Genomic DNA, 144,179 nt, shown 5'->3' with positions numbered 1-144,179 from the left:
AGCAATTGCTGATTGATTTTCAGGCAATTGCAGGAAGTAGCTTTGACCACTGAAATCAGGAGGGCAAAGAGTGGAGTAAGTTCAAGCATTGCAGTGAAAGTGGGAAAAGACTTTTTATGAAAGAAATAACAGACTCCTCCGCTAGGTAACTTCTTTATTACCTTATCTAAGCTCAACTGCAATGTAACTGAAAGCAGACCTGTTCTCTGCAGGCGGGGTTTTAGCTCCAGCCTGCCTCTTGCACAATCTGCCCTGTATCTGTGCGACAACTTGATTCTTCAGCATTTTCCATACCTACCCATTCTCCATAGATCCTAGTTTTGAAAATCTTGTCTGTAGCCCTGCTGTGCATGAAAAATATCTAAGAGATATTTTTGTCATGTATTAGTTTTAATTAATGGGTTAAGGACATTGTTTATACATTGTTTCCTGATGAAAGCTTTTACACACATGAGCAAACAGCTTCTCTTGTATCTTAACATAAAAGTTAGACAAAGAAGAATGTGAGTTAATTGCCGTATACTACCATACACTGCACTTTGAAACACAATGATACAACTTTTTCACAAATTCTGTCCTGTCTAGTTGAAAAGAAAGAACAAATATGGGCTAGTTAATTTACACTTTTCTTACCTGCCTCTGACTCTTCTCCAACCATTCACGTAGATGTTAGTGAGAAATTTTATCTTTGGGACTGCCACAAGTATCAGCTTAAAAGGCTTTGGCTTCAGAGAATCATCTGTGAAACAGTGCTTTGGCATTACCCCAACTAAGTCATAAGTATTTCACCTCTGCAGAAGTTCCCTTGCAAATGTATTCCAGAGGTCAATGAACAATGAGAAAACTTCAAGATTAGTATGTGTGAAAATTCCAAACTGGAAATCCAGCAAGACAACCTAGTTAAACATTCATTCAACTTATGAACACCTGGAACGCAGAGGAAGACTTCAGGAAGGTAAAAGTAGTACCAGCCTTCAAGAAAGAATGAAGAGAAAGTATCATATAATAAACATATCTTGTTTTCTTAATAAAATAGTGGAGAAGATATTGAGATAAATTATCAGTAAACAAGCAAAAACTAACTGAACCATGCTTCTTAAACTGTACAAAGTGACGATGAATAAGTTTTGCCAGGAAAATATGGTTAGTTCTAATGATAAAATTAAATGGCCACTTACTACTCTGTGGAGTATTTGTTTACTGATTAAGGTAGGGCCAAGATATTAGGGAGCAAATATTGACATAGTAGACATAAAAGATTTTATTGTAAGCACTTTTTTACCATACTAGCTCATCTTAGCTGAAATTTTTATTTGATTTAGTAGCAATAAGAAGTGAACTTCAAACTTGCAAAAGGTAAAGACTTATTGGAAAGTAATTATGGATCCATACCCATATAAATTTACCACAATCAGTGTTCAATGCAGACTATTGCAGATTTTTTAGTAGTTATAGAGCAGATGATAAAGTCATGCCTTTTGTTTATGAGAATAAATGTAAATTAACTTGCCAGTGAACACAAATTGTACATGAAGTTGAAATTACTTTGGTAGAAAATGCAAAAAAAAAAAAGGGTAGAACAATTAATGTCTTCCACATTTTAAATTCTTTTCATAAATGATTTGGTATACTGTTTTCTGATCTGTGAAGCTCAACCTTTAAATCTTTGAGCATGCGTATTGCTTGTTTGTAATTTCTTCTTTCAAAAATGTAATCAAATCTTTATCTTTTGCACTTAAGTAACCACTTATTATTAGTTCTGTGACAAAAAAAAAAAATAATCTGAATAGGAATTGGATGCAAAGTTCTTGCCTGAAGAATTTGTCATTTAAATTTTTTTTTAACTTTCTAGAAAATTCCTAATAATGACAGTATAAGCCCTCCTGAATGTGTTGCCCAGATTAACATCCTTCCTAACAGCGAGTATTTTTTCCTGTTTCTTGTAGATGAGTGTTTAAATGATCAATCTTTCTGTTTTCTAGTCTGTGCTTTATCTATTAACACTTTGATCTATGCAATTCTGAGATTATTTGCTTTAGAGTTCTCTGCAATTCTGAAATAGACAACGCTGTTTTGACATTAACTTCCTCTACTCATTCCTATCTTGCCTCATTGTCTGTTAAGTCCTTCCCAGAAAAGGTTTATAAACTTTGACTAATATTACAGCAATTGATTCCGTTGAAGAATTAGTGAAAGCCAATAGGATCCACTTTATGCTAACAAAATATGAATTCCCATTTTGTTTAATGATTAGGTTTGTAATATTTATAAGCAAGCAAATAAAAAATTTCTTCCCTTCAGAACTATCAAAATCCTGGCTTTCTGTTGACATCTTGACTTTGTTCCCATTCTCTCACAGGACGTAGATGATAGTTCCGTAAAATCCTCGACTTTATATCACATACCATTAAGCTTTTCACTTGCGGAGCCTTCTTTCTTCCATAAGCTTGGTCCTAAGGTAATGCAAGTACTAAAGTAAAACTGTTTACTATATACTAACTATTTATCTATAGGCCTAATTTTCCTCTTTACAAAGTAGTTCTATTCCAGTGAATGGACTAGCATCAAACAAGGGACTGAGAAGAATCAAGCTATTTATTTGATAGTAAATGGGCAGAGGTTTGTATGCATATCCTATCCAGACAGAGGTACAAATGAGCTAAACGTGTTTAGAAAAAAATTTGGTTTGCATCTTGGTCTAGCATAGTTGGGACTAAGCAGTTATAATTTTCAGCCCTGCTGATGAATGCCTCTCAAAGTGAGAAGAACAATGAAGTCTCTTGCAAGAGAAGCCCATTCCAGCTTATCCAAGGTGGTCTCAAAACCAGAGCTGAGGTCGAGCCACCCTCCCTGCACCACTGACTGCAGCCCAGATGGACCAGAAAGCCTGGCTCAATTCATAAATATCTGGCTTTTCAGGAGAGGCTATATTTTGTGGTTTAGCTGTACCTTTCTATAAACAGGGAACTGATTAATAAGATTAGCAGGCTTCTTAAGGAAAACAAACTATGGCACCCAGGAGGAGAAAATAAATTCAGAAATATGATAAAACTGGGCAGGTAGTAGGGGAGAATTCACCTAGGAACATGAAGTAGCAAGCAGCATTGAAAATAAGAGGCACTTATCTTTTCTATTATTATTTCTTATGTTAAACTGTAGTAAGAAAGTAATGAATAACTGTCATGGACTGAGAAAATGGTAGTAAAACTCTGTTTTAAGAGTATCTAGGAGCTGAAGGACAAGAGCAAAAAAATGTTCATTACCCGTAAATCTGCTTCCTTGACTAAGGATTTCATGTCAGAAGAACAATTATCAGATTATTTAATTTCATTTATCAGATTCATTCCTTTCAAATATGAAATATTTTTGATAACCATGAACATTTGAAAACTTTTTCACTTTCTCTGATGATTTTCCCTGCTCGTGAATACTTCTGGATGTGTCTTTGCCTCTCAGATGTCTTTATTCTTAATTACAGTAAAGTATCCATCTTCCTCCTGCCCTGACATAACCTTTTTCTTCCACAGTGTTACCAGGTATTTAATATTTCATATACTGATTTATTTTTATTTCTGTGATAAATAAATTGGAAAGAGTGGTAGGAAAGATAGAAATTGTGCTTCCAGTTTGCTCATTCACGCTTCCATTTAAAAATGTATCTGTTTGCTATATGCAAGCAAAGAAGTATAAAGACATTGAAAAGGAAGGCTCTTGTAGCATCTGGGATTACCTGGTAATTGGTTTGTCTCTTAGTATCCTATTTGTTAATCAGAAAGTTTGCACTCACTGTGCCCATCCTGTGTGTGTGCTCTGCTTTGTTTTTTTAAATAAAATTTTTACTATACAGGGAGAAGATCAGAATTCTTTCTCTTTGGAAAGATCTTGCTACTATTCTAGAAAGACTGGATTTAATTCTGTGCTGCAAAGTCAAAACTACAATACAAAGAAATATCCTTATGATAAAATGATATCTTTGGGCTAGAAAACCATTAAATTCAGAAAATAAATGTCAGTATAGTATTTATTTAACTAAATGTCTTTCACATTTTTAAGTGAAACATGCTATATTTTTAAGTAGCATGCGGTATGCTACATTTGAAAAAAAATGATAATACAAATTTACAGTAAGCAAAAGAAGTAGGATTGAAATATATTGCATATATGTGAAAAGCATCCAAACTCATGGGAAAAAAAAAAACCACAGTGTAGAAAATTTTTGTTTGTATTTATTTGTTTTGCAATCTGAACAGTACATTGCCATATGGTAATAAAGAAATTTATTTAGTAGGTTTGATGAACAGTAGTAACTGCATGAGACAACTGTAGTAGGCATCTGACATATAACATGACAAGTATAGTAGTATTTGTGTTTGCAGTCAACAAAAACTCAGCTTTTGCCTCCAGCTAAATTTGTATTTTGAGCATAGAAGTATCGGAAAACATGACTTGGTCATTATAAGAGTAAAGTAAAATTGTATGTTAATTTTGAAGGATAATTATAATAGCTAAGCTATTGAGTAATTATTTAAGAAAATATCTGCTAAATCATCCTGTCCATCCCATCAGTGCAGCTGTTCAGTTCCTACAGTTCCTGCAATTAGCCTGCCCCTGCTCCCTTTCCATTAATTTCTTGACACTGCAAGGTATCATGGTCCAGCACGTGAAATGTCTTTTACTTATAAATAGATCAAACAGTCATACAAAAAAACCAAATATCTATGCTTACCTTGGTACCTTTGCTGCCATTTGGAATGCAGAATTGTTGTGTATAATTGCTAACAATTATTTCACACAAATCAATTTGTGAAAATTAATATAATTTTCTCTCTGGCTCTGATATTCTTTCTCATTATGTCTCTTTCTTATAATACTGTTCATTTGTATAAAGACAGTTCATTTCTATATCTGAGGGACTTCACAATCTATTGTCACAGATGTAATTTTAATTACTTCAAGGATATAAAACCAAGATAATACAGCACAGCAGGCAGAAATGCTACCTAACCTTTGAGTTCATCTTGACAACAGTTAATGTCAGTACACAGCTGGAGAGGACAAAGCTTTGATGCTTTTATTCACAGAGTCTTAATAAGGGTGAAAGATGGGTGCTCTCTAACACACAGGGCTGAACACACTCTGTGTTGCCTCACTTTCATAAGCACACGTGATGGTTTGCTACTTAATGGTGATATTTCCTGGAAAACTACAGGTCATAGTCATCAGCCACGACAGCACACCAGACCACAGGCACTACCCAGCTGAAAAGGACAAGCCTGGTGCTTATGGCAGTATCTGCTTTTGTGAATCTAAAAGTCACTTGCAAGCCCTCCAGGTCAAGTGACATGCCACAGTTAAGACCAGGGATGAACTCAATCCCTGCCCAGGAAGGAAATGGCACACTCCCATCTCCATGGCTGGAAGATTAGGTACCAGAGTCCAAAACCACTGAAAAATTTCTGTGCACCCAGTCTTGCAGCTAAGCTGACAGTTGGGATGGAGGGAAAGGATACAGGAACAGGCAGCACTTTGACAAGAAAAGATTAGCCATCCAAACTGAAACAAGGTGCAAAGAAAAGACAGCACAGCTCCTTCTCTAGGAACCAAGGGGATGCACCACTTAATAAAGATTGGACCTAAACCCACCGCTCTCTTACCCATATATTACACATTACCCCAACTTTTAGGGGAGCACCCAATGCCCACATCCATTTCCAATGCTTAATGGAAAAACAGTGCAATGAAACTTCTACTTGTAAACAAACATTTGCTTACGTATTAAAAAAAAAAACAAACTCTGAATGAAAACAGCAATGTAAAGGCACAAGAGGCTTATTTTGCCCCTTTAATAAAATTAAGATAACTTGCAGCTCTTGTTGCCCTGCACGCCAGTTTCCAGTTATTTTTTCATTGCTCAAGTCATTTCCCAAATCAAAACTAGGCCACACATTGTTACAACTGCTTGCAACAGTAAACATGTCAACATATTTCTGGAAAATTTACATTTCTAATGCAAAACAAATCACCACAGTATCTAAAAGTTTTTTGCAAAGCAAAAAGACTCACACTGAATCATTGCAACTATGTACAAGATTCCTGAAACACAAGTAAATTATTTTTTCACATTAGACTTTTTTTAAATTAATGATCAAAATATTTACAGAAGAGAAAGAAATACCTATACACTTTGTACCTCAAAGCAAGAGAATTTTGATTTGTGTCTAGGATTTCTTGAGCTCAGAGAGGACCCTTGCTAATTTGCCAGCTATTACGTGGAAGCCCCAGAGGTGTGCTAATGTGCTGCTGTGCACACTCTCAACCACCTCCCAGATGAGAGGATGTTCTTTATCTTCTTGTGGATATTCAACTGAAGAATTTGCTCCTGTCATTAGTCAGGGTTTATTTGAATGACAGAAGCTGCCCAAAGGACTTTTCTTTCCTTAATACTTTTTTCTAGTCATTTGATTTTCTCTTCACGTCACCTACAACCAAAGACATGGCATGACTGTGGTTCCAGGAGGGAAGAAGAGAAAAAAGCACTTATCAGGTCATTTTGTAAATAATTACCTTGAGCTTTTATATCCTTTTTTATTCATAAAATTTACCACATCACCTTTATTAGATGATGATTGCTTCCACTGCCAGATACTTTTAGTTCTTCTGTGGCACTACAGCAAGCTGTGCTGTGTTAGGCTCTTGTTTTAGCAGTGTGATCTCCCAGATTCGCTTCAGACAGAATTCACTATCTGCTTTCAATGCTTCCAGGGTTTAGATATGTATTTTACTGGCACATCTGTACTACTCTGAGCAAGTCAAATATGAAGTAGTTGTTCCTGCTTTTGTAATGCAGAACTATCTATTTTTACTCTTGCCCAGTGTGTGTCTAAAATGTTACACAACTAAGAGACACAACAGATAGCTGGTTACACATTTCTCAAAATCTTTGATGGTTAGGGAAGAAATAAGTCTTGTAGTCACATAGGTCTCCATGTCCTCAGTTCTTACTCATAAAAATTATGTGCCAAATTATCTATCACCTTCATCATCTTACTGTAACAGGGATAAAGTACTCCACTGTGTGATATCAAAGTACCCTTAGTTTGTTGCTTAACATGGCTTAGCTTCTCCTTAACACAAAAGGGTGAAGACTTGATGCTTCAGTTCAATAACATAAAATTCACTCAAAGAGACATTCAGGTTTGCTGCCCTATCTTAAACCAGCATTTACATTCTTTGTTAGATTGGAGTCTCAGTGCAGAATTTGGCACCTTCATCTCCACTGATGAACATAATGTCTGGCTGTACAAGGTTTAAGTTAATCGCTAAAAAACTAATGTAAATGCAAAGAAGCATATGCCCAGTGGCTTCATGACAGCAATTGGGACAGATATAAGCTACTTAAAAAACACCCACTGGAATGAAAGCTATTTGTCTTCTGCTTTTCATCAACTTTTTTCCTTTCAGGCAATTTTTTAAAAGATGCTGTAAGCTCAAGTGGCCTATTGAAAAGTTCTAAATTGCCTTAAGTAGTAAGATTTATCAGGCTCATGATTGACAGATGATAACAAGTCTCAAAGGATTTATTGAGCACGAGAGTCTTTGGTGTCCAAGAGCTTGTTATATTATACCTAACATGTCAAGGGTACAGACTGCAAAGCAGAAAGATCTTTGAAGATTTTAAAAAAAAAAAAAAAAGATCCTGAATTAGAGCACTGAATGTGACTGGGCAACACTGCAAAGCAATGGGGAAAGAAGGACACGGTGCACAAAAGGACCTTCTGCACACTGTGCACTGTTCATTGCTGCAGTGTCCAGCTTGCGACACTTTGCAAGACGAAGCTGCAGATGGGTTTTAGGTGATGAAGAGCACTCTAAAATTTATTATAGGAGGTGAGGCACAGAGACTGAGTAACTTTAAACGTAAGAAGATGCATCCCGCTCTCCAGGCAGTAGATACCTGAGGTTTCTCAGACCCGAACGGCCTCCTGAAACAGGACTACTTCAAAAAGCAAGTCTTTAATTCAAAGTGGCGTTCCCCTTTATCCAATTTTCACTCAGCCAGTGTATGAGAGCTTCAATTCTCTCCTGATCTCAAGCAAACTTGGTCAAGCTTTTCCAGTCTTTCAGGAGTGTGCAGTACATTCGGAGTACAGGGAATATCTGTTTGTTGACTCATGGAAGCTATTTCCTCCCTCAGAGCAAGGAAATAATTGAATGTTCTTACCCTATAATTTGTGCAGAAGGCTCTCATCATGATGCTAATGAATGAAAGGAGATGTAAGTAAATCTGGAAGAAATCCAATACATTATGGATGCATATCTCACCTAACTTCAGCTTTGTAAAAGTAAAATTGTGATTTGAACAGAAAAGATCATTAATACGAGATAGTACAATCTACCAGCTGTACAGTGCTCTTCAAACCTCACTAAATCCTTTGAGCAGGAAAGAAAATTTTCTCTGGCCTTCCATCAGCAATTGGAAATACCGAACAGTGGACATGAAAATGTGAATCATCTTCATCTCTCTTCCTCCATCCTATCAAAGATACATCTTTATGATTTTCATGCACTCCCACACTGCAATTTCATATAGGCCACAAAGGAAACATTTTCTTCAAGTATTCCACTGATTTCTTTCTTTTTCCTAGCTCTCTCTATCCAAGTAGCATAGAAAATATTTGCCCATGAGGGATGAAAACAAATAAACTTGAAAATAGTTCTTTTTTTTTAAGTGACAGAGGAAAAATTCCTGCAGATTTTTTTTTTCTCTGTGTGCTGATATCAAAGTGTAAATATACAGGCAGATAATCTTAATTATGACTGTTTCAATCCTTTTAAAGGTCTTTTTTGCTTTCAATGTGGTGATTTCTGTTAAAAGCCAGTGACTGAACTAGAAGTCACAGGCCATGTGAACTGTTTATCTATTGATTAGCCAGTAGACAGTGTACAGTCAAAAAGAGTGAATCGGTTTTGCATGGAGGCATCTTGAATTTAACAATAAATGTCATACGTAATTTGAGACTAAAAACAAATAAGTGAGTGGCTGCCTTTAGACACAATCTGACAGCTCAAATACAATTGTCAAACCGGAGGGAGCCTAATAATAACCTATTCAGGCAAATGTGACATCTGGCACAGAAATATATTGGAAATGGTTCACTTCTTTCTACAGAAAAATGTTTTCAGTACCTCACTGATAGTCACTGGCAAATAATGTAGCAAACCTTTCCTTTCTTCAGATTTCTGCATGTTTCTTTTTTAGGTATAAAATGATATTCACTGCATGATATGATTAAATGGTTCCTACTTTTCAGTTGAAATATTCAGAATATTACAGTACTTCTTATTATACAGATAGTTATTGTGTGAAACTACAGCAGTCAAAAGTTAAAGCATTAATGTATATTCTTGTTATCTTCTTTTTTATGTAGACTTCACTTCTCTTGTGCTATGAATGTTTCCAATATAATGGCTGATCAAAATAATGATGCTGTTAATTAATTTCACACTATGTCTACTTTTTAACTCCAGCCACAGAATGTTAATTCCTGGGTCTTTCCTGTCACCTCTGTCAAAATACATAAATGTTGTATTTTATTGAGAAGTATTATTGCAACTATTGTCCCCCTGTTAACACAAATCATGCAGAGCTGTACAGTGTGTCTTATCCACTCTTGGAAAACTAAGTTTAAACACAGTTAATATGTTTCCATCTTGAGGAGCTGTAAACGGTTGTGACAGCTACAAGGCTGGGAAATACCACAAGTGACTCAATACAGTAGACAGTGTGACATGTTTTGATATGTCACTGCGTATCTGTCGTGGTTTTGTTAGTGAGGGGGGGCCTAAGGTGGTAGCTTCTGTAGGAAATGGCTAGAAGTCGCTCCCCTTTGTTCAGTGGACTTGGCCAGGCCTAGGGCGAACCCATGCTGGCCAAGGCTGAGACAATTGGTAGCAGAATGTCCCATGATAACGCCTCTGCGATAACGTATTTAAGTAGGGGAAAACAGAAAAAAAAAAAAAAAAGAGAAGAGAAGATGTGAAGAAGCTGAGTGGGGGCAGAGGCACAGAGGGGGAAGCGCAGGCCTCATGGGCCTTGCAGGCCTCACCCTCTGGCCTCTTGCCAGGCGGCCGACTGGGCCCGACTCGGTCCAGCCCGGCTGCAAGAAGTGGAGAGGAGATGAGATATGAATAAGATGTAAAAAAGATCCTGAGAGACATCTACCAGCCTGTTGTGAGCAATGGCTGCAGACGCCAAGGTCAGTTCAGAAGGAGGGGGAGGAGTAATGCGGCTCCTGGCCAAGATTCCCCTGCAGCCTGTGGTGGCGACCATAGTGGAGCAGGTTGTCCCGCTGCAGCCCATGGAGGTCCACGGAGGAGCAGAGATCCACTTGGAGCCTGTGAAGGACCCCGTACTGGGGGAGGTGGATGCCTGAAGGCAGCTGTGGCCCGTGGAGGGCCCGCTGGGACAGCTGTTCTAGAGCGACTGCACCCGTGGAAGAGATGACCCACGCCGGAGCAGTTTCACGAAGGACTGTGGCGTAGGGGTGGGACCCCACAACGGAGCAGGGGAGGAATGCGAGGAGTTCTTCCCCCAACCATGAAGCAGCGGCGTGAAACAACATGTGATGAACTGACCACAACCCCCATTCCCTCTTCCCCCCTGTGCCACTTGGGAGGGGAAGGTAGTAGAGATAATGTTAAGCTCGGGAAGAGGGAGGGGTGGGGGGAGGTTATCTTGTTCTCTGTCTCATTATCCTGCTGTTTTTAGAAATGAATGAATAGTTTTCCCCAAGTCGAGTCTGTTTTGCCCGTGACGGTAACTTTAAGGATTTCTCCCTGTCCTTATCTCAAACCTCGAGCCGTTTTTCCTTATATTTTCTCTCCCTGTTCTCTCGGAAGGTGGGGGGAGTGAGAGAGAGACTGCATAGTCTGGTCCGATCGGGGCTGAACTACGACAGTATCACTGGTAAAAAAAAATAAAAATAGTGGGAATCTAGATGAGCATCTTTTGCTTGACCTTGGACAAACCTCAAACATATATGCCTAGATCACCTCCAATAAACACTGCTTATGCCAGTTACGTGTCTGTAAATTATGGTTGTTGCATGGTTGCACTGATTCAGGTTTCTAATGCTAGCAACAAATGCCTGGGTTCTGGAAGATACTTCACAAATACAAAGCATCATTGTCAATGCTGCCTAGAAATCTTCACGTTGCTATTACATGCACTAGTAACAAATTTTTAATTTCAGCTCTGTTTAATCTTGATGCATCACCCTCCATTATGAACTGAGGGAAAACCAGTTGAATATCAGCCTGATGTGAACCAAGATAACTCTTGCTTCTACAGCAGACGCTCATGCCTCAAGTTACTTTCAGGTCTCATGCAGTCCTTTGCTATTTGGCCTGGCCACCCTTCACCTCCCCCTCTCTCCTAGAGGTGCTGCTGGAACTGCCTGTTCTCCTCCTGCAAGGACTGGTTTTGCCTGTCTTGGTGGAGACGGTAAAAAGAAGCTTTTGACCAGGAAAATAACTGCAGGGTGAGGGGAAACAAAGTGATTGTGATAGGGCTATGCAGGTCAGTGACAAAGTGACTGTAAATGCTCTAAAATCTGCTTCCGGAGCAGCATCTGTAGGACTCCTGCTGCATTGCTTTACAGCCACAAGTTTGATGGGGAGAAACTGGAACTACAGTCTTGTCCTACTCTATGGTCAGGACTACACAGTGCCTTACGACACCAGGCATCTTTCTTCTCTTGTGCTCAGAGGCCTCTAATTTTGACATCCAGGAACCTGATTTGGTAATCTAATCAAAGTCAGTAGGTGCTGTGATCGCTACCCTACCACTCCTCAGATTGGCCTTGTTAGTACAGATGTGCAGAATAAAAAGCTTACCTTAAGAGTAAGTGTGTTACGGAGCAGGATTCAGAGTTCAGGTGCTATGAATCCTCAACTCACACCTTCCTTGCATGGTCACGTTCTCTTACTTCTTTCTGATCTTGAGGCCAAAAGCAGAGCTTTCAGCAGCAACAGTAGAAGAAAGTGAATTCATGGAGGAATCTGGCAACTAGATTTGTGCAGGCTCAAATCACTGGCTACCAGCAGCCAGGTGATAAATAAGAAGCCACATGGATTTAGCTCAGGTGGAAAGCCAATATAGCAGCAAGGACAGGTATAATAAGAGAAATTTTCTAGGTTGATATTGATCATCAGCATCATTCTTTCTTGCTTTTGTTTCAGTCCAAATGAATTCTAGTAATTTCAAGCACAGAGTTGATTTTTCTCTGGCTTATATTTTCTCTCCCTGCACTCAGATGGGTTTATTATGCAATAACTCTGCAATGAGTGCTAAGCAGGAAATAATGATTCATTTAATTATTTGTTTGTCTTTGATATAATAGTGTTCTCGAATTTGTTTCAGAACACCACATTTCTCAAGAGTCTCAGCAGTTATTTTAAGACTGTAATCCAGCAGGCACCTAGATGGGCGGGGCTAGTAAAATCTGAACAAAAGCTTGGAAATAATGAATAACTATTTCCACTGAATAGTTGTGAAACAAAGTGGGCAGCTCTTTCTGTCCTTTTCTCCCTATTGAAAAAAACATCAAGATTATTATTTATCTAAATAAAAAGTAAAAAGAGTCTCAATACCTTAGTCAGTATAGAAAGTTTTAAAATGAAAAAGTAACAGGATTTTCATTATGCCAGATGTAACACTTCAGTGTTACAATAATTTTACCTTGGAGCTCTCAATTGCACTCTTCCCAGAGCAGCAGCAGAGGAGCCATTCCTATGCCATCCTGAACAGCAACTTCCAGCAGCCTCGCAGCAAACCTAGCAGAAAGGTGATAACGCCCACTGTGCTGGACTCATAACTGAAGTGAAAAGCAGGACCCTTCTTACACAGCATTATGGTTCTTCCAGCAAGAAACAGACAAACCTTTGAAATTGAAAACGGTGGCACTGCTCTTCACACAGCCAGACTTGCATTTCTGTGGGGATGAGCCAGGGTTACCATACCCACTGGGTTGCACGAGACCCATATAGGACCCATCATCTCACTGCTTGTTTTGAAGAGGAGTCTCAGTCCTACTGTCCCATATCAGATGTGAATGTCCTAATATTCAGACAACTGGGCATACAGTGCTGGAATGATGTCTCCCCATCTTTATTTCAAACCTCAATCTTTTCGTTATTTTATCTCTCTCCCGTTCCCTTGGAGGGTGGGGAGAGGAGTGAAAGACTGCGTAGCTTGGTCCCAAGTGGGGCTAAACTATGACAAGTGCAGAGATGCTTACCAGAAATGCTGGCACTTGAAAGGGCCCCACATGCCTAGGCAGGCTCAGCAGCCTCTCCCTCTGCACTTGTCCCCATGGTGCCATGAGGAGGCTATGGGACTCCTGCTCAGTCTGGCTGCCAGCCCCATGGAGCTCGGCTTCAGGTAAGTCATCTTACAGACAAGTAACCTCAGCCAGACCAGCTGGACTCACAGATGTATCTCAGGGATGGTGAGTACCAGGGTGCAAGCCATGGAAGACCAAGTGGCAGCTAACAAGCTTCTGTTTAAGATAAATATCACCTTGTCTTTCCAAAAGATCTCATGTGAAGTTTCGCTAATTATTTTATCACTATCCTGCATGGCATCCTTGTCTCTAAACTAGAAAGATGTGGATTTGACAGACAGGCCACTCAGTGGATAAGGAATTGGCTGGATGGCCACACTCAAAGAGTTGTGGTCAACAGCTCAATGTTCAAGTGGAGACTGGTGACAAGTGGTATTCCCCAGGGGTTGGTGTTGGGATAGGCCCTGTTTAACATCTTTGTTGGTGACATGGACAGTGGGATAGAGTGCACCCTCAGTAAGTTTACCAATGACACCAAGTTTTGTGGTGCAGTTGACACGCTGGAGGGAAGGGATGCCATCCAAAGGGACCTTGACAGACTACAGAGGTGGGCCCATGAAAACTTCATGAAGTTCAACCAGGCCAACTGCAAGGTTCAGCACACGGGTCTGGGCAATCCCAAACACAAATACAGTCTAAGAAGAGAATGGAATGACAGTAGCCCTGAGGAGAAGGACTTGGAATGCTGGTGGTCGAGAAGCCCAACATGAGCCATCAATGTGTGCTTGCAACCCAGAAAGCCAAACGCATTCTGGGCTGCATCAAAAGAAGCGTGGCCAGCAGGTCAAGGGGGGTGATTCTCTCCCTCTACCCTGCTCTCACGAGACGCAGCCTGGAGTACTGTGTCCAGTTCTGGAGCCCTCAACATAGGAAGGACGTGGACCTCTTGGAGAGAGTCCAGAGGAGGGCCACAAAGATGATCAGAGGGCTGGAGCACCTCTCCTAGGAGGACAGGCTGAGAGACTTGGAGCTGTTCAGCCTGGAGAAGAGAAGGCTCCAGGGAGACCTTATAGCAGCCTTCCAGTACCTAAAGGTGTCTTATAGGAAAGACGAGGAGAAACTCTTTACTGAGGCCTGTTGCGATTGAACAAGTGGTAATGATTTTAAACTAGAAGGAGGTAGATTTAGATTAGAAATTTTTTCCAGTGATGGTGGTGGAATGCTGAAACAGGTTGCCCAGAGAGGTGGTGGATGCCCCATCCCTGGAAACATTCAAGGCCAGGCTGGAAAGGGCTCTGAGCAACCTTATCTACTTGGAGATGTCCCTGCTTCTTGCAGGGGGGTTGGACTAGATGACCTTTAAAAGTCCCTTCAGACCCAGACTATTATGATTCTACAATTTTGCGGTGCAGAAGAGCAACTCTCTAGAACTGCCCTTCTGAAACTGTTTCACTTCGTACAGGGTGTTCAACACTTTGTTTGCTATGGAAGAGTGGGAAGGCCATCAGAGCTCCTCAGACCTTTACTCTCTCTGCTGAAGGCAGAAAAGAGACCATAACCATATACAGAAAACACTATGCAAAATCTAATCGATAAGAAAGATCCATGTGCATTTTTACAGCCAAAGAAAACAGTTTTTTCTTTATACAATAGCATGGATAACGGAAACTATAACAATTTAAAAGTGGATTAAAAAAATCAATAGTCTTGCAAAGTTATGTACCAGAGAATAGATAGTGAAAATGGCAATTTTACTTTGCAAAATCTGGGTATACTTTTTTGGCCAGGTGCTAAAATAGTGTGCTTTAGAGACATAAGTAAGTTTGAAATTACTTAAAATAGCTACTTAATTTTGACCTAGTGAGAGCTATATTAGTTACATTTTCTTCTGTACAAGAGAACATTGTTTTAAGAAGACTGCAGTTGCTTTTCATTATGAAAGAGAATAATCTTCAGGAAGTGGGAAAGCGCTTGTGTACCACTGGTAAAAGTCACGTCAGAAAATGCTTCATACAAGAACCATATAACTAGTATATAAAAGTAATAACATAAGATGGTGAAATCGTAAGAGGGTGAAATCGTTCTGCTTTCATCTAAGGAGAAATCTAAATGTGTATGGGAGAAACACATGCAGTACCTTTGGGGATAATCTACCATATCAGTCTAGGACTCAATTCTGACAAGACCTTCACAGTTTAGTTTTTTTGTGAATATGAATATATTTTGCTATTCCTGCTTGAAAATAAGTGTGGACATTTACTTCTTAAAGTGCACTTTTTCAAGCACTGGAAACAGAGGATCACATCCTTCCTGTTGTAGAGTTGAGAGTTTAATCTCTGGCTTCAATAGAAAACATTCATTTAGCATTATCCTTTTTGTATGTAAATATATCTTGTCACCTAACATTTTGGGAAGAATCTTCTTGTATCTACGACAGTTTAGGGTGATAAGAAAAACAAAGTTTGGAGGTGGAAGTAATTTATTTTACAACACCAACCAGTGTATCTGTAAAATTGTTTTAATTAAGGATTTTCTCCAGAAAAACAACAAAAAAAAAAATCAAGTTTTCACACAAGCCTAAGCATTTTCAGCAGGAAATAAATGTATAATAAACTTTTTAACAATGATAAAATACTCTCACAATGAAACAAGTTACAAATTCCTGTCTGCACCCATTCATTTAAATCAGTGTCAGCTAGGGATAACTTCAATGGATACCAAGGCTCACACAAAGGCAATAACAGTGCTAGATGAGACCCATAGCCTTCGCATGAATAAAACATATAATGTTGAAGACAAACTGCTGTTGGTTTGCCTAAAGCAATTTACAAATTCTTTTAGAACTCATTTTAATATTAATAACCCTATCTCCAGACACACTGACATCACAGTCCATGCACAACTACTCCAGGAAGAGTGAAAGGTCACTAAAAGCCTTGTCCAGTCCCAGGCCAGAAACCAAGTCTACTTCACGCAGGCTGGAATAATAGACATCTACTGAGGAACTTCTCCCTGCAGAACTGCACCAAGCACTGCGATCTGCATTACAATCTCGAGATGTCACCTAAATCAAGCTTCCTTTCTTTAGGCATGAATATTAATCTGCACTCTAGTTCTGAGTAGCAGCTGTGCAAAACACATAGCATTTCCACCCTGGCTCTAAAAAGAACCCCACTTAAATACATGCTTGGATGTCCTTATTTTAGGAATATATTTTAGCACATATTTATCTTTAAGTGCGTGCTCCAGATATACACAGACGACTAAAGGTTTCAGTATTTTCAACAGAACAGAGAAGTCTTGCAGCTCTAGTCAAGGAGATCTAATCTGAAGTTGTTAGAGGTTCTTCTAGTCACTACTGGGTAAAATGACATGAGAATTATTTGACTTTGACATAGAAGACAAATCATCTTTGCTCATCAGATAGAGGGGTATTGAGTTTATTATGCGTCATTTTTGTTAGGACTGAATGGTCTTTTGACTAAGTAGAATGAAGTAAGTTGATTTGATACTTTCAAATTATATTTATGAGACAAGTTGTTTTGGCTTTAAAATAATTCAGTTGTAAGAATAAAGCTTTTTTCATCCATAAATACAAATGTCTCTATGCTTAAACCAACAGAATGTGATGCCTTGCCTTTATCATAGAGCCATTAACAGCCATGTGTTACAATTTAACAAGTATATAGGCTTGTTGGTGTGAAAATAAAAAGGAGTTAAGAATGATTCTTTGGAGCTGTTTCCCAAAATGACAACTTGATTAACTTTGCTTAACTTTTTTTTTCTGTCATATGAAGATTTTGGAGAAGTTTACTGTTAGAACTGGCTCTGGTTTAATGGTAAGAGGAGTACCTTTTATTTAGTTTGGTTTGTGCTGTACAAACACAGATCCCTACAAGGTATCTCAGGTAAGGCATACATCTACTACTATTCTAAGCTGGAGAGTTGCCAAGTTACCTCGTCTTGCTTGCTGCCAGCCTGGGTCAAAGAGACAATAGCCTCTAAAAGGCAGAGCAGAGAGGGTTTCTGTTCCAAGCTATACGGCAGGACTGCTTGGCACAGAGGACAGAAGAGTATGGGGATCTGCAGAGACTACCTGTATCAAGATATCAATGTCAAATGCAGCTGTTGTCAGAGGGCTCTCAGGACTGGGGATGAGGTGGAGGGAAGCACTCAGCAACACACTCAAGAGCAAATGGAGACTTACTTGGAAATAAAGTGCAAGTGTTCTCTGGTTTAAGTTGTAGAATCATAGAATGGTTAAAGTTGGAAGGGACCTTCAAACGTCATCTAGTCCAACCCCCCTGCAAGGAGCAGGGACATCCCCAACTAGATCAGGTTGCTCAGAGCCTTGGCCTTGAACGTTTCCAGGGATGGGGCCTCCACCACCTTTCTGGGCAACCTGTTCCAGTGTTCTACAACTCGCATTGTAAAAATTTTTTTCCTAATATCCAATCTAAATCTACCTTCCTCTATTTTAAAACCATTACCCCTCATCCTATCACAACAGGCCCTACTGAACAGTCTCTCCCCATCTTTCTTGTAGGCCCCCTTGAGTTACTGGAAGACCGCTATCAGGTCTCCCTGGAGCCTCCTCTTCTCCAGGCTGAACAGCCCCAACTCTCTCAGCCTGTCCTCATAGGAAAAGTGCTCCAGCCCTCTGATCATCTCCGTGGCCCTCCTCTGGGCCTTCTCCAGCTGGTCCACGTCCTTCTTATGTTGGGGGCTCCAGAACTGGACACAGTACTCCAGGTGGGGTCTCACCAGGGCAGAGTAGAGGGGGAGAATCACCTCCCTCGATCTGCTGGCCAGGTCAAATGAAAGAACTTGAAAGGCAGGTATTGGGTAATGGTGTCTATAGTACCTATCTTGTTAGCCTTTATATATTTGACACTATCAAAAGCCAGCTGCCGGTTTTTCACTCTCTCACTGACAACAACTTCCTTTTGTAAAGCAATTAATAATGAGAACTTAACTTTGCTTGAAACTTAACTTTGCTATAACTTTGAATTAATAATGAAGAACTTAACTTTAAACCCCCACTTTGGCTACCATTCACCTCTCCATAACATAAACATTCTTCTGGGCCAGTGTTGGAGTTTCTTTGGTATGAATCAAACAATGAGAATAAGAAATCATGCAAAGATTTAAACAAAGACACTAATAATGATAATTTTGCACCATTCACTACTTTCAAAAGCACTCATTATTGTTTCTCTGACTTTTTCTGAATCAAAGACATACTTGCAATTAATTTATAGTGAGCCTTTGTTATGCTAACTGTTCTCAGAGAAATATTTAAATTATATTCTTGTTCTTACAGCTTCCAAGGGCAGGATAACAAGGTGTATACTCCAATTGGGGAATCTTCTGCTACTTATTAAAGATCTACAGATTAAAAAGATATTAAAATAAAAATCCTTCTTACAGTTGAATCAATCATTCAGATCTCTCTTCTTGATAATAATGAGAGAATTCAGATTTCTCATTAACAATTTTCCAAACAGATGATGATTTTGTCAGCTTGGCTTGCTACTAGGGAAGTAACACATACTATGTTGCACATTAGTGGAAGGAAAGAGTGCAATAGAATACCAGAGGAACTCTTTTAGATTAAAAAAAAAATACAGTTTAAGAACATCTAGAAAATTATATTTGAGTATTAAGATAACATTTTGCCAAAGTTCAAACTCCACTGAAGCATTTATCTCCTTTAGAAAGAGCCTGTAGAGGTGAACTGTGTTTCCTTCAAAGAACAAAAGTGGGTCTTACTAAGTTTCCCTTCCAGTATTATATGAAGATTGAAACAGCAGTTCGATCATAGGAAAAACCTGGCCATTTTCTCTTCTGGAAGACTTAATTTCATAAGAATAAAATCCAAGAAAAATCCACAAAAACAGCAAGGAAGTTTCTGGTTTCAGGACTGAATTTGAATCTCAAAGGACAAAATGACTGTTACGTGCCAAGGAGAGTATAAAAGGGTTATGATTTAGGATAACATCTTCTATAAAGTCTTAAAATTGCATTTTTCTCTACCTTTTTTACAGTGTCAGGACCAATGTGGAATTTCAAATGTGAAAATGCTTGAAAATTTTTATTTCTGTGATGGCAACAGAGATACACATTTTGTATATTCATCACAGAAGTACACATTTTCAATCTTTTTACATTTTCAGTAATGACATAGTAGTTCTTTGAGGGAGGTTCATAGAGAGCAGTGAAATGTGGAAACTGTTGTGTCTGAGTGGACCAACAAGTGTAGGCTTTGAAAACATCTCAGAGCTACCTCTCTAAAATGCCTCTACTAGGTCAATGGAGAGAGATTCCTCTGACCCTCTGACTCAAGTGTGAAAATGATGGGGACAAACTGTCCTACGCATTATTCATCTTTCCTCGTTGACGATAGGAGATGCCTTGTCAAGAAGGGTAGACTAGACACTTAGCTTTCAGATGGTTAAGTCAGATGAAACTAATTTTTTCCTAAACAATGTGGAACATGTGCTTCCTATTTCCAGGTTTATCTGTTAAACGATGAGAAACCAGGGTAACCAATCAAATCTCAGACATAATTTATTATAAGCTGTAATTATGTAGCAGTGGGGGAGTAAGTACACAAAAGGCTTTAAAACTCTAATTAACCCTAGGAAATAAAAAATGAAAAGTAACTGAATGTGCATCGTAATAAATGCAAGATAAATTATGCAGCAGTGACAGCTCAGACAAAAGACTACTTTTCCGGTTTAAAAAAAAAAGGTGATTTTACATTTAAACTGAACTCTAACTTTCTGAATACTAAGTTTATAAAGGGAAATTAATATAGGATATCTAAGCTGGTAGTGAAATGCCCAGAGCTTTATATTCTTTTCTCCAGTCCAGCACCTTCAAAATATTGTGACTTCTCCATCTGACAAAAGTTTACTCAGCCTTCCTTATCATGAGGGGAAAAATACTTAGGAGAATTTAAAGGTTTTAAACTGCAGCAGAAAAGCTCACCCTTATTCCTGTTTTCCCATCTGCCTACTCTCATTCCTACCTCTCAAAATAGGCACCTCCAACTGCACCTGAATTTTGCTTTCTTTTTTAACTTCCTTAGTGAAACAAGAGGCAGTGGTCTGAGCTCCATCTCCACCATCTTGAAAAACTTCCCTTTGCAATAGCTCTCCCATCATTCATCATCTGCTACTTTCCTATCTCCCGTGTGTCTAGGAGCACCAAGCAACTTCTTTACTGTAGCTTTCCAACTTCACTCCATGCACCTAGTGAACAGCATCCAGGAAAAGAAGCAAGGTAATCTACTGGGTTTTGGAAAGGTTTCCAACTTACATTGATCTTCAGCTCAGTTTTTTCAAAATTCTTATGATTCATGGCAGCACCTGAACTCAGTGTGAAGAAATTTAATTTAACCTAAAATATCAACATTCAAGTCCTAGAAACCACAAACCGGGAGACAAATTTTGTAGAATGTAGTTTTCTGGATTGAGTTAATTACCTATAAAATAGATATGTTCACTTTCTGGAGTGGCGTCAATATGAATTCTTTGTGAAGCACTCAGATTTTATATTATGAACCATAAAGCTACTAAGAAAATGCATGTATTTTTATTTCACAGTAGAGTTTGATTAGTGTGCAGTAAATAATATATACAAATGGTTTTATCAAAAAGCAAAGTCAAGCATATGGAAATGTATTTCTAGCCTTAATTTCAGCCTGGTTTTGTATATATACATGTGTCTGTGTGTATAAGTAATACATAAAAAAATATAAACATATATATATTAAAATACATATGTACATGCATTTTTAAGGTTAAAAAAAAATTGTTTAGTTTGATCAGCTATCTCATCACCATAATCTTATGAGAGGAGCATTACCTACTTCAGAATTATGCAAACAATCCCAGAAAGCATTAAAATTTCTTCTAAGGCACTATTTTACGTGTTCACATGGAACATTTAGGGGAGAAAATGGTTTATGAAAAACATTAGGCTTTTGTACGGAAAAGAGTTTTGAGAAAAAGAAAATTACAGAAGATGCATTTAAGATATGTCTTAAAAAAAAACAACACCAAAATATCCCCCAAACAACTGATGTTTTCTATTACAAACAACTCTGCTTACTGTTCCATCTTTCAGACTCTTACAGAACTAGAAGCTAAGTTGCATGGCCCTATTGGACATCCAGGAAATTTTACTGTCAAGAGATATGAAGCCCACATTTTTTACTCTGAAGAGCTAATAGATACAAGATTTTAAGTCATTACTTGTGCATGATTGAACAACACCCTCCTGTGCTCAGATTAACTTGTTTTGGAGGTGAAATTCGTTAGCTGAGTGATAATCAAATTTGATTTTTAAAAGACAGGGCATCTATTTAAAGTTGCTTAGAGACTTGGAGCATCAAAATTTTCCTAGCCAAGACAGGTTTGTAGACAGAAGAGTGATGAACTAGATAAAATACTAGAGACATAACAATTGCAGTTAATGATCTGACCCTGCAATTTATGATATATTTATTACTCTTGCCAATAGTCACTGCCTCTGTAACAGAAATAAGTAGTTGATCAATAAAAAAGATACTTCTGACAAGACTAAAAAGAACAGATCCGCTGACCTTGCTAGCACAGGAAAAGCCAGTCTGAACAGCTGGTCTTTCTATTCTTACTTTTTTGGAAAAATACCTGGATTTCAAGGAGATGCACTAAGTCCCATTTCTCCTGCTGAAACAAAGACCAGGAAAACCCCACAATCTTATTAAATTACTTATTCATTATCGTAAATACTGATGAAATGTTTCTGACTTTTAAAAAACACTGGGGTATTTGAAAGCCAGAAGATGTGAGTTAATCTGAGTTTATCTAAGTGATTTAATTTAAGTTTGAACAACTAGGATGCTACAAATCAAGAAATTCAAAAGTCATTTGGTAAATCAAGTAGCAGACAAATCATTAGTCATCATTGCCCAATAAATCAGTTCATTCTTTCAGTCCAGGGGAGAAAGCAAATATAAGTTACTGCACCCTCTTACACTCTCTTATTAAATATAATTACTTTATTTTATGCTAGTACCTAGAAGCCATAGTCCTAGACCAAGACTTGTGCTAGAATCTGTGTGATACATAATGTTAATAAACTTTTATTACAGCTGTGCTTAAAAGTGCAAATCAGATTGAGGGCCTTCATTGCAGTCCATGTGGTACGAATGGAAAAAAGACAACATTGTGGTTGGTAACAGCATTGTGTTGGTCCAACATTCTGGTTGGACAAGAGATGACCAAATAATGTCATCTATTTGGACTTGTGCAAAGCATTTGACATTGTCCTGCATTACATCCTTGTCTCTAAACTGGAGAGACACGGATTTGATGAACAGACCACTCAGAGGATAAGGAACTGGTTGGATGACTGCACTGAAAGAGTAGTGGTCAGCGGCTCAATGTCCAAGTGGAGACTGGTGAAGACTGGCATTCCTCAGGAGTCCATGTTGGGCCCAGCCCTGTTTAACATCTTGGTTGGCAACGTGAACAGTGGGACTGAGTGCACCCTCAGCAAGTTCACCAATGACACCAAGCTATGTGCTGTGGTTGACACGCTGGAGGGAAGGGATGCCATCCAGAGGGACCTTGACTGGCTACAGAGGTGGGCCGGTGAGAACCTCATGAAGTTCAACCAGGCCAAGTGCAAGGTCCTGCACCTGGTCTGGGGCAATCCCAGGCACAAATACAGGCTGGGTGGAGAATGGACTGAGAGCAGCCCTGAGGAGAAGGACTTGGGAGTGATGGTGGACGAGAAGCTCAACATGAGCTGATAATGTGCACTGGCAGCCCAGAAAGCCAACCACATCCTGGGCTGCATCAAGAGAATTGTGGCCAGCTGGTCAAGGGAGGTGATTCTGCCCCTCTACTCCGCTCTCATGAGACTTGACCTGGAGTACATTTTCACAATGAGTATGGTGAAACACTGGAACAGGTTTCCCAGAGAGGTGATAGATGTCCCATCCCTGGAAACATTCAAGCCCAGGCTGGATGGGGCTCTGAGCAACCTGATCTAGTTGGAGATGTCCCTGCTCACGGCAGGGGGGTTGGACTAGATGACCTTTAAACCTCCCTTCCAACACTAAAGATTCTACGATTCCATAACTGTATGCCTGACTAGAAAGCACAGTGATTAACACATTGACAAAAGAAAGTAACCTAGATCTTAAGAACATGAAACAATGGGAACACTGTATTTAAAGGTTTTCTTGATACAGGGTTAGAACTTGTAATGAAGTCAGGAGGGAATCAGGTAACAGAAAAGGGAAAGAAAATGAACACAACATTTGAAAGAGAAGACAAAATATGGAAAAACAGAACTAAAACAGAAAAAAAAAAAAAGAAGAAAAGCAACACCATGTTGACAGACTCTCCAAACCTGCCTTCAAACCTTCCTTCACCTTCTTTTATATTATATTTAAAATACAGCAAGTTTAATACTATGATTTTTAAATACTCCAAAAGCCTCTTCCCATACATCTACGCCCATTTTTTACTCATAAGAGATCAGTAAGGATTAGAAACACATGGAGCCTTGGGAAAAGAGACACTTTGGGAAGAAAGAAGCTGCTAGGACTCTAAGAAATTAAGTAATGAAGAGGATGGACAGGAGTTGGCTGGGTAAAAGAAAGGCCTACTACAACCTGTAAGAGTAGAAAATATGGAGGCTACATACTTGAAGGAGCTGCCACATGAGAACATGGAATATAAGCACTCTTTTCCCCAGAAATGTGCCTGAACTCCAAGTTGTCTCTAAAAGTGCCATTTCCTTTTCTGTCCTCTGATATGGGACTTCAGGAACTCTATAAAAAAGGAAATATATTTTGAGTAGTACGGCAAAATTCAAGCTTAAGATTATTTTAATTCTCTTACTCTGTTCTCTGTCCATATGCACAGTTCCTGCTGATGCAGAATATCAATTGACATTTACCATGCGTATCTGTAAGCAGATCTGTATTTAACATTTCTTGTTTAACAGAAAGAAACACACTAACACAGTTCACTTGAAATATGCTCCTGCTACAGAACTGACGTGTTATTTATTTATCAACAACTTTTGCCTATGATACATTTCTGCACAAGGCAACCATCATTGTCTCATGCCATGCAAGAGTGCTTCAGTCCTCAACTTGAAACGTTAGCTGTTAACATCCTGACAGCAAAACACACAGGCTGTCATGTCATTTTAAAAGCCATTTATCTGGTTGAGCAACAATCGTCAGATTTCCATAAAGGCCTTTTTATCATAGAATCATAGAATGGTTTGGGTTGGAAGGGATCTTTATGAAGGGACATCTAGTTCAACCCACCCTGCAAGCCGCAGGGACATCTTCAACAAGATCAGGTTGCCCAGAGCCCCGTCCAACCTGGCCTTGAATGTTTCCAGGGATGGTACATCCACCACCTCTCTGGGCAACCTGTTCCTGTGTTTCACCACTTCTCCGGAGGACAAACTCTCTGCTCTGGCTCATTATCGAGCCACTGAAGGACTTTTATATGGGCATGCAATCATCAGCATGAAAATACCTGACAAATGAGATTGTAGACAGGAGAGTAAAGATCTAACTGCAAAAGCAAAGTACAAGATAAATTTATTCTTGAAAACTCAAGTGTCCTACTACAGTACTCCAAAGAGTATTGTTTTCAGTTTAGTCCACAATAGGTCATACAGATTGAATAAGTTTTACTTTTTTTTTTTCCTTTGGAAAGTCTGTGCATATGTCAACATTCTACCTGACCCTTTTTAATCTCAGGGAGAAGAAATGTATCAGTGAGTAAGGCAAGTAGATTGTACAGCAGATAACAAGAGTTTGGTGAAGACAGATTTTTCATGACATTTGATGCAACACGTCTGTAAGAGACATTACCCATGGAAGTCCATACACTGCTAGAATGTCTCATAAAGAAAAAAAAGTAGAAGACATTTTTCTAGCTTCTTTTTGGCATCTTATTTTATTTATTTGCATCTTACTAGTGCAATTCCTTTTTCATAAATAACTCGTCTAATTGTTTCACTTTTATTACTGAAGGTCAAATGGGATTGAAAAAAATGCCTAATTAAATACAAAAACTAAAAGAAATGTGTCAGCCTCTTCACCAAGAATCCCCAGACAAGATGGTGATAATTTATTTATCAATGCAAAGAAAAATATTTCCAGAGTAAATTTGGATCTTATAAAAACTACTGTAAACAAACTGCCACATCAGTTTTACGTAAGATAGGTGTTTCATTAAAAAGAATCTTTAAAATGGTTTGCAAATTAAATAATGTCCAATAACTGATAATAATGTTAGGCATTAGTTGGTCATTTTTTTTTAGAGGCATCTTTATCATGTCATGAAATCTTAATGTAATTGTCTATATGAATAATTTAATCTATTGTGAATTCATTGAAGACATTCAGTTTTGCAGGGTACATTTACTGTAAATATAATGTCTCTATATATTTGCAACCAGCTATCAACAGGATTGGTTACTAGGCTTCTAATTTGGCCTTTATCTAGCTGCACATTTCTAAAATAATATTTGTGAGCTGACAATCTAAATTTTCTCTTTTTTAAGTCCACTATTTAATATTCCAAAAGCTACTGCACAGAGGATGAGAAGTACAGCCTACAGTTCACATGGACTATGAGAAGCATTTGTATGCAGACACATGCAAACACGTAGCTCTTCTGGCCATCCTTCTGAAGTCATGATTTGCTTATGTACCCTCATGTCACGCTCTAGCAATTAAAACAGTTTTTAGTGAACAGAAACTCAAGGCCCACTCCATTAGCACTTGAATGACTTAACACTTTCAATCAGTAAAATCGTATCTTTGCACCTGGCAGATAATGCATTGTTTTTCAGGCACACACTCTCTTTGTATCAAAAGAAACAGAAAAAAAAAGGATTTTTTTTTGTATGCAAACAGAGAACCTTCAAAGCCAGGTACATCAACAGTAGCACATTACTTTCATCCACAGAGCCCACACAATCCCATGCCCTTAGCTCTTATTCTATCACTGTACATCAGCTATCTCCTCACAGAAACTGTTCTCATCCTGCATTGCAACTCAATGGTAAAATCCAGAACACAAGCATATGAAGCACTACTATCCTCCTGCCAACTTTCTGGACAGAAGGACCATGTACAGCGAAGGATGCACCTTGCGTATTATTCCTAAAATATGGCAACTACATAATTTGCAGTTTTGACTTGTGAATGTTGGTGGATTCAACTTAGTGGCTAAAGATGCTCCTGCCACAAGATATCCACCCGTATACGTTCCTTGATTGCTATTGCCAGGCAGGAAGGCGGAATAGCCTCAAACCCACTGCAGCATAGCCATGTAAACTGATACTCGCTTTCAGTTACCTCAGCATGCTTGACTGTAAATGCTTCAGCTCTGGAACTGGTTCACGTGTGCTCCAGCTAGTCCTACCATCTGTAGCAGCAAGATCTGCTACAGAGCAAACAATAGCACCAGCTGCCCCAGACACAAAATTTTAATCCATCTGTTTTCATCTGCATTTCATTAATATCTCATTAAGGGATATAAATTCTCCCTTACTGCTGTAAAGAAGAGTGATGTGTAATAGATGAACAAATGCCGAATTCTATACATATGCAGTCTGAAAATAATGTGAAAATCAGCAGAGTGCCAGGTAACAGTGTACAGAGCTGCTCTGCACAGTAATCTGATTGTTTCAGAAGATGTATTTTTCTGAAGAGCATGCAATTTGCAGAGACAAAAACAAATCTAAGAGCAAAATGGGACATCATACTCTGAAACACGTTTACACTGAGAAAGATTCTGAGGTCATAGTAAATGAGCTAATTAAGCATTCAGCACAGTGCTATAGATAAGAAAAAATACTGTGATTCCTGGATGCTTAAGCCAGGAAATACTAAGATTACTGATGAGCTGGTATTTATTTCTATAAAGAGTACTAGTGAGAGCATTACTGGAACATTATGTCATGCTGTGAGTGCACACTTTAAAAATTACTTAGTAAAAAGTTAGAATGGATTTTAAAAAGTCTTTAAAATAACTTGTAATACAGAAAATACATCTGTGAAAGCATCAATAAGCTCTAATTAATTTATCAATTAGAAGGCTAAGATATGACTTGATCAGCATCTACAAATACATGTAAGTAAAAGATTCCAGGCTTGTAGCTCCTTACAATAACAATTTTTAAAATGTATAAAGAGATCCAGTAACCAGAAAACAATGATAGATAAAGTCCAGGCTCAGGTTTACATTTCAACTGCAAGCCTAAAGAATCACTGAGAAAATACCAGGAAATAGAAGGATTCTCATGCACTTTTGTCTTTTTTTTCAACATATGTCATCTCTTGGGTAGAAACTATATGCAGCCTAGGGACTATTGCTACATGAACACAATAGTGCCTTTTGCTCTTAAAATTCATGAAGCTCTGAGTATTCCTCAAATTGTATGGTTAAAAGTTTTTTTTAAAAAAAAAAAAAAGCAAGGGAGTTGGCAGGAAAAATATGTTTATTTTCTTATAGGTTTCTCAAGTGGATGTCATCTAGAACAGTATCCGATGGTGTTTCAAAGTCCTTCACAGTCTATGCAGAACCTATTTGTCATATGCAGTACTTCAAGACTAGTTAGTTCCTAAGACTTTTTAAGAGGCATATCAATTGAGCATCAGCAATCACCAAAGCTAATGATATAAACAGCAAGACATGGTATGAAGCACTCACAGGCAGACTGAGTTCCAGCAGACTGTTTCTAATTAACTCTTGCTTATAATGCTCTAAACAATGCCTCTGCTTTGACCATTCTAGAATAAATCACAAAAGCATAGAATAGTTAAGGTTGGAAGGGACCTTTAAAGGTCATCTAGTCCACCCCCCCCCAGCAAGAAGCAGGGACATCTCCAACCAGATCAGGTTGCTCAGAGCCCAGTCCAACATGGCCTTGAATGTTTTCAGGGATGGTGCATCAAATATCTCTTTGGGAAACCTGTTCCAGTGTTCCACCGGTGTCATTGTAAAAAAATTCTTCCTTATATCCAGTCTGAATCTACCTCTCTCTATTTTAAAACCATTACCCTCATCCTATCACAACAGGCCCTGCTAATGAGTCTCTCCCTGTCCTTCCTGTCAGCCCCCTTTAGGTACTGGAAGACTGCTATAAGGTCTCCCTGGAGCCTTCTCTTCTCCAGACTGAACAGCCCCAACTCTCTCAGCCTGTCCTCATAGGAGAGGTGCTCCAGCCCTCTGATCATCTTCGTGGCCCTCCTCTGGACTTGCTCCAATAGGTCCACATCCTTCTTCTGTTGGGAGCTCGAGTTGGATGCAGTACTCCACATGGAGTTTCACAAGAGTAGAGTAGAGGGGGAGAATCACCTCCCTTGACCTGCTGGCCACGCTCCTCTTGATGCAGCCCAGGATGCGGTTGGCTCTCTGAGCTGCAAGCACACATTGCTGGCTCATGTTGAGCTTCTTGTTCACCAGCACTCTCAAGTCCTCCTCAGGGCTGCTCTGAATCTGTTCTCTGTCCAGCCTGTATTTGTGCCTGGGATTGCCGCAGTCCAGGTGCAGGACCTTTCACTTAGCCTGGCCGAACTTCATAAGGTTCTCACAGGCCCATGTCTCCAGCCTGTCAAGGTCCCTCTGGATGGCATCCCTTCCCTCCAGTGTGTCGGCTGCACCACACAGCTTGGTGTCATCAGTGAACCTGCACTACTATGCATAGTTTGATTTTCAAAGCTTTGCACTTGTTCTTACAAGCCCTTGTCCCCTGACAGGGTAGCATCTGCCAACAGCTGGACAGACACTCTGCTGCCTTCTTTCAAATTGCATCTGCATGTGTGGGATACTTACAAAAAGCTTGAGAACATTTAGGCTGCTAATACTCTGTAAACAAATTCCTTTCTAGGTGAATATTTTTGTCTCAATTTACTATACTCCTCATTTATGATACCTCGTTTTTTACCCGTGTGGTGAAACCATATACTTTTGAGGACAAGTACTGCCTTTTTGCCTTAACTTTCTAAAGGCCTGGGCCAATAGAGGAAATATCTAGGTCCAACTGGCAATAAGTAAGAATTAAAGACAGTTAACTGACAAAAGCCCTGCAATTTACAATATTTTGATATCTTTGAAAACACTCAACAGTGGATAGAAAGTATAACTCCCTAGTTTATCTTTACCATTTATCTTTACCCCAGCTAGAAAGTGTCTTTTCACTTACGGTGCAGACATGAGCATTTCAGGATTGAATAATTTCACTTCAGTTCTCGAAACTGAGTTCAGCTAAGGGCATCAGACAACTTCAGAAATTACTTTTTCCCAATATTAAATTATTGTACAATGTTTTTAAGTTCTTGTTTCCAGCAAGTCAAAGAGTCTTTTCCTACAAGGAATACTATCCACTAAATATCACATTTAACAATTCAGACAAACATCTGATTCCTTCTATTGATCTTCACCTTCTGTCCTTTCCTAGTTATTTGTTCACCTCCTTTTCTTTAGGTTTCCACTACTGCCACTTTTGTCAAGTTCATTGAGTGTAACTATCAATTTGTTTACTTCACAGTCACTCCTTTCACAAATACCTTTCCTGACCTGGCATCACCATCTGCATCTGCTTCAGACTAATTTTCTTGATTTTCAACACTCTGTGTAGTTATATGCTACATACTATATACTATGTGCTACATACTATATCCCCATATACTATTTTCAGTCACCTGCCACCCTTCTTTCCAATTCTTACATTCTCCTGTGCCAATGGTCATTCATATTCCTTCTGTTGACCTCACTCAAAATCTCTATCATTGTTTTTTGTCACCTGATCCTTGTATGCACAAACGCTTTTGTAAATACGTATGCACACAAACCTTTCCACCACTCCTCATTACCTGGCATTTTTCCAATAGTCTCCCCAAAAATAGTTTTCTGGTTTCTTTTAAACTGAAGAGTTCTGCCTTGTTCTTCCCTGATTCATGGCTCATAGCTCAAGAAATCTTGGTGTAATCAGTTGTTTTTCATCTATAAGACTATGTCTGGTCCATTGATTTTTCTAAAGTTAATCCATCAAGATATGTATCATATGTAAATAACCAATAATATTGTTCCCATCACTTTCTTTTATTCTTACTTTGCATTTTGTATTATTTGTTATTCTTACTTGTTGCAGGATGTCGAAATTACACAGTAATTCTCTGTAGACATCTCTGTTCACTTTGTAATATGCTGTGCTCCCTTTGGGCTGCTGCACAGATTATGTTAGCAATGGAATTTTTGTATGAATAATATGAAAATAATTTTGCTAATGCAAGGAGCACCTTAAGGAAGCATAAATCCCAGAGGAAAACAGAAATTTGACCAGTTCACTGCATTGGGAGAGCACTATGAGGTAGTAACAAAGAGACAGGTGGTTATCACTAAACGCCTATTAGCCACCAATGATATAAAACATTATTTGGTAATGTTCTCATGCACACATGCATCCTCATTTTAAACGACTGATCTGTGACAGAGATACACAGCTGCACTGTCAGCAAAAGGTAACTATTATGCTCAACAAACAGGCCAAAGTTGAAGGAGAATCTGACCCAGAATGTGAAAACAAGAAAGAATCACAGCTGTGTAAAAAAAAAATTTGCCCTTGCTCCTACATGCTGAAGTACAAGAGATATTCCACTTAGTCTTGTATGTTTAAAAAGGCACTATTAAAAGTAGTTGAAAATGCACAACAGAGCATGTTAAGCTATTCACTATGCAAGGGGATATACTTCGATACCCATACTTTACTGCTAACCCTTTCAAAAAGTGCTTTTGCAGATGTAATTACACTTGAGAAGCTAGTGTGGAAAGTTTACATCTAGTGGGTCTTGTTCATGAGATATCTTCCTTTTACCCTTTGCATTCAATTGTTTAACATGAATTGTATTAGCTGTGCCATTAATCCTTGATGGTCACAAGCTTTCAGAACTCTTTTTCAAGTTACACAGTGCTGCAGCTTTGATAGATAATAATTGGGGTGACCTCTTCACACCATCTCACTCATTTTCTTCCATCTCTCAGCCATTCTCCCACTCACACTGGGAACTTGGTTACAAATGCAAAAACAAATATCCATGCACTTGTCCTCCTTTATTTTAACATTTGGTTTAACCAGACTTGATCTCAATAAGCGTACTTTTAAAACTACAGGCTGCAAATAAGAGGTGCATTACTTGAGTGTAGTAAAAAAAAAGTGGTTTAACATAAGCCTTGTTTTGCAAAAATAAAGGGCTTTTTAGGTTCCTTGTTTATTTGCCATGTGAGGCATTCAGCAAGACACAGCTGATTAAATGAAGGAAGGTTCTTCTCAGAATAACTGAAAGGGAAAGAAGCTTTCAAGGGAAAACAGCACTCTACTCTTCATTCTGTAGTAAACAACTGTGTGCAAATCCAGTTTGAAGAACTTGCTAGTGCTATGAAAGTACAGCACACATAATAAAAGAGGAACTTATTTATTCATGCCTGTCTAGGGAGAGTAGGCAAAAAGCAATCTTCCCGAGTTCAGTTAAAATAAACAAAGACAAAATTATTCATATATTAGTGTGTATTTCAAATACTGCATTTATAAATAACATTATATCTCATTAGGTCTTCGTCTTATTAATTCATTTCTGATAAAAGACGTAGGGCCATATTTTGAGAACTAACACTATCCAGATCTTAAGTTTATGTCCAGAAGAATAATTTCTGACATCAAACATGTCTGGCATCACATGTGTCTTATCTTATAGCAGTATATTGAAAGTCAAAATCCTGTTGTTGGTACCCACATCAATTATGTTCATCAGTGGAGGGTGGCACAAAGTCAAAACCTGGTTTTATATTTTGTTCTAGAACTACTTAGCATAAGCTGTTATGTGAAAAGAAGAAAAAAAAAAGTGCATATAAACAAAAAGAAAAACACAGTTCTCCTACTTAGCACAGTCTAAATGAAATTACTTTCATATGTAATTCATTAAAGCTCTAGTATTAAACATGTTAAAGTATTTTTCCCATATAAGTTATTTAATGGATTTCAGTGCTATGAATCCTTCAGAATAATAGTTAAAAACTGAATAATCTTGCATTATTTGTAACTACAGTGAAGATATATATTTTGATTAATGCAGTTATAAAGAAACTTTCCAGAGATGCAAATGTACTTTATTAAATTACAGATTATTGCCATAGATGAATGTGCAGGGAAATGCTTGTTTTGCCCCATCCATCCTAGGACAGTGCAAATTAGAATGAATGAAGCAGCATGGTTCATTCACGCTGCATCTCCACATTTCTCTTCCTGTTGATTCTGAAATCAAGAATATTCTAGACTATCTGTTGTACTATCTACTATTTCTATTGAGAAATTAATTTCCCACAAAAGCTTGTAAACCTATGATTCTGTCTCTTCAAGCAAATGATTTTTTCATGTTAATGACACTTAAAAACCAGGTGGAAAAATAATATATTTGGAATGTAAATTATTGCTTTCGGCAACAAAGCAAACAGCGGTGTTTTTTATTATTTCAGGATTAATTAGAAGTCTCTCTTCTCTCATATTTTTTGACACCTAAATATTAGCAATTAATTGGTTAGACTGAGAAGACATTCACAGAATTCATGGGGAAGATGTGGCATCTTGTTTTTTCCCAAGGAGCCCAAAAGCAAAGCCATTCAGTCAGATGTGAGACTCACATTCAAACACACACCTGTTCTTTTTGATGGAATTTGAACCTTTATATCCCAGGAGAATATCTTTACCAACAGGTTTCAGTATATTTCTCAGTAAATTGTTGTCAAGCCCTCTTCTTGACACGAACACGTTTTGTAGAAAAGTGTAGTGTATATTGCATTAGAAACGGAGTAAGAACTATTTCACAGCTGGTAGATAGATCACTTGCAAAGCTCAGTTTTCAGTCAGTGCCTCAACTAAGACACATTTTCTGCAAGTGGAACAGCAGGAGAGACCATCACAAATAGCATGCTTACAATTTACCTATGGAAAATTGGAGGAAAAAAAGCTACAGAAGAATCTTTGGGTAAAAAATTCTGGAAAGCACTGCCTGCTTCTCATTTTTCTGAAATATTTCTTCTGCTGAACAAATCAGAAAAAAAAATCCAGTTCAAAAATCACAGTAATTAAAGTAATTTTTAGTATCTTAAATAAATAAAATCACCTTAAAGTATCGATGCCACGGATCCAAAGGTCATCCAGATATTTCTGAAAAAAAAACCACTATTATTTTGATAGCTGGAGCAAAACACTTGCAAAGCTGGATTTTAAGACACATCTATTTCACTGTTTTCAAATAGCAGGTTGGCTCAGTACTGGCTCAGATATCTGAAAATATTACTGGTTTTAGTTAAAGTTTGCACTTGAAAAAAAACTTGTAAGCATTTCCAGATGTCTCTCTTAGGTTCAGCTCTAATTTTTCCTCTTCTTGCTTGTTTTTTCCCAGCAGACCCATACTAAACCAAACAAAAACAAACAAGAAACATTCCCACAGCTTGGTCAATACACCACACTAGCAAAAGATTGCAGTGCAGCTCCAGATCAATCGTATAACCCACAGAGACTACAGAAAGATAATCACTTCTGGTTTTCTGTGGAAGAGTTGAAGGAGCCGACATATTGACAAGCATGAATTAGTATACAATATTTTAACTAACTGAACCCTAGTTCAATCACATTATCAACTTCAGATGATAAAATATTTGCAACTGCCAAAGAGGGCCTGTGAACATAGAATAACACAAGGCAGTGCAATCCCTGAAATAGCCCCAAGCCTCCCTGTATGGTAAAATGGCAGATACAGTGAAATGGTTTTAGCTACTGGTCCCAAAGGACTACAGAGGTATCTCAGCAGTGCTTGGTTAAATGAAGAAACTGTGCTTCATAAGCAAATAAACCATGATTAGCATAATTACTCCACTGCTGTGAGATGGCTACATTGCCTCCAACTCTGGTTTGGTGGGAAGGAGTCAGGTGATTATTCATTCAAGGTGGCCTCTTCCTGGCTCCACCACATGACATGGGCATGCTCTGAAGAGCTGAGGGACACAACTTCCAGTGACTTCCAGTGGAGTTGCCATAGCCCACTCTTGTTTTCTAAGTGAGTGTGACTTAAAAGTAAATATTTTTTGCATTAGTACCATGTTAGGTGGAACACATGTGAGATGTACACATACATTTTAATAAAGAATGCTTCCTAAAGAGCTGAAGCAAGTATTTAAAAAGGAAAACATAAGCAGTACCTCTTGAAATTATTTTAGGGAATCATTCAAGAGTGCCCAAAAAGCATGAGAACTCATCAAGAACCTAGCAAGACAGCCAGCTGGCAAGCCCAAAACATTTCAAAACAACAGACAGAGTAGATTGTCAGCTGCCAGCTGATCAGATGTTCTAGCTGATGAGATACTATTTTCCATATATTTATATCTAACTCCACTACTACCTAAAACACACTTTTTGTTCAAAAAAAGTTCCACATACAATGGAAAACTGATGTGAAGAAGAAATTTAGAGGCAAACACATTTGATGTGTAAATGGTAAAGTTGCACTCCATATTCCAAGAATGCACAGGGATCTGAAGCATAGTTCACCACCTCTGCCTCGAATACTTCAAGCGATATTGTATACGAATAAACTCGAACCTTCAATAAACCTTCTTTATTCTACAGAAAGGGTTTGCACACTACCCACACAGTGCTCTGCAGAAGTGTTTTCAGGCACTGCTCATGGGACCCCACCTGTAGAGATCAGACTATAAATTCAAAAGAAAACACTGACGGGATGGGCTTGAAACCACCTTATGAGACAGCCCAAGAGTGGGTACTTTAAGGGACAAAGTCAGGACTCCAATGATAAAAGCGGCTTCTACCCTACATCCCAAGCCAAAGTCCAAACTATTCCTTCCTTTTGGCAAGGCCACCACTGCTTGAAGGCAAGGGCATGAATGAAAGGTGGCAACTCATGGTATGAGTGTGTTCTAAAATCAGGTCCCTGAACTCTGCACTGGCTCCTGGTCACTGAGCTACATGAACTTTTACAAAGGCTAAAAATGGCATATCTGCACACTGTTAATTATATAGAATCATAGAATCATAGAATGGTTTGGGTTGGAAGGGACCTTTAAAGGTCATCTAGTCCAACCCCCCTGCAAGGAGCAGGGACATCTCCGACCAGATCAGGTTGCTCAGAGCCCTGTCCAGCCTGGCCTTGAATGCTTCCAGGGATGGGGCATCTACCACCTTTCTGGACAACCTGTTCCAGTGTTCCACCACCCTCACTGTAAAAAATATTTTCCTGGTGTCTAATCTGAATCTACTTCTCTCTATTTTAATATGTAGTGAACTAGCCTATTTATACCAGCTGTTGGCATTTGCAATAATTTAAGCACTTCAGTGGCTCACTGGGCATTTATTTCTAAGATTCTAGGAGGTGTACTAAAGAAAATAAAACAGAAATACTGTAAAACACTAATCTTGTCTCTCAAGGCTATGAAATCCAAACGGCCACACAAGTGTTTGGATGCTGATTTTATTTTACTGGTTATGATCAGATACCAAGCAAGGAAGTTAGCTAAAACAATGATGTCTTCAAAAAAACATTACATCACAGCTTGACTGGAATGTTAGATGTGAACACCTCTTTTCCAAAGCTTTTACTAAAAATCTCAGTGTTCAAATGCGACAAATTAAAAGTGTTACTCAAAGTTTATTTAAAGACAATTCAGCAGATGTGCACTCAGCCTCACAAGCACTTGAATGTGCAGCATAGGACAGGATAAAAGACTCTTCAGCACAAGGAGCCAAAGAGGTGAAGAATATGAAAGAAAAACTCTATTTAATTGAAACAAAACATGGTTAGAATTTCCTTGAATAGCAGGTGTCCCTGACAATATTGGCTTAATTAGGCTCTAAGCAAGCTCTGTCATGGACGGCTACTAAGACACTTCCCTCTCAAACTTCAGCATTCCCTATAACAGTGGGCCTCCCCTCTCCAATGCAATATGCAGTCTGTAAATCACAGCAGCTAGTGCGCTAGCCATTTCATGATGTAAACAGGGAGTAGATGATCAAGCTCTTATTTTTGTAGACATGAGACAACATCCTGCTTAAATTGCATTCAAGGTGATTTTAGTGATCTTAATTCAAACCACAGAGCCACCTAATCCCACAATTTGTTTGTTTTTTTTTTTTTTCATTGTGCTTAACAGAATTTCTTCCGTTGCTCACTTTGAAATTTTCACATCCAGAGTTGTTTCTCTGAAGTTGAAGTTCTCAAACTTTATCTCTTTGGAGAGGACAGCCTTCCAGAATGGTTCAAACTCTCAACTTTACTTCCTCATATTCTGAATTATATTTTCAGCTCTTCAAGATCTCTATGTCTACAGAATCTAAAAAGGCAATTATGAGTTCAAGAGGATTTTCTTTTTTTCAAGGTCAAGTGCAACTCAATCTCCTTATTTCTTCCCTTTCCACACCCAAACGATGCCACCTTAAGGAAAGAGAGTAAGTTACATAAGGAAGAACAAAGGAGTCTGAGATATTCCTACCCACGTTGCTTGTAAGCCTCTGATCTACTTCTGCAAAGAAGAATATGCTATTTTGGCTATCTGTATTGTTAGAGCCTGCTCTGGAAGAGAGGGTTCACGGCAGGGCAGGAATAGTTCCTGCAGGGCCGCTTCTCACATCACATATATCTGGAAAGACAGCAATGTATTGGAAAGAGTGCAGAGAGAGAAACTAAGTGTTGGGGCAAATTATACTTTTCACTGAATGAAGAAGACAAAAGACACCAGATTAATCACAAGCACTTTCCCATCTTCTTGAAGCAAACTAAGCAAATACATTTTCTCAGAGTGCAGCTAGACTGCAAAATTACAAATTAATGATATACAAAAGAATCTGTGTTTAAAAAAAGCATTATTAAAGTTGCCATTCAAATGCTGGAATTCAGATTTAGGAGATGACAGAACTGTCTGTACAGACATCATCATTCACCTCTCATCTGCTCCAGGAACATATAATCTACAACAACATTTAGTTGCATAATCATGCTCTGAGTACAGACCTACCAAATCTCACAGACCAACAGCTAGGCTCAGACAATGGGCTCACATCCCATTCTCTCCCACTGCAAGCTCTATACCTTTCAGCACAACATGGGACCTTCCTCTTGTCCTGTGACTTCGCATCAGGTTTCCCCAAGTGCATGGATCTGAGGCAGTCTGTGTGCAGCCCACAGATGAAGCACTGGGAGAGGAGTCGTGCCTGGTGGATAATGTGCCACCCAGTACTTCACCACTGAGGTCCACTTCATGTCATAGTGTCCAAATGTATTGGACTGAGTACACTGAGGGGGAAATAAATTGAAGCATGCATAATTTCTTAAACTGCAGAACCTGTCTGATTTGATGTGAAGAATGGACTATGCACAGCTATTTCCTGCACACACTTCAAACCTTTTTATGTAGGCAGTATGATTAACTTACAATTCTTCCTACAGAGGTCCTCCCCCAGAATTTATGAAGACTTTGTGGGCATTCAACCATCTTCCCAAAACACATCCATGAAAAAGGCTACTGGCATTAACCTGTATGGCTGAATCTGAAGCAAATGACAAAGTCACAGGTTTTTTCACATCATTCCCAGACTTGGGGTCCTGCCTCACTAAAGAGATCCCTAACTAGGTACCCTGTTCTATAAACTGGTTCCTGATGTACTTGCCCAGCCCAACTCACTCTTTGATTCTTCCACTCTAATTCCTGTTCTCATCATTCTGCTTTTGAACAGCTGACTCCCAGTTTCCCATTTTTCTCCCTTCTCCAATCCTAACAGCAGGATCTCTGTCATTCCTCCCCCAACTATCACACCAAAATCCAATATTTTGTTTTCTTATCCTAGTTCATTAACAACTGCTTTCTCCAGTTTTCTTTTGCAACTCTTGCAGCCCAGCTGCAAGAAGTGCAGAGGAGATGTGAAGAAAACCTGGGAGGCATCTGCCTGAGCCGGTTGTGAAGAATTTCTTGTGAGAGGAAAGGCTGCAGATGCCACGGTCAGTGAAGAAGGAGTGGGAGGAGTAATGCTGCTTCTGGCCAGAATTCCCCTGCAGCCTGTGGTGCAGCCCATGGAGGCCCACAGAGGAGCAGAGATCCACCTGCAGCCTGTGGAGGACCCCATGCCGGGGCAGGTGGATGCCGGAAGGAGGCTGTAACCCTGCGGAGGGCCCGCAGTGGGGCAGCTGTTCTGGAGCGACTGCACCCTGTGGAAAAACAACCCACGCCGGAGTAGTTCATGAAGGACTGTAGCCCGTGGGAGGGACCCCACAATGGAAGAGGGGACGAATGTGAAGAGTTCTTCCCCCAAGGAGGAAGTGGCAGAAAATGTGTGATGAACTGACCATAACCCCCATTCTCTATTTTTCTCTATGCCACTCAGGGAGGGGGGAAGGAGGTAGAGATAATTGAAATGAAGTTAAGCCTGGGAAGAGGGAGGAGTAGGGGGGAGTTATTTTTGTTCTTTTTCTCATTATCTTGCTTTGGTTTTATTATTAATAAATTGAAATAGTTCTCCCCAAGCCAAGACTGCTTTGCCTGTAATGGTAACTCGAATGATCTCTCCCTGTCCTTAGCTCAAATCTCAAGCCTTTTTGTTATATTACCCCTCCCTCATTCCCTTGAGGGTGGGGGGAGTGAGTGAGAGGTTATGTAGCTTGGTCCCGGGCGGGGCTAAACTACAACAAGGAAGAAGAATGGATTCATGCTTTCCCAAGTTTTCTTTCAAACTTATTTTCTCTTATCAACATAGCCCTTTTTACAAGTCCTACACCTACACACCTTTAAAACTACAAAAATGGACATTCATATTATCAGTAGCCTAAATAAATACCTTTTGCATCAGCAATATATAAAGAGAGGCAGTAACTGGTTTCACTAACTGCAGCTAAATTTATCAAACTGTGAGTATTTTGCCTCTAGTCATTTCAGTTACTATAAGCCATGCAAAGGTACCACAGAAATTAAAAAATCTGAGGACTGTTGAGGCTACATTTCCATTAGCAAGAGTTAGAGGTGCCAATAGAAGCAGACTTAGAGTCAAAAAAAAATTAGTGCTGAGGACCTACTGTTGGCAACAATAGACAAATACACATTTTTAGTGTTTTACTATGGACTAGCCCTACTCTTGTCCCATGGACAGCCATTTAGCTATTCAAGTCGAGTAAGTAAGTTCCTGGAGTGCATCTTCTGACTCAATCTCATCTGAAAGGAACTAGTTCCTTTCCAGTCTCTCCAGCTGAGACACTTGCTTCAAAAGAGCACTCCTGGCCCAAACCAGGACCCTAATGTAGGCACACCTTGACTACAGAAGTTTCTGAAGCTGTAGTACAAACCAAGATTGACTCTATTGAAGTCAGTGTTATGAAGGGAAGTAAGCAAGATCTAAATCAGGGCTCTGTAACAATATTACTGAGCTTTAAAACTAAATTACCAATGCTTACATAAAGGTTTATGCCAATGCTTACATAAAGGTTTATATTTGCCTACAAGGAAAAGGAAGGAAAGCAGATAGCTTGATGTTCGAGTAGGTAAATTAGAGATGATGCTCCTCAACATATTAAAGAATTGCCAGGAACCATTACCTTAGCTGGATAAGCTAGGTAGCCTGTAAATTCACTGCTATCTTAGCTGAACTCTCCAGATATGCTGCAGGAAGACAAAAGCTACTTTACTTTTTACTGGGGTCATGTAAGGCTAGGTGCAGAGAATTGGAGTGGACTGCGTGACATAAGTAATTTACCAACCCTTGCAGGGTAGCCAGAAGCTCCCAATTTCTAGATTCCCAGAAGTCCCTATTATAACTGAATTCTAGAAACTTAAGAGGAAGCTGTGATGTAAACATATGTATTGTTCTAGTTACAGTGCCTACAGCCCAAGTAACTCTTATCCAAATGAGGCATGTGAATTAATTCTTCTGATGAGCAAGGGAGATTCTCTGCTTACTTATCCAGTGTGGGTGAAGGGACTTAAGTGTGTGTGGAAGGGTTTGGGGAGTTGTTTGTTTAATATAATGAGTAAAATATCTGTATTGAATTTTCAAGCATATATGAAATTTCAAGCAGACCATTATTTCTATGCAGAGCCCCATGGAAGTATGCCCTTAGAGACCATAACAAAGAAAAGCACACTATATGGTTTAAGATATTCCTCCCTTCTACTTTTCCATAGAATTAAATAAATTAAAATAATCCTATAGCAACACTTGTAACTTTAAAAAACAGTATTTAGCAAATATGAAAAAAAAAACATGAATAAGATTCAGGCTCTTTCTCCATTACCAGCTTTTCCACCTTCCTGATTCAGTGAGCTAAGGTCGACCCAGTAAAAAGAAATCAATGTTTGATCCAGATTCTAGGCCAGATATTATTTCTTTGACACATTTCTGTCTTTACCCTAAAGGTCTGGAAGATTTTTCATTCTTCTCTTGTACCAGGACAAGAAGATACAAATGCAAAAAAAAAACTTACTCCAATTGTTAATCATAATTCATGATAAAAAGAAAATTGCACCTTATTCATATTGTGTATTGTAATAATAATAAATGCAAAATCTCGTGTTCTTTGTCTGTTAGGTTAAAAAGTTCCCTACTTCCCAATATGTGCTCCCTTTTTTCCCTGTAGACAGTAGTAAAATAAATTCTTAAGCCTTCCTTAAGACATAAATAGATGAATTTCCTTAAATCTTATGAGTGTAATCCAGTTTACTAGACGCCAAATAAATTCTCTGGTTCTTTCCTAAATATTCTCTAGTTTTTCAACTGATTTTTAAGTATGAGCTCCAAAGCTAGACTTTAAACCAGAAGTTTAAAATACAGGTTTCAGAAATGCCAAGTATGGGCAAAATGCTGTTATATGAAGGCTGATGTTCTAAGTTATCAAACTAGAAGATGAAATCTGTCACCACTAAAGCAAACCTGTTTATGTCAGCCAAAGCCCAAATGAAACAGAATGGTACAAACTGTATGGTTCAAGAGCTCTCTGACAAAGGGGTTTCAAAACCACTTGGTATGGTTCTAGATCAGCATGATTCTGATCTGAAGGGTTCCACAAGCAAAAGAAGACATTTAGCACTGAGGCCACTTACAGATACCTTTGCAATACATTAATAATGGGTTGACGCTGCTTATTCCTCTTGAAACTGGTTATAAGTTACTCCTGTGTGGAAACACAAGAGAGGACTGGAATCTACTGTGAGTTTTGTCATCATAGTTACCATATACATACCCAAATCCTGTAACTCCTCAGCCCTGTTCATGATTTAGAAAAGCATGCTCTGTAAGATCTCGCCTTTTAGAGACATCAACAGTAGATCAGGTCAGACTGAGGAGAATGAAACCAAGACTTGTCACTAAATTATGAACGGTGTGTAGACTTGGGGTCCTGCTCTTAATGTCTCCTGCCTATGTTTTTTCTATCCCTTTTGTAACTCTTTCTTTATTTTAGCATACTTCTTTCTTCATTCAACAATCCATTGGCATAGCAAATCAGGAATATCCTTCTTGAAATACCCTTTGAGTTCATGATTAGTGAAAAATTAAAAGTAATACTCAACAAAACATCTGTCCAACACAAATTTGTTCAGGTTTGGAGTGTGCTATTGTAGCAGTCTTCCAGCAATGAACCCTGTGCTGTATGAACCAGACAAGAAAACTGTTACACAGCACGATGCAGTATAAATCTGTATTACATTAACTTTGTTTAAGTGAAATTCTGTCAGGTCGCCTTGAGATAGTCAGAAAGTCAGAGAAACCTCACTCAAAACAGGAAGAAAAGATGAATGAGTGACAGTATTGTCCAACAGGAGGCTTCTACCTGAGAACTTATGCAATAAGCATGAAAGTGTTAATAATTCTTTGCTAAACTGGTCTGCAGGATCTCAGCCCTGTTGCAAGGGAAGATCCCATGTCTCCACTTTTCACTCTGTTTTGGTGTAATCTCCATATCCCCCACCTCATTCCAAAACTCATCTTCTCCGAACCCTATTGGCTGACCCACAGCCATCCTCCACTCTCTCTCCACTCCATAGCCATACTCGTTCAGGCTCTGCCATGTGCTTTCAGATAGGGGCCTATGATGACTGCACAATCCTTAGTGCCCTGAAATTGCTTATGTCTTCCACTTCATCTGCAGGAGAATTCACCCATACTACAAGCTCTCAGCAGCAGGACCCTGAACCACCGAGTCCATTGTTTCCAGTCAGCAAAGAGTGCTGCTGGAATGCTTCGAACTGTATCAGTAACTGGTAACGGTCTGCACTGTATGGTATGAAGGAGAAGAAAATCCCTCTTCTTTAGAAGACTTCTTTAGCCCAGGACATTACAGCACAGCTGCACTGGCAAATCAATGGAGGCTCAGATTTATGGCAAGAATGGGATCAAAGAAGGACAAAAGGCAAGACCAAAGCTTCCTCAGCCAGTTTTGCTGGCAGAGAAAAATGGAAACGCCCATCTCGTCTGCTCAGGTGTTGTCCCAGAGAGCAAGGCAGGCGCATCTGGGACAGGGCAGGGGGAGGAGGGATTCCTAGCTTGGGCAACTCTGTGTCCTCCCCACACCCAGGCCTGTCTGCTCGGCTTTGTGAGGGGCCATCCAGAGAAAAGACATTTGACTCTCGGGGCAGCCACGTCCCTTCCATTCCAAGGAAAGGGCCTTGCAGAGACATAAGCATTTTGAAATGTTTGGAAAAGCCTGTCCTGAGGCCTACCAGTTTCTGACACTATGCAGCCTTGTATTTTTATGTATCAAAAGAGAAAGTCCTATCAGAAAAGTTTGTTCAAGCAGAAGTTGTTTTCTGAGGAAGAACATGGAAGCCCTATTTCAAGCACTCTTCCTTCTTTTATCTTTGTCTCAGGTACATTGACATGAGATTAATCTCATCTCAAACTTTAAAGGACTTAATTCCGTATTCTTTTGTGACTGTTAAAAGAAAGAAGCAGGAGGCAAATTTAACTACAATGTGAGGTTCAATTATTTCAATTACCACCTCTGCCTAAATGAAGTCTGTTCCTTCAAAGACATCTGCAATTTTACACTCATTTGCTCTTAAAATAGCACTAATTATGATAGTTTCATAGGGAATGATAAAAGAATACATGAGCAAATCAAATAATTACTTACATACATTAAAATGTTGCATAGATGTTTAATTTATAAATTAGTTATTTACCTTACATAATTAATCATGCAGCTGAAAACAAGTGTAAAAGGGTATCTAACGAATGTAATATGAGCTTTTGTTCCATTTTTTACACATATTGTAAGAGTCATTAATATGGGATCCCATTCTAGAGGCTGTTTCACAAAACAGAATAGACAGATCTTAAGTAGTTGATGCTTACAAAAAGCACACTAAAGTGGTATAACTTACAAGGGAAACTATCATGCTATCACTCTTATGCTTTTTCTGGGATGGGGATGATAGGTGTTGGTGGGACTGTTTCTCTGCATGGGATTTCACTAGAGTGTGAATCAATGAAATGAAAGTATAAAGAGGAAAAAAAAGAGAGACAGAAAAACAGAGCAGGAGATAAGAGAAGGAGATAAAACTGTTGCACAGAAAAGGAGTGCAGTGACTGAAGCTGGTAATGGTGCTCCACTCAGGGTCCCAGGACAACCACTGCAAAAAGCCTGCAAGGAAAAACATGGATACAGGCCCACGTGGATTACCCAGCATGGATAAAGGAAGACAGGTCTGACATTTTCTGTAGGAAAATAGTATTCATCTACTTCTGTGTAGGGATTTTGTTTCAGTTATGCGAAATGGTAGTGAATAAAAGCCTTACAATGGAGAAAATACTTCAGTGTAGCAGATACACAGGAATGAAGTGAGTTTTAGATACAGACTGCCCTCTTGCATAGTTGTTGTAACTGAGTTTAGTCAGAACAGAAAATGAACTGACACAAAGGGGTACATTTCTGAAAGATCCATTTTAAATCATAATAATATTTTATATCTAATCCCTAGGAAATTATTTCTGCACCCAGAAAACGCAGGTGGTGTAATTTTGAGGTGAATAAGCAATAAAGTAATTTAATTGCTGTTTAGACTGCCAGATTTCATTCAATCTTACTTATGGAAATCACCCTCTATGGATCCAGAGAGAAAAGGAACGAAATATGTATAATCCTAGCATGAATAATCTGCATATCAAAAATTTCATTCCCAGACTTCAGACAGAAAAACTACAGTGGCCATTGACAAGAAAACAGTGCAAGGAAACTTTTATTTCTCTGCTCTTTTATCTGTGCTCCACAGCATAGATTGATTTCACTGCTTTACCAGGATCACTGTCAAACACACCTTTACTTATTTTCAGAGTATATCTGTGCAAAATACTTACTGGCTTCCCAAGACATGTACCTACCAGGGGACTTAACTGACTCTGCATTATTGGCTTGTAAGACTGACTCAGGAAGACAGAAAAGAATATGCTTCGTTTTCTTGCAAAAAGCATATTATTTGTCCCGTTTAGATCTAAGTATGGAGTGTGTGAGGATTCTGCAGCAGGGGTGGATGACCACGTTTGATAGGATGAATATTAATCATAGAATCATAGAATAGTTTGGGTTGGAAGGGACCTTTAAAGATGATCTAGCCCAACACCCCTGCAAGGAGTAGGGACATCTCCAACTAGAGCAAGTTGCTTAGAGCTCCGTCCAACCTGGCCTTGTATATTTCCAGGGATGGGGCATCCACCACCTCTCTGAGCAACCTGTCCCAGTGTTTCACTTCCCTCATCGTAGAAAATTTCTTCCCTATATCAAGCCTGAATCTGATGCCTTCTATTTTAAAACCATTACTCCTCGTCCTATTGCAACAGGCCCTGTTGAAGAGTTTCTCCCCGTCTTTCCTGTAGGCACCCTTTTGGTACTAGAAGACTACTATAAGGTGTCTCTGGAGCCTTCTCTTCTCCAGGCTGAACAATCCCAACTCTCTCAGCCCATCCTCATAGGAGAGGTTAACATTGTACTAAACACAATGGCATCATTCAGCAAATAATAATGAATTAGATCCCATATGATTTCTTATCTCTAAATCAAAAATATGTACATTGACTTTATTTCTCATCTATAGCAACATTTGCAAGAGTTTTATTCTGGAACCACAGTCTATATGTCCAGTTACAACTCAGTGACTTTCTGAAAATAGTGTGAAAGCAGGGACTGGACTTTTAAGAGTAACCCCTGAATATTGTCATAAGCATCAGAGGCAAAGAAATCGTACACATATTATAAACCTCTAGCATCTCTTCCCTATTATTTCAATAAGTTAACTAGTAAAGGGAGCAGAAAATTTTAGCCTTGGGGACTCACTGAAGGCATATGTTCTTATTAGGATCTTGCTGAAGGAGGAGATTTACTGCACCAGGGCCAGGAGATTACCCTTTCTTACAGACCAGTGATTAATGAGTGACATAAAAAGTGGGTGGTAACTGTTGAAACTTGTGCTCCTCAGAGATGTTCTATCTGAACAGTAAGATTGCTAGATAATAAGAGGTGCTAGCTCCTTGTTCCTCTGCATCTCAAATAATTCCAGAAGTAAATCTTACACACAGCAATTCCTACATTCTGACCTCTGATCCTTCAATCCTTCTTTCTCTGTCTTTGCTTTTTACTCTTTGTCATTCCTTGGTGCTTCTCCTTAGCTGTACATATCACAGTTGTTAAAATTCTGCAAGCGTGGCATGATAAAAACACCAAGACAAATAGCTAGAGTGTGTGTTTGAACCTCAAACATCACTATATTAAAAACATAATTCTTTTGTTTATTGAACATTGTTCCTTCTGCTTAATGAGACATTGGCAGAAATAGAGAATGATTCCCAAAAACAAGAAAAGAAGATTCTGTGCAAAAATCTGTGAGATTTTTTTTACACAGATATGGTAAAATTGTGAGAAACTCAAATCCTTATCCCAAATCACCTTCATTCGTTCTCCATAATGATACAAACAATGCTCTCTATGTCCTCAAAGTCACAAAATATAGTTTAAATACTTTTAATATTTAAAAGAAATTTTCACAAACGTGAAAAAAATTATCAAAACTGGTGATAGTTTTATTTTCTGCTTTTCTTTTGCTATGGCATATGATATGACATATTCCTTTATGAGTTGACAACCTTTAAAATTGCACTTAAAAGTGCTGACAATGATACCTAAGTAACTATCATGCAGAAATTACCTATTCCTACATCGTCCTCATGAATGAACATTACTTCTAGACATGATTCTAATCCATGATAAGTTACAGCTCTGAAATCTTGGACTGAAATACTGTGGCCCCAATTCTGTTGACACTTCAAAAATTACCACGAGTGGGAACATTCATCTAGAATTTGCTGGCTGGTGAGGACGGACAGGAGTCTTCCTTCCTCTACTGTGGCATCATCATCTAAGTGGCAGTGAATACAAGGGGTCCTAGGATAAAAGAGCCTGGGATCTGAAGTGGTTCTTCTGGAAAATGGTCTTGTTGCCTCTGGGGCCAGAGGAAGCCAAGAGCCAGATAAACTATCTAAAGAGCCCAGCATTCGTAGATATCTTCTTTGTCATTTTTAACCCATGATTCAGTGGTGAATTCCCTGATATACTGATTTCAGAATGATCGTCTTGGCTACCTAAGTGAACAGCAGCATGGCAGCTACTTTCACAGAACCCTTTAATGCCAGAAACTGAGACATGGGTAACTTTAATTCCCACATTAATGCATGCACTTCCCAGGATACGCACAGTATTTGCCCTTTCCCAGAATGACACAAGATGGGAAAGCACAGGAATGGGGACAAAATGAGGCTGACTGTTAACACCATATTTTAATAGCATATTTCTCCAGAGGCACACCAGTTGGCCTAACATCTAGCATGCACTAGCAGATGTGGAGCAGACAGACACACTCCCAGCAGGTGTTCTTGGAGAATACCACTAACAGAAGAAATGGCAGACAAACTTCTCAGTCCTTCCTGAGAAGACTTTGCATGGTCTGAGACTTACACAAGAGGCCAAGCTAAGAGGACTGAATGCCCATTTAGTGTGTGCACAGAATCTGAAAAAAAAAAAAAGCAGTCAAATGGCTGGACACAGGCCCCATGACCACCTCTAGAGTGCCTGTCTTGCTGACCTGATTGCTACTGTCTAAATAATCATACAATCTGGACATAAGCAACTAGTCACTAGAGTAGTCTAATAAATTGACCATGCTATGAACTTCCATAATATAAATCAAAAATACAGATATCATTAAGCATAACCCAAATCAGCAGCAGATAATTTAATTTTTTAAAAGTAATTTGAACACTACTGAAGGTGGGCCAGTCATATTTTGCATAATAAATCCATTGTTCAAAGTCCCTATGCAGATTCTAGGCCTTCCTGAAGAAAAGGGAGTACAAAGTCTCATTTCCAGTTCCCTGGAGAAGTCTAACCATTTAGTAGTTCTGTAAAAGGGTAAGCACAACATCTGTGCTGTTAGGCAGCACTGATATAGAAGACAGTGATAACTTTCATTCAAGCAGAACAGTGGTGGCATTGGCTGTTAACCAGTGATCCCACTCACTTAAGTTTTAAAGATTAGCCATGATGCTCAGAGAGAAGGAACTCAAAACCATATATTTGTGCAGTACTTGCATTCATCTAGCTCAATGTGTGGCTTTTTGAGGTTGCCCTAAAAAAGCCCCCATCTTTTATGGAGATGGGGACAGACTTTTCAGCAGAGTCTGTTGCAATAGGACAATGCGTAATGGTTTTAAACTAAAAGAAGGTAGATTTAGACTGGATAGAAGGAAGACATTTTTTACGACGGGGGTGGTGGAACACAGGAACAGGTTGCCCAGAGAGGTGGTAGATGCCCCATCCCTGGAAACAATCAAGATCAGATTGGACAGGGCTCTGAGAAACCTGATCTAGTTGAAGATGTCCCTTCTCTTTGCAGAGGGGTTGGACTAGATGAGTTTTAAAGCTCCCTTCAAACTCAAACTATTCTATAATTCTGTGATTCCAATTTTTTTTTGTCTTTGCTATTGCAGGTTTTCAGCATCTCCTCCAAGGCAAAGGAAAACTTGACTGAACTATAACTAAAGGAAAATACTGAACTACTCTTGGTGGGCAAATCAGAAAAAGAAGAAACCAGGAATACATTAAAAATCTTCTGCAGATATTTTCTGTTTTCACATGAAATTTCTCAGCTGAACGCAATTGTAGATACATTTCTGTAGAGTATAAGAAAACAATGTTATTATTCTACACTATAACAATTTACAGATACTATGTCTTTCTACCAGTATTTCATTTCAGTCTTCCTTTGCGTTTACAGCAGTGAAGTTTTTGAAAGAAACAGCTGTATGGATAGATGCATGCTAAAGAGGTCTTGCTAGCTAACAAAGCCACATGGGTTGCTGGTTAGACAAAAAAAAAATATCATTTTGAACACAGAATTAAATAAAAGGCTGTTTAGCCCAACATACCGTCTCTGCCCATAGGCCATGCTTGGGGAGAGAATACAAGAAACAAGGCGACTAAAGATTGATCCTTTCTCAAGTGGATTTCCCTGCTTCCTGAAAAGAGGATACTGAGCTCCTGGACCAACTGAAAGTAAAAAAGGAGGCCTATAGAGAGTGGAAACGGAGACAGGTAGCCTGGGAAGTTATCCTGGTTCTGGCCAGGATAGAGTTAATATTTACCTGAGCTGGGTGGAGAACTGAAGCTGGTAGCCCCTATGGCTGGGATAGTTAACTAATTAGCTAACAGCTGGGGTTAATTTACCCAAATTAGCCAAAGGGCTATTCCATCCCATCTGACATCATGCTCAGTATATAAGTGAGGAGGGTGCTAAAGGGAGGCCCTGCTAGTTGGAAGAGACTGGATGTGGAGATCTGTTGTGAGCTATTATACTGTATTTGTGTTCCATCACTCTCTTGTTTTCTTCTGTCATTACTGTTAAATTTACTTTTTTGTTCAATCTCAACCCGCGTGTTTGGTTTTTTTCTTTCCTGGTTTTCTTTTGTTTGTCAAATCTCCTCCTATTCTCTTGGAGAGTGGGGGGAGTGAGAGAGAGACTGCGTAGTCTGGTCCCCGTTGGGGCTGAACTATGACAGAAGTCTACAAAGAGGCTGTGCGAGCGGCCAGGGATAAGGTAAGGAAGGCCAAAGCCCTGGCAGAACTGAATCTGGCCAGGGATATAAAATGCAACAAGAAGAGCTTTTATAGGTACGTAGGGGACAAAAGAAAGTCCAGGGAAAATGTAGGCCCCCTCCGGAAGGGAACTGGTGTCCTGGTTACCCAGGACATGGAGAAGGCTGAGGTACTCAATGACTTTTTTGCCTCAGTCTTCACCGACAAGAGTTCTTGTCCCACCACCCAAGCTGTAGAAGGTGCAAGCAGGGACTGTGAGAATGAAGAACTGCCCATTGTACTCGAAGAGCAGGTTCGGGATCATCTGAGGAACCTAAAGGTGCACAAGTCCATGGGACCTGATGAGATCCATCCGCGGGTCCTGAGGGAACTGGCGGATGAAGTTGCCAAGACACTGGCTGTCGTATTTGAGAAGTTGTGGCGGTCTGGTGAAGTCCCCAATGACTGGAAGAGAGGGAACATAACCCCCATTTTTAAAAAGGGGAATAAGGAAGACCCAGGTAACTACAGGCCAGTCAGCCTCACCTCTGTGCCTGGCAAGGTTATGGAGCAGATCCTCCTGGAAACCATGCTAAGGCACATGGAGAGCAAGGAGGTGGTTGGTGACAGCCAACATGGCTTCACCAAGGGCAGATCGTGCCTGACCAATTTGGTGGCCTTCTATGACGGGGTGACGGCATCGGTGGACAAGGGACGAGCAACAGACATCATTTACCTGGACTTGTGCAAAGCTTTTGACACTGTCCCGCACGACATCCTTCTCTCTAAACTAGAGAGACATGGGTTTGATGGACGGACCACCCGGTGGATAAGGAGTTGGCTGGATGGCCGCACTCAGAGTGGTGGTCAACGGCTCAATGTCCATGTGGAGACCGGTCATGAGTGGCGTCCCTCAGGGGTCCGTGCTGGGCCCGGCCCTGTCCAACATCTTTGTCTGTGACATGGACAGTGGGATAGAGTGCACCCTCAGCAAGTTTGCCGATGACACCAAGCTGTGTGGTGCTGTTGACACGCTGGAGGGAAGGGATGCCATCCAGAGGGACCTTGACAGGCTGGAGAGGTGGGCCCGTGCCAACCTCATGAAGTTCAACCAGGCCAAGTGCAAGGTCCTGCACCTGGGTCATGGCAATCCCAGGCACAAATACAGGCTGGGCGGGGAATGGATTGAGAGCAGCCCTGAGGAGAAGGACTTGGGAGTGCTGGTGGATGAGAAGCTTAACATGAGCAGGCAATGCGCCCTTGCGGCCCAGAAGGCCAACCGCATCCTGGGCTGCATCAAGAGGAGCGTGGCCAGCAGGTCGAGGGAGGTGATTCTCCCCCTCTACTCTGCCCTGGTGAGACCCCACCTGGAGTACTGTGTCCAGTTCTGGAGCCCCCAACACAAGAAGGACATGGACCAGTTGGAGAAGGTCCAGAGGAGGGCCACGAAGATGATAAAAGGGCTGGAGCGCCTTTCCTATGAGGACAGGCTGAAAGAGTTGGGGCTGTTCAGCCTGGAGAAGAGGAGGCTCCAGGGAGACCTGATAGCGGTCTTTGAGTACCTCAAGGGGGCCTACAAGAAAGATGGGGAGAGACTGTTTAGTAGGGCCTGTTGCAATAAGACAAGGAGTAACGGTTTTAAAAGAGAGGGAGGTAGATTTAGATTGGAAATTAGGAAAAAAATTTCACAATGCGAGTTATAGAACACTGGAACAGGTTGCCCAGAGAGGTGGTGGAGGCCCCATCCCTGGAAACGTTCAAGGCCAGGCTGGATGAGGCTCTGAGCAACCTGATTTAGTCGGGAATGTCCCTGCTTCTTGCAGGGGGGTTGGACTAGATGACCGTTGAAGGTCCCTTCCAACTCTAACCGTTCTATGATTCTATGACTTCTTCAGTCAGAAGTTGTAGACATACGATCATGTTTAACAGCTGCTTCATAAATTCATCCAACTGCTATTAAAAGCTGTGTAGTCTTTTGGCCTGTACAGTATCCCGATGCAGTAAATATCAAAGCTTAATTATGTTTGATCAGCAGCTTTTCTTTTTATTTGTTTTGAACACGATGCCTGATGGTTTTACTAGTTATCCCTTCCTGCCTAAGTGACAAAGAAGTGTTTCCAGGTATTATTTTTACAAGCTGTGAGATCATCATGTTTAGTGCATTCTCATATAGCAACACGTAGCTTCATTCAGCACATACAGATGGAATATACCCTGTTACAAGCCCAAGACAGTAAAATTGTGGTTTCAGCCGTCCAATTAAGCAGCAATTTTCATAATTCTAGCCTTCACCACAACTGAACTTAAGTATTAATTTCACACGTAAAGTGCTTAACTAACAGATTTTAAGGCAGAGCAATGAACTGCACAATGAAATAACAGACTCGGAAATTCAGTTACCTCCCTACATCCAAGATACAGAATCATACTTGTGATTTTTAGGGTTCCTGTTTTAACTATTAATTTTAGAATAAGGTTTTTGTGTTTGCTTATTTTTCAGTAAGCATCTTTTTCTAATTAATCCTACAATGTCTCTAGTCAATCCAAGATTATTTGAGAAATTACAGTCTGTCATAGTATTCAATTTTAATATCATAAACAGAAGAATTTGCCTTTCAAGAAACAGCAAAAGGAGAAGTTATATTAAGTTGTATCTAGAAGGAAAGATTTCTCATTCAAATATACATTTCCTCTATAAACACAAGTGGAACACAACAAAAAGTGAATTGTTTTTTCTGTCAGTTCTTTTTTTTCTTGCAGTGACAGTTCTTCTTCTAACGCATAAAATTCACCAAAGAAATTATTTTTAATCCTAAATACTATGTTAAACACTTGACCTTCAATACAAATGCGTCAATTAGTTGTTAATGTCTGTGCCACGTATACTAAATAATAGCTTCACTGATGAACAAATTTAACAGAGCTTCAACAGCAAGCCACTGATCTAAACAAAGTAGAAGCTATTTGATCTTTTATGAGATGAGAATGGTATGTGCCTCTGTTTTCTGGACAAAGTTAAGCATATTCAAGAAAGTGCTCTCAAATAGTGTTGTATTAAATACCATATTGAACTCCTATTATTTTCATGCAGGTCCATTTCAGTTCAGAAAGCATTTGTATCTAGCAGTTGACAGCATCACTGCGTGTACTGTGAACCATGACACACAGCAGTTTAGACATGAAAAGCAGAAAACGCTCTAGGTTGATCCTTTTAATCTAGAGTTCACAATTTGTAACCTATTCTGAGTGTAAGGATTTGAAAATGAAAACATATTACAAGCCCAGCTTAAGAAACCATTGATAACCTCCTTCCTTTTTAACATTTTTTCATATTTTTTTAATATAAAACAAATAACTGTTGTAGAGATAAAGCTATGTATTTACCATCTTGAGAGAATAACAATGGGATTCTGTCAATTCCCAGGGTGTAATTACATGACTGAGATCAATACATATAATTCTCTTTTTCAATAAGCTTCCATGATTATACAAATACCTGAAGTGTGGCTTCAGTCATTTTTCTACATAGAATTTCAATATGAATGTCTTCTAGCATGATTATCAAAAAGTCAGATCTATTTTATAGTTGTGTCATTTATTAACCATTTGAAAAAAAATTCCTTCACATCTAATACAGATTAATTATTACCAAGTAATAAAACTTGAATCCTAATGAAAAATAGGAACTCTACAATATTGTCCTGGAACTGACAAATTTGTAAGACACAGCTTATCCCATTTCTTACAGAATTAGCTGTATCCCAGAAGTAATTCCTCAGCAAATAGTTTCTCCGACAGCTTTGCAAAGATGGCCACAGAAAGGCTCAATCAAAAGGTATACAATGACAAACTCAACTGAGAGAAATGCGAGTTAATCCTAACTGGAAGATGGTGATCAATAGTGCTAAGTAAGTATGAAATAAAAACCAAAGCTGATTCTATCTAGAGAAAGTTATAAAATTAATGTTTCTATTAAAATGCAACTACTAGTGCTAAACAAAATTGTTACTCTGAATTTAGAAAATAAAATTAAACTTCTTTTGTAGATTTCTGGGGATCTTTTTATAAATTTTTTTGTCTCCTTTAGGCAGTGGTTATGTCCAGGAAATAGCACATAGCAAAGCAGGGAACACTTTGCCATCATCACTATGTGATACTGACTTCAGAAAAGGCCTTTCACTAGACAGTGACTTGGCTTCTTTTTTGCACTAGCAAAGGGAAAGGTAAGAATAATTATAACAGTTAGGAATATTTTCCAAAATATCAAGGGATTGATGTAGTTATTGATCTAGGTTGAATGTTGATTAAGTATTTCAGCTTCATGGGATGAAAAGTGTGAAGTGCAAGATCTGTTCACCTCTAGGCTGATTTATTTACCTGTATAAGTGTCATAGTTTAGCCCCACTCAGGACCAAGCTACGCAGTCTCTCACTCACTCCCCCTCACCCTCCAGTGGGACAAGGAGGAGAATTGGTAAAGAAAAGAAGGCAAAACTCATGGGTTAAAATTAAAAAAAAAAAGTTTAAGATAATAACAGAAGAAAACAAAACAGAGATGGAAAACAAACAAACAAAACCCAACAACAGGAAAAAAAAAAAACAAACCAGAAAATACTGAAGCACATAATTTACAGTACAATAGCTCACAACAGATCCTGACACTCAGCTCCCTCTCAAGTGACAAGAAACTCCCCTCTGCGCCCTCCTCACTTATCTACTGGGCATGATGTCACATGGTCTGGAATGGCCCTTTGGCTAATTTGGGTAAACTATCCCAGCTGTTGGCTAATTAGTAAACTACCCCAGCTGTGTCCTCCAGCCACAGGGACCACCAGCTCCTGTTCCTGTCCCAGCTCAGCTATCCTAGCCAGGACACTGTATAGGCAAAGGCAAGCTCCATCTGCCACTAAATACATTATAAGTTCTGTCTGTGTTCCGTACTTGTGTGGCCACATGCAGCGTACCCTGTCTGGTTTTGGGCTCCCAGGGTACAAGAAAAACATTAACACACCAGAGCAGGTCCAATGAGAGCACCAGGATGGTTGTGGGCCAGAGCACAAGATAGGTGAAAGAAATGGGCTTGTACAGCCTTAGGAAGAGAAGGAGTAGGGGAGATTTTATGGTTGTCTTCAGCTGTGTAATAGGAGGGTATACAGAAGACCAGCAGCAAAACCCTTCTCAGAGGTTAAGTTTCTACTGAGCTAAGCTACTTGGATAATGAAGACACAGGTTAGTGAAGGCTGATAAATACTCAGAAGCAGGGTGAATTTTCCCACAGCATGCTCTGTTTTTACATTGTGCCTACATGTACATATCATGGCTACTTCTGTAGATGTGGCTTACATCGATGGCTGCACTGGCAAGAGAGTGTGGGCTGCACACAGTCACGTGGTGATGACCCTTGAGGTGAAATGACGCTAATACAAAATAAGTTGTCCGGCATTATAAGTGGGGAGGGAAATAAAATACAATTCAGAGCCATTGTACAGATTTTTTTCCCACATGGTATTAGTAAAAACACAGAGGGCTTACTGTCAACCTCATTGTTCTACTTTAAAGATGAAGCTTATCCTCTAGTCCAGGAGCAAAACTGTTCAGTCCTTTAGTTGCAGGTTATATCAGCCTGCTAGATCTTTATTGATTCAGCAGGAGTGCTCAAACTGTTATTCCAGTATTATGAATGTAGCACACAAGCAGAGGAGATTTCTGAATCCTGGTCATATATTAGGCCTGCAATATAAAGGCTTTCCCATATCAGACAAAGGAATCTGCTTATAAAATATCTGAATTTTTCTTCTCTCATGAGAAAAACTTTAATTGATTTTGTAGTGTATCTTTGTTTTGTCTGGAATAGAGTTAATTTTCCTCTCAGTAGCTGGTGTGTTTTGCATGTTGTATGTGAAGAACATTGATAAACACCCTGATGGTATGAGTTGTTGCTAATGAGACCAAGGACACTGTCCAGCTTTCCCGGTCTCGCGAATGTGCGGGCGCAGGAAGCTGGGAGGGATATAGCCAGAAGAGTTGACCCAAACTGGGCAAAGAGAATATTCCATGCCATAAATGTCACGCTTGGTGACTTACGTAGGGGTGGGCTGGTGAGCTGCCTCTCTTTTTTCTCATTTTTTGGAATTGTTCTGGGATCTTTTACAGGTTTTTTTTTTTTTTTGTTCCGTGATTGCTGCTCGGGACAGGCTGTATCCATCATCAGGTCATTGGGTGGTGAGAAATTATGTATCATTCATTTTGGGGTTTTCAAATTATTATTCTTATTCCTATTGTTTTTCCTATTATTAGTACTATCATTATTTTTATACATATATTATTAACTTTTCCTTTGCTATCCTAGTAAACTATCTTTATCTCAACCCACCCTTCTTCCCAATTCTCTCCCCCATCCCCTGGGGAGGGGGTGGGTGATTGAGCAGCTGTGTGGTACTCAATTGCTGACTGTAGTTAAACCATGACAAGTATGAATGACATCACCTTAAAGTGTCAGTTTATAGGTCTACAAAAACTGACATAGCTTGCTGCTGTTATTTTGGTTTAGCTAAGTGGAGAGAGCAAACTTTTCAAACAGTTAACATTCCAGGAAACTCCAATCCCTCCCTGGTACTTCAGTTTGTGACAGAAGCCAATGCAGCTGAAATTCTACAGGCCTGGAGGGATCCTTCAGTTTGTCTGATGGAACGCTTTGGTTGATGATTTGATGCAGTCAGCTTTTCCCCTTTTGAGAATATGAGCTAATTCCACAGTTCACCTCCTGAAGCTTTTAATACATACTAATCATGAAACAAATATATACATCTCTTCAGCAACCTTTAAGGGAAATAATGATCTTGATTTGGCTCTCACTTGCATAAGCACTAATAGCTACCAACTTATTGAAGTTTAAGAACTTACTTAACCAAAATAGCTAAGAACAAAAGGTCTGATCTAAGAAGGCATACATTTATAGATATGTAATCTGCAGTGATACAAAAAAAAAAAAAAAAAAAAGAAAAAGCCTAATACAAATCCTTAGAAAAGCAGAATTACTACATAGGTTCTGCAGGCATTCTTCAGAGTTTAATATCGTAGTAGTGTAACAGAATGGCTATGGATGAATGAGTTAGTGCCATGAGAAGTGTCTGAGGTGTTTCTTAAGGGGCAAGGCTTCATGATTTGACTCTTTGGCAGTATATTATGACTTTTGTACTGCCTGTGAATCGTAATTGCATTCTTATGTAAGATTAAGTGCATTGTCAGGATTCAATAATTAACATTAATGGTAGAAAAAACTCATTAAAACAGTAACTCATATAATCAGTAAACTAAAGCCAGTGAAAAACAAAGGTGGGAAAGATAGTTGGTATTTTTAAATGCTGGGTCATGCTGAATACTTCTTTCCAATGTTTGCACTATTTCTCATATATTTTAGCATTGCACAGTGACAAGGATGTGAAAAATAAAACTTGATGAGTGAATTATAAAACTTAGATTAATTTTATGAGCTTCCTAGGAATAAGAATGCAGCAGAACTGGCCTGATGTTGGCATTAACAAAATTCCAGCAAGCACGTATTTTAGATTCATCTGACTTCCACCTATTGCATTTCTTCTTACAAATTCTTCTGAGAAAATGTTATTCCTCATATTTTTTTAAATTAGACTGAAGAGTAGCAAGTTATTCAAAGCAAATTTTAAGAGGTGTGAGCCAGCATTCAAAAAACACATTCCACATCTCTGAAAAAAATACTGGACAACAGATTTCAGTTCTACAGCCTTTCATTTATTTTCCCAACATATCTATTAAGTGCTAAGGTGTGTCTCTGTATTTTTGAAAATAATGTGTATGCCATCCAAAACTACACGTCTGTGATCACGTTCAAACATGGTAAAAAGTAAGTAGCAATAAAGTTAAATGATTTATTCTTCTGAGACAATTCTATACTGCTAAATTTTGTAACATTTAGACATCACAGTCTCTATGTCCCTTTTGTCTGTTTCATGAACTCAAATTCAGGCAAAGAATTATAATTTCCAAATCATCACCTAAACAAATCTGGAATCTCATAACAATAGTCATTGCCACACCTAGAGAAATGTCTCATCACCTCAATCTTTCACGACATCCAAACATAAGAAATGCTAAATAACAGTGATATTTGAATGTTCAATTACACAGCCAAGGATTTGAAAGCATTGCCCCTGAAGAGAAAACAAAAAAAAAAAAAAAAAAAAAAAAAAAAAAGACAGAACACAAACATGAACTAGACTTGACAAATTTCTCCCCCCATGATGTAGAGATCTCACATAAAAGACTCAACATAATGTTATCTTTCAAATTAAAAGGTGATTCCAATTATGAGGTTTTTTTATCTATCATAGGGAGTTAGAATTTACATTCTTGGTTAAGCAAAATTATTTCATTAACCCAAATGCCACTTTCCCTAAACAATTGTAACAAGAAGCTTTATTTATAGAATATTTACCAAAAAATTATCAAAAAGATGTTTTTAAAATGCAATTCTGAATTCACAAAATGTAGGTAAGTACTTCACCCAACTCCTAGTTTTCCCAGATGTGGAGATGTCTCCACTTACCTTTAATGACTAAGAAAGTATAATGGAAGAAAATAAACATCCTGAAGCCAAGAATTTTGCAAGGGGCTGGAAACAATCTCAAGAAACTATTAAAATAACATCTACTTGTACTAGAATAGAAGTATTTGCACAATGAATTTTCCTTCAATGGCATGAAAACAGTACATAATATATGTATATAATATATGTTACTGAGAAACTCTAATTACCAGAAAAATATGCAGACTTTTTGTAGATCTAACGGATGAGAGGTTTATCACAACATACTCAGATAAAGTACTTCCAAGTCATTTATTACGTAAACATTCCAGCAGTTCAGACTAAATCCTTCCTTAACAGGTAACCCAGCTGAGACCAGTGTCTAAGCACTTCTCCAAAGCCTCAGTGTTTCCTGTAGTAACTTCCATGCTGTAGTGGACTGTAAACCCAGTGACTTCTTAAAGGGATAGACATGACTTAGATGAAATATAGCTCCAGTGTGTTACATCTCTGTGAGAAACTCAAGTGAAACAGAGTGCAGTAGAGCCTTATCTCCCCTCAGGATGTGGTCTATGAAATGTTAGAAATGCAAACAAATTTAATTAGATCAACACTAATCCTCACAAAACAAGACAAAGCTGCAACATTAATTTCCCAAATATTTTCAAGAGAGGCTATTAACCCACTATACCAATCTACAAGATGAATAGTGGAACAGAGATGGCATTATGTTAGCACTCCCTTGAGGTAAGGCAACAATTGAGACTTTGACAAAGACTATGAAGTTCTCCAGGCCAATCAGACTCAAGGAGAATAATTTAAAAACAGCAACCACAGCATCAACAAAATCTACTAAACATATTTTATTTCAACAAAGCTTCACACAATTAATTGTACCTATTAATTCAACAGAGAAAAGAACTCTCAAGGGGCATCTTATTGTTGTCTACAGCTACCAACGGAAAAGGTATAGAAAGGGCAGAGCCAGACTCTTCTTAGAAGTTAGCAGTGAAGGATGAGAGACAGTAGGCAAAAGCTGCAGCAAGGGAAGCTCCTACAAGATATTAGTTAAAAAACAAAAATCACCACGGAGGTGGTTAATTCCTAGAAGAGCTTGCTCAAGAGATTGTGGAATCTCTATCACTGGACATATCCATAAACTGATTGGTCCAGGTCCAGTACAACCTCCTCAAACTGGATCTGTTTTGATGGGATGGCTGGATCAGATAATCTTCAGAGACCTCTTACAACTCGCATCATTCTATGATTCTGTTCAAGCATGTATCAGAGTTACAGTACTAAAGAGTTTCAAATATCACATTAGAGAATTCAATATTAAAGGTGGGACGATTCCACATAGCAGCAATCACTGCATGTACATAAAGACTTGTAAAACCATAACTGATACTGCCCATTCACTAAACCTTTAATTGTAGTGAGAAAAAAAAAATACTTAAGCATTGTGCTAAGTGTTGTGGTTTTGTTTAGTGAGGGGGGCCTAAGGTGGTAGCTTCTGTAGGAAATGGCTAGAAGTCACTCCCCTTTGTTCAGTAGACTCGGCTGGGCCTAGGGCAGACCTGCTGCTGGCCAAGGCTGAGCCGATTGGTAGCAGAATGTTCTGTGATAATGCCTCTGTGATAATATATTTAAGAAGGGGAAAACAGAGGAAAAAAAAAAAAAAAAAAAAAAAAAGGAGAAGAGAAGATGTGAAGCAGCTGAGCGAGGGCAGAGGTGGAGGCGTGAGCCTCATGGGCCTTGCAGGCCTCACCCTCTGGCCTCTCGCCAGGCTGCCGACTGGGCCTGACTCAGCCAGGCCTGGCTGCCGGAAGTCAAGAGGAGATGAGATGGATGATGTGAAGAGATTCTGAGAGGCGTCTGCCAGCCTGTTGTGAAGAACTTTTCTTGTGAGAGGAACGGCTGCAGACACCAAGATCAGTGAAGGAGGAGGGGGAGGAGTAATGCGGCTCCTGGCCAGAATTCCCCTGCAGCCTGTGGTGACGACCATGGTGGAGCAAGTTGTCTCCCTGCAACCCATGGAGGTCCACGGAGGAGCAGAGGTCCACCTGGAGACCATGAAGGACCCCACATCGGGGGAGGTGGATGCCTGAAGGAGGCTGTGGCCCGTGGAGGGCCTGCTGGGGCAGCCGTTCTGGAGAGACTGCACCCTGTGGAAGAGATGAGCCACACCGGAGCAGTTTCAGGAAGGACTGTAGCGTATAGGTGGGACCCCATGAAGGAGCAGGGGAGGAATGTGAGGAGATCTTCCCCTGACTATGCAGCAGCAGCCTAAAACAACGCTTGATGAACCGACCGCAACCCACATTCCCTCTTCCCCCCCGTGCCGCTCGGGGCAAGGAAGGGAGTAGAGATAATGTTAAGCTCGGGAAGAGGGAGGGGTGGGGGAGGTTATCTTGTTCTCTGTCTCATTCTCCTGCTGTTTTTAGTAATAAATGAATAGTTTTCCCCAAGTCGAGTCTGTTTTGCCCATAATGGTAACTTTAAGGATTTCTTCCTGTTCTTATCTCAAACCTCGAGCCGTTTTTCTTATATCATCTCCCCCTATTCTCTCGGAGGGTGGGGGGAGTGAGAGAGAGACTGTGTAGTCTGGTCCCAAACGGGGCTGAACTACAACACTAAGTAATTTATAACTTTAGCTACAGATACATAATATATTTTAAGAAGTGAATTTATTGTATTTATACTGATTAATGTATTTTAAGATCATAATCTATTCCTGAAGTGCAATAAACATCTAAAATAAATTTAAATTTTTAATTATAGGTGACTTACAAGGAAACCAGTTAAACAGAGCTCAAGGGGTGTCCTACAGCTCCTTCATTGCAGCCATCCTAATTTCATCAACTAGGAACATTAATACGGTTTAGACAGTGATAAAAAGCTCAAATTGATAATGATATTTGCAACTGATTCCACTTCTTTTAATGAAATTGGATAGGAACTCTATGAACTCTATGAATATATTTAACAAATATTTAGTGAGTTTCTTAATCCTTATCATAAGCTAAATGACATAAACTTTCAAATTTATGAAATGTAATAAAATTTCAAAACAATTAACTAAAATTTCATTAAAGCATGAGGTCGCTTACAAAGTCACATTCTATGGAACTTGGAACTTGTTACTAACCAAAGAGGCAGCCACGTTTCCCAAAGCATAGCAAGAGTAAGATGCACATTCTGTGCAGTAGTTCAAGGATTCCTATGCAGCATATCCTAAGTTGGGTTGTAGCAGAAGCAGCATATAAACTAGCAATATTTAGACTAAGCTAGCAATATTTCGAAAGAGGGAGTTTTCTTCTTACTCTAACTAGTGCAAATTTACCAACTTCCAAGCTATGAGCCGTGAATGGAAGCATGACACAAAGAAAGAAATTAAATTAAAGAGTATTCTCCAATTTTATTTACAACTGTAAATACAGATATCACTAAGCATAAATTCTGTTGAGTCCATAGGAATACTCTACCCTGAGGTTCCTAGATGTAATTTTACCTCTTGCTGGATATAGAGCAAGGAACACAGTTAATATACACCTAGAGGTGTCTCTTTTTTTTTACCAAGCTAATGGTCCATCAGTCTGCCTCAAGGAACAGTTACTCATATTCTTAATATTTTTCCTCCTAAGGAGTGGCCTTTGACCCTTCTCTGAACTTTGCACTAACTGTGGTATGAGCAGTGTGGACACCTCTATCCAGATACAGTATGTCTAGTCTGCTTTTCAATTAACTCAGTTCATTTAAGACTTGAGACTTGGTAACATTCTGTATGTTTCAATAATATGCACAGAATGACCCTGTAACAGCAAGCATGAGTTCTACAATAATTCTATGTCACTCTACAGACTGTATCTGTCCATGTTTCAACACTTTAACTGAAGTAGAAGTGGCTATTCCAGTGGTAACTAAATTAAAATTATCAGTGTTCAAGTCCAATATACTCATTTCATCATTGCTGCCAACTGAAACCTGGTTAGCAGTCCCCAGGTCCACTGTATGAGGGGGGTGTTACCAGCCTGGCTCCAGATTCTCAAGTGCCTCTGTCCAAACGTATCGCGGAAGATCTGGAGCATTCACTTCAATGTACCCTACATAATTGTTCTTAGACATGTATCCCAACCACACGCAGTAGCAAGAAATCCACCAAACCATACCAAAAACTCAACTCCTTGCAACTGATGAAGCTGTGCCCATGATTATAAGGTGATTTATGTAAAATACTACTGTAGACTGTGAGGCACTCATCCACCCCTGAATTCTAAAACTTTCTTAGAACTCCACCTATTTCACATCAGATCTTTTTGCCTGCTGACACTCATTTCAATGCTGACCAGGACCAGTGCTGACTAAGCTGTGTTGAACATCATTCAGCCTCTGAAAAGATATACAAATGTTACTGCTAGAATTTTCATCTAAAACTGACCGAAGCACCTCAGCAACAGAGTTTCCAGAATGCTTCTGCCAGTTCATGATTTGAGTTCTCAGGCCTGAAATGACCCAGAGTTACTTGCCTGGCCTCCAGCTGCCAATCCAGGAAGTCACAGGTCTAGCAGAGGCACTGTGTCAGATCTGTCAGTCTTGTATAGATGTTTCGGATGCCTTTGGACACCTCCTATGACACAAGATATGTATGAGGTAACTGCATCAAGTCCTAGGGATTTTCTTAATTGTCAGCTGAATTTTTCTGACTGTGCTGACTAGATCTCCACTGATGATGTCTCAGGCACTTATCTCCCGTATACAACCCTACATTCAGAAACCTAAATTTCTATGTTTTATTCTCAATCTGAATCCTTTGCTTAAGTATGAAAGTGGTCTTGGCTATTTGTTTAAAAAAAGCGGAAGCCTGTAAGCGTAATTTATGAGGTTCAGAAAATTCTGTGGAGAATTGTAACTACTACTATTTACTCTCTTTTTATACTTTGTCCCTAAGTATTTGCCATTGGTTACAGTGGTGAGACACAGACAAATTAGGAGAAATATTTGGCCTGATCCATTATGTCTATTTATATCTTTCTTGGTTTTTTTTTTATGAAGAAAATGTTGAAAATTGAAAAAAAAAAAGATATATAAATACCATGGGTTTTTATTTTGAACATGACAGTTTTGTAATGTAATCAAACACTTTCTTTTAAAACAGGATCTTGGATATAAGTTTTCGTTAGAAAATGGATTTAAGATCGTGAGCTATCCTTCTTTAACAAAAAGTTTAAGGAAACATCAAAGACTAAGCAGATTCCTACACTTAAGCAATGCAGTCTCCCTTATATAACACCTAGTAATAGCCGTTATTTATGAGTGGCACTAGAACAAATAGCTATACTAACAAAAATTAAAAAAAGAAAAAAGAGAGCTGAAATGTCTCAAAGTAATTCTCAGCAAGACTGTCCAGGAGCAATAATAATTTCAGAATTCTTCCAAATTTTTCATAGCCATGGTGTTTAATGCTCTACTAGCTCATAGAAAGAGTAGAGGTTAATCAGTTGCATAAAAAATCAGTTTGGAAATGAATTTGTACACACAGATAAAAGTACTTTCTTGACTTTTCTTTTCAGCAGTTGCCTCATCACAGATACTATGATTTTGCAAATGATTTATCATATTTGGGAGGTACAATAGGTGCAGGAGCCAAAAACTTGTTTCACAGAAATTTCAGATGTGAAACAAGTTTCAGATTAACATTTTGAATCAATCAATATACATGGTGTCTCTTTAAGCATTAATAATCTTTGCCATCTTAAATGCTAATGTGATATAAAAATAATGCTCTGCACCTATTATCACCTTCCAAGTAGGAGTCTTAAGATAGTTATCAGACATCCATAAATTAAGTCTCCAAAAATCATTATTATATCATATTACTTTGCTGGAAAGGGAACAGTTAAAGAATGGTTCCATATCTTGCTAAAGCTTATGTGAGAAATGTTGTAGAGGAAAGATGACAGAACCAAATACAATGTTCCAGGTAAGTGTATCCTATTAAATAACATGAAAACTTTACGTAAGCTCAGGATAATTTGTCTTCTGTTTGGAGTATTCTCTAACCTTGTCTTAATTTTCACTGAGGTGCCAACAGTGAAGGTTAGGTCTCTGTATCTGTGTGGCTCTATATTCAGACCTCAGTGAGAGACATGAGAAGTTCCAATTAACTCTTCTAACACCGACTACATTGCATACATCGGCCATGAACTATGCTTACCACCTTACTGCTCAACTTTATAATTCCCTCAGGAGATCTCTTAAAGGTTATTTACAGAATGATAAATAAACAAAACAGATGTGAGTAACACTGCTTTCCAGCAGCCAATATATCAGCATGCATTTTTTTTATAAATACATTGGGACAAATTCTGCTCTAATGTAAGATGGTATGGTTCCTTTGACGTCGAAGAAGCTGAACACATTTACTACTGTGTGGAACTAAACCTTTAAAAATTTTAATCAGGAAAAGTATACATCATTGTTGCCATCAATTCAAGCCTTCTCAGCAGAAAATAATTGTTACTAATATTTTGGACAGTTTCTTTTTTTTAAACATTCGTTCTTGTCTTTTAATAATCATCTGTGTAGACAAATTGATAGTTCTGAGCCAGAGTATAAATGCACTTCCATATGATTTCTGCTGTCTGTGTTTACAGCTCTGTATTTGCAAAGCTTCTAATAATTTTAGAGGGGCAAGTTTGAAAAAGTCCACAAATTGGATCAGTGCAGGTAAACTCAAGCAATCTCTCTGAATCCAAAAGTAAGGGGGATATTCTAGTCTTATGTGAACAAACATAAACCAGCCCTTATCTTTTCTACAAATAAGCTATCACTCATGTTTCAGGAATTGCTGAAAAGATTATAAAGATGATTCCTGAAAATCCATTGAGTAAGAGAAAAACACAAATGGAGAGAATGTTCAAAGGCAGGATTTTGCTTTCATTCCTCAGGAGAGAAATTTTCAAATAGATTTTTATAAGGAAAGAGAAATTGTATGGAGAAACATTGCATCAATGATTTTAAAGCAACAGGGAGGCCTATAAAGTATGAGAAGACGTCTGCAGAGTCCACTGACATTTCCAACATAGAGAAAATCTGTCAGGGATTATTATTTTTTTTTTTGGGGGGGGAGGGGAGCCAATGGGAGTTACATAAATCCTAGAAAGATAATAAAGTTAGGCAGACAATGGCATGCATTATTTTTTTCTTCATGTAAGAGTTCAATGGATTTTTTTTATAAAAATTCCTACTGACTGACGAGTCATCTCCTGATGAAGAGAGCATTGATCATCCTAACATTTCTTTTCTAGTGCTTTTTTTCAGATTATCAATCTTTACTTCAAGTTGTCTTGTCTGCAATCTAAAAAATGTGAAGAAAAATTTTTCTCCCGTGGAGAAAAGGAAATCTATATTATTATGTCCCTGATCATTGCAAGGAGGGGTTGGACTAGATGATCTTTAGAGGTCCCATCCAATCCAAACTATTCCATGATTCTATTCTATGATTCAAACACTCAGGCATCTGCATGCACCTTTTGAAGGTAGGTAGGTAAGGTCAGCAACTGTGCACAAGTCAGCCTTCCAGCTTTGAAATATCTGTGGTATTTCTCTTACTATCATAAATACACACTTTTTTAACATGTTCATCCTCCTAGTACTGCCTTGAGACAGGAAAGTTTTATGGAAATGAGTTAGACTAATCAACAAACCTCCAGATCAAAGGCTATTAGGCCCCTAATTCCCTCTGACTGCAGCCTTGGGGATCTGACCCAAGGACTTTGCGGAAGGTCACACAGGATGTCTGTAGATGAACACAGAATTCAATCCAGCTTTTCAAATTCCCAGAACACTATTCTAATTACACATCCTCGAAACTCTATGCCCTAAGTAGATTGCTGAGATAATTTCCCTGTATCAGCAATACTCTGATTTTTTACATACAGATACCTCCTGTCATTCTAAAGCTACAGACTGTCCAGTGGCAAAAATATGGGGGCTGGGGGGTGTTGGCTTTAAGTTGTTTCAGTTAGCTTTAGTATTACATCGGTCAGGATTATCTCAGCAATATTATATTATTCACTTGACAGTCTCTTTCAGGGTTCACATTCCAATAATACTTAATTTTATTTGGATTATGTAAGGCAGTATTTGCATACATGTGAGGTAATTTTCTGAAAACCTGTTTTTCCTGCACCCCAGCCCTTCCTGTGTACACTTCTTATCTCTTGTGTGCTCAGGTAGCCTGAGGAATATGTTTAGTTGCAGTCTCTGATTCGGTCATTAGATGTCCCTGCGCACTGTGAAGGATTCTGTCTGAGGTGGAGTCCCTGGTAAACAACATAGAGCTGAGCTAGACCAGTTCTGGGAAGTTAGCTTGTTGTATTTACACTTGTTACCATCCTGTTAAGAGCCCTTCTCTTTAGGAAGGCCTGTTGTTTACCATTTTGCAGAATCTAGGTGATTAGATATCCAGAAACATCAATTGGCTAATCCTAGTCAAATAGCATAGATCTTTTTATTCAGTAGGACAAGATGCTGTGAACTGTCCTTTAAGTCAGCCCTTTCGGTTTGTCCAGTTCAGATTAATAGCTTTACTAATGAGAACTAAAGATCAGATCGACTTGCTTACGTGCCATGAGCATCTCTATATCTTCCTTTCCCTCTCCACTTGAGCCTGTGCCTTAGTACAGCTCTCTGGCTTTTGCTGTCTACCCATCCTCCTTGCGCAACATGCAGTCTCCTGAATAATGGAGTAGATTCTGTGGGGATGAAAACCTGTTGGCTTTCTCTTGAGTTTGCAGTTTCTCATTAGATCAGAATTCTGAACTCAGCAATTTTATTACCATTCCCCCTCAAATTCACTAAAAATTAGTTAAGAAGCATTTAAATAGTAAACAATAAATCACAAAATACAAGCATGGGTATAAAATGCTACACACTGATTCCCCTGAGACCATAAACAACTTTAACAGGAGCACTGACTGCACAATTACAACAGAACAGTTTGTATTGTATCAAAAGAATTAATGTTATCTGCCATATCAACAGGAAGAATGCATTTTTGCAGTGCACTCAACAAACAGTGGAATTTTCAGCACTGATTGTCAGTATCAAAGTATCCGTTCTGCATTTGTGGTCATGAAATAAGCCTTGCAAAAACAGGGGGAAAAAAGGTGCATTTCTGCCCTATCACTTGGCAAACTGAATGAGTGCTGCACAGTATTTTCATATTCCCGAATGCTTCAGTAGCTGTCATGTGAATTTCACAAAGCCTTTTTCTATTGTGAAGTGGAAAATATATTCAGAAGCATCAGAATTCCCTCATATTAAATGTTTCTCTCTAATGAAGTCTCTGTAAATGGAACAAAAGCAACTACTGGAGCAACGATTCTCATTACTTTCCTGTAGCACTGAAAGAAATGATGGCATTTTAATGGAAATTTAATCTCTGCAATTTGATAAAGATGTGTATTCCTATTATTTCCCTTATATTGCTTTATGTATTATAACACGTGAAGGGCTGTGTAGGTTTCCCCACCCAACAAGCATCTCAGCACAAAGATTTTTGTTGAACCTTTTGCTTGCTGCTCTTTTCATGATTTCTGTATTCTGTATAAAATGCCATAAATTAGCTATATATTTTTAAAGAGGTTCTGACAAAGTGTGTATGTGTTATGATACATTCCCATTCTAAATTTTTACCAACCTTTGTAAAGGGGAGATGCATTTAAATTCTTATGTAAAAAATTTTAAGATGTCTGTGAAACTACAACCTACTTTTAGAATCCAGTCCCAATCCAAAAAAAAATCCAAATCCAGAATCCAAAACAAATGGCTAGTTTGGCTTGGTACGTTATTTATACCATGACTTTGCCACTTATTTATTGAATCATAGAATCATAGAATGGTTAGGGTTGGAAGGGACCCTTAAAAGTCATCTAGTGATGATCATTCTAAGATTTCTGTCTCTGTAAATTGCAACAGACAATCTAAGGAAACTAATATATTTATTATGTTCAAGTAGAAAACTATGAACATAAGTTAAGAAAAGTACGTATTCAGAGCTTCAGTCACACAAACACATGCATGTGTGCTACCCTTTGCTCACAAGTGAAATCGGTAGTTTTGATGAAACTGATCATTTACTTTAAGTCAATTATATACAATTTTGTAGAGCTCAAGCCAAAAAGATGATGGAATCAAGTCCTTTATTAAGAGTACATTTGGGACACTAAGTTACAGGACCCTTCAGATTATAGCTCTCCATCTGTTGTGTGTTAACGGGAATTAGAATAAAGCTAATTTAAGAGCTGGAAGGCAGCGCACTTTCACTAAAAAAGCACAAATCCTGTCTACTAAGAGGGTTACGAGAAGAAGAATCAGTAATGCAAATATAAGATACTTATCTGATTTTGCTGGCTTTGTGCAATTTTCTGGAAGGAGAAGCTATCTTCCCGTTCAGCAGAAGCCATACCTTCAGTCTCTGCAAGTTTTCAGAACTGTATGCATTCATATCTGAATTCTATAGAAGAAAAAGATTAAGTCCCATGTGGGACTTTTCAGTTACTCTTACAAAACACTCAAACTGACAACTATTCTACAACACACAGTTCTTTGTGGAAAGTAATATAATTTAACCAATGCAATAAAATTAAGCATGCAGCATAATACATAGCAATTTAAATTTATGTGACATTAACTGCTTTTCTGCAGTAAAGCAAAATATAATTTGAAAACATTTCTCCTCCATTGTGAATAAAGACCCAATTTTGAAGTAATGATGATGTATTACAGAAATCTTTCTGTACGTTTTGGTAGGCTTCGTAATATTGAATGAGGAGCTATGTATGTTTGGTTTATGCTTCTCAGTCATCTCAGTCATCCTAGTGGTGGTAGCCAATAGTTTGTTTTATAGACAAACATCAGTTCTGCCAGGTAAATCACTTATACCTCTAGATCTAGGTACATGCAATCAGCATTCTTCCTCCCAGTGAACTCCCTTTTTATCCGGTCTGTTCCCATGAGACATGCAGCACACATGGCTTCAATACAGCATCTACAAATTCAGTAGTGCGATGTTTTTAATTCACCCGATTTGCTCATTTATTTAGTTTGCTGTGAGATTTGCTAGATTAGCAGTGTTTCCAAGGTGCAATAGAATATCAATGTCAAAAGTCTTGCTGGGAGAATTCTAAGGTATTTGAAATTTTTTTACCATGTTACTTAATCTATGTTACCTTTGTTATCAGGAATATTTTTGTCACATATGTGATAAGAGTTTTTGTTACCACATTAGAAAAATGAATACTGACAAGAGGCTATTACAAATGACGAAAATTTGATCAGACTTTCATATTGTAGCAGAACAGAAGATATTTCTAGATTCAAAAAATTACATTAAGAAAGATCATAGACTACACTAGCTCCCTTTCACAGCTGATGTAGGAATATTGACAGTGATTCTATTCACGGATATGTAAAGTATTTGTAAGATTGGATCTCAGTCCATGTCCCCCATCCTCTTGCTCAGTATTCCAAAGTTCTAGGATATTTTAGGTTAAAATTACCTCTCTTTCCTCAGTGTTTATATATATAGCACCATATTCCATTGCTTTCCATCATTGCTATTTCTCACATTGTTATTAAGTGTTTGCTACTACTGGATCTCCTATTTCTCCTCTCTCTACTTCTTCCTTATGATTAATTTTATTTGATTACAGTATCTGCATTCTATCCTATTTTTATTATGTAGGTTTGTTGAGGTTTTTACACTTGCTTTCATATTATCATTCTGGATGAAATCCTGGTCACCAGGAGGGATTTTTGCTAATCACAGTGGGATTTTTTTCTAATCAGTTCCATAACACTTAAGAACTCAGTCTTTTAATCTGTGCAAATCAAGATTTTTTTCTAACCTGCATGTGTCATATTGACTCACATGTTTGGAGATTTTACTGAATTAGAGAAGTTACATTTTACAGCACAGAGTTTTAAAACATACATAATGTTTCCCAGAAGTGGCCACTGATCTCTCCATAACCTAATACACTTAGACTTTCTGTGAAAGGGAATATCTCAAACTTAAACCCATTCTGTGGTATAAACTGTCCTACTTTTGTTGTTGGAGTAGATTTGACAGGTGTCTGACCCCAAATCCAAACAGCACTAATCCCGAAACTACAGTCCTGAAGATATCAGTGTGGGAAACTGCCCCACTAGACAGCTAGAAAGTCTGACTATCAACAATTTGTATTGCATCCTGCGCTGTGTGTCTGATCTGAAACTCAGATCAACCACAGACATCCCACAAGCTCATTCGTGAAAGCCCTTAGCACAAAAGAAAGTTGCTTCTTACTAAGTATTGTTCAGTTTTAAAATCAGCTGTCTAGATTGCATTACTACTACTAAGACACAACAATGCCAGTTCAGGAATTTCAGCTTTGTGAAGCATTCCCTTGCATTGTTCTTTAAAAGGTGTTGGATTTCCCAAAATAGTTAATTCTGTCCAGCTAAGAACAGAGAGTCAATTTCAACACTGAGATATGTAGACATGTTTGCCTTGGATGAAAATGAGATCCAGGGAAAAATATACAGAAAGAAAAATAGGATAAATAGGAATTCGACATTATCATCAACAAAACACTAGGACAAAATGTTGCTTTCACCTTGTTCTTGTAGTCTAGACAATCATATGCTTTGTAGTTTAGACAATCATATCACTTTCCTAGGGTAAAGCAAACACCCTATAGAGAGAGTTCCTACAGAGCAGGGCCATTTGACTGATGGACGCTTCAAAGATATTTGAGAAAACGTCCCTCATGGACATAACACAAATCATTTTCAGAAAAAAAAACTTAGGTCCTAAGAAAGCAGGAGCTTCTTTACATATGATGAGCGCACTTACTCGTGAGGAGACTGTAGGGCAAGACAAGACAGCTGCTAAAACCCTGCATGGCTCCCCACAAGAGATGCTACCACAGACCCTAACCTGCGATTCCACTCGTTCTGTGCTTCAAATAATGATGACCACATCTGTTTTAAATAGATAATTCAGTGATTGCCAAAATGTCATACAGAGCTTTGCACTGCCTGTCTGCTTATTTTTTTTCTTGCCTCAGTTTCACGGGCAATGCTGAGTGTGTGCTGTTGTGGCTCCACTGCTAGCTGCATGTAAACACGGATGGACTTTGGGTACTGCTACACAAGTTACAGAAGTTCTCAAAAACGCTCATTCAGACTGAAAACAGAAGCATCTGTGGTAAACAGAAGAAACACAGGGCAGTGGTATCCTTTCAAAGGCACTGTTCTCGGTTTTTCATCCTAGGGTATTCAGTCTGTTTGAGGAAGTAAGTTGGAGCTACTACCCAGTGTCACGTGTCTCCATGTCCTCACGTGTGAAGACAGGTTAATGAGACCTGTTTGTTTTAAACTACTAGCCTATAAAATACTCCTGGAACATTTAATGGAAGCTGGCACCCAGGAAAGCATCTGAGCCCCCAAAAAGCTTCCAGCCTGATGAGTAGGTGATTAGTTTCATAAGCAGAAGCAGGATCCCAAACAGATCTCAGACAGCAGTAGAATAGCAGCCACTAAGGCATGGCACCCTCAAGGCATGGCAACAACCTCTGATGACCTTCAAATATAGTGTGATAGTAGCATTTATTATATTTGTTACCACAGTGCTTATGAAAGTGGGGCTTGTACAATACACACGCAGAAGTTGTACTCCACAACAGCTTCTTATCTCAATAGACAAGCAGATAAAAGCTGGAGAGAAGGATTAAATATACAAACAGAGCAAATGGAGTAACAGCCTGCAAATTTCAAGTCAGTTCAGCTACTTTTGTTTACTTGTCCTTTGGGCAGAGTTTAATTAATAAGGGATTAGTTGACAAAAAGACAGAGGACAGGGGATGTTAAGGATAGGCACAGAAGAGGCAATGCAATGGCCAGAGGGAGGGAGGAGAGGCACACACAGTGAGGCTGAGCTCGAGGGTTCTGTAAGAAAGGAAGCTCAGGGGGTTGCAGAAGGTGGCTGCATGGCACACAGGAGAGGTATTCATCACCAGAACTGAAAAAGCAGTCTGATATCTGTGGTCTTAAACGTACAGGGACAGAGGCACTAACTTGTCTTGCCTCTAACAAGTTCATAGCAAAGAGGCAGCCCTGAATGGGTATTAAGGATACTCAGCCAGCCCACAGCATGTCTTGCATAGCTGCTATACAGAAAGTTTTGTGCTTTTAACTTCTTCTGTGCCAAAATCAGCCTTGAGCTGGCTCCTCCAAAACCATTTTTCTGGCTGAGAGTCTATATGGTGCAAAAAGCTGATGCATCCCAGAGGATGCCTCACTTTTGCTTTTCCACATCAGAGAGCTGAGAAGCCCCAGGGACCCCTAGTTCACTGCCCAGTCATCTCAGGGCTGAAGTGGGAGGAACCCACATAACATATCCTCTTCTATCTGCGTTGAGCAGAGCACCTGCTCCAACTGACAACAGGGCCTGTTTTCTGGAGCCCGCTTTGGCTCTAGGAGAGGCCCTTGTATTGCGGCATGGGAAAGCTGAGGGCCGCTGCTGGAAACTGAAGGTAGCACTGAAGAAAGAGGAGTTGGAATGAAAAAGATGTCTGGAAAGGAACTAAATAGACCCACATGTTAACACAATCCAATGTAGAGAGTAGAAAGAAGGTATGGTGCGGTTGTTTATTTTTTCCTAACAAAAAGATAAGCTATTCAGCCTTTCTAAATTATAATGCTCTGGTGAATTTTAAAGGCAGGAGCTACCTATATACTTGCTGTAGCCGTCAGGGAAATGTAGAAGGAAGGAAGGAGGAATTGCCAGTGGAGGGTAGTATTGTATAAGATAAAATAAGTAGCTTCTCTCTTCTTACCTTGGAGTTACCAACTGGGGTAGCTAATAAACACCACAACAATCTTCCACTCGACTCTTAGCTTTGAAAATAATGCACCGTTGTGGGCTGGAAACCAACTTCACGCCAAGGACATGCAGTAGATGAGAAAACTGTGTAAAGAAGCAGAATGAAATTAGGAGATGGGATGAAACTGGAAGGTCAGAAAGGAGAGAAAGCAGAAACGGAGAGGATGGAAACCTGGGGAAAAGAGACCAGACAAGAGGCCAGATGGTCACCAGGGCAGAGGATCAAAAAGTGGTGCTTGGGTAAATAGTAACTTGGTGGAGAATGTGATTTTTTAAAATGGAACAAAAGATCAGGGAAAGATTGAATATTTAGGGTTTATTCTGGACTGAAGGGGAAGGAATAATAGGATTTGTGTACAAAAGTGTATTATTTTCTGGGAATGGGTCATCTTTAATTGAGCATTTGTTCAGCATGCCTTGAATTGTTGAAGCCTAGTTTAGGAATCACAGTAAGAATGATGATTAAAAAAGAAAAACCTGAACAGACTATTAAGACCATTTCTAACAATACACATAAAGGAACTTTTGCCACATCACAGAATTCTGTTCCAGAAAATAACACATTCTATAATTCTTTTTTCCTCCTACTCAATGTGAAGTTTTCTTTCTTTAAAGAAAGGTTCATAAACTCCTAACTGTACATGGAATAATTCTTCCTGTTCTGTGTAGGTTATACTCTAAAATTTTTGTGTGTGAATATATTTGTCACATCAAAGAATCCAATTGAAAATACTGTTTGGAGCTGAATGGGGCGTACAAAGGCCTTACAGCAGCCTGAAATGGTCCTCAAATGACTTTGCAAAATAATTACTTGCCTCTTTGCAGGGAGTTGTTTCTGTTCGCTCACTATGAGAGTATCATAGAACCACAGAATGGCTGAGGTAGGAAGTGGCCTCTGGAGATCACCTAGTCCAACCCCACAGTAAGACAGGATCAGCTAAAGCAGGTTGTTCAGGACCGTGTCCAGTTAAGTTCTGAGTATTTCCAAGAATGGTGACTTTACAACCTCTCTGGAGATCACTGTCTCAGTGTTCAACCACCATTATATTAAAAAAGTCCGTTCAAGTTAAATTTATTGTATTACAGTTTGTGCCCGTTGCCTCCTATCTTTTCACTCAGCAACACTGAGAAGTCTGGTTCTGCCTCCTTACTCCCTCCCCTCATGTATTTTAAAATGTTGTTAAGATTCCCCCCTGAGTCTTCTCTTCTGAAAGCTAAACAATTCCAGCTCTATTCAGCATGCAGAGTAACACACGTATAACACATTTGGCCTTGTAGAATAGTACACTAAAACTGCAAATACTTCCAGAAAAGCAAATCTACAAGAAAGATAAATAAATGGAAGTGAGAAGCAATTGGCATCTTCATAGAAAAGCAGGGTTGCAACCTTACTAAATAATGTATGACAACTTCTCAATCTGCTTCACGAAAGTGAAAAAGTAATTTTTAAACATGAGAACAACTTTACAATTACTATTGGAAACAATAAAATTATACCTGTCTTCACAGAAAATAGTCAAAATATATTCAATTTTTTTCTGTTTGGAATGTACACTGACTAAGAACTCATCTAATTGATATTTCCCTTAAAGCTTATCAATGCCAAAATATCAAAATGAGAAAGGGAAATTGAGCAATACAAACAAGAACTATAACATGCTTTGGAAGAACTAGAGCAAATATTTCCATGTCCTTATTCTGTATGAGCTGCATTTCCAAAAATATACCTATAAGATGCAGAATAAGGCCCAACTGGCACAGAATGCTTTGGAAAGAACTTAAAATTATAATACCAAGATTTTATTTAACAGTCTAAGATGAAGAGACTAGTAATACGAGGAACAAAGCATCATCTGAATAATAGTAATGTCACATGGTAATGACACATGACCATATTTATTGGTGGTAACCAGAACATCAAAGTTATCTGTATGAGGTTCCATAGAGGGATCCAGCAGCAACAGTACTGGGAAAAACAGCTTCTGCACACACCCAGAATCCATTATGTAAACAACGACAAGTATGATACTGTCAACTGGATAGAAAAGAGATAGGAATCTATTAAAATCATAAAACAACCTTCTTAGATGAGAGGCCAACATTTGGAAAGCTGACATATAACCTGCCTCTTGAAGCATCTTTGACAGAAGAGGTTTTTTTGTTCAAACACAGCATTTTTATTACTGAAAGTAACTGAAACAAAAAGATGAATAATATAGATAACAGTAATGTTTAAATTAAATGCCATCTCAACACTACTTCTTCCAATTTTCCTGTATTTTGTTAAGAAAATATTGGGATTAAATTTGGATATTTACTCTTGCTGGAACTACATGTTATCACAGCCATTAACTTTGTTAATGACAGTTATCATCACACATACAGATCAAGAAGTTCCAGGGTACAGACAGGTCCATAAGTGTCCTGCTGACTGTCACCTGTCCCTTGCTGAAGAGAAAATCAGCACCCACTCCACCTGAAAAAGGAGAGTAAGAAACTCTTCAGGTAAGTATTAAAAAAAAACATATCGTTTCTATGATAAAGATAATAAGTTTCCATACATTTGTGCATATTTTTATCTTTATGGGTAGGTTTTTAATTTCTCTCCTTTCAACAGCTTCAGTGCCATACAACACTGGTGCACATACTACGTTTGTTGTTTTTTTTTTTTTCAAGGCCTTTTTTTGAGCCAAAACCTCTTGTCTACCAGATCAGTCCTGTGCACAGGAAATATAGTCATTTCATACTTCGGTCTCACATGGTAAACCTAGAAAGTAAAATACTGATGAACAAATGCAGCCACTGTGCATGGCAAGGAATAATTGAAAGAAAAAACTGAACTGCTAAGCAATAAAGAGTAACTATTATCTCATGTCAAATCTCTCAAAGAGGGAAGAACTAAGCTAGTATAAAGATACAAGAACACCTAACACTTTAGATATCTCCCTTCTTGCCTTCCCACTCACTATTAAACATCTTCTCCCATGACCGTAAAAAGAAACTGAGCTACCAGCTTCTCCTATATTTCCTGATTAGACTGACTTCTGATTAGACAACACGTACTGTAAAAGACTCCATCTCTGCAGGCTTGCTTCATATATACAGTCATATTTGATAGCTTCATTTTTTTTATAGCTGATAACAACAATGTTCGACTTAATTTGCTAAACTACTGAGTTTTGTGAATAGTAAATCCATCAGTTAATTCTATCAGATGAATCCAGAAAGATCCTTTTTGAGCATCAAGAGAAAAACAACTTGTCAAGCATGGGAAGAAAAATGTTTCCATTCATTATGGCTCCCCATGATGCAAGCTTAAGCAGCTCCAGGAATAACAGAAAGTGGTGTATTGGTATGCAAGCAAGTGCATGATAATCTGTCTGAGCAGATGTACTGTAGTCTTTATCTCCACTGACAGGGAGCTGATGGTCAGCTTCCTGTATTGCTGCCCACTAGAAAAAAAAAATAATTTTAATCACATTTAGATATTTGGTGACATCAAAGAAAGATCATATAAGTATCAACATGAGCATAATTTGTTTATCAGTGATCATCCTGAAGCAGCAGTCAGGCTGGTGTATTTTCCTCATAATTAAACTGAATTACTCAGTTATTACCATGCTTTTTCCTTACCCTTATCTCCTTTATCACACTAAATAGCATCTAAACACATTAATCCTTTTAAGAGTGGATGATATAAAAAGTTTCAGAAGAAAGCACAAATGATGACGTCAAAGAGTCATTAGAGATATTTCTGTAACTTGTCATGTAAGTGTACGCACACAATATTTTTTCCCATTCTAAATTATATGGGGTGCTAGGACTTCATAATTGTGTTAGTCACAGCAAAACAGCCAAGTTTTTTAAAGATCCCAGAGAATCTTGGAAATATCTTTAGACTGCAGAAGAGGTCTAGGCTTATGTTCATGAAAGGAAACAAAGAACTGCATGAGCGCACCACCTGCTTCAATTTTGTGTTCAGACTAGAATCCCACAATGTTTGCTGCAACTGCAGAACAAAGCATCAGGCGCCTTGTTTTGGAGGATAGGAGTATCACAGAAAATTGATAAGTTTACTGCACCATTCAGTATGAGTAGTTGTTATAACTACTGGCTAAGCTTGACTTTAATGGCAGGTTAGTCTGAATTAAGGACTGCAGCTCAGCACTTAGTAGTAGTCATGTTGGATCAGCTCAAAGACCCAGTTAATCTACTATCTTATCTACATTTCTGGCCAATAAATGGATAACAAAATAATATAAGGGATAGGCAAGCACAGGTGATCCAGTTCCTAGCTTGCCCTCACAGTGTTTGACAATCAATGACTAATGGATTTTATGGAAGAGTTTGCAACTGAAACAGCATGTACATCCATTCCTTGATGGACCTAGTGTTCATGAATTTGTCAAATTCCTTCTTATTCTTATATAAATAAAGAAAATTTTAATAAAATGCATCATTAAATTGGGAAATTTATTGTCCCAGCAAGCTGCAGAGACCAAAAATATAAAAGGCTCAGGACGAAGTTAGACAATAGACGCCTGAAAATTAAATGGGGTATTTTCCTGTTCTCATACTACATGAAATGCTAAGTAATGTAATAATTTCCTGAACCTTTCTGTCTTCTCTCTTTCAGGTCAAAGACTCCTAGCTTATGTAATATTTCCTTATATGGAAACCATTGCATTCCTCTGATAATCTTTGCTACCATCCCATTAACATTTCTAGTTTTACTAAGTATTATTACTATTGCAGGACCAGAGCATCATTAAATATGCAGGATAAACCATTTTATTAAAAAAAAAAAAAATCCTTTCCTTTCTGTTCCTTTCTAATAAACCACTAATAATCTATTTTTCCTTTTGATCATGGCTAAAGATTGAGTTACCATTATCAGAAAATTATTGTTTTGAACTTTCCTTGCCAAATGGCTATTACTAATTTAGAGCAAATAATTATCTGTTCATTAATAGCATTATTTTTTTCTCATGGATGTATTTTATCTATAGCTTTGTTATAAACATTCAGCAGCAGGACTTAGTCTGCATCTTTTCGTTATTAGTGTAAATCTTAACGATCCTGAGAAATTCTGTACCATCAGCAAATTTTGTTACCTTATCATTCGCCCTCTCTTCCAGCATAAAACCTAATGGTAACACCTAGCCTTTGAAATGCTTTCTTCTTTCCCTTATTTCTCATGTTTTAACAAGCTATTAATACAGAAGATTTTTCTTTTTACTCCATGAAACTCCAGCTAAGTTTCTTTAAGAGCAGATCTGATGAAAAACTGTTGGCTATCCAAGGATATTGTATCAGCCACACCATTCTTGTTATTGTGCTTGTTTATTTTATTATGGTTTCTATCAATTTGGCTGGTACAGGAGTTAGACTTGCTGAAGTACTATCCTCCAGATTTGTACCAAAACCTTTCTGAAAAATCTTTCCTTTGATATAGAGGCTGATTTAAACACTCAGTTGTACAGTCAGCAACTCAGAACCTTAATCTCTTACTTTCTTTCAAATTCTTGAGTCATTAATATCTGTTCTTGGTTATTTCTTGCAATTCAAATTTACTGTTTTATTCTGTTTGAAATTATTAGTCCACTTCTGGTGTTTACTTAAACTACAAACTAACTTAATTTCCACGGCATTTTCTGCATTAATATCATTTTAATGACACTCCAATAGAAACGTAGTACATTATCCCAATGCTAACACTGTCTACGGCCATCAGCAAAGTGAGTTATGTGGCACTTTTCCAGGATATACCAGCTGAGCTCTTTTGAAGGAAAAATGTAAGAATTTCCAGAATAAATAGGTTTTACAGAACAAGCAGTTTGAAAAACAAGAGAATATTTGCAAGCACAATGCCTGGACACTGATCAGTTCTTTCAGGGAGAAAATATTTTCCTTTGTGTTGTGATTTAGCCTCACTCAGCAACTAAAACACCACACAGCTGCTCACTCACTCCTTTCTCCCCGTGGGATGGGGAGAAGAATCAAAAGAAAAAGAAAGGCAAAACCTGCGGGTAAGGATAAAAACAGTTTAACAGAACAACAAAGGAAAAGAAAACAGAGAATGGGGAAAAAAAAACCAAAACCAGAATATACTGAGCACATGATTCACAGTACAATAGCTCACTGTGGATCCTTACACCCAGCTTGCTCCGAGGTAGTAAAAAACACCCTTACCCCTGTCCCCACTTTATATCCTCATCATGAAGTCACATGGTATCAAATATCCCTTTGGCTAATTTGGGTAAACTACCTCAGCTGTTGGCTAATTCATAAGGTATCCCAGCTGTGTCCCCTCCCAGCTTCCTGTGAAAACTAAGTCTATCCTAACCAAACTGAGGACGTTTAGTTTCAAGCTGGTTTTCTCTGCTATGATCATATTCATGCTCTTCTACTAAAGAGAGACAACATAAAGAGGAATTGTCTATGAAATATGAATAAAACCAGTAAAGAACACATAGGTATTTTTTTAACTGTCCTGAGAGATAATGTGTTTTTTTCTTTTTTTTTTTTTTTAATTTACTGGCTAAATATAAATCTTGTATTGGTTCAGTAAGAACAAGAAAGCAGGGTGGCTCAGCAGCAGTAGGAGGCAAATTACAAATACTGCCCAACTGGAAAAGCTCAAAGAGCAAAAATACAATTTATGCTCTTCATGACAAACTCCTTAAATACACTGCTGGATTACTGCTGATGCCTAACTTTGATATGCAAGCCAGAACATCTAAAAATAAAACCTTATTTTTGAAATTGAAAATATTAAATTTTGAAATATTTTATCTACATTTTAATGCATGAGAAAGGGAGAAAGAAGCCATTCTTTCTTACACGTATTATCTTGTTTGTTCCTACAGAGGCATTTCTAGCTGTCTCAGAGTCATTTGCAGATATGGAGGCTGAGAGATAGGGCTTGGTTTGGCCAAACTCAACAGCAAAGAAGGGAGCAGAAGAACTCAAGTTTTGTCTATTTTAATCAGAAGCCTAAAGCTGTGCCTGGTGTGTGCTGGTACCAGCCTGGCTCCTATGGAAATAATAAATACCAGAGAAATACTTGATGTTATTTAAAATCTACTTAGTAATTATGTATCTCCCCTTCCTCAGGGTGGGACAGGTCTCCTATATTAATGCAGCATGGAAATTCTAAGGAAAACAGTTGACTAGACCAGTAGGAGAAATTATTCAGGATTACTAAAAGCAGAAGTCAAACTTAGATGGTATAGACACTGACTCTGATGGTACAGAATCTGACTTCCTTTTATGGGTAACATGAGTTGGCTGGCGCCTTGATCCACATACCTATGTAGGGTACCTAAAATTCAGCACTATGCATAGCAACTTGTAGATCATCATTATGTGACAATGCCTTGAGCCCCAGACTTATCAAGAATTTACATTAAAAGTCTTCTAAAGAGAGTCCTCGATGCCTAAACTTGTCATTTGTCTGCAAGCAAAGGAAACAGCTTTAGTTGTATTTAAACAGCAAGTCAGTGTGTTTTCTAGATATCTGCAGGGATTCACTGAGGTGACCATTAATGGGTCTGATTTAACCCATTTAAAAGCACTTTATTCTGGGTGAATGGATATTTTAACGTACAGTTTTGTCCTTCCCATGTCTTGGTAGTATATTTGCAATGCACTGTTGAATTTCAGTAGAATTTTTTCATCGCCTCTTTAACAATATATAATTATTGTTGACAGCAAACCAACTAGAAGAAACACTTCTGGTTTAATTAATAGTGACCTATAATTAGACACTACAGTACTTAGAGATGGAGTGGTCCCTCGATAATATTGCTTTAGCCTTAATGAGTGTTTATCATTCTTGTTTGCTTCCACTGTGGCAGTTATCAAGGTTAGTTACAAAATTTCTTAATTAAATGAAAATAGATAGAAGGAACTGCCTTAACAGAAAACAGCTTGAAATATTCATGATTTAAGCATCAACTCAAAGTATGCAGACTTCTGCCCTACAAATTTTTAGCCACAGTTTACCTATGGAACTCAATATTTTCCTTAAGTCATACCTTCACAGTAAACAACACTGTAGCGTGTTCTAGGATTGTTCCTGTTCCTTTATCTCTGAAAGACAAGAGTATGTTTTATTAAATGTTTGTCTTCTCCAACATAGGAAGGGCTCAAAAATACATTTTTACAGAAAACTTTGATAAAGGATTTCTGATTCCTGGCTCAGGCTTCGCTAAGAAGTCTCTGCATATTAATTAAGCAAATCTCTTAATTGCACATTTTCAAAATGTAGTCTGATACTTAACTTGAATTCCTAATGGAGTTAAAGGATCACATTCCCTACCAAATTCCATAGGGAGTTTGGTACCTAGGGTGCTCTTCGGAAATAATCTGTGATTTTTGCCAGTCCCACACTTTCAGATGTCACCAGAAACAGTGGATCCCACCACCTTCAAAAAAATTCCTTGCACTTCCAATTGTTGCAGATTAAGAGCTGAAGCACCTAAAAATGACAACATATTGCAGGGAACTTCATCTTTCAGCTATAACATGCTTATAAATACCTGCTAAAGTTTACCTGGTTCATAGAGGTAGTACTTATATGACTACACTATATACCATATGATTATGATATATAAAATATGTAAAGACAAATATTGGTACTGCTAAAGAATGATCCTTATGTAATACTCAAATTTTCTTCAGTAGAAATCCTGATCATCTCCACCATTGCTTTGCTTTGTGCTGCTGGCAAGGTATTCTTAATTTGTGTTGTTAGAACAATAGAACAACATGCATGAAACAATATACATAAAACATTAAAATGAGCACTGAAAATCAGAAAAATATTGTGAAAATTAAAAAATGCACATCTTATTTGGTCCCAGCCCAGTCTCTGTACTAGCTGGTCTGAGTAGTTAAAATTAGGCAATCTCGGGAAGCGAGGGAGGTTACCATTGTTTAAATCCTGAGTAAAAATAGAATACTGATTGGGTTCAAATGAAGGTTGCTCTTAAAGGAATTGTACTTACAGATTCTTGCTGCCAGTCTAGATACTCCCTGTGTTAAAGCACAGTTGCATGAAAATCTGTAAGGGAGACAGACCATTACAAATGCCCACCTGGTAGCTTTTTTAAGTGTAATGCAACAGTAAAAAACATTCTGGAAAATAAAAAGTAAGTATGGAACACTTACACATGCCAAATATGTAACTGGAATAGTTATTTGGGAAACTGGAACAGAGCTGTTTGAAAAGTGTATTCACTCACTGCCAATGCTTGGCCTGGTTATAGCTATGTGCTTGAAACAGCATTTTCCACCACTGTTTCTTATTCTCCTTCCATGCAGCACCTTCCCTCCCCCACTCCAGTTTGGCATCAGATTGTGCCAGCCCTGAACACTGCTGCAATTTACTACTGAGTCACATCATTTCACTGCTGTCACACAACATCATCATCACTGCTCTGATAGGAATATTGCAACAGCAACCTTCTTCATACGAGAAGCGAGAGAGGCTTCCAAGACGTATGCAGTGGAAGAGCTGACTATAGTATGTTCTTTCAGAAAAAGCTGTCATCCTCTTCAAAGGAAATTCTCTGGGTCTTGTGATCACGGTTTTGGAAATAGCACAATTAGCTCCTCCTGTGATTTTGCCTCTGCTCACATGCCATACCTCCGGAATGCCCAAAGGATCAATGTTGGAAGGCGATGACACTAGAAGAGACTTCCGTTGTTTATCATGGTGTTGCTGAAGTCTTCTGGGGTTGACAGATGCTGCTCCAGAAGGTTAATAAGATGAAGAAAGCTCTTCCAGCTGGACCGTAAGAGGGATTATGTCTGAGCAGCAGATAAGCAGATTATTCCAGAAACAGACACTGCTTTTTTTTAAAACTTCGTCACTCTTGTCTTACCACTCCAGTCCCCCAGGCTAGAAGTGTATGTGTTAGAGGAGTTTGTACAGCTCTTGCATTCTGGCACCTGTTGCACTCTTTGCCTCATTGCAATTCCATGCAGTCCAAGGCTGAGGACACCTGAAATATAATAAGAGGGAAGACATTTGGAGATTTTAGTTCTTTAAGAAAACAAAATTCTTCTACTTGACCTAAATACTCTTATTTCCTGCATGTTTGATCTTGAAAACTGTGAATGATCAATAGACAGCATGCATTTGAAAACTGGATTAATAGTTTTGATCATTTGCCTTGCTCTCGAAGTTCAGGGAAGCAGAGGTAAGTTCATATATTAAAGGTTTATACAAATTTATGTTACATATGTTGAAAAAAAATAAATTGAAATATCAGGATATTTTCACATTACAGAATTCTTTGTTTGGAATTTGGTGTTTTGACAATTCAGCTACAAACTGTACAGTTACTGACATTGCTATAAAGTCTGAAAAAGAAATATTAACAAGATTTCTTATGTATGTTTCCCAGGCTTTACAATCTCTGTGAGAGATGCTATTAAATTTTTATTTACCTGCATATGTTCTATTATGAAAAAATGTAATTTCAAAAATAATTAAGTGGCAAAATAGCTGAAATAACATCTAAGTGCTGACATTGTTAAAGATGGTCTGTCATCCTTGAAATGAAGAGAAAGTAGTAAACTATATATTTGTATTTACTAGCCATTGTCGGAAACAACTTCAAAAACTTTCAGACATACGAATTCTGGAGGAATAAACCATATTGGCAAATATAAAAAAAAAAAATGACAATACTAGTAAGGATTACTGTAATAGTAACTAAAATTATTTGCAAGAAAACAGAAATATAGATCACTCATCTGTACTTAGTACAATAGCTATTGCTCTTTTTAAAAACATTTAAAAGTACACAGCAATTTTAAAGCTTTTTCAATAACAAAAAAGAAAAGATGGTGATGTGATTTTTCCCTGTTCAGTTCCAAATTCAATAGATTTAGAGCTTTGGAGAACATGTTTAATTTCAGGAGAAGTTTCTTATCAACTTTTCCGTCTATTCTTTGATATTTGTATAACTGAATTAGAAGCCAACAGTACAACTGCTTTATGCTTGGCCAAGTCAATGACCTCCTATTTTATGTCAATCTCAGGCATATTAATTAAATGCAAAGAATGTAAAATGGTAAAAGAGAAGTCTCCTCAATTGTATTTAAATATTTGTTAAAGAGACAGTATGAAACATTGACAGCAGATGCTGTCAATATACCTGGGAAGTTTTATTTACACATCTTTTTTTTCTCTCACTCTGAGAATGAGTGAGAGGGAGAATAGTTCATATCTGACAAGAAGAAAAAGTATATCAAAATGCACTGCTTTTGCATTTAAGTTGCATATTCTATGACAGAAAGAGATAGAATTAATTCCAAGTAATTTGTGCATGCTTGATGGTATCATCACAGTCGATATTTATAATTATGAACCAAGATAAGGTAAAGTGATAAGATAAAAAGTGGAGTCACACAGTTTCACGTATTGCAAATTGTGATTGTATGTTACAATACATTTCCCATAAAAGACTTTGGCAAAATTCTGGGAGGGGATCTTGGCAGAGAGGAATACAGAATTGTATATTATTTCCCTAAAAGATGTAGTAGAAGACTTAATGCATAGAATGCTTATCAACACTCAGGAAACAATGACAAACAATAAACTTCACATAGCATCTTGCTTATATAGTATTGTTGGAATTTTCTCATTTTTGATGGCTTTCAGGGGAAAAAAAAAAAAATTCTATACATGCATGTGAGTGGTAATTGGAAAAATTCCTTCCGACCAGTTTTATACAGCACATGTAGTATGTGTGAATGCTTAATAATTACTTTTTATTGCCATGTAGTCATGCCATATATAATATTTTAAAATAATATTATCTCTAATATATGCACACAGATGTCAAAAGACTTGTGTTAAGAAACTTCTTTACCAGAGCAGGGATGCTTCCAGAACTGTTATTTTATGACTTAGCATTAGGGTCACATATTTAGAGAAAATATTTTCAAATGTGCACAGGCTCTCCCAGTAGTCTGAATACTTGTATTAACACTCATTAGTGATCCTAATATAGATTATTTGAGGCTTTTATGACTATTCAGTTTTGCAGTAAGTGTCAATTGTAACAGACTAGAAAATAAGAGACTAAGATATAAAATACTCCTATATTAAAAGAAAGATATTTTTTCCTCATGAACAAAACTATCTCAAAATTATAAATTCAGATTCCTGACTTACTCACATCTATATTTAACAAAAAAAAAAGTGAGTTAACAAAAGTGGGGCTTACTCAGTTATGTCTTTTGATCATTCCTTCCTTATTTTAGGACCAAAAAAGTCCTTCCAGCCATTTGGAGCCTGTCCAGGAGCACCTCCAGTTCCACAGTAAACAAACAGGAAACTGTAGGGAGCAAAATAAAGTCTTTAGAGATAGAGTGTTTATCTTCGGCCATGACTAGTGCCAGAATCCGGGAAATGACCTCAGGACTTGAACTCAGGTCTTTGCCACCGTCCTGACACAAACTGTCGCTAACAATGGGAAGGGAAAGTGAGGGGGACAAAATCTTTGCAACGGTAAAAAAATTCTACATGCAAAATATGACAGTAGAGTAATTTTTAAATGTTGAATTGTAAACCACTGAAAAGCCAAACTAACTAGCAAAATACCAAAGAGCTTTGAAGTCCCAAAACTATACATTGATGCTGGGCACATCCTAGCACTTCATACTGAGAATGTAAAGAAGCCAGAGAGCATTCAAGGCTGTTTAGTGTTATTTTTTTATTCAGCAAGCAAATATCTTCTATTTACTCAGTTGTTCTTTAGGACACAAAGGCTTTGTGTGTGCTCTATGAAATAATTTTAATTCATTATGACTTACCCTTCCCGCTTGACTGTTCCAATTCAGCAATAAGTGTTGCAAATCTTCATTACTATAATTGCCCTTGAAAAAAGGGTTAAACAAATTTGTGCCAAAGGAAAAGAGAAGTCAAGGAACATAAAGCTTCAAAGAAAGAAAGAAAGAAAAAAAAAAAAGACATCAACTTTTTGCATTAAGATTATTTTCTACTTTCATCTATAAAATAAGAATTACCAAGTTAAAGTTAGCTTTCCTGGTTGTGCTTATAAACAAATGAAAAGTAAAACTTTTTTTCCCCCCTTCCCAGACAAATGTAACACCAGATTATACGTGGGTTTTAAGCTTACCTATTTTCTATTTCAAGACAAACTTGAATAAAAATTCTAGAATATGGTAGCTGAATATTAAAGATTAATTCCAGATATAATCACACTAGTGATTAGTGAACTATATATGAACGAATGGTTAGATGTGTGGGATTTTTTTCCCTGAAAAAAATCTGTGGACAAGGTGATCACTATTAATAATAAAAAGTTTTCTCCTTTTTCAGAATGTTAGTTTACAGGCTACAATAAAGTAACTTTACTTGGAGCCTTAAGCTGCTGGAAATCCAGATTACTGTTTATGCTGTTCTCCATTTCTCAGCTAATTGTGGTGTCTCAGTGGCTTCAGCAGGAGCTAAGCAATATGGCAAATGTTCATCAGGCATAGCAAACACACTGCCTTCTTCCCAGAAGGAAAACTCTGTATGCATTCTACTGCATTTTGATGCTTTAAAATGTTTTAAATATATGTTTTTCCCTGTGCTTGTGTACCTCTGTCCTATTCCTAGTCCCTTTGGAATTAAAATAAGTCTTCTGCTCATTCTCTATCACACAATACTTCCATTTTCATCAGGAATTACGTGCACTATCCTGCACATTCCACGCATTTTGCACTTTGCAAACTCAGCTGTGTTTCAAACAATATCTTCCTTAGGAGTGTGTGATATTAACACTCTTCCTAAAAAGAAGTATCATCTGTCTGTTTGTGCGTATATATATACTGTCATTTAGTCGTTATCAGCTGCTATTTACTGAAGAGATACTTCAGAACAGTAGCATATCTGAAAACATAGGATTAGCAAGCACCTGGGAGCACCCTGACAGCTGCCACAGTGTAGGTGTATTTATATACCTGTACCTAATTGTAGCATGCCTTATCATTTTATGCAAGCATACCACCATTTTTAACCTCACGGTATACCTGTCTGACAGAGTAACACTATCATCCTCATTTTGCAAAAGCATGAGTACCTGAGGTGTAACGTAGAAACTGAAGCTCTGGCCTCTATGAAATGTTGCAGTCATAAAGTAGGACAACAGCAGAGTTTAGTAGGCTGATTCTCAAAGCAACTGCCTAGTTATATAGATGTCTGCAAAGCAGTAGAACCCAGTCTCATAGCTACATAGCTGATTGTACTTAGGCCACCATGCTTATGTTTTCAGTGGTAAGGTTCTACTGGCATTTAAATTTCTTCTTCAGTACAGAGCTTCTACTGGCCACTCTGAATCTTCCGGTATCTCTCTCAGACTTTGTCCAATTATAAATTAACAATCTTGGTAATCTTATTACGTGAAATACCAGTTTTAGTGGGTGTGCTCCAGGTTGACTCATACATATGAGTCAACATAGATCATAGAAGCCCCAGCAGTTTCAGGTAGGAAGCAGTAATGCACTCATTCACGTTGTGATTTTGTGGTTACAGAACAAAATGAAGGCAGTTCTAATCAAGTTCTTTTCCCTTTCCTCTTCTCCCTCAAAACTAGACCAATTTCATTTAGCTCACAAGTTGGCCATACTTAGAGCAAGGAATTGGACTAGGTAACCTCTAGATGTCCTCCCAACCTAACTTGGTTTATGCAGCTTGACACATAACTAAGTAAGGTTAAGTCCAAGTCACTCTCTGTCAAAATGAGATTGAGTCAATTAACCAGAGACTGTAGATTGTATTGCAAGATGAGTGCCCCTAAAATATGAGTAAAATTGACCAGTTCCAGTTACACAAGTCCAAGCAAAGAGATAGCACTGTGGCTTCTGGCTCCTGGAAGCTTTCTCATATGCCAATCATCCTAATTGTCATAATATTTGAATACAGTTAGCTCCATAACCCCATTCTGCACTGTGACTCTGACTCTCAACATCAAAATTGTTGAAAAGTTGACATATATAGCAAAATATCACTAGAACTTGAACTTACCCTGTCTCACTGACTTTGTCAGAGGATGACTGTACATCTTGAGTAAGATGATTGATTAGAAAATGAATAGCAGAGGTGCTCAAGTAAGTGTTTAATCACGGCAGGTTAAATGCATCCCTCCAAGAACTACTCAAACATTTAAAGTATTTTCTTGAATCCTTTGATGCAAACTATACTAGATAATAGAACAGCATATCAGGTCAAATGCTTCTAAGATGGCCAAGGACATATAAATAGATATGCGTTTCATATGTCAACATTAAACCAAATAATTCTTTAACTCTGTTTCTAGTCCAGATCCTGGACCTTAAGCAGATTTCTAGGATTCAGATGTTGGCAATGAAACCATGGATGACCTTTGATATTTTCTATGAATTCCAGCAGCAGTTGTTAGTGGAGTTGATGAATAATAAGGGGGATTCTTCACCAGAATTTGCACTTATCTGTCTGAGACAGACAGTATATATTTCTATCTTAAATGAGGCATATGATGTCAAGGTAAACATGAGTTTCTTATGATTCTCTTTCAGGTAGGAAGAAAATATGTCAAAATCACATACGTTGACTCATAAAGCTTTCAGCATGTTCAATATTTGTGGTGGCTACAGACTGCATTTGTTGTTAACATGGATTAATTGTTAGTCAGTATATGACAACTATATCCACAAAAGCAGGAGAATCTTACCAGTGGCATATTGTGTTTTCTATTCTTATCTATAATTGGTAGATAATTCACCATAGCTATTTTTCCATGCATTCTATCATTAGCATAATTCAAAGATGTTACCAAATTCTCTATTTAAAGAGGGAGAAAAAAAAATATGTTTATCTGTTATAAGGCCTAAGCATAAATGTCATCAAAATTGTTTCAAATCATCTTCTTTGCTTGCTTTCTGAAAGTGGTTGATTTAACAATTGTATTTCTCCACTTGGCACAGAAAACCACACAGATTTGTATGAGTATCTGAGAGGAGGGGAACAGCTGAGCCATTATAATATCTAGTTTAGCTTCTCAGTGTTACCCACTTGCAGAAATTAAATTCTTCACACTTACTGAAATTCTGAAGCACATTGGTTGATGACAACGGTGATCTTTGGAACCAAAATGTAAATCCAGGTTAATTTAAAGGGTTATGCAAAAGATCCATTATCTAATGCCATCTCATAGCTTTGAATGTAACACCATTAAAACAAAAAAAAATGGGGATTTTTTATTAAAATTCAGACTTTTACTACTGTCATTGCTATACCATATATTTCAAAATAATTTATCACATTCTTCTCCAGATTGATTTCCCTATATATTCTGAGGTGCAGATTGTTTCACTATAACCAAACATTTAGCATTTCTAACATAAGGACAACAGGAATATGTCACATAAGGATTCAAAGGAGCCTTGCCTTATTTGAGTACTATGTTAACAGTAACTAAATTATTCATCTTCCATAAATGTTTAAAGGAGCATCATCATGCATTCCTGACAAGAAGCGGGATTTATGAAATCACACCACTTTCCTGAATTCTCAAGAAGGAAAATCCCTTGGTAAAGATCTAATTCAAAACAAGAACATAGTCTTTAAAAGGTTGAAAGTTACAGAACTTACTTTTTAGGCAGGAGCCTCAAGCTCCTCTCCTGTGTCTTAGAGAGCTTAAGCACAGCTTCTGAACATGTGCAGGTGACCTTTTGTCATGCTGAATCCAAGGCAAGAGATACAGGGATCACATGTATTTTGTCTTCAGTACAAAGTCTCCACTGTACAGGCATGGCCTCGTAGGTCACTGACACACAAGTGATGCTGAGTCTTGTTTAACACAAGATATTAGTAGTTACAGGAAAGATTCTGTGGTCTTGGGCGTGTAAACAACAGCTTTGCAGTACTTGTGCAAGAAGTTTACTAGTGGAGATCAGTCAGCTGAACACAGAGTTTTCCAAGCTGGAGGCCTGGACCTGCTCCCAATAGCTCTTTGCCACAATGAGACACCCAGGCCTCATTCCACAGGTAATGTTACTATTTAGTCACATTTAAGAATGACATTCACAGACGTCAATATACCAAACAGGAATTACCAAGCTCATCCTTGTCAATATTAATTTTCAGAAATTAAAATTAATTACATTCAATATAAATGCCTTAGCCCTCTTCCCCTCTTTTAGGAACACAGGCATTCTCCTCTGGCCAATGTTCATCCTCTTTTGAAGCTAGGCATCAATGTCAGCTCCTTATCTTTCAGCAAAACATCCCCACAGTAGTGGCCACTGCCCTCTTACCCAGCAGTTCACTAAGTGCACTAAAGCTGAGGAAGTGAGATCCAAACTGAGTTCTCTCCTGTGCCTCAGCTACCCCGGTTAGCTCCCAGATAAGACCCACTACCCACCAGGATGCAACAGCTCTTGGGTCACCTTAACAATTCCTCTCAAAGTTCTTCTACTGCGTGCATTAGAAATAGTAGAAGAATATATTGGAACCAAAGAGAAGTAGAAGTAAGACATATAATCTTGTGTTTGAGGGCACTGAGCTCTCAGAGACAAGACTTGAGCAGATTAAATACTAGTGTTAATTTTTCTAATATGAGATTCCATACTCTCAGATTTTTAAAGCCGTGAGCCTTTGCGGTGTGAAAACCGTCTTGGAAATGTAATGGAAACATAGTCAGAGCTACAGTGCCTGACAAAGCACTGGCAGCAAGCAGCCCTGAACATCAGCAAGAGTACAAGGAAAGGGCCTCTACTCCCACATCTGCGTGGGAAGATAGGGGCTGTTGCATGCTTCTCTGGGAGAAGATAGGTGCTGCTCCTAGTACTCATATGCAGGATCTAGGCAGTATTTGATGATAAAGCTATGCCATATTTCAATCTTTCCCCGCTCATTAAGCCCTTTCAATCCAGATAGACCCTTCCCATGCAACTGGGACTGAGGCAATGTGCATATAAAAGATTTTAAATGGGAATATAAGGAGAGGACATGTCACGGGCACCCCGTCTGTCACTGGCAAGTGCCATTAGAATTTGGGGTCCTCACTGCTCTCATGACAGGAAGAGACTGACTCTAAGTGAAGAGTCCAGGACATTACCTCTCTTTGTACTTTCCATGATCCATCTAGTGTTTACACTGATCAGCCCTTTCAGAGATCTCAAGATCAGCTTTCCATGACTAGTCATTCTTACTTTTGTAACTGGTTGAATTATCAGCAGAGAGGCTACTGTCTCTGCTGCATATTTAATTGGATCACAACACATTTATGGGATCTTTGTTGAATCAAGCCTCTTTGATAAGCTTTCCTCTTGTCCTATTTCAGCCATTCCCCTTAAATAAGCCTTGTCTTTTAATTAATAAATATTTTATTCTGAAAGCAATGTCTCATCTATCAGTCAAGCATTCCTTTCTATCTTAAGAACATTCACTTATTTTTCAGACTAATCTGTTTTTCTATACATGTCAAACCTTGTGATGATCTTAATGATGAATTATTCAGACTTCAAGAGTTTTCTTCTGATGTCACCTTGAATTTTGCTGCTGAAACCTTTAGTTACCATGATTTTAAATTCTCCTCTTTGTATGCGGTGACATCTTGGTTTTCTAGGGTCAAACCAAAATAAAAGTTTACTCCCTAATTAATGCTGTAGATAAATGTTCCTACACAGAGATTGCCTACATTGCTGAAAAACCCAAACCCACACCAAAACTGGAGGCCTCCCAAAATTTATCCTATTAACAGCTAGAAATGAATAAAGCTGTCTAGAAAAGCATCCACTACAGTTCTACAAAAACAAAAGGAATTAATACAAGCTTCTTGCTCCTGTGTTTATAAAAGCAAGTAAAAGAAAATCCCACTGATAATTATATTAATGGCTTCAAACTTTTTTTTCTAGAATTCAGTTAAGTAATTGTATTCTTTTCATTTTTCATCATGCACATTATTAAAAACATAGGAACTATCACTTTTGAAATCTGTTTCTCCTGCCTTGTGTTTTTAGTGAGGTTATAAATTTGATAAAGAAGGTCTCAAGACTTCAGTGTAGGTTTACACAGGGTAGAGATCTGGCCTAATTCCAAAGATTTCAGATTTTTAATTTGAGAAATGAATAGTGTTTATCTGCCTGAAAACAAAACCTGAAGAACAGTACCATGCACTTGAGAGACCTGTGGGATCGTCAAAGTATTTTTTATTAGGTCTCATACAATAAGATTGCTATATCATATTTTGAAAATTGCTGTAGCATATTTTGAAAATCTTTTGTTATATTTGTCTAAGTTCAGGACTAGAGATCAGAAACTCAAAATTTTAATAATTACTCTGTAGATCATCACAGTAAAACTACATAAACTTTTTTCCTCAAATGTGCCACTTGGAAAATAAGGACAATGATGCAGTGATTCTTTCACATGAGAATAAGGAAGGAGAGTTACAGCTTTGTTTAAGACACCCTGGAGGTTAAGCTGTGAAACAGTGAAAAGTTACCAGACTCTGACAGTTATCTGCTCTTCTGCCCTAGGACCGTCAAAGTAAACTAAAAGTCTTAGACATACCTTTTAAAGGCAAAACTGAGACAGTCGCCTTTGTGAAACAAGAGTTAAACAAAAAAAAATTCAAACAGGATAAACACCGACTACATTAACTGCATATATTTGTTAAAGAGAAGAGAATGAGAACAAAAAAATTTACAAAAGTTACTTCTTTGAAGAATAGTAAAACAACCAAGTATTATTGGGATTTTTTAAGTGATCAGATGAGGTACCTTGTAAAATTTGCACCATTCCAATTTACTCGACTACAGTTACATGACAAAAAGAAAAGGGATCAGCTAATATCTATGGGTTCAACTTCATAATAGCACAGGTCTTTTTAGATTTTTTTCAACCCAGGAAATTGAAAGCCAAGCATCTAAAAAGCTGTAGATATTAGAGTATATATTAGAGTAAAGCACATGGCTGAACCATCTAGGAGTCTTAGGTTAAAAATTCCCAGTTCAGAATTTCCACAGACACAGGGGAAGAATTATGGCACAGGTCTGAAGAGTTATGAACAAATTGTGTTTATTCCAAAAGATAGGTTTTCTTCTATTCACATTCAGTAAATATTGGGAAATAAGTAGTGGACAATCATGTGGAGAATCGGATTGACGCTTCTTTCAATTAAATTTTGCTTAAGATTAGTAAAAAAGGTTTTTTTTGAACTGATGATAATAAAAGTTACTCTAGTAAGTGAAATTTATTAACCACAAGATATAAATGGAATTAAACCCATTACAGTAAGCATACATAAGCAACAAATCCCTCTCACAAAAAAAAAAAAAAGTGGAAATCAAAGGGAAAGAACAAAAAGAGAAAAAGTATACACCTACCCTGAATAGGCTAGCAGAATAGGGATAAATGTAAGCAGATGGTCACTTTCTCAGACTGAAAAGCCCAAAATAGTGACGTTAACACAGAGAATTTAAAATAATTGCAACAATCATTTGAGAAGCATTTCCCTTTTCACTCTTATGAATAGTATAATTCTTAATTCAAGTTAATGACGTAGGTAGGGGTAAATCCTGGGGAAGAGGCAAATCCTCCAAGAAAGACCACTGCTCCATACAAAAGCATCAAAGAGCTTAGTGACAAAATCCTCCATCCTAGTCGGTTAGACTGCCTGGGCAGCTGGGCTATCGCAGTTAACACAGCTTGTAAAAGGTAATAGACTTACAAGAGACTACTTTCCATGCAGGTTTTGGTATTTTCTTCTAGAGCATTTCAGGGGTCTGCTTCGACATTTCAGTGCCATTGGATCTTCTGCTCTCATCCCATATATCATTCAAATTATTCAGTGCCTCAACTGATCTGGTGTTTGGTCACTTGTGGTTTCTGATGGACCCAGAGCCATCTTTACACAGGGGAAATTCCTTTTATGCAGTTTATAATTTGTAATACTATAAAATACTGTAATACTATTAAAATAATTCCATTTCATTTAGTGACAAACACTGTCTGTATCATCATTTGCAGCAATTAGACAGTTATAGGCCTACAGGTTCTGCCTCTGGTGTGCTTTACAAAGCAATAATGATCACCTGTTGCCTTCATTGTATAATTTCCTGTCTTTCACACAATATTCATCATAATCAAGCAGTCAACTTTTTCCATATCAGAGTCTCACCTACCTCGTAATATATATGTCATTATTATGATTTCTACACAGTAGGCATTGGATGTTCATTCTGAAGCTGAATAAGAACTGAGACATAAATATACACATACACTTATATGTATACTGACATATACGGTAGAACTTTTCCCATCCTTTACTTCAAGCACTATTCTTTTTGTAACAGTATGTTTTTCAGTTATTTTTCTTTTATCATTTATCTGCACACTTTTCTTTAAACATTTAATTAACACAGTTCCAAATTGCAAAGATAATGTGCTTTTACCTTCCTTATTTTTTCTTTATTTGCCTAAGAAAATGATAACTAGTGTTTGTTATATGCAGCATTACATTTCTTCTTTCTCTAGCAAACTCATATTTTACTCTTTTTTATAGTATTACTCTCACTGAACTTGTTCCTTTTGAATCCTATTATTTCCTTTTATTCTTCTTTTGCAAGTTTTTAAATCGTTCTTCAAAGCAATTTTTTCAGTTGATTCAGCAGCCTTCAAATACACACATACTCTGTCTTTCTCACATTTTCTCCCTTGAAGTTTTCCAATTATCTACAAATGTTACACTTTTCTTTCAAAGCAGTTCTTTCAAAACATCTTGCATTCTGTTTACATTTGTCTTTATTTTTCATCTGTAATGACTGTATCAAATGTATGAAAATGCAACAACAACAACAAAAAAAAAGGTATTTCCTAATTAACTTTAACATCTTTCTTAATATATATGCAAAATTTTGAAATATAATCTAAAAGATACTAATTGCTCCTCTCACACAATCCTGCAAAATGTGTACCTTATATGCTATTTTTATCACCAACATTTTTACATTAAATTTCGCTGCTATGTTATGTGATACTGCATCACAAATACTTAGGAAGTGGAACCAAATGAGTCTTGAATTTTCGTGTGGCTTTTAAGATTGATGTTCCTGTACCCTACAAGCATTTCCATTTTTGATAACTAAATAGCTCCATAAGTAAAACTTAAGCCTAGATCTTCAGTTCCCACTCACTGACTTCACTTTTTTCTACTGTAGCTGTTCCACTTTGCCAGGAATAGTTAAAATCTATTGGGAAGCAATGCCAGAGCATTCAGAACACCTATCATCCAGTGGCAAAGAAACATAATTGCAGTCTGTTCTGATTAATACTTTAATTTATGTGAGGGAAGGATGGAGGACTGCACTGTGGAGTAAAATAGGGAGATTGAAAACAGCTCTTTCTTTCCTCAATCAAACTACTGTACAGCTTTCAAAATAAATTGTTTCAAGGTCCAGTTCTTGGGATAGATTTGAGACTACGAACCTAATGTGAAGGGAGACGTGCCTTGAAGCCCAAAGGAAAGATAAGAATATCTTAAAAGGGTGCATATTTTCTCATTTTACTTATCTGCTAGCATAGACACACTGTAAGCTGATACAGATATGCTTCACTTTCCCCAAACTCCAGATCATTACTTATCACTGTACTGTAAATTTCTCTACAAGGTTACAGGCTCACAAATGAGATGCTGTAGCATGAAGTTCAAGCACTTAAGTGTCCTTCGTGGATTTAACCCAAAGTCACTCTTGAAAACAAGATTTAGGGCTCCTGAAATGTTTACCCTGTGTGTCCTGGGGTCATGTGTTGAGATATAAAGAAATTAGTTACCAGGCCTCGAGTCCCAGTTCCCCTGTGTGATTACAGGATGTTTCTCCTGAGCACATTAATTCAGTCAGAGCATTGACACCAATATGATGTAACAAAAAGAACTCTCAGGTTCACGCTCACTTTCTAGACACGATCTTACACTGGATACCTACTGCCTATGCAATGTATGTTTATGCTTACTTTTTATCTTTTCCAGAAATCCCTAGTAAAATAAACCATGGTGAAGCCAAACATCTTGCAGATGCCTCAGGGTCAGACAAAACAGAAAGAACAACAAAGAGGTCCAGAGTATCAACCATACGGCGGATATTTGACATGGCAAAACACCGAACAAAGAGGTCATCCTTTTTCTCAACTGGTGTGAAAGTTTGCCCACAAGAATCAGTGAAGCAGATTTTAGCCAGTCACCAAGCTTACTATAGATTAAGAGGTAAGATGATGATTGCAAAATGTACTTCCTCCTTGAAAGTATTTATTTTAATTGAGGAAACACAAAAATTGCCAGAATCTTGTTCTTTAGCTCTAGGCAGTGTATGTTATAGTTGCTTTATGCTTTATCTTTACATAGATAATCAAATATTACTTGTACCTCAGCATGGTTCAAGACAGACAGCAGAATAGAATAAAACAATGCACTAAAAAGCCTAATGAAATTGGTCTAATTGTGTAGTGTTCTAGCATGGCTGAACATGAAGACCAAATTATGCTTGCACCGCTGTGTAAAGACATACCACCTTTCTCAAAAGTGCAGCGGGTACCATCATTGCTACTCAGAATTAATCCCACCAGCTCAAGACACATAATGAAACTATTAATCCATCATTGCACAAATATGTTGGTGTATCTCTAGTTATATTAAGTCTGTGGTAGTGCTGGTATGCTACAAACACTGAGATAACTGCCAGCAGCTCATGCAAAGACCTTAGTCTTATTTTTTTTTAAGTTTAGAATGTTTTTTCTGTCCTTTCTCAATTAATTCACACCCTTTCCAGCCCTTTCTTTTCCTCCTTTGACTATAGAGAGCATATGGAGTTACCATTCCAAATTTAGGTCCCTAGAGAGCACGGTGCAAATAGCCCTCTGGTTTTTATATTTCCTCTCTTCCTCCCTTTACCTCTCCCAGGCTTTCATTCTGTGGCTGTTCCAATTTGTATTAGAAAAATGGAAAATTTTTGTGCTGCAGCTAGATGATCCAACGCTAGTTCTAAAACCTAGTCAGCATTTCTGGGATGTAAGTATCTAAGGCAACATCTACTCTCTAAATCAACTTTGCCTATCTAATTTGTCCTCTATATTGGTCTCCAACCACTCACAAGCATATATGTAACTTGGCTGCTCCTCAGCTCTTTCTCAAGGAACCAGTTAGTTCCCTCTGAAATGAAACCTGGACACAGAGCTGCAAAAATTTTACTCCAGCAGCCATTTGCTATAGGCAGCATGGGCAAACTACATCAATATCTGTAGCCATTCCTGTAGATACAAACATATTTGATATCTATTGTGGGACTGAATTCCAGTCCAATGGGCATTAGACAGAATTCTGAAACATGTTAAAGAGGCTGATCCAAAAAGCCTTTCTTAAATACTAATTAATCCTGAAAGTCCCTAAAACTCATTGGTCACATCCCTGATTGGGCTGAAAACAAGCTATCCTGGGACAAGCTAGTATCATTGACCTGAACTCAAAGAATTGCAACTATGACATTTTTGTTTAAAAACTGATAATGAAAATACTACCACCTTTTGGAGAGCAGCACATCATCTGGGATATCGGGCTCTACATATCTTGTAGCGCAAGCAGGCTTAAACTTACAACTCCTCTTTCCCAGTAGAGTGTAGTACACTCACAAAATTCTCTGAGTAGGAGTCATCTGGTTTTTCAACTGAAGTTGAAGTACTTCCCAAAAAATAATCAAGAGAACATATGACTGTAGCTGAATAATTTGTACACTACTTCAGAAAAAGATGTTTCTGCTCCTTTGAATAGTTGCACATTTTCCATTAAAATGTCCTTGGTTAAAACCTCAAAAAAATCTTTCCTTCAAGGAAAGATCAGAACCCAAGACCTCCCAGTCCTCCCAGCTGAGCAAGCTAATTTACCTGATGAAAGTGATAAATATATAAAAAAATAAAAAACGTAGAAGTGAAAATGTGGTGATGAAAGCATTATCCTTGAAGCTGTAACCACAGCACAAGCCTTCATGAAAGGATAATCTGGTAGCCAAGTTGTTATCTTATAGCCTGTGCCTATCTGTGGGATAATCTTAGATTTATTTTGTTTTGTAGGCATAAGTTTAGGTCTGTTCTTTTCCTTATCTGAAGTCTAGGAGACCACTTCCAACTCTCCAAGTCCCATGACACATTTATAACTGTAACAAAACTGTGGATCATATCTGTCCTCTAGAGAATTTTACTGCTTCCTAAGAAAAATCTCGTGGGTTTTTTTTTTACATATATATATATATATATATATATATTCTATGCTTTCAGGAATGAGCACACAACACAAAGCAGCTCAGATACAGGATCTCAGTTGCTATTGGATAACCTGAGGCTACCATGGCCCTATACCAACTCTGAAGTAACACACCATTTCTTAAGTCACCATGAAGACAGTCCCTCATGTGGGGCAAACCAGGAGCATGCATGGAATCAGCTATGACACCTCCTCAGATGGCCAGGTGTCATGTATATCTAAATCTTGGTAACTGGATTACTTTTCCTCAGATAGTATATCTTTATCCAGCAGTTACTGCTCAGAAAAAAAAAGATACCAGAGAGTTGTAAGTGAGAAAAAGATGATAGAAAATAGCCGTAACTGCTAGCTTATAATGAATAAATCTCTTCAAAAGACCGCTTGTTCTTTTTAATAATCTGACCACATCTGCTCCACATACAGCTGCTCTACTGGGAGGGCAGGTCGTTCACGACTTATTATTGAGGTGCCCTAAGACAGCTAGGTGAGTACGTCCCTACAGCAAGTTTAGAGAATACCTAGAGAAACCAATTGCACTAATTTCAGAGGCACCGATATTTTAGACAATGCTGATAATTATCTCACCCTAAGTCAAAGTAGGTGTCAAGTGCTGAAAATAAATTTCTCGTCTCACAGTAATGAACTTTGCAAAGTAAAGTGCTAAAGGCAACAGCGTTTAAATTGCTAGCAAGCTTTTGTTAAAATGTTTTTTCCAATATGTTTGAAAATTCCCTTCCCTAAAAGCATTTAACTTTAAACAACATTTTCAAGTGTGTTCCTTCATCTTGAGTGAGTGTACATATTCTTACAAAGCCAAAAATTCAGCTGGCTTTGTTGACTCAAATAACGCCAGAGGAATCAACAAGTAGTGACGGAGGCAGTCACCCATTACTGGGAAGGTATAGCGACAGCTGAGATAAACTGAACTGATTCTGTTCAAAACACATCGGTTCTAGCAGCCACTGAGTCATGCTGGTTATCCTACACAACTGAGTTCACAGCCCCTGCAGACCACAATGTGCGTAAGTGGGTATTTCTGCAATTAAGCAGGAAAGTCCGCACAGAACAGCCCTTCCTGGCCGGCTCTGTGCTAGCTTAAGGATAATTTTGGACCACTCAGGGATTTTAAACATGGCCCAGGTACAGCCAGGATTCATTCTATGTTTACTTTGAGGCTGTGCAAATCGAGTTAAGTGAAACTCAAATATGGATGTGGGGAGAGGCTGGTACCCGAACAGAGATCCAAAGACCTATTAGTATAGTTAGTCAGGAGGTAGGCAGTAGCTATCTGAAGGAGGGAACAGTTTATCTTCACAAATCTTTTAAAATTGGAAAGAGTTTCAAAAAAAAAAAGAGGAGATTTAAGCAAATTATTGTTAAAAGTGCACTCAGAAGTGTAGCCCCACCTAGCCATCTGTGACTCTCAAAAACTCATTTCTGCAGACATACCTAAGACCTGTGTTATTAGAATCATCGAGGGAAAGTAAACCCTCTAAAGTATTTCTGAGCAGTCATTTTACAACCTAGCTGCTGCTAATGTTCTCCCTTCCCTCATGTACTCCTGCATGTCATGATCCTCACTCATAGTGCTAGAGAGCAAGGTCTTTGCAGCAGGAACTTATCCCTTACAAGTTTTCCTTCAAATGCCTGACAGAGTTCTGACTACTAGAAAATAGATTAAAAAAAAAAAATGGATGCCAAGGCCAAATATACATTACAATATTTTTTGTCACATACTACAGTTGGACTTCACAGCTTTCTTGCATAAGGAGTAAGCCATCAGAATATGTAGAACTACTAGTCTCCATTATCATATTATGTGTTTTACATAATCTCATGTCAATAAGTCAGTTTGCATCCAGTAAATGAAGCTCCCTACAGCCATTCCTGAATGCCACCTTTTTGAAATCTCCCCCACCGTCATATTCTCTTTCTGTTCATTTTCATTTCCCCGAACGATGCAGAGCACTGCTGTTCTCTCTGCAGCCACAACACCTGTTATTCTTGTCTGATGTAGCCTGGCAGTTGTGTAGAGAGGAAGGAAACTGTTATCTTTTCAAAATTTTACCTGTACTGCGTCATTCAATTTTTCCCAGAGGTGCTTAAAGAAACATAAAAGCATGTATCTGCTGCAGAATATCCTAAGACTTTGAAAAGCTGAATTACATATAGATCTAGAATATAAGAAAATCATTTTAGCCTGCTGCATTTTAAAAATATTTTTCCATTAAAAATATTTTGTTATATGTGTGGGGTATATAAAAATCTTAAATATGTTCTGTTTAACTTGTTCTACGCATAGTTAAACATTCTAATGTACAAAACCTTTGTATACAGATAAAATTATAATTATTCAAGTATGACAACTGCTAAATTTTTTTTTTTCTCTACCTCCTCATTTACTCTCATTAGAACATCCAGTATGTATCTTTGTATGTATGTGCCTTTGAGGTGAAAGAAGTGTGCTTTGTGTTTGCTTTTTATTTATGATGACGATTTCAGGCCAAATTAACCTCTTTTAAAATGAGGGAAATTAACAATCCTTAACTCAAAGAAAGTTAATACTTCAGAATAAAGGCAAATGGATGTCAACTGAAAAATACCTAAAAGACTTAAATACCTAAAAATACCTGGAGGCTAGATTTGTTTACTAAGTACAGTAAAGTGTGTTAAATCCCAAATCACTTTAAAAAGCCTTTCAAGTTTACTTTTTGTTACAAAGCATCCATCCCCAGCCCCTTTCTTCTTACTCAGTCTGCCAGGAAGCTGTGTGGGAAGCCTTTCGTATTTTTCTGGATCGGATTCCTGATACTTCTGAATATCAGAACTGGGTTACTGCCTGCCAGAGGGAAACCTTCTGCATATTCGACATTGGCAAAAACTTCAGCAATTCCCAAGAGCACCTGGAAATAATCCAACGGGTAAGCATTTTTTTAGAAACTGGGGAAGATTTCCAAGTCCTTCCCCATCTGCTTATATAAGGGCAAAGTATTGCTCAGGAAGAGGAGGGGGCATGTGTTAGAAAGAAAACATAAAAGTACAGTAAACAAAAGAACTAACAGGCTTCTGCTCGATGACTGGATACATCCACAAGTAAAATGCTGTTTTTCTTAATCTTTTCGCAGCGAGTAAAACATAGAACCTTCCAGGAAAGGTAAGTAGCACAAGTAGAACCTTGCCACTTGGTGTTACTGCCTTTTTTGAAATAAGATACGTGTAGATGTGCATGGATGTGAACAGATGTACAGATAGCACTGTGGTGTATTTGGTGTGTGCTGTGAGAGGTGTGTGTACTGTATGTATTGTAGTACACAGTCATTGAATCACAAATAATTAAGGTGGCCAAATGTCTGAGTTGCCTGTTCAGTTTGAGACACCACAGAATGTCTTCAACTAATGTGAGCATGAAACCCTGATAGAGGCACAGCTTTGTGTTAGACTAGTGTTGATTGGGAGTGTGACAAAAGATTACCCACAATTGCTGAAAATTCTGAAAAGGAAAGTCAGAGAGGTGAACAAAAGTTTATCTGGGAGGCTAGATTAACCAATAACATGAAAACTCTATGCCTTCATTTTACCTTTAACCTGTATTTTTACACATCATGACAGTGTTAACTAATGTGATGCTTTAATACATAAACTCTTGGAAGACAGTACACTCCTCACAATGCTCAGAAGTCTGAGAACGGCAGGATTAAAGTTACAATACTGAACTCTATCTCTTTCCATATAAATACTATAGTACAGACAGACAAATCATTGTTCACAGTTTCTCTGATTAATGTATTATTTTTTCTTCAAATTTTCTTAGATTTTCAGGTGTAGCAAATAATATCTTCCATTCGTAAGCTATACTGTCTCATGATCACAGAGGTCTTATGTGTCTATACTCATTACAACACAGGAGCTTTGAGTGTTCTTCTTTCTCAGAAATGTATTTTTAATAATGTAGGGCTTAATTAAACTCCCCTGGAAGTCCAATGGGGGGTCTTTTCATTCAGTCTGGTGCAAATAGCAGCAGCAAGACAGTTAAGTAAAGTGACTGATCTCATAGCTCATAGCTTTGTGAACAGCGCAGTTTTCCTTAGACACAATTCAGAAGGTGGAGTGAATTCTGTGAAATTACTCATGTTTGAGTAATTGCTGGAAACTGAGAAATTGCTGGAAAAACTGGAAATGCAGGCAACCCTGATTATGCATTGCTGGACTTCATCTTTACTACTATGTAGTTTAGGAAATGTTTTGTATTTTCTGTAGATATCATGTAGGGAGATCAGTCTCCAGTTAATGACACAACAAATAATTAATTAACATTGTGAAAACATTACAAATAGTACTTCAGTTCTCACCACACAAGATATCCAGAGAATGCGGTAAATCAGGAGTTGTTCATGTTCTTTATTTATACTATTAAACATCTAGGTTGGTCCTGTATGGAAATACAGCCCAGTTATCTTTTCTGTCTATGCCGCAAGCTTCATGTCGTCTCAGTTAACACCACACTAAGCATTTGTGGTGCCCATAGTTCCTTAAATCATATCAAATTTCACAAACACTCCACCTGTGTACACTGCATCAATAATAGCTAATTCTATAGAAATTTTGAGGAATTCTATCCTCAATTATTTCCACGATTGAGCTTTTTATTTTATGCTGTGTTTTTTTCCGCAGTGTACTCAGAACCTGAAACAAATTAAATTCTTCACCCCCCAATTTCAGGAAAGAAAAATCTCAAAGTGTCGCTTAAAAGATTCTTATCTAATAATCTAAATGTTTCCAAATGCTACAAATGAATAAAAACTTGGGTTCAGAGCAGAAATTATTCTGTAGCCTTAACTGCAGGAATCTTTGACACATCTATTATGAAATCTACCTATATATGCATACCACTGCTGCTTTTCAGGCAAGCTAACAGTATCAGTTCCAAAATGTCTTCACCAGCATGAGACTGTAAAACTACAACAGAAAATAATATAAACAATGTCAAAACAAATCCTGTGATGCAAGCAGACAATCTGTACATTACACCCACCACTTTCTTACTTCAGTTTTCTGTTGTCTGCCATGGGGACCATGGTAGACGTCAACCCATCAATATTACATCGAGATCCAAACATAAACATTCCTACATTTCATAATCGTCTTGATCTGGGAATCTGATTTGAAGCTATCATTAGTTGGAATCATCATTACAATATTATAATGCAGGCTAACAACTGAACAATAAGTCCACCCATCCTCTCCTCACACCAAACCATGAAACACTCTTGGAACCATGAAACGTCCATCGGATCTAAAATTAGAAGTAGCTCAAAGCCCTGACTGAACTATCTTGATAGGATGAGATACAGCAAAGGAGACAATAGTTGGTTTAGATAACGTAGAAGAAGAGTTTCCTCCATTTTAGTCAGTGGTCAACCACTGACAGATTTCAAAGAAAGAAAAAGCAGACCCTGTGCACTGGTTTAATCTCTGTGACCTCATCCCTCTGATCGCACGGAGGAAATCAGTCACGAAACCTCATGAGCAGACTTCTGACAGGATTGGCAGTCCTTGATGGAGGAATATATCAAATCATTACTTTTGTTCATTACAAGAGCAAATATCATATTGAAGGAGAGGAAAGGAAATATATAAACTGTTGAACATAAAATATGATCTACTGTTCCATTGCCTGTTTAACCAGCTTATCAAATATTCCATTAGAAATAACTTTTCTCATTTAAAGTACACTTAATGTAAGGGCCATTTCTACATTTTTTTAACACCTTTGCCATTGTCAGTACAGCATGCTGATCATTAAATCACTCATTTCTATTTGATTGATAGGAAAGATGAAATATCCACAGAGAAAACCGGTGGCAAAAAGCTGGAAGACATTCCTTCCATTTCTACAGGTAAAATCAAATCTGCTTGCTGTGTGTCTGCCTGTCAAATAGAATTGTTAAAACCAGTCATTCATAGATCTTAGAAGGCTGTAATTTAATGAATGAAGTCGAAGCATGAAAAGTTCAGTGAAAATGCTTTAGCAAAATAATCTATAAGAAGCATTCTTTTATTTCTTTACAGCAATTTCTTTACTCAAATGTAGTGTTCCAGGTTTGTTTCACAGTCTTTAAATGCATGTTTTCCTAGTTTCAGGAGAGTAGAGAGTAGAGGTAATTTTACTTCAGTTGTGAATTAATATTTAGAGTGTCAGCTGCTGCATTTTGTTAGCCAAAATAAGCAAGTGGATGAAAATAAATAATGACTTTAGCCAGAAAGTCACAGTGATGCCAAGACATTAATTTCAGCAGATTATTTCAATTAGACCTACCAACACTGTTGTATACTACAATTCTTTAAAATACTGTTAGAAATTTATGCAGTGATAAAAATCTGTAAATATGAGCATTTTGGTTCAAGGAGAAAACATCCTGCACATATATTTTTATGAGGGCCAAATATGACAGAACCTTATTGATAGTGGCTTCCAGCACAGTAATTTTGCCTCTAGCTGGAAAACTCTGTCAAAGCCTTTTGTAATTTTAAATTGAGCCCTAAAGAAAGATGTCTAGCATAGAGACAAAGATCTCGTTTGGCAAAATCAAGCTGAGACATTTGGTGATACATAATGCAGTATGACAGGAAATGATAAAATATTATTTAATTCACACAATTTCATTGATGCATAGTCAGTGCCATTTTTGCCTTCAGTCACACACATGCAATGCTACTGATGTTTTGACCTAGAAAGAAAGTCCATCTACTGTATAAAAAGTGGCAGCTTTAGCCATGCCATAAGTCATGACCACCTTTCACTGGCACAGGCTTGCGCTCAAACACACCAGCGAGCTGACACCTCACAAAAAGGGGGAAGATTTTTGATGTGCAAATCTGTGCTTGCCTGATTTTACTTTAAACCTCTCCAGGCTCCCCCGGCACACCCCTCTCTCCATACGCACCAGTACCTAACGGCACGCTGCTCAACGAAATCGTGAACGACACGAAGACTCCTGTGAAGGTGAGGGCACTGTATTTTCCTACTGCACTTTTTCACTCACCTCTTCTTTTTGAGCTCAGCTATCAGAAAAGAGGGGGAAGCCTTATAAACACTTAGTGCTTATAAGCCATGGGTGCTCCCCTCTGTTACAGCTGGTAGCACTGAAGGGTTTTACTAGCATCTGTTTTGTACCCTTCAGGTGGGTGGAGATGCTGGCCGAAGCCTTGCCCATCGCACCCCTGGCAAATCACCACCATTCTCTATCTCACCTCTGCAAACTTCTCAGCTCCAGCACAGGAGTTGCACCAGAGTGATCCCAGATAAATGCTATTTTCACTGTCTGAAATTATTACATCCTCAGGATGTAAGAATGCAAAATAATCTCAATATTCTCAACTGTGTATTACCTACCTGTATCATAGCTGTCAGAGCAAGAGAGCAGATAGAATATGAGGAAAATGTTTTTTTAAATTGCTTATTTGTGATCTTTGAGATGTACCAGGAGACTGGCATTAACCAGTTCTTCCATGTTATGGGCCTCCTCATTCTTCCTCAGCCCAGTCCTCTGTGACCAGCTCTCTAAAGGCTGGCTCCTCAAAAGTATAAAGAGCCTGGCCGAGAGTAGAATTGTCCTTGAGCAAATAAAAATATTTTTAAACTGTTTAAAAAATACAGAATATGTAAGTATTGCTAATAAGTGAAAACATGCAGTGTACATGCAGTACATGCAGTAAAGAAAACCTTGTTTTCTGTTCCAAGGCTTTCATATTTTTAACAGGCAAACTTTATAGAACCCTGAAAGGTTTTATTCAGAAAAAAAAAAAAAAAGGCTCTTCTGTGTAATAGAAGACATTGGCAGTGGAAGGTAGGGATGGTATGTGTTAACATTAGTAACAATATTTGTGAAAAAGGACTGAGAGATTGGCAGAAGGCAGGAGTTTCCTGGGTGGTGTCTCTGCATCACCTCTTCAGGTACTTGCACTCCAAGACTTGAAATTTGAAGCTTAGCTCTGTGAATAAGGAACAAGAAATACCGTCTGATCTTAAAATTAGCAAATATGTAACTTGATATCTAGGATGAATTACCAAATCTGCGACTGACTTAAAAGGGAAGACTTCTACCTATTAAATACTGAAATGTCGGGGGAAAAAAAATCACTTAGTTTCACTTCTCCCGTTTTTTTCCCTCTCCTCTTCTTTTCCAGGAGCTGGGAACAAATACAGTCCCAGAACTGCCTGTGGAGCAAATGGTGGAATTCAGTGTCACTCTCACTGATCAGGAGTACACAGCTGAACTTAGTGATCCCAACTCCCTACAGTACCAACAGCTAGCTGCCAAATTTCAGCTACAGGTAAGGAGGCTGAGTGATTATGAAAATGTTGACTTTGTACCTTGTCTGAGATTCATACTATGAAACTACCTTCACCATGAAACAGAATGAGCATCTACTTTCCTCACTTGAAATAGAGATTTCCTATTGTCTCAAGATCTTTAGTTTTTCTTCATGTATAATCAGCTTTTCCCCTCCTTTAGGCCATCAGTTCAGCCACCAAGCTAACAAGCCAACATCTTTGCAGCAGTAGAGCCTCAGATAACTGATGAACAGAGTAACTTTAGGAATATCATTGAAGCTTAATCAGGAATTCATGGACAGTACTTTGTCATAATTTAATTTCTGCAATAAACCTAATGAGAAATGTAATATAAATGTTAAAAGTAACTAGCTTCTGTTGTTTGAACTGTTCTTCGAAGGACTTCCAGTAATTTTGTTGTGCATTACTATAGTTTCTGTAAGAACTGGAACACCTGTGGTGTTTTGGTATAATTAATAATATTAACTGAATGTTCAGCTATCAATTTAATAAATAGCAGTTAATGACTTGTGGTTCCCAAAAGGTTTTCTCAGTAAAATTAACTAAAGCTTCTCATCAGTTTCATGAGCATTCCTCAGTGCAAGCTATTTCACTATCTTGGTTTGGTTTCAGATGTGTATAGAAAAATGGTGAAGGATATATTGCAGAGCTGATAAAAAGTGGCTTCTCTGGAGATTTCTAAAACAGAACTAAAACAGATTTTCTCAAACAGAACTGCCTGCAGACTTTGTTTACTACACATATAATGATATAATTCAGCAATCTGACTTTTAACTTATTTCATTAATTGGAGGGGAAGAAATGCAAAGTTTCTTGGTTGTTAAATTATTTTAAATTGTCATCAAATTTTATCTGTCACTTTAAAGAGTGCAGAGCTGTTCTTTACATGCAATGTTGAATAGGAAATAATTTGTAGTCCAGTATCATGAAATACACCTGACATACTTCCCGCCAAATACAGGTTATGGAGGAGGCAGAGGACAATCTTGATACAAGACAATTTACAAATGCACTCAAAGAGTGAGAGTGAGGAGGTTAGATTCAGAATTAAAAACTCATCCAGGTACATGAGCTCCTCTACAAATTCCAGGGAGGCATTTGCGAAGATTGACGCCATGGAGTTTAAAGCTCAGTTTCTAATTCATTCCAGGACGTGGCAAGAGGGAAGAGTCACAGCAGACAATACAGTACAAATGTTCAGAAGTACATCTGTATACCACAACATACATTTGAAATCACATGAGAAATGGAATGCAGATTCAGATGTTATGCTACTCAGTAAATCAGGATTCAGTTGGCAAAAGTAGAAAATAGGAAGCTACACATATGTACATATTTAAAAGAAAGCATCAACTTTGTTATGATGTAAAGAGAACTAAGAAGAGAGTGAACACAGCCCATGCCAACAATCAGCTGGCAGAACATGGCTAAAAGGGGATTCAGTTACCTAAACATGGATATCTGGTGCAATTTTAGGTGCCCCAGGTTATTCAATACATCTGCAAGGGCCTCTCAAACATGAGAGTACTGCACTCTTGAACCAGCAACTGAGCAGAAGATGATCTTAAGGCATTGAAAATGATAGTGCTTGCCTAAGTTTAGGAAAATTAATTGCATCCTCGTGATTTAGGGCTTTAATCTCTGTCACTTTCAGTGAGTGTTAGTCACATGAATAACATTTAAAATTTTCCCACAGTCTAATTGCTATTTCTGCACCACTTTTACTAAGTTGGACCAAGCTCAAAACGAAGTGTTTACCTCAGTTCCTGTCCTACTGTCCTCTTGCAAGAGGTGGACAAGGGGAGTGTAGATGGCAGGCCATTTTCTGCACTAGACATTATATTCTCTTCTGCTTGCTGCAACGAAAAAAAAAGACATCTACGCTTATACAGTGTGGCTGATACCTGGTATTGTGGTAACACAACTGATCTTCTGCTACTTCTTCTTCATCTAACCTACACTAGAGATGCAGAGAAAGCTGTGGGTCTGACTACGCATTCTCTACCAGTTCTGACATACTCTCATGCATGAATGAATGAGTTTTAAATGTACGCTGGAAGGAATCATACAAGGAAGAGGAAAGATTTACACACTAGTTCATGTACTTTTTAAGTGATACAATGAATTAAAAGGACTTCATTGCTGAAAAGGCTTTTTCACTGCTGAATTCCCTCAACTCCACAGGCTTTGTTCACAGATGAAAGGCTTAGATGATCTGTTGCCTGGTATTTAACATGACCGGGAAGTGAATCAGAAAGGAACTGTGGAACTGTGTGTTTAAAAAAATCCCTTTCCTCTGATATAGTAGCTATACATTAAATATTTCATTTGACTTGGCAGAATAAATCTTGCTAGAATTAGAAAAGACCAAAAGATCAGTCAGCTGGATCTCAAAATATTGTTAATTATTGAGGTGCTAATAAAAACACTTATTATCCAAAGTCTGGAAAATTGATACAGAATTCACCCTTTCTGATCATTGTTTATTATTCATATTCTCTTTTCTATTCAAAACTATGTAACTGTCCAGTTGTTTACATTAGAATTAAAAATATATGAAGTTATTTTATTTATACAAGATGGTTAAAACTGTTTAATATATAAATGATTTGTCAAATAATTTAAATCCATCTGCATTTGGTTGATATTTCTAAGTAATTAATAATTTACAATTAAGGTGAGTTGAATCATAAAATCATTCATGAACCAAAACTGAGAAAAATGAGAAAAACCTTTGATTCATAATAGCTCTGTTATGAAGTAGATTCTCACTGATTTACGTAATTACATTACTAAAAAAAACCCCTGTATTTTGTGCTTCATTTTGCATATTAACAGGTAATCTAGGCAGCATATACAAACCAAATATTGTGTTTAAATTCAGCAATTACAATATCACAAAGAGGGCAGTTGAGACTGTTTCCTAAAACTCTTTCTGAAATGTGAAAAAATACTGTCTAGGTAGTAAATCTGTGCTTGCTTTTTAGTGATAGAACTTACACTGAACTAGTGATTTTATGTTTTTCTATAGATGCAAAAAATATTTGAGAAACTGCCAGGATTCAAAGAAATCCACGTATTAGGATTTAAGTAAGTAAGAAAATGGGACTCATTCTTCTATTGGCTACTAAGATTCTCCTCTTCCTTCTTTCCCTCCAACATGAAAAGACCTGTGATAATCGTGGGGTGTGTATTGCTGTAAACAGAAAATAGTTTTCTGGGAACAACACAGAGACAATAATATGGAAAGAAGTGCAAACACTTCAGGTGAGTCTCACTTCAAGTGAGACTACGAGGTTTTGAATTACTGAGCAGAAGTAGCTTTGATTCCCTGAGGGGTGAAGTAATCAATAAATCCTTTAAAATTGTTTGCTAGCAACCTTGTATTAAGGATGTTTTTAAATGACAAGATAGTTAGGAGTATGATTATTTAGGTGGCTTCTTTTTTTCGTTGTGGATCCTGTGCCCTTCATAGATCACAGTGAAGGTACCTTGGCAAGAGAAGGTTGGAAGATTACAGGAGGATACATGTTTACACGTAAAACTTCTGCAATAGGTGTTTCCCAGGTGTTTCAAACAATTTTAAATGTTTCAAGTTTTAATGAATTTGTGTTTTATCTTGCTATTTCTTTTAGTTTTAGCTTCCTTCTATGTTTACTGCTAATACAAGCTATTGTGCATTTTTTCAATAGAGAATTTACAGGGGAGGGAGTATTTGATATGGTTATGCTTCTATAGATTACAGCACATTATGTAATGAATCAAGGGAAAAAATTACTAATAGTAAGAAATAACAAAGTTGAAAGGGAATAAAGAGCAGTAAAAAATGCATAAATTCATGTGGGCTTATGGCACAGCATCAGGAGCATTCTGTCCTTCTAATAATATTTAATATACATTGAATAACGTTCATATTGCAATAAAATTTTAAGCAAGAACATACTACTTCCTAGCTTTTCTCTCTGCAAAATTGCTAGGGAAAAAGAGAGAAGAGCAAAACAGAGTGAAAATCATTTGCTTATATTTTGATAACGAATGTAAGAAAACAAAAAGCTGGCTACTGCAGAACAAGCCGAGAAAATCTGTGGTAGCATCTCACAGTTACCACTTGCAATAACTAACCTCTTTCAGTTGTGACTCAACCTCTTTCAGCTGTGGGGAGACCTGGGATCCATTTCTGTTTAGTATCCTGGTCTTAGGAGCTGATATGAAAGTGCATTCATCAATGTGGAAGACCAGGATTGCTTCCCATCATCTAGTAATTTAGTTAGCTCCTGAGAGTTACAGATCAGCAAAGACCTTTGCTGTCCATTCTCCCTTTGCCATATTGCTACATATATTAGGAGCATTTCCCACAAGGCAATATGGAAGGACAAGATTAGAGGTATGCTAGAGCATTCATCAGGGAAAATAACAGGGCGTTATATTACAGAAGGTCAACACAGGCATGTCTTCCAGAGGGAATTAGTAGCTCAAGTTACACCTGTGATTAGGATATGAGTAGGCACAATGTGTGGTAACAGTAATAGTTGCTAATACTGTCACAGGTATTCATTACAACTATAAAGATATAGATTAGCAATGACAGTGCTCAAATTGAACCATTTCTAGTGAGAAATAGGATAGCAGATATTTCAAACTATCAAAGTAAAGTGAAATTCCTGTTTCCCTACTCAAAACATGGGGATTCCCGTTGTCTGGAAGAGAAAAAGTGAAATCATGGAGAGCAGGCTATCATTTTCACACAGAGATAAAAACTATAGATGACATGTAGAAGACAAGATAAATTGTCAAAAGGTGGTTTTGATGTACAACTGATTGATTACCTGTATATATGATTCTTTGTTTTTCTTTCTTTTGCAATCCTTTATCACACCCTTTCTTCTGTGATGAAATGAAGACAGAAGAAGGAGAAAGATGGGTAATTTGTCTGTAATTCATAATTAAGATTAATCATTTTAAAGACTATTAGACATAGATAGACACATCATTAAATATTCTTTGTCTTGATGTGACAAAGTGAATTCATGTTCTGCCTAAGTATAAAATCTGTAATACAAAACAGCAGGGATAGCTTTTACCTTAATCTGAAAGGTTCATGTAATCAAATTTTGTCAGGATCTCTCTGAAGCACAGAAAATTTTTTGACCTAAGAAAATTCACGTTCAGATGACTAAATATCTCTATCGGTCATAAAGTGAAAAAAAAAATAGGAAACAATATTTAAATTTTCATTTTTGATGCTGTTTCCTAGCTGTATTCTCATATATACATTATCTTCAGTAACCATGTAGAATTTGATTTGTTACCTCCATTATCAGGCCAGATAGAATGGCAAAGAGAGCAGTTACTAGCCTGATAAAATGCAGAGAGCTTTTGACTGGTAATACAAACAGCTAAAGTCATTTGTTGTTCCTTAGAAGTGCTGCTGGGGAATAATTTTTCTAGCAGTTCCCAGAATTTCCCTTTTACTCATAGTTTAAAAAGAATTGTCTAATGTTTTTCCTGAATTCTTGCAGTGTCATATAAATGTAAATACATAGCACATACTAGATAAAGTGAAATTCCTCTCTCTCCGCTGATCTGATATTATAAAAAGCAACATAATGGAGTACAAATATTTTACAATGTACTCATTATTTTTTAATTTTAATTAGGTGAAATTAGCATTTATCAAAAGCCATGTACTGATAATTGTGAAAATTTGAGACTTCTGTTAAACAAGTACATCTAGGGAGATGCTATAGACAGTAATTTGTACTTCAAAAAGCTAACTGCCATTGTGAAAAGTGATTTGCTTGCCACATTAGCTAACTTTCTTGCTGTTCTTTAAAAATGAGTAAAAAATTGCCCCAGATGTGATAAGATTTTTTGCTTATCTGTAGTTTTATGAACTGTCTAATGCTTTTTCATAACTTCCTGTATAATTAATAGATGATTATGGCTTCTAGTAACCCCAGTGTGCAATTATGACTATTTGAACCAATAATCAATGACTATATTATCAGTTCTATAGATGTCTGAGTACTCAGATAAAACTGGATTATATTAGAACATTTTTCTAATTTTCTTCAATATTAGAATTTTCATTAAAAATTATGCATAGAAGAAAAATTATCTAGGTATAGCAAAAGTAATTTAAACATTACAATCTTACTAGAAAGAAGCATGTCTGCATTATTTTTACAGAAGATAATATGTTATGGTTGCATATATTTTTGCTTGTTTGTTTTTTTGTAAAATCAGTTCTCAGACAGTAACTGATTTTGCTGCACTGGGTATTTTTGCATCTTCTTGCAGATCAAGCAGCACTATAGCACGATATGTGGTAAACTTTGAGAGAGATGGCTCAGAAATCAAAAGCACAGCAGATGACATCTCAACTATTGGATCTAATAAGGTTGAAAATGAAAAAATTCCACTTTCTCCAAAGGAGGAGAGGGAGATATCAGCAACTAAACTCACAGTAACAGACCTTCAGCAACTGGTTGCCATTGCACTCCATGAAGACCAGTCCCTGCCACTGGACCTTGGAACGCTTCAGTTTACTGATGGTCAGTAGGCAGGCTGCTGCCAGGCACAACTCTGAACCTTGCCCTTTCAAAGTGATGCAATTTCAGTAAGGTCTCCTTTGCTTCTCTAACAGATTGTTTTCATTTGACATATCCCATTCTCCTAAGTTGCATAGTATCCAAGAGATGTGCAGATCTAAGTTAAATTTTATAGCAAAACGTGACTTTATATTTATACAGCCTAACTTCCAATCACATTGGAGGATATATTTCTTAATTGTTTGTTCAGAAAAGCTGGATGTTTTTCATACTTAGACAAATAAGAGGAGACCTTATTTTTCTTAGTGTGCAGTCTTCCAGTACCTAAAGGTGGCTTATAGGAAAAATGGGAGCGGTAGTGGTTTTAAAATAGAGGGAGGTAGATTCCCATTGGACATTAGGAAAAATTTTTTTGCAGTGAGGATGGTGGAACACTGGAACAGGTTGCCCAGAGAGGTGGTGGATGCCCCATCCCTGGAAACATTCAAGGCCAGGTTGGACAGGGCTCTGAGCAACCTGATCTGGTTGGAGATGTCCCTGCTCCTTGCAGAGAGGTTGGACTAGATGACCTTTAAAGGTCCCTTCCAACCCTAACTATTCTATGATTCTATTATTCTATATCTATATATATATATAAAGAAATACTATGAATATTCACTATATCATTTTAATTTCCCAGTATGGAGAGTCTCCTTTCTTTAACAAAACAAAAAATCAAGGCTTCCTCTAACATAAATTTAGCTTTCTGAAAGCTAAGTCTTGATTATAAGCAAGCCATCTAACCTCCCAGTGAAGTCAGAGAGGCAGATATCTTAAAGTGCATTTGATCGCAAGCTAAAATCAGTGGTGTGAATCACAATGTAAAGATGCGTTTTGCTCCCTGAAACACAGAGAGAGTATAGATGACAAACTGAGTGTGAAGACCCCCAGCAGAAGGTTGAAGCGCTGCATCCTGTTCAGTAACTCAGCTAATAAACATCCCTGTATAGTCCATCAATGTTTTTTTCAAGGCTAGCATAGGCCTAGTTTGGGAGAGGAGAAAATAATTTAAAATATATTTTTCCTATGTATATTTACCAAAAAAAAATCTTTTAAAATACACCAAATTTTGTTTGTAGTGCTTCATTTGCAAGCAGCAGCATTTTTTTGCCAAAAGATATTTAGTTTAACTAATACTTCCTGTAAGACTAAAATGTTATCTCTTAATGCAGATTAAAAGTCCCAAGAAAAAAATGTTATGGATATAGAATGCTTTAATAATAGCTATTTTAATCAACTTTTCCCCACTAGTTAGTTTTAATAACCATTTTTATAAAACCAGCTTGCATGTAAGTATGTTTTAAGAGCTCCTCTGAGGGGGTGAAGGGAGCAACTGGTCACTAAAGCCAAAACACTGAGAGTAACAATGGTGTGGACTCTGGGTAAAACTGAAAAGAATTTAGGCTTAATGAACAACACAATATAATGACTCATCACAGCCCTTGCAGACTTAACTGAGCAGTTCATACTTCAGCTGATTTTAAACATTTATCCATGGTTCAGCTCTCTGCAGACCTATCCTATTTATACTAAATAAAGAACACAAAGAATACTGCATATAAAAATCCTGGTTTCCTCACAATTGCCAGTTTAAATGGAAATTTATGCCTCTTTCTTCTTAACATGGATTTTTTTAAAGTAATTTTTGGATAGAGAATAGTTTTAATACTGTTTTTTACTGAGTTGATGTGTTTTGATCAGTTTTCAGTGTGCTGAAATATTGTGCGCTCTCTCTCTTTTTTTTTTTTCCCCCCAGAATCTATTATACCGCCTAGTGATTTTGATAATGATATCCAGGCCATGGTCACTATTCCTCTGACAGGCCCTGATTTGGTAAGTTAATAATGGTTGTTATATTTATTTATTTCTCCAGAGAAATGAAATTAAACAGTGTTAAGACATACATAAATATACAGAAAAAGGCTCTTATGCTAAAATACATATCTGCCTTTTATAAATGCTGTAAGGATGAATGTTGTGGTGTTACAGTGAAACAGATTACTGTTTAGAGCATTTACAGGTGAATATTACTGCTTGAGTAACTTTTCTAGTTTTAATGGCAAAGTAAACAATGTCTAACCAGTTCAGTAGTACATCTCAATGACAGAAGAGTAATTGACAGGGATAGTGAAAGCCGTCTTTCCTTGACCATTTTTAAAATTACAGACAACGTGATTAGGATTACACACACATGCCAAACATTTTATACATCCCATAACTTCATGTTGAGTTAGCTGTTTGCAGGCTCCTGTGGATACAGATTGTTAGCCTTTTCAGCAAGGAAAGTTAAACATAATAAAGCTGCTTTTAAAAACCTTTTTCAGGAGGACTCCATGAGTGTGGAACTCCCACTAGGTTACCCCAGCCCAGCAACAGTGGACCAAAGAGGAGATGTCTTAGTCAATGAATTTACAACTGGAATCCCTGTTCTAAGCAGAGACATCAGTGCCCCTGAAGAATTTAATAATTTTGTTTCATCTGAACCTGTGTTCCCTACCAAGCCCTCCAGAGAACCGTTTCAGGACATATTTCCATATACCGAAGATATCGCTACTGACCACCAAAGTTTCACAGTGCCTTTCAATACTCTGGGTAGCACTAGCAGTCCTCCAAAAACAGAAGATTCCTATTTGCCTCCTCCAGCAGATGATTCTGCTAGCAATGACTTAATCACTGATGGCTACGAGTCTCCAACGGAGCAAGCTATCACACTGGCAATTTATACCACGGATAGCTTTACCTCACCAAATCTCCTGCAAGCCAGAGATGAGAATCGTGAAGCTGAGGAGAAGAAAGAACTGACTGATATAACAGAACCACCTTTCAAGGAAGCTGACCAAGATACTCTGTCTGGACAAGGTAAGACATAAAAGATTTTTCTGTAAAAGAGTACGAGATATCCAGTTGTTATTACACATACAGTCGTGTATAGGTACAGTAAGCATTCTTTTCAGTTGTGACAGATATTTTTGTGGACCATCAAAGGTGAAAAATTTACATTTCTGATGCCCACTTCATGAAAATCCTAATGTACCTGACTTAAAGACTGTCAAAGCAGAAAAAAACAAAACACCCAACACAACAACAAATGCCTAAGGATAAAGCATGCTTTCTAGAGGGTATTATGGTAGAAATTCAAAAAGGCCAAGCAAAAAGACATGTTAGAGGGGGGAAAAAAAAAAAGGACACCCCAGGCTAACACAAAAATTCTGGTATTTAGAACATGGAAGGTAAATTACTTTGGGTTGTACAGACAGATCTGGGTGATAGCAGCAAGAGTATAATGAAATAATTTATTCCAAGCAAAGAGTACCATGGGTCAGAAAAGTTTACGTATCCTCAGATCTGATGAATGTGAAAAACTTCTTTTAAAAAAATCTCTGGTTTTGATGTTTGTTTATTCAGTTTTATCCATACAGTAGGATTTTTTAGAGACACAGAGATATATGAGAAAAATCATGTAATAAGTAAAAAAAAAAAGTATATACATATATCTGGGTGGAGAAAAGTTTGTATTATTTAGTCTTTAAAATGAAAAATACATGATAGACATGTATAACATAGTTTGAGATTCTTTTAGGTGTCCTCATCAGCTGTATGTTTCACAGATGGACTTTATTGCATTGTGTGTAACTACAAGGTGAACATTACTGCAGATTCCTGAACACTTATTTTCTACAACCTACACCAAGTTCTTTAATTGTGCATACCCGAGGTCAGTGAGCAAAGCAATAAAAACAATTCTTTCACAGCTCCCAAAAAGATAATCAGACTCAGCCTCACACACACACAAATACACACAAAGTTCTGCAAACATTTAGGGAAAGGAGAGTGAAAAACAGGTAAAGGATGAGGAGCCAAACTAACGAGAAGTGTCCTTTCAGCCATGCAGGATGGGTTTGTCAGGCTTGGGCAGACAGTGGGAGGAATGAGCCAGAAGCAGGTGTGGAGCTTCTTTCAGGTGGCACTGTGTTCATTCTGGACAGTGCTGCTGTCCATAGGGAGTAAAGAGCAGGGCAGTGAGGATTAGACGACCGTGCTGGCCAAACGGTGATGGTGGTTACTCCAACCCTTGAAGCAGCCCAGAACTACTAGGAAGATGCTAAACTGTCCTTAAAGTAAGCCTAACCTTTGAATTTCAAATTCTGTTTTTGAAATTTCTCAACAGAATTAAGATAAAAACCCTGGTACAAATTTCCAGACCTCTTACTGAAAAGTTCTGAAATGCCTGTATCAGATGTTGTGGTTTAAACATTTGACTGCTCAAAAAGGTTTTTCTTTGCTGTAGCACCTTCAAAATCTAGGCTATTTCCATTTTCAGTTTACAACCAGTGCAAAAAAAAAACCTGATTTTTTTCTGCTGTCTGAGATAACACCTCTCCAGTGTTCTTTAGTTTTCCTCTTTCTTCTTCATAGTTCTTCCCCTCTGCAGTTGACTCATCAATATCTCTTCTGTATGGTTAAATTTCTTCTCCCTCTCTTTGCATTTTTCCTGTGACTCTATCTAAAACAGTATGACTATTCAGAAAGGAAGGCACTTGTGTAACACATTAGATTGTTATTTCAAAAACCAAGAAGATTTCAGCAGTAAAACAAAGGCAAACTAATGTATAAACAGATAAAAGAGTTCATGAAGTCTGTAACAACAATAATGATATACTTTTACTTCCTAAACAGTAAGAAGAATTTTAATTTGTATTTGTTTTAGTTGTAGCTACTAACAAAGTATACAACCCAGGTAAATGGTTATCCCAAAATGCTGACCGTCATGGAGGAAGTAAAATTTCTGGAGAAGCTATTCTGAAGTAAAACTAGCAGTAAAATACTTCAGCTGTTCTGTTGTACTACGTCTCAGTCTCAGCAGCCTGGATCACCCTCAAGCTCTCAAGAAAGACTCAGAGAGGAGAAGACTCTACAGGGTTTATCACAGAGTTTATTCTGTGAGAAAAAACAAACAAATGAACAAACGAACAAACAAAACCACTGATGAGGAGTAGATAGTGGTCATATCTCTGTATATATGACTGATAAGAACCTCATTAATTTCCGTAATTGCTCTCATGTTCACATAGCCTTGTTGTGAGCAGTCCCCTTTGATATCTTCCTCCTGCCCAACAGTTAATTCAATTGTGCACTCCTCACTCACTACTATTGCTAAGCAATCTCTAGAAAAACTCAGTTTTCTGGATGTTTGGGGATTCTTTCTGCCTCTGCTTCATCCTTAGCTGCCTAAGCACCATCTGTGCTTAGCATAGCTTTCTATTTGGCATAACCAGCATTGTCATAGGAAAGAAAATCCCATTACTTCTTGCAAGAACCACTCTGGATGTTCCCAGGATTGGAATTCACCCAGTCTTTATGCCAGGAATACTCATCAGTTTTTTCACATCAGTGACTATACAGGGTAAGAACTCCTCTGCTTCTTTGCATGTTTTTCTGTTTTTCTTATGTTTTCTTTAACCACAAACTGATTGGCTTTTCTCAATGTTCTCCCCATCAGCTCCTTTCTGTGCCCTTTTGCTTGTCGGTTGCCACTTCAGATGTGCAAAGAGTGCTCTACATGGAGGTGCTGCTTCAGTCTGATGCTTGGAGAAGTGAAGAGGTAGGTCTAGCTACATCATTGTCTCAAGCATTACATACAATATCGATTAGCCCAAAAGTTAGCCGTGAATTGAAGGTGAAGCTGAATGCAAAAGTGTCAGCAGGCTCATATTAGAATACTTCAAATTTAAGAAAAAGTTCATAGTATGTTCACTGTTGCATACTCAGAGTACTACAGGTATCCTTAAGAGTCCTAAAGATATTAGAGTGTGTGATTAGCACAGTCTGCTGCTCAGCTGTCTCTGTCCTAGGAACAGCAGGAACAACCTGAATAGAACAAAACCTGCATCACCTCTTCAAAACATACTTAAAAATGCTAAAATGAAATTACTAATCCAAGCAAAAAGGTATGAGGGAAAGAGAGTACTATCTATTTTCCCAATTTAACACATCATTTGTTTAAATTATTAAGCTATCCAATCACTTCAGTTCAGTTTTACTTTAAGGTTAAGCTTTGCGTCCTTCCAATATGATTTCTTATTCATGCCCCCCCAAATATGCAATATAAATGCACATTAACCAAAAGAAGTGAAACTTTACTTTATACACAATTGGTAATTGCAATGACTCTTTGAAATTACTGTGTGAAGTACAGAAAGCATTTTATATTTCTGCTAAGAAAATTTGCTTTTCCAGAGGCAAGTCTTCTGAGCTAGGTGTGTAATGAAAAAATGTAACAGCTCATTCTCCACCTATATAGATAGCAGGAAGATGTACCTCAGTGCTTTGCCACTTGTTCACTCATACTTTTTACTTCTAAGTCTCTTCCCCAGATGCAGGCACACATTGCTATCCCATTGTTTCCACAGGTGCATACCTGCTCATATTCTACACCCACTTTTGGGGTTTCTCTCTCACTCAGTCATCACTGTTGCCAGTAAACTCCATTGCTCTGCAGCTAATTGTCATGTACCTCGCATGCTCCCTTTTAGGCTCTCAAAGCTAACACCCTTCAGTACCTCTGTTCTCCAAATGCTATCACTTCTCCTATAATTAGCATTCCCTTGATGATCGTCCCCTTCCATGTTCAATGCTATTTCACTCCAAACTAGTCATCTCCCTCCCTCCAAACTCACCATAATGCTGCTGACTTAGAATCAGCCCACTAGTCCAAACTTAAGCTTTTCATTTGTTGCAGGTAACCCTCCATTATGAGAGCGAAGTAATGTATGTAATATAGGCTTTCATAAGTTGTCATCTCAGATCCCATCTTGTGTTAAAACCAATCCACGATCACCTTTCTGCCTGTGTGGAGAGACAAGATTTAAAGCTGAAAAATAACATATTAATGTTCTGAATAAAATTATTTTAAAATCTGTGTCCAATGCAGTAGTAAAATAAGAAAAATATTTTAAAGCAAATATTACAGATTTTTAGACTAAGGGTGTAACATCACCCTATGCCAGGTTATAAATGAATGAAACTAATGAAGTTTACATGTCATATAGTCCAGTCGGAATAAATATCAGTTAAAGTGGCACTGCTGAGACTAACGTGCCCTGAATAATACATTCCCTTCTCTTATTAAAAATGCTTAATCTTGCTAGAAATGCTGGCCTTGAGAAATAACTTGTTATGACCAAATAAGACTAAAATTTTGATTTTCTAAAGTTATTACAGTCCTCCTTTCAGAGGGTTCAGTATCCTTCCAGCATAAGAAGGCCCATTTGAGCTCAGCTTGGCATTTTTAATAGTGAATTCCTTGTTAGAGGATAACTTATGCCACCTGCACTAGACAATTACAGGCAGCAAGTTGTAACTTGCATGCTCTAAATCACATCTCTGGATGGAGTTTTATACCTCTGTCTACTAGCTACAGTGGGGGCTTGGCCTTCCAACTTTGGTTCTCTCAGACACACCTGAGATACCTCACATAGATGGCACTCTTGCTAATATCCATTTAAGCGGGATGTTCTTCAATTTGAAAGATGCTATAGTATTTAAAACTAACTGACAAAATGGCATAAAAATCTTAAATGGAGGCAAATTTGCAATAATGTTTATAATAAACTTAATATGTTTATCTTTGTGAAAATCTATAATGTGCAAAACTCCTGCCATAGAGTTCATAGATTTCCACATTGCAATTTTTTAAAAAACTTGTCTTTGATCATTAAGGTAAGTTCCATTCCCATACTTATTAAATATCTTATTCCTGATTTCAGAGTTGAGCATTAACTGCCACTCTAAAGTGAAGCGATATAAATTAAAATTATGCTGAACAGTTCTTGAAGAACTTCAGAATATGCCTACATGATACTGCAAAGCTCCAATAAAGAAAAAAGTAGTGTGGCTTGAGGAGAATGTATGCCTGAATGCATCAGAATAGACAACTTTGCTGGTGATACACGGCAGGGCAGAAGAGAATACATGCAGCATTGGGTGCTGGTACAAAAAAAAAAATTCTTCCTTCTCTGTTGGGAAGGGCTAATGAGAATTCTCTAGGCACATCTATTATTACAATCCAGTTTTCTCCTCTTCTATTGACAATTTCTCTAAACTGTTGTAAGTTTAGTACTAGTTACAGCTAGTATTTCCTTCATGTGGAAGGAGTGGAGTAATTTAAAGACAGCTAAATAGTTATTTTTTGCTTGGTTTAGTTTCCTGTTATATCTATAAGTTATATATATCTATATATATCTATATTTCTATGCTCATATATATCTATGATCAGTCACTATTTCTTTTTGTTACGGTAACAAATAATGCTTCATTTTTCTATTATCACCACTACCTAACAACATTTAAGGAAAGTTAAATGCAATCTGTGTATCTTAATCCAAACATTTTACGTTAGAACAATTCCAAATATCTATTTAAATGTCATTTTTTGAGAAATTAGCATATGTCTTAAAACTTCTGCACCCCGGTGTTATATGAAAGTCTCTTAGGGAATTTCAAAGCAAACATACATCTAAAGGCTACATGGATCCATTTTATTGTACTGCGTAGTTATTGCTGGTTTTAATATTTAAACTGCCTGCTCCGTAACAACAGTGCTTTGGCTATTATGAGCTGCTCAGATTCAGAATCCAAACATGATGAATGGATTTAACAAGTTAAGTAAGCACTAAGGCACCTAGTCCGAAGTCCTTATCAATATCATTGAAATGTATTCTTACGATGTGCCACAGTGTAAAACTGGCAAGATCTTCCCAGTTAAATATCTCCTTGCATTTCTCTCTCACAGAGTAACTTGTTCCATTTCGAAACTATGAGAAAAATCAGATTACCTACATCCAAGGCACAATGGTTTTGGAGAATAAAATACTTCTCATTCTTTGACTTTCATTCCATTATTTCATGGTTTTCACATACAAATGACCATATAGCATGAAAAAAAAGATTGTATGTTCAGTGTTTTTTTTTTTTTTCTTGGCAAGTCTTGAAGTGCTTATCTAATGACAAAATTTTAAGCAAGACATGGGGTCAAACTTTCTAATTTCATGTTTTTCTTTTCTGTTTTCAGGTCCTTGGGTCAACACATTACCTGAATTTATATCGTGTGACTTCTGTTTTGTTTTTATCATTTTGCAAACTAATAAACATCAATACTACAAAACTGTCTGATGGTCCCATCACCTACCAAATTTGCTCTTTTTTTTTCCCTATCACACAGTTGAGAAAAATAGAGAAAGCAGGTACAGACTTGGAGGGTACTTGCAATTCTGCAAGACAGGTATTGTAACTTGTCAGATTTTGTTTCTAATCGTTCTAAAGTAAAATAAATATAGTATTATATAGTATTCTGGGTTCCACGTTCTCCATTTGGGGAGATCCAAAACCATTGCAGTGGCACACAGGAGTATTTGCAACATTTAGATGGATGCTTATTTGTGTTTCCAAGTGTTTGTAAAGCTTTAGGTTATTTTCATACAGACTTTGTTATTTTAAACTCATGAAATAAATTTTTCAAATTTAATTGTAGATCAATCAACAATGGGCGTAAGGGAATAAGTATACTCCTGAAGCTATGGTTTTAAGATAAATGTTTCTTATTCAACTTTAATTCCATTCCTTTGTAGAAGTGTATTTATATTTGCAAATTCACTGCTTCTCAGTTTTTCTTCTCTACTTAATTCATTGATGTGAATATCAACCAAGTCCAGACTTCTCAGTTTAGCATGGTATCTTACTTCTTCAAGTTATATTTTAACATGATTTTACTAAGGTAGCAAACAGTGCAGAACTTCAATGCAAAATATCTTACAAGAAATAATAGTCACAGCAGCCTCTACAATTTTTAACATCTTTTCATTGTAAATGTACTTACTAATTCCCCTACTTCACAAGAGTATTCTAATCTCCATTGAGCAATTTCTTTAGTGAGGACTGTAATCAGAAAACTGACTTTTAGAGCACTTGAGCACTGAAATGTCATTTTATCTGGCAATCTCAGTAGCAGATGAGGTAAAGGTTCTGTAAATGGTAAAAGTTACTTGTCATGCTACGGAAATAACCTGCCACTGACCTACTGTCCATACAAGGTACCTAATTATACACGTGTCTGTGTAGTATTCTAATAAAGCGCAGGAGTACTGCCTTAACATCCAGCTTTATAATCTCTTAATTAGAAGTGTGAGTACTCTTAACTGCCTAAAGCAATTAATACAGAAATACTGACTTTTCTTCTGCTGTAGCTAGAAGAGTGCTGCGACAAATGGATGGTTCTGCATCTTTTTCAGGTCTTAACTTAGAGAGGCAGAACAGTCACCATGACCAGGTGCAGCAGCTCTTGAAGTCAGTGGAGAGATTGCAGTGGGATGATGGTTCAGGCCCAGATTTAACGGATTATCTTTTCTACATATACTTTCACTGCAGTTTCAGTGCAGAATGAAGTCAAACATTGTTCCTCAGAGCTTCGGGGGTGCTTTAAAGACCAGCTATTCCTGTACTGTTCAGAGTACTTATGTGTTTCTGAAATGCTTAATCCTTTAGAATTGCTGCAACATGAGAACACCAAAGACAATCTTTAGAATTTAACAGTCAACTCTCTCAGTATATTAATTTGACACAGGTATATAAGGTAAGCTTGCCCAATGAATTGTATATCTGTCAGTGTGCAGTTGTTTAGAGCGTATTCCAGTTGATAGAGTGTAGTCCAGTTGCTAGAGCAGTCTTAGTCATAGTCTCAGACTCTACAACAAGCTAGGCAGAGAGCCAACTATTCTTACTGTTTCCACGCTTTTATACCCATAGCCCCTCTAACCACCACCAGGTGTTCCTTATCATCTTCCCACCACCAGGTGTCCTTGATTTTGCTCCTCTTAGAAAGTCCCTTATTTTGCAATCCCAGGGCTTCTGATATTCATTGTCCCCAACATATATCTACTGCATTTCCACCTGTTGTACTTAAATGATACTTTGAAGTTGAAAAAGTTTTTTTTAAAATAATATATTAAATGCATTTATTACATTATTTAATAGCTTTAAAGAAATAGGCTTATTAAAAAAAAAAAACATTTATTTCTCTATTTCTTCAGTCATTGCAGAAGTATGTAATGCTACTGACCTCTAAAAGAAGGAATCATGGTAAAGATCCCAAAGAGAGATGAGGGCCATGCCATAACTCTGTTTGGGAGCAAACATCCCAAATCAAACACATAGTCTGTTGCTCCAGTCAAATTACTCAGCTAAGCATGAAAGTCAGTAAAACGGGGTTGTCCAGTTGTTACTGAACAGAAGGTGGGCTTTGACACCAGTGCGTGGAGCCCAGCTAAAGAATCACCCTTGGAAGATTCTTTCATAATAGCACAGGCAAGATTAGTAAACTGTAGTTGCTCAACACTCTGAATGCTGCAGTGTCTTAACTTTTCAGGTCTTCATTTCACAAATTTTATGTTATTCTCTTGGTTTTCAGAGTGTCAGGTAGAACTGAACATTTCTGATAATAATGAGAGAAGATTATCATTACTAAGTAGTATTTTATTAGGATAGAAAATACTCCTCTTGTGACATCATGTCAGAATGACATTTATTTGCACCTTTGGTGGTGAGAATATGATGACGAAGCACAGCTGCAAGGTATGAAGGCTTCTTATGGAAGTTACACAGAGCACTACATAGTAGTGGAGCTACAGCTGCAGCTGTCAGCCTGTTCTGAGAAATCAGACTGCTCAAAAAGTTTCAGCGAGAATGCTAAGGAAAAAGATCAAGAGATACAAGATTTTTTAGGACTGGAGATGGAGAAGAGATGGAGTTCTCTCCCAATGAACTGAGGTTCACTGGAGTCGGTGGAGAAGGAGTTCTGTTGGTTTCACTGGAGGCTGAACCTGGCTCCTGGAGAGTTCATCTAGACAGAATGACAGCCACAGATCATTCTGGCTCTCCTGGCTTGGCCTTACAGTTAAAAAGACAAACTTAATCAGTCACTATGTGCTGCGAGACATTTGTTGTGACACGTTAGGTTAATGATCCTCTTAATTCTCCTAATCCTCTTCTTACTTGTGCCCTAGTTGAAAATGAAAGACCTCAAACACAAATTCGGCACTTTATCTATTTGTACACAACAGTCCTGCATCCAGGAATTTTGTGGCATTTCAGGCACCAACAAAATGTGTAAATTTGAATCCAGCTACTTGCTGTAGCAGTCCATCTGGTATTTATATCAGCAAAGCTCTCCATAAGGAGTTTCTTACCCTGCATTATCAATCTTAATTTTACACTTTTTCCTTTTTTAATTATTTTCTTCAGCCAGCATGTATACAAATATATATATATATATTGTAATACTGTAACGTTCATAGACAGAGCAATATCTGTCAATGGACTAGGGAAATTTGTCTATTGCCAATAGGAAATGTCAGTGGTTATTAAGCTCATGAATGAAATGAAATGCCAGGGCCTCTTAATGTATAACCTTCTGGACCTGCTTATTAATGCAAATCCACTAGAAAAATGTCTTATGACAATTTGACCTTTCCCAAACAATAATTCCTTATTCATGGTCAATTAGGAGGGTTGTCCTTGCTTAAAAAAAAATATAAGAGGACTAACTAATTAGAAACCTAAAATAAAGTTGTTGAAACCACAGTTTATTTCTTTTTCAATAAGTCAAACCTATGTATTTTACTCCCTCAGTCGGAAATAAATGCCTGCATGTAGCACTGTTTTTACAAAGATTTAGTATAGCAATGTGCCCAGGAAATTGCCTTTTAATTTAGTGTTTACGTATCTTTGCCAACAGCAGTTTAATTTTACATATAAAACTCTCCTCAGGAAAATATTGTCCTGCCTTGTCTATGTAATACAAAAAAAAACATCTGGAGAGTTCAGTGAACATCTTTGTGGGCGGATAAGTGGTAGCTGAGAGTTAGAGTTGAGTTTTTTATTGCTGACAGCAGTTTCTAATTCCATGCCATTGTTTAACCTTCAATATGGTTACCGTGGGGGCATATTTGAGTTCAGCATCTTATTCGTGCTCTCTGTGGGTTCCCTACACCTGAACGATAGTGTTGTAGACCAAACTGTATGCTGAAATGAAACATGCTGAGATTAAGAATGTCTACATCTTCAGTGTTTGTACTTTAAGAGGTTTCATAAAATAATTCCCTGTGTTTTTTCTAGCCTTCTGCTGTAAAAATCTCATCTACAAGGCAAACTGGGTGAAGTTTTACAAATAATTGCTTTATGATGAACTAGTTTAAGTGTATTTTGTGTTCCATTTCAAAATTATATATACATATATGCGCATATAGAATCATAGAATAGTTTGGGTTGGAAGGGACCTTTAAAGGTCGTCTAGTCCAACCAGATCAGGTTTCTCAGAGCCCCAGCTTGACCTTGCAAGAAGCAGAGACATCTCCAACCAGATCAGGTTTCTCAGAGCCCCGTCTTGACCTTGAATGTTTCCAGGGATGGGTCATCAACCACCTCCCTCAGCAACCTGTTCCAGTGTTTCATCACCCTCATCATAAAAAAATTCTTCCTTATATCTAGTCTGAAAACCAATATATATTGGTTTTATATATAAAATCAATATTTTAAATGCAGAGGGGATTTTTTTTGTTTTTCATTCCAAATGTCTAGGTCTTCTTTCTTTCATACATAGTTTTTAACTTCATAGGATTGATTTTTATCAGTCTCATGTAGACAGTAGAAAAGCTTGGCAAATCATTTTACTGCTGATTCCAATATGTCACTTGTGCAGGCAAGTCTTGCAGCAGTAACGTGACACACGTTAGACAAAGTGCAACCACCAGAAGGGGTCAGTAACCCCTGGGTTCAGGTCTGGTGTTCTGCTTTAGGAAGCGCCCAGCAGCCTTTTAGGTGAGCCTGTTTCACATTGCAAGCGGTCAGTCAGTGTCTATCTCAGCTGGAGAGACAGTGACTGATGAGAATTGGCAGCTTATGAAAACAGGTGATACATGCACAGAAATCTTCTTGGTATGCCCTCAAGGCCTTTTAAGTTACTTTGCTTGTAATAAGATGATGTCAGAAGACCTCTCTAGTCTATGTATAGACTACATATATATATATATACACCCACGTATACATAGCTATATGCCAAATGTGTAATACGTATAGGGTTATTTTACATCAAACTTGCTGCTATTTCAAAACCATTTCAGTACTTCTTTCTCCTGCAGTTACTTCTTTCTAAAATATAACCTGCGTAACAAATATCATCACAATCATATGCTGGAGTGTATGTTGTCATGCTGGGAGAAGGTTGGTCTGTGGAGCTGCAGGTTCATCCCATCAGTAGATCATCCGGCATTAATGCCGCAAGCACTAATGCTAAGAAATCTGTTCTGAGTTCCCTTAACTAATAAGTGACTCTCACTCCTTACCAGCGTAACAAGTAACAGCGAGAGCTTTGTAAACAGAGAACATCACTAGGCTTTGTTTTTCTAATCTGGCCGTATCCTTGATTACACAAGAAACATGAGGGCATGACAAGAGAAAAGCATCTCAAGTTCTCAATGAAGTATTAGGGCATCAAGCTGTGGTGCGGCGTTTGGTGTTACACGTGGCATACACAATGCCGGGTTCCACAGAGTACTTTCCTATTCTTTTTTGGCTACTTTCTAGGACCGGAGGGTCGAGGACTGTAGCCCTTGTATGATACTGTCAGCAGAGCAAATTACGTATCACAAGAAATAAAAGGAGACTGCACAACTGTGCTACTTTAAATGGGAATTTGCTGCACTCACTTCGCGGTCCTGTTGTGCTCCCAGATCACCACGCTCTGGCCTTGCAGTAAAGGAGAATGCAGCACTTGGTCCTTTTCTGCATCCCATCCAAAACAGAGGCTTCATATTTGCAGTGTACTTCCGAATCTTTTCCAGAATTACCAGTACTCTAAGCTCGCTGGTTATTTTGTACACTTCAGTCATGAACAGTCACTGGGGATGTGGGAGGGAGGTAGGAGGAGCCCACCATATGAAAGGTAAGGAACTATTTTGTAATCTGGCAGAATGCTTTTCCCCTAAAGGGCCATAGGACTGGACAGTCCTGCTCCTCAGGGCAAATCCAAAAATACTGATCTCGCTTGCCCAGGTTTTATGCTACCACAGTCCCATTGATTTCAGTGAGTTCACTGCTGATAAATATGGGATTAGAACTCAATCCTCAATATCAAACACAAAATAGGTGAAATATAGCCTCTTATCAAGTAGGAATTTTTGTCGTCTAAATCATTCAGGTTTCCAAATATTTTGTCAGTTAAAACGAGGCACTTGGGGGAAAATGTTTTCATGCGTGCAGGTGAAAGTAACAAAATTAACTATAAAATTTTTCCTTGTCCTATATGGGAAAGGGATACTAAACATTGACAGAGATGAGTAATCTTGAATAACTCACCAGCAGCCAGCTAGTGCACTAGTTACCGATGTAGTGACTGCAAAAACAGAAGCAGAGGCAGTAATGGTCCTTTCAGGCTGCTTTATCCAAGGAGTTTTGGTTCAGAGTATCTAAGTTATTTTTGAAAATTGTTTCTAGAAGTTCACTTCCTCACAGAACAGAAAAAAAAACCCTAGTTCTTGCCTTAGCCAAGGCATGCAAAATGCTTGTAACAAATGGAAAACCTTCGAACTGAGAATGGGAGGAAGAACACTCCAGTAACACCATGTTACTGGTATTTCAGCGTGAAACTCACTGACCCTTCAGCGGAGCCGGAGCTACACTGCCCTGCTGGTAATGTCAAACTATGACACAACGGAAAGTGTTTCACTTTTTCCAAAACACTAATAGTCCTTATCATTCTAATACTTGAGCACCTCAGAGAAATCAGTGAACCTCCATAATGCTATAAGGAGCTGAAGAAATTGATTTAGGTAACAGAAACTATCTAAGGGGGAAATTAGGCATCTTGCATAAATTTGTGGTGTATGTTCTGAAGTCAACAGAAAAATTTAGGCACTTCGAAGGATCCAGTATATCTTTGGATGTTTTTTTTCACAAGGTAAATGTCTCTCCATTGATTGAAAAGGGAATAAAGATGACCGACTTAGAGGGTGCATCTCACTTTTAAATGCCTTCTAGAAGTGAGATCAATACCACTCAAAGGTGTGTTCTCAGGACTCTTGAGGAGTTAGAAGAGGAACCAAAATGTAAATCTAGCTGTCAGCCTACTCCAAGAGTTTAACCACTGGTTAGTCTATTATGTGTTTTCCTTATTTTATTACTATTCATAGAATCATAGAATAGTTTGGGTTGGTACTTTAACTGGCCACTAGGAGGAAATTTGTGCGTAGGGAATGGAAGCGTTCATCAACTGGAGAAAAGCTGGAGGCCATTGCTTTCTGCCAAGTCATTGTGTCCAGGTAGCTGCAAGCCAAATTCAAAAAGTCTCGTTCTTCACGCTTTAGATTTGTATTTCAGCTACAGCTATCAATCATTTTAGATCCACACCAAGCCCCAGTTGGGGACCTCACAGAAGTTCAGCATCTGAGTGAAATGGTTGCTGCAGGTGCAGCAGATGACTTCTTGCAGTTTGAATTTGTTTTCACTGGTGCTGTTGTATTGTAGGTAAATCGACACAGTTTGCATCTGAAGAGGTACTACTGTTTTTCTCAAACACTTTTTATGATTACTGGCAAATAATAGCTTTAACCTCTTGCAGAGGGGAACAGAATGACTTTGGCATTCAACTGATCTGAGCAGACAGCTGAAAGCTGCAATCTACTCTTTCAGTCAATATAAACTGACAGTGTGATTATGTACCTTCAAAACAAGAATGCGCTTTGGAATGGCTCAGGAAATATTTATCAAGTGTAATTATTATTTAAACATAACACCCACAGAAATCTCATCACTTGAAGATGTGGATGAGGTGTTTTATTCCAGGAATCCTTCCTTGGTGATGGAAATAACATTTTCATGTTTAGATAGTGTTAAAGCTTGTTTTTTAAAAATGCTTCAGTGGAAGTACAATATACGTGTCCTTTTCATGCTTGATGTTTGTTATGCTTGCTTTTCAAAATAGCTATTTGTTTTTCCCCTGTTTTTCTGCAGCAATTAAGATCATGGATGAACCAGAATCGTCGGGCGATGACGTTTTTGTTACAGCCAGCACTTACGAAACGTTGCCTTTTTTTATTGGCTCAAGTGATCTCTCTACCATGCAGCCTGAAGATGTTATTACAGATGTGCTACCATCAGACCAAACAGCATCACTGCCTGCAGCAACCAGCCCCTCCTACAGCCACTCTCAGATCATCGAACAGTCCCTTGAGGTACCACATTCCTCAGTGCCCGCATCCGACAGCGTTCCTCTGGATGGCACCGGGACAGGAGTGCAGGATATTGCTGACGAGCTAGATCACATCGGCGCGATGAGCACAGCAGCACTGGATGAAGTGGAGCATGGCAGCGGTTATATCTCAGTGCTGACAACTGAGCCTGCAGAAGCCACCCCAGCTCCTACACTGAAGTATGTAACTACCAGCTCCATGACAACCGCAGCCAAAGGCAAAGAGCTAGTGGTTTTCTTCAGCCTGAGGGTAACCAACATGCACTTTTCTGATGACCTCTTCAATAGGAGTTCGCCAGAATACAAAGCACTAGAACAACAGTTCATGCAATTGGTGGGTGAAAATCAACTTGAACAACATACGCAATAGTCGGGCTCAGTTTAAAGAATTACACTGAAGAGCACAGTATTTTAACAATAGCAGACCCTACTACAATTCAGTCTGATAAGCTGTATTTTTAAAGGATCTATAAACCTGGGATGCTCTCAGGATATGAAGAAAGAGCTTATAAAGTCAGTGATGAAAGTTTTTAGTTGTTCAAGAGACTCCAGGTATATGCCTGGCATGTAATTTTTTTTTGGGCTTTTTCTTAGATTCATGTTAACAGTATAGCAGTGCTGATTACATCCAAGGCTTGTGTCTACATGTTAGATTTAAAAATAGGCCTTTTACAGTATTTCACAGTTTGGCAAGGGGAATGTGATTAGATATGGATTTTCTCTATGGGTACAACAGGGCAGCAGGTCAGCTCAGTAACATGCCTATTATGCTGTGCCCTAACCTGCCTGGATTGAACAGTTGAAAATAATTAAAGTTGGCTTTTGAGTGAGGTGATTTTTTTTCTCTTCCAGAAGAATAAACTTCCCAACTGCTGTGTATTTTGTTACAGGGGAAATTGCTGCCCATCCATCTCAATACCTTATTGAGAAAGACGCAAAAGTCCAGAAGAAGATAGTGCTAAACAGAAAAGTTAATTTGGTGGTGGAGTTTAACAATTGTATTAAATTCAGAGAAATAAGTGTGTGATGTACTTGATAATGAAAAGTGACTATAAGAGAAATTAATAGCAGGTAGACATTGACAGAAAGTTAAAATAATAACAAAATTCTCTTTTGCAGCTACTTCCATACCTTCAGTCCAACCTTACAGGTTTTAAGCACCTGGAAATACTTAACTTCAGGAATGGAAGTGTCATTGTGAACAGCAAAATGAAATTTGCCAGGACAGTGCCATACAATATCACGGAAGCAGTACACTGCGTTTTGGAAGATTTCTGTGATGCCGCAGCCCAACACCTCAATTTAGAGATCGACAGCTATTCCCTGGATATTGAGCCAGGTAAGATTGAATTAATAATGCATGTGCAAACCCCAAACCACGCAGCTAATCTTTTCCAGGTTGTTATAGCTTCAGAGGTATTACTGTTTTGAAAATAACAATATTAGCAATAGCCTCCCAGTGATCAGGAGTAATAAGAAAATCCAAGATGTTGCAAATTATCTGCAGACATATTTTCATACTGTAATGAAATGCTGGGTGGAGGTATGCCCATTGGTCCATGCATCTGCATCAGCTGCTTTTCCGAGCCAAACATAGGGAACTAAAATCTCTCTAGAATAAGGGGTGGGCAAAGACAGGTATAAAGAATACTGATGTACACCTAAGAGGAGTGACTTATCTAAATTTTCCACTTGAGTATGTAAACATAATTTCTGATTATTTTTACAATGTTGTAAGCAAACTACAGTTTAGAGCATCATTAAATCTATTTTTAAAAGGCTACAGAGTTCAAGAGAGAAGGAGATAATAATAATTGGATTCTACAGATACTCACTGACCAGAACATGACTATATGTAGCACTCCATAGATTTGTAATTCCAGAATCCCTCCTTTCAAGTAAGTCTGTAGTCTTTGTTAAACAGTAGAAAGTCAGTAAAAACATATCTGGACACTATTGTAATGTCAAAAACCATATTGTTCTATAAAATTGAAGCCTGGATCTATTTTCAGGTTCTGCTAATTATTTCTGGGCTCAATTTAATTTCATTGGCATGGAGAAGAATGAGACAAATACCTTAACATTCAGATACCTTTAGCAGTTTTGGTTAAGCTGTATTTTTACATACAGACCTCTGACAACTCCAGAACAACAAAAAAATCCTTTTACAATTCATTCAGTTTCTAATCAGTTTTAATTTTATGTAACTCCTTGTGGCACTAAGAGAATGGGTAGTGTGTGGTAAAGGAAGTTAACAAAATCATAGTATTTAAACTCTCAGAGTTTATATAATACATTGATGTTTCACTGAATGAAGTAATAAATTAATTCACTAGGAAGATTGAACTTTGGGCTACCACACATTCTCTGCTTCAGTAGTAAATTTTCATTAAATAAAAATTAAAATTAAAAAGTTGCTAAAATGCAAATACTGAAATATTTTAAATTTTTTCGTTTTCATCCATACCAGCTGCTTTACTGATGTGGTATTTCAAAATTAATTCAAGAAAACTATATCACAGTGAGTTTGCTGACCACGCTGTTCTTTCAAGGCTTATGAGCAGTAGTAAGATGTCAAAATAGAAGAAATTATATTTAGAAAGCCAGTATATTCCTACACAGGTGTTTCAAAGCCCTACTGTCTTCTAACTTCAGGAAAAAAAAAAAAAAACAAACAAACCTAACCTGTTTAGTAAATTAAGGTAATTTAAGCAAAATCCTATTTATGGTGAAAGCAAGAGCCATCTAGTGGTAATAATGTTATGCCCCATTGAAACTGGTGGGAACTGACAGTGCAAAATACACACCAAGACTCAGCAGCTGCAAAGGGCTGACTGCATTGGTCATAAATAATACCATAAAGAATAACACAGCAGGCTTTTAAAAATACCTGCATGCATTGTTTTTGTAATATAAACAAGGTGAAAAGATGACAAAGAATGGCATGTCCGTAGCCCAAGACTTCATTAAGGAAAATGAAACATTATCACAAAAAAAAAAAAAAGTGTCACTCTAACCCAGTGAAATGCTCATGTTGGACTCCACTCATCAAGTAGAAACGTGCTGACACCTTTCAGCTTCTGGAAACCACACAGCCCTGGGCAATGCTTAGGCAGAGCCTCTGTCTCCTTACTAGGAATATCAACCTTTATTTCCACTAGTATGAAGGTAACCTGTGACCATCAAAACGGGGGAGAAACTTACAGGAGACTTACAGCTGTTAATGCTTTAATTAATTCATCAATCATACCAACTCTTTTATTAACCATTTTTCCTTCAGAAGTGTTCTGATTTTGCTTGGAGTGCAATTCTGGGTGGGGTAAGAAAAGAACCTTTAAGAACTAGTATCTCCTGATTAGCCAGTTGTTTTTGTTTCATTAGAGATTAAAATTTGTATTTCCTAATCAGTGGTATCAATGACCAGAGCAAGGTACTTGGAATATATATATAAAATTTATTTTTTTTACAAGGCTTTGCCTAATAATAGTTACCTTGTAATTTATTGCATACTTTGATGCCCAGTTGTTAGAGTTCACATATACATAAATTAACAGTCCAGGAGCAAAGTAGATACCAAATTAACATGCATGTTGTATATAGCAAAGGGAAACTGAGCATGCTGAAACTCACTGGTCTTAAATTAAAAGAAAAATGGAACAAGCCAATGAATTATAGAGAGATTAAAAGTAAACAGCTCTGCTGGATTAATTTCTACGAGTTAAGCACATCCTAGTGTGTGTCTGAGATTTCCAGTAGCACTATAAAGAATGTGATGCTCATTTTTCATTGAAATTAGTATGACGGAGCATCTAGGGCCATGAAGTGCCTCCAGAAGCAAAATCTCGGCCCAGGTTGTACCTACGGGTACTAGCTGCAATATCCAGTACTAATCCTCTTCTTAAAAGACAGATTTTTCTTCTTAAGAAATTTTAAGCCTGCATAAATAAAAAGGGGCAGTTTTCTTCCACACTGATATATTAGGTGATTTTGATATTTATATCCCAGACCTGAGACCAAGTTCCTGTCTACAGCGTAGACTACATGTGCAAACTGCCCTTGAATAAGTCCAGTCACTCAGGACCTGCTGTCCTGCGTGGCCCAGCTCCTATCTGTAAATCTGCTCTCATGTCCTTCTCTGTGCTCTCCTTTCTTGTCTTTGTACATTTTTGGGGGTTTTCTGGGTTGTTTTTTTTTTGCCTGTCTAGTTCCACACATTTTATTGAAACTGTTTGCTGGCAAGAAAAGGATTTGTATCCCCTGGTCTGCTTCTCATCTTTTGCCTTCTAAGGGCTTTACCCCATTGTACGCAGGAAACTGCCTCCATGACAGGATTGTTGGATGCAGCCCTCCTCCTCCACACCGTCAGCACACAGCTGGGCTGAGCACTGCTTCTGGGTCTTTTTTTCATTTCTTGTTAGAAGCAGAGAATGGGAAAGGAGAGGTAAACTTGTGTGACAAGTGAAGTTAGGACTTTAAGCTGTCTCTGATTTGAGTCTTCCTATGAACATCAGCAGACTCATTTCCCCTTAATCTCACAGATTTACTAAGATTTAAAAATAATAAAAAGCAAGTTTTCCCAGTGCTAACACATCACTTCCAAAAAAGCCCTGCAAGCACGTGTTTTCTCTAGGCAGTGCCAGTATTTCTAGGTTGCAGTCCTCATAGTATTGTGCAACATTCAATAATTCCATCCCCTTGACATGTCCTAAATTATATGTTTGTGATGGTTATAGCCAAAACTATTTATTACACATATGCAAGGCTGTCACATAGTATCCATGAGTATAAGCCTTGTACTTAGAGTAAAAAAAAAGGATGAAAATATCCAAATAAGAAAATCCATGTCAATGAGATGAAAATGAAATTGCAGTGATGGGGTAAAAAAAATGTACAAGTAAATAGACATTTAAGTATTTATAAGTAAAGTAAGTTTGCAGATGACACCAAATTGGGCAGGACCGTTGATCTGCTCAAGGGTAGAAGGGTTCTGCAGAGGTACCTGGACAGGCTGGGTCAACAGGCTGAGGCCAACGGTATGAGGTTCAACAAGGCTAAGTGCCAGGTCCTGCACTTCGGTCACAACAACCTCATGCAACGCTACAAGGTTGGGGAAGAGTGGCTGGAAAGCTGCCTGGCAAAAAAGGACCTGGGAGTGCTGGTAGACAGCTAGCTGAATATGAGCCAGCAGTGTGCCCAGGCTGCCAAGAAGGCCAACAGCATCGTGGCTTGTATCAGAAACAGTGTGGCCAGCAGGAGTAGGGAAGTGATTGTTCCCCTGTACTTGGCACTGGTGAGGCTACACCTCAAAGACTATGTTCAGTTTTGGGCCCCTCACTACAAGACGGACATTGAGGTGCTGGAGCATGTCCAGAGAAGGACAATGAAGCTGGTGAGGGGTGCAGACAACAAGTCCTATGAGGAGCAACTGAGGAAACTGGGGTTGTTTAGTCTGGAGACGAGGAGACTGGGTGAAGCCTTACTGCTCTCTACAACTACCTGAAAGGAGGTTGTAGTGAGGTGGGTGTTGGTCTTTTCTCCCAAGTAACAAGCAATAGGACGAGAGGAAATGGCCTTAAGTTGTGCCAGAGAGGTTTAGGTTGGATATTAGGAAAAATTTCTTTACTGAAAGAGTGGTCAAGCATTGGAATAGGCTGCCCAAGGAAATGGTGGAGTCACGATCCCTTGGAGGCATTAAAAAAAACATGTAGATGTGACACTTCAGGACATGGTTTAGTGGACATGGTGGTGTTGGGTTGATGGTTAGACATGTTGATCTTGGAGGTCTTTTCCAATTGTAATGATTCCATGATTCTATAAGCTTACATGCTTGCTGTGTCACTTACAGAAAGAATGATGTGTGTGTCCTTTTATGCTAGACTATATCTGCCTATTAACATGCACAAGTAGCAGACTAGTAAATGTGAATTGTTTTCTCTAGCTGCCACAAAGCTTGCCAAGTTACTCTGGGGTAATGCATCAGTTAATGATTTACTCATCCTTTACAGCTGATCAGGCAGACCCATGCAAATTCATGGCATGTGACGAGTTTTCCGAATGCGTAATGAACAAGGGGACAAAAGAGGCTGACTGTCTTTGTAAACCCGGTTATGCAAGCCAAGACGGATTGCCCTGTCGGAGCTTGTGTGAGCTGGAACCCCATCTTTGCATCAACGGGGGGAAATGTGAGTTAGTTCCAGGAAGAGGAGCTGTCTGCAGGTAAATAAGCAGTGTTTAACATGAATTCTTTTAACGGATCACCGACATATCTATTGCATGAACAAGCAGAGCTGAGTATGTACTTTTCAACAGCATAAACTACACTAATAAGCCAAAAGCTCAACATTCAGACAGTTTAAGCTACATTGCAATACCCTTCTTCAGTATAGTCTCACTACAGATAAATCCATTTTTGCCTCTTGGTACACACAGAACATAATGATCTAGTTATTTTTTAGAGATGCTTTAGAAATTAATTAGAAATTCAGCATCATTGGCAGAAGTGGCATGTACAAAACAATGCATTCTTTTCAGATTTCCAAATACATCTTGGAAAAATGAAATAACACATTAATGGTTTTGCTATTGATTACATAGTAGTATTTTAAGAAATCATGTTTTTCTAAGATACATTAAAAAGGAAATGTATATTCTTATAAACACACCTATGAGCACTATTCTGATTCCAGATCACCCAGCAAAGCACATGAAGGCTGAGGCTCCTTTCAGGGCTTTCTGTGAAAGACTTGAAGATTAGCAGCTCTTCCTAACTGCAAACACATTCCATAAGGATTTTTAGATTAAATGAGGTTTAGCCAATACTGAGAACTACCACAGTACCTGAACATATTAATTCTCAAGTATCAAGTTTCATCTCATTGTAAGACCAGACTACCCAGAGCATTATGTGAAACTGTATAGAATCATAGAATCATAGAATGGTTAGGGTTGGAAGAGACCGACTGGCACATGATAGTTGTCCAGGCACTTGTATAAACAAAAGACAAGTTACAATTCTTGCACTTATTTATTCTCTCTTAATATTGACTTTACCAGGTTAATGATACGTCTTTTAGCATAGTTAGGATTAATGTCAAAAAATAGGACTACTGAGCAAATTATTCATACGATAATTTCACTGTAACAACATAACTGCCATAATTAATTTTCTGCAGTGGGTGTCACAGACATGATAATAGAAGATTATACTGAATTCACTGCAATTACTGCTAAATTCCTGACTTGCGGAGTCACAGTAGTGCAGCTGCAGTATTTTGTACTAGAAATCAGCCTGTGAGCTAGAGCTCCTCTTATAAACTTTACTGAAGTAGCAAAGAGCATAGCCTACTTCTCCGAGGCCAACACACTAAAGAAAATAACACCTTTCCATTTCAGAAAAGCTCTGACCTGATATACAGTAATAACAAAACCATAATTTGGAATGATAAAAGTATTAAAAATAATAAATGAAACTCTGTGAATTATAGCAAGTTACAAACTCACCGTCAGTCTCAGACTGACAGCTTATGAGAACTTGTACAGTCTGCAGGGAGAAAATTGTGGCCTAGTATTTGCTTTAGTCAAGCACTTGTTTTGCTTGTGAATTTACTCAGAAACATGCTAGTTTTTCCACTAACTAGAACCCTGTGTTCTCATAAAAAATATGGCAATCTTCTCCCTCGCTTTAAAGGGAGCTATTTGTAGTAGAACTCTTATTTCAGACCTTGCTACTCATATTAAAATCACCAATAAACAGAATACAGGCTTCAAAGATGTGTTCAGACATTACTTCACAACACACCTGAACTCCTAAGGTTCTAAACTACAAATGTTTTTCAACTTCACCTTTGGGGCTAGAAATTTGTCAGAGATATTCCAAATGCATAATTTCCTTAACATTTGTAAGCTGGCAAAGAATATATCATCGTATTTTTACTTAAGACTCACTTTCATTAATCTAAGAATATTATCCTTCCTCTATTATCAAACACATTATTTCATAGAAACATAACAATTAATTGTATCCGGAATACTGTACTTATATTTAATTGCAGATTTTCCTTTGTTTTTTGAGGTACTCTGTGTTTTCTGCCTTCGAGTTCTGTACATTTTTCTCTTCCTTTCCCTATTTTAGATGCCCTGTACGTAGACACGAGCTTTACCAAGGACAGCGCTGTGCAAAATTTGCTCCAGACCCCATACAGCCCTTCATTTTTAAACCTCTCATTCTTGGCTCACTAAGCCTTGTTTTTCTTTTCATCATTTTAATTATTAAGTTAAGAAGAAAAAGCAAAAGAAACTCTAATTTGCAGTAAGCTGCTCATGATTTTTCTTCCCATTTCAAAATATTCCTTTTTTTCTTTTGCAATTTAAAATCTTACCTAAACAAAAATGTTCTGCATTGTAGAAGTCCCACTCTCAACAGCTGCAATTCAGAAAATGCTGTAAGGATTAATCCTGCTTTTGAACATGATGAACCCATAACTAGCTTTTGTCATACGGCTTGTAGTGTAAGTTCTTGTGTCAGTTCCTCAGAGATGATTGATCATGAAGCATTACACGAACTTGAAAACACAATTCAACATGGAGGTAAAATGCATGAAAACCCTTTTCTTACCCCTCAACAAACAGCCCTACCTCAAATAACAGGTTCATCTTCACCTATTAACTCTAAATTAAATAAAATTTGAGTCTAATCTCTTCATTGGCAACTTCAGAACTAAAAATACTAATTAATTTATGTGCTTTCCACATTTACTGCTGTGTAGGTTTCATAACAGGACTGTTAGAACTGCTTTTCTTACAGCTCTCTTGCATGGCTTTGGTGGTCAACCCTACCGGAGTGCTTTTTGTGATTTAGTGAAATAATTACTCTAGTGCTTTGATTTTTTTTTTTTTTAACTATTGCAGGTCACCGGATCAGTTTACAAAGCCAAGACTGACAAGTTAGTCTCTGAAATTCTTCACTTCCAGCACCAGCCAGACAAAACCAAGGTTTGTGACTATTTTCATGAGCTTTAAAAATCTGTTGAGTTTCTGTTTTTCCCGATGGCAATGTTACGAGGAAGCCTCTTTGACTAGTTCCTTACAAATAAAAGGTTGGGATTTTTGGATGCTTGATATGACAACAACAATCCCTTCTTCAGTGCTTCTATGCAACAAAGTTCCATTCTGTATACTCATTTGCTAATGGGGCAGTCACTGAAACACATGAAGAAAGAAAATCTACAATGACAAAGCTACACAACATGCAAACCAAAGCGGAGATTTTAAATAGCAGTAACAGATCATTTAAAAATAAGATGTGCCTCTTTAAGCTTGTAGAGTTTGAACAAGTAGGAATTCTAATTTGAGCAGAATACTGCTCATATCTCAAGCTTTGCAACTTGAAGCGTCTTGTATCTTTGTAGGAAAAAAAAAAAAGACAGAAAGGAGAAAAGCTGAGTCAAAAAATTCTCTAAAATCACAGATTGTCTCTTCCTTCTGATGTATCCAAGTATGCTCTCTTGAAAGGCAGACAAAAAGCTTTCACTTTGCCATTTTCATTTTTCTGAATCACAGCTCAATTAGGAACAAAAAGGTTTTACTGTAGTTGTTAGTACCTGTTACTATTGAGGGGAATACCAGTACGGGATTGCTCTGGCACTAGCTGTACACCATGGGTGACAGGATACCGGACTATGTGAATCTTCGGCTTGAACCAGTTCATTGGTATGTAAACAAAGGAACAAGCAATGATACCACACAGAGAGATTTATTCTCACTGATTATCATACCCAGGTCTGGTCTCTTCAGGTACTCCAGTCATAGTTACAGATTGGGCTGACAGTGGGGGGACTGGGATGCAGCTGTAAGAGATCAACGAGTCAGCAGGGAGCAGCAGTTTGAAAAAGCTCAAGAATGAATTGACTTCACTGCTGGTAAAAACAAGAGCACAGACGTTTGCAATTAGTATTTTACACCCATCTTAAAAGAAATGTGTCTGTGGGTAATTGTAGACCAATAAACTTTCATACTAGCTGAGCTACTTAAAATTACTACTTGCAAAAGCATTAAATATTTTATGAAAGGAATAAAATGGTACTTCTGTTAGAGAAAACCAGGCCTATCATAGAGGCCTGTGTCATCTAGGCTCTATTTGAATTGTCAAAAGTATATTGACAAAGCTCTTCTCAAGATCTAGTTAAGGAAATAAATTTAGTGAGAAGTGAGGCAACCACAAAATAGAAATGGTTTAAAAAAAATAAAAAGAATTAGGGGGTTTTGGCCATTTTCCACCATTACCTAAGTTTACATCAGAGCCCTTATGATGAACACATTTTTAATGATTTTTTAAAAATTGATGGAGGAAAAAAAATATATGTAGCACACAGCTTTTGTTAGCTGAAACTAACAGCACCACTTCCATAGAATAATCTAGAAAACTCCTTTGGTGCTAGGATTTTTAAAACAGAATATAGCACCTGAATTGAATTTTCAGGAGGAGATGGATATCTATAACTCTTAGGCCAAATTGAAAATTCCAATCTTTAAATTCTGTTTTGCAATGTGTAATGACAGCAGTGACAGCTTTTTAGGACATGTTATCTACAGTAAGTACTGCTCTGTATTCATAAAGGCATATATGGAAATAAGCATAAAATTCCAGTGCAAGCTAAAATAGCCTCCAGTACCTTCCTAAGCATGAAAAATGTCTCCAGTTTAGTTATAGGGTCACTACATGGAAAATCATTGCAAAATTTACTTATCAGAGGGGGGTTGGTTTGGTTGGGTTTTTACCCAATTAGTTATCCACGAACTAACAAAACATGTTTGACATCCAGGTGAAGAACTTGCTTTTCCCTGAGCTCAGTAGAAAAAGAAGTTCTTACAAGCAGCTGAAAACCACAGCTGCATGGTTAGGCCTCTGGGAACCTGGTGTGTCTTGCTCCACAAATAGTGTAAGATGAGGAATAAAATTACTGAGAGAGTCATCTTTCTTTGGGCCAAAGCTGAATGTGACAAATGAGCTAGAATTCACACCTTCAAGTGGATCAGCTCGTTCAGACTGAGACGTAAGGCCAACAAGGCCACATCCAGCTGGCCTACTATGGCTGAGAGTCAAACATGCCAAACTTCTCTAAAAATGATCCTGCTGATTTGACTCTCTGCTGCCTACCTCACCTACACATGTGCTCTCTGCTCCTTTGAGATGAAAGCTGAAGACACAACCTCATTCAAATGTGACTTTTGTAGTATCTGCTGTCCCTGTGACCGTGGTTGATGTTCTCTGGTCAAGCTGAAGAAGGTGCTGAAAAATAAAGCACATTTCTTTTCAGCTGTAAGGGTCTTATGTCCAGCTGTCTGTAAAGTCTATTATTTTTCAGTTGATCTAATGGATGTTATTCTACAAACATCATTTATTTGTGCTCATACATGGCATGAGTGAGTAGGCTTCTTTTTCAAGACATTATCTGGCAAAATTCAGTAATGAATCTAACCCTTGAAAAGAAAAAGGATCTCATCTAGAGAGTCTTCACAAACATTTCTACGCTTGCAAAAGAACTGTGCTGCAGCAGATATCACAGAAAATCAGTTCTAACAAACTTTGATAAAACCTTAGAGGATCCAGAAATATTTGACACAAAATAGTCCAGAAGCATTGGAAACAAAGCACTGAATAAGAGGATGGTAAAATAATTTGTTTCATAATGCTGAATCTAATCAGCATAGGCAAAGATCCCTTCATTTGATGTAATTCAGATGAAGCCTAAAAGTCATTATAGATTCTCCCTAAGAAATATATAAAATACATCATTCTTTGTGCATCAAAACCAGTAACTGACATATAGACATATAGCATAATCCTCTGAAAAACTGACTCTCCGCCACCAAGAAAGATGACTTAAATTACATTTGAGATGAAAACAGACTGCCACTTGTTTCATCCTCATGTCAGTCACTTGGAGCATCAAGCAAACAATATTCTGGATAAAAGCTAGACAACAACAAGACAAGTTAGGCTGTTAGAGCTCCCCCACCAATATCAGAGATTTGGTGTTTCATTACCAGAATTACGGGGGAAAAAAAAAAGACCAAAAATACCATATAGACATGGAAGTGCTGTGCTCTTAGGCTGAGAGTACCAGGCGTCAGGTTTTACAAATGTACAAGTTTGCATGGCACAGTTGCCACTCTTACACTTAAAACAATGCAGAGAAGCCGAATGTCACAAAGATTATTTTATCCCAGGTCTGCTGTAATTATGAATCTTGTAGAGACTTTAGATATGGCTTCTTTTGTAGCACACTGCATTCTAATTATTCTACAGTCAAAAATATGTTCTTCAGATTATATCAGTGGTACTTGTCTATTATTTCATACGGAAGCACAGCATGGTTGTACCAGGGAGGAAAAACAATAATTTTAATTCTGAGCTCAATTATTTAGTATGTAAGAAATAACTTTAGGATTTACTCAATTCTCCTTACAATGAACGGGAAATTATCTCAACAGATTTTAGTGAGACCTTGCCTATTAGCAGTAGAGAAATAATACATATTCAAATTAAAATATGCTTTTCAAATGTCTTATGAGAGTTTCTCTTACAGGTATTCAAAAAAGAAGGTCTGCATCATTGAAGACTGAACTTCAGGTTGATTATGCATATGAAAAAATTCAAAGATTCCTAAAGATAAAACATTTTAGCTCTAAAATCAATAAACATTTAAAAGTTGGTTTATTCAAGAAAAACAACAGGACCAAGTTGACCAACTATTTGACCATGTCTAAAATTCGCCTAGTAAAAAATTACCAGTGTTAAGACACGTGCATTAAGCATCCAGTGCTTACACATCTTAACTGTATTTTTATTTAAGAGCAGAGTGCTAGAAACAGATTTTGCTGAGAAGTGACTTTTTTCAATATTCTATATCAAATTATTCTGGTAAAAATATCAATGAAACTTTACTGCATTTCCATACCCTTTTATTAACCTCCCTTATATACACTAATATAACTGGCAAACACAGAAATAAGAGCCGTCATTGACCAAAGGCCACATTAAAAGCATTTGGGAACTTTTCCATTCTCTCCCTACAATGCTCAAATTGCAAATCGCACAGAAGGTAGGATTAACTTGTTTAATGGTTTCTATGAACAGCAGATTCCTGTTTTTCTGTTAATAAACACATCATGTATACATATATAGATATGCACTTCACTGCTTAATTTCTGGTGACAGTTAAACTGTCAGGTTATCCTAAGACTTCAAACTTTTTGCTGAGGCACAGTATCTGCAGTTTCATCTTTCCAGCTCATTAGATTTATATTCACAAGGACCCTCCCAGTAACAAGTAGATTACAGAGTCGCACAGAAGCACGTACACTTTAAGCTCAGTATACACACCAATGATCTTGAGAGGATATTATTAGTTTTTGCAGAAGAAATCTAAGCAGACAATGAGTGGCCATTAAGTATTTTATAGGCTAAGTAACTTATGCTCTATGGATCCGCAATCCTGATCCAAGTATGAGCATTACTTTACTTTGAAGATCTTTTTCTTGAGTAGATCTGTATTTATATCCCGCACCAGTGTTGTAT

At 37.9% G+C, this 144,179-nt stretch overlaps 1 protein-coding gene across 1 annotated transcript; it reads left to right on the top strand.

The window, feature by feature from the left end:
* Positions 1 to 83,127: 83,127 nt before the first annotated feature.
* Positions 83,128 to 143,359, top strand: IMPG1 (interphotoreceptor matrix proteoglycan 1). Its single transcript, XM_086744910.1, has 19 exons — positions 83,128 to 83,247; positions 96,079 to 96,312; positions 101,113 to 101,279; positions 101,484 to 101,512; positions 104,188 to 104,255; positions 105,270 to 105,361; positions 106,546 to 106,692; positions 109,746 to 109,804; positions 111,615 to 111,635; positions 113,015 to 113,268; positions 115,061 to 115,137; positions 115,629 to 116,163; positions 130,363 to 130,934; positions 131,720 to 131,939; positions 136,606 to 136,816; positions 138,732 to 138,908; positions 139,005 to 139,186; positions 139,508 to 139,591; positions 143,188 to 143,359. Exons 1-18 carry the CDS (start codon positions 83,181 to 83,183, stop codon positions 139,537 to 139,539), a joined length of 3,144 nt encoding a protein of 1,047 aa, XP_086601036.1. The 5' UTR covers positions 83,128 to 83,180; the 3' UTR covers positions 139,540 to 139,591; positions 143,188 to 143,359.
* Positions 143,360 to 144,179: the final 820 nt, after the last annotated feature.

This window comes from Chlamydotis macqueenii, chromosome 3 (assembly GCF_036417535.1).
Source record: "Chlamydotis macqueenii isolate bChlMac1 chromosome 3, bChlMac1.mat, whole genome shotgun sequence".
Taxonomy (NCBI): domain Eukaryota; kingdom Metazoa; phylum Chordata; class Aves; order Otidiformes; family Otididae; genus Chlamydotis; species Chlamydotis macqueenii.
This window is presented reverse-complemented; position numbering and strand designations above follow the sequence as displayed.

Excerpts from the sequence above, each read along its gene's own strand:
- IMPG1 (XM_086744910.1), top strand. The coding sequence starts at position 83,181 with ATGCATTTGAAAACTGGATTAATAGTTTTGATCATTTGCCTTGCTCTC. Across the intron at positions 104,256-105,269 it reads CATTCCTTCCATTTCTACAG|GCTCCCCCGGCACACCCCTC; the intron begins GTAAAATCAAAT and ends AAACCTCTCCAG. Across the intron at positions 116,164-130,362 it reads AGATACTCTGTCTGGACAAG|CAATTAAGATCATGGATGAA; the intron begins GTAAGACATAAA and ends GTTTTTCTGCAG.